Raw genomic sequence first — 144,179 nt, forward strand, 5'->3', positions numbered from 1 at the left:
ACAAGTCTTTCTGATTTAAGCTTTTAATATCTATAAAATATGTCCATTTATTTATTCTCTTTCCTCTTCCCCACTGTGTCTGTTTTAAGCTGACCACCACCTCTCAACTAGCTTAGTTCAAATGTCTACTGAAGGTTCTTTCTGTTTCCAATACCGCTCATGTTCAATCTGTTTTACATACATGGAGTCAGAGCTTGATTTGCTCAATGTAATTTTTAACATGACATTCCCTGATATGTAAAATATATTAATGGAATCCCATTGCTTTCAGGTAAAGTCTAGATTCTACAACAAGACCTTCTTTATAACTCTCTTTATAATTCTTCCCTCTTGAACACAACATTTTAATCAGATACAACTCTTGGCAGTTTCTAAAAATATATAGATGCCTATTCTCTTTGACACAGACTTGACAAAGTTGATCTTTTTGCAGATGACTTACCATGCCACAATTTCCCTATTTGCCTGACTAATTCTCATTCAGATTCTATATTTCACTTATGATGTTACCTCTTTCAGAAAAACTTTGGCAATGCCTCCCAAGTAATGTTAGAAATACTGCTATGTGCTTTATAGCACCTCTCCTTACTTCCACTCAAGCAAGTATCACACCATATTGTGATTCTGTCTGTGCTTGCTCCACAGTATAAACCTCCTAAAGTCAGGGTCTAGGTCTGTACTTTTAAATGCATGACCTATTTTAAAGTCTCAATAACTCCTGAATTAATTAATAAATAATTAAATATTTGAAAGTTCTCAGAGTTTGTATATTTCAGTTCCAGCAACTAGAAAAGTATTGTCTCTGCAGATACATGTTAGAAAAATACTCTAAAATAATAAAACTGATCTTATAAAGAAATGAAAAGATACACAAACACATTATCAATTAAAAGACTTCAGTGCTATGTATGCTTTCAGTTATTTGAGTTTTTGAACTTTTAAAACATGAATAATTTAAAACATAAAATGTTTCTGGTTCAACTAGAATATTGTACATTTACAAATGGTGTGGTTTTTGCAACATTTTTTCTGGGGAGTATGCAGCAACTTCCTCCACTTTAAGCACCACAACAGTCACTGAGACATAAAAGATTCCCAGGAGAAGAGATCTTGCTGTCAGTGATGTTTAGCTCTTGTCCTAATCCTTGCTGAACCAGTTACTCTTATTAACATTTCAAACAGGCATCCCAAAGGATAGGCTCAAAGTACAATCTACTTTTCTTCAAAGGAAAAACCTTTTATAATCCCTCAAGAATAAACCCTTTATTTTACTGGACATCCCTTTCAAATACTGCACTGACTTTTTTTTAAAGATTCAGAGATCTGAATCTGCAGCCTCATGTATTACATATACAGTGAGTTGTACTTTAGAACAGCTATTATCTAAGCTGATTAGCATGCCCAATTTACTTTCACCAAGAGAAAGGTTTCAAAAGAATAACTTTGGCTGAATGTTAAGATGTAATTGGTCTTTCCAACTACACAAAATCTACTTTATACTATATTTTTTAATTATAGACCTTTAATAATTAATTTTTCAACATTTTTACCATAATATTACAAATGCTAAATAAAAAAAAAACTGTGAAAAAGGTAATGTCAAGGTTATAAAATCAGACTATCAAACCATCTCTTTTTTTTTTTACTTAGGTATCAACAACTTGATACCTCAATAAAATACATGGGATGAATGTTCCTCTCCCATGAACAATGCAAACTTTTCTCTCTATAATAAGAATAGGCTCTAAAAGAGGCATTAAAAATACTGTAAAACACTTTTGAACATTTTGGACAAAACACCATGTATCATCATACAAGCAAAGATTAAAATTATGATATATGGAAAACATTTCCATCATTTAATGAATATAATATACTCACATGTAAAATATTAATGCATCTGGTTACTCACAGGAGAGGAAAGGTGGGTTGCATGGTTTACCCTGCAAGGATAAAATTCAACAGAAATATCTGTATAACAGGAGCTAAAAATTATCATCTCATGACAATGGAGTGTTAGCAACTTCTTTTGAAGTGCGTTTTTCTTCTCTGATATTTACTTGCGTTGGTCTTGAAGTCCTAAACTTCATATATATGACTGACTCAGCATCCATATACATACCAGTTTGAATTAAAAGAATAATTTTCCAGGGATGATAAGGACATATTTATGGTCAAGCCACTGGTTGTAATTACTCCAAATATATCAAACAGAATTTTCTATATAAGACTATAATAATTACAGAGTGCCTCTCTATGCTTTGGAATAGTTAAGGTTCTTTTAATTAAAAAACACAAACAGCTTTTCTATTAATATTTTTGTAAAATAGGCAGTTTATTAACTATTGATTATCAGATTTGCAACAGACCCAAATTGTAGGAAATGAGATTGAGAGCAAAGAAATTACCAATGATGTGCACACACACATAAGCCATTAGACCTAAGGAAAATAAACTTGTTGGAGAGTCATCTACAAATCAAGATAGAATAGGTAAAACCAGAGATGTTTAGTCACCTACATGTGTAGAATAGATGTTATAATATCAAATATTCACTGCAAATAGAGTAAAGCTATTACTACATTGAAGACAAAATGTAAAGGTTACCTTAGCTTTAGTATTCCAACAGCACAGTGTCAATCAAAGTCAACCAGGCCAAGGATAAGCAATAATCAACCTCTTTATTATTATTATCTAACATTGATTCTTAAATCAATATTGACCAGATGATTATTTACTATCTAAATTTGTGGTTCTAAATTTTAGCATATATTAGAATCATCTGGAGTGCTTGTTAAAATACAGGTTCCTAAGAACCTAATCAGTTTCTGGTTCATTTCTGATTTAATGTCCAATTCATTCTAATTCATCTGGATGAATGGAGTCTGAGAATTTTATTTTCTAGCAAGTCTACAAGCTCTAATTTGAGACCCACTGTTCTAAACCATGTATCAGTATCCTTATTTTCATTTATCACCAAGCAACCTTCCAGTTCCAACTAGCTCATTCACAGAAAAAAATATATATATTTTAAGATGATATGAAAAGTAGGTTTTCTTGGCTTTTCCAGTTTGATTTAGAAAAAAACAGTTCACATGATTTTATATATCAGCTATTGAGAGTTATATCAGTTTCAGTCATCTGCAAGGTTATTCAAATATAGGATCTAAACAGATCCATTTTTTAGGCTGCAGAATTACATACTTAAAAAGATATGAGGCCTTTTGCTGGCTTTCCTACATGTGAGCCCAAACATTAAATCTCCAACAAAATAACTTCAGTGTCTCCTAAGTACTATTCCCCTCCATGAGATTGGCAAAAGGAAAACAAAGGGATTCTAAGAAACCAACAATATTATTAAAACTAATTTCATTTCATGTTTTAAGGTCATGGCTATTTCACAGACATAACAACTGCCATAGCATGTTGGTCAGCATCTTTTTCTTCACTTGGAAAATAGGCAATAGATCCATTTATAGGTATAGAAATTGTAGAATCTAAGGAATTATATTTTTCTTATATTTTTTTCTAAAATACAGTCACCATGGTGCTGAAATTACCTTACATATTTTTATGTGGACTCTTTTGTTTAATTTTTATATACCATTAAGACTGTACTTAAAATTTTTAAGTCTAGTAAAAGATATGACAGACATGAAGGCAAAAAGAATGTTAATATAGATATGAAATAAACATTTGAACCATTAAACATAAAATAATTTTCTTCAAAAAATTTAGATTTGAATGCTCATATGCTATGATAAGTTTCTGCTACAGAAAAGTAAGTGCCATTTTAAAATATATATACATCTCAACTCAAGGAAATAAATTATATGTGGCAGTGACGTTTGCCATCTGTGTGCACATACACCCACGAAAAGCTTATGTTTTGAATCCAAAGAAATATTACGTTTTATGAAACATTTCTCCTCTTTAGCATTTAAAGATAGCAAAACGGTTCCTATAAGATATGGATAAACACACACACACACACAATGAAGTGATTACAAAGAATTTCTGTGTATATTAATAAAACATTCCTTTTTAAACAAATGATTCTTTAAAACATATTTATGAACAAAATGTACACAAACTGTTTTAGATACATGGATATAATTGTATTTCAATTCTCCTGAAATACAAAATTTTGTATATTAGGAAAATATTTCAGTCAAATTAGGAGACTATTGTTTGACCTTATCCTCAGTCCTTCCCCAAATCAAAGGTAGTACTGGCATTCCTAACATAACCCAAAATTTCCTGGTGTATATAGATTTACATTTATTGACTGATCCATTAAAATACTTATTTGCAGCTATATTTTGTTTGATAAAGTAATTATGTAGATTTGGCTTTAGAAAGATTATCCTGGAAATGTCAAGAATTAAATTTGCTTGCAGAACATTTTTAAAAAACATACTAAGAAATTTCACATTAAAGCTCTTCTCTAATCTACTTAATGTTAACTGACTAAATTCTAGCCTTTATAGGGTCCCACTAATGTTTGCAAATTTTTTGTTTATATACTCATTATCTGACTTAAATTTGCATTTTGGAAAAGAATGTTTTTGTTATTTCAAAATACATCTGCTTTAACTTTCTGGAATTTAAAAACAATGCATGGATTAAAAATACAGATGACAATGCATAGTTTCTTAAAACAAACAAACAATAAAATATCCAGTTTCTGAAAGTTGATATTGGGGAGATAGCAACCACCATATCCATCTACACTAGATGACATGAATTTGGTGCGGCCCTGCTCATAATGCTGTTTTTATGTTTTATTTTAGACAAAAATATTTTTTAAAAACAAGACACAGAGAAACAGGTATATGCAGGAGCTAAAAGTGAGGAAAACAGGAAGGCAACTGTAGTAAGCTAATAGAGTTATCCTTTCTCTTAAAAATTCTATATTTAACCTATGCTAAAAATTCTTAGGAAATATTGAGGAATCCATATAAACAAAGGACTATTCAATTTTATTAAGATAGACATATCATAACGTGCATAATTCAATCTTACATTTAATGTTTTTTACAAAAAATTTAAAGACTACTTTTTTTCTACTTACATATTTTTAGGAAAAAAAAACAAAGAAAAAAGAGAAGAAATTTTCTGATTTAATCTGATATTTTCAAAGGTTTATCATAAATTTTAAATATCAATGCATTAATCTGGATTTTATCACTCAGGATTAAATAGTACTATATCATTTGAAGACATATAGACATACTTATTTTGCTGCTTTTGATTTATTGGGCTAGTGTGTAGAAAACATAAGCATCTGTCATTCCTTGTAGTCAAGCGTGTGTGCTTAGTCCATGAGAATAATCTCTATTTTGCAAAGAAGTCTTTCCTTCATGGTACTGAGGGACAATAAAGGTTCTGTTTTGTTTTTTATCTCAATGCCTTAATAAAGCAAATTAATGAACAGATAAAGGTAATAAAATTTAATGCACATTCTTATTTAATATAGACTCAAACCCACCAAGGGACTTTACAAAATCTAAATGTAAAAATCCCCTATTAGAAGGAATACAGTAATTTGCTCATAATTTTAAACACACACACACACTTTCCTGAAATTTCTTAACTATTTGAGTGAAACATTTTTTAATTAACTTTCCAAATAATTTCTACTTTGCTTTAGGCTAGTCTGCTGTCATCCTTCACCAGTTGTTTCCCCCCAAATTCACATTAATTCAGGCTTAAAAATTGTTCCACTATAGTCACAAAAATTGTACTGCTGGGGTTGCTTTCAATCCCACCATGTAAACCAGCATTACCTTAAAAATAATTTTGGGGGTCCTCGACTACATTTAGACCATAATTATACACTGAAGCTGTCAAGACTTTTGGAACCAATGCCAGTGAATGTGCGTTCAGCTATAAAAAAGAAGAAAGTCTTGCCATCTGCCACAACATGGATGGACCTGGAGGGTACTGTGCTGAGTGAAGTAAGTCAGACAGTGAAAGACAAATGCCAGATCATTTCACTTATATCTGGAACCTAAAAAAAAAAACCAAAACAACATAAATAAACAAAAAGAACAGAAACAGATTCACATATACAGAGAACATTTTGACAGTTGCAAGATGGGAGGAGAGTTGGGGATGGGTGAAAAAGATGAAGGGATGAAGAATTAAAGTTAGTAGTTACAAAATAATCATGGTGATGTAAATAGCAGTTTAGAAAAATATAGTGAATAATATTGTAATAAACATATAGATTGTCAGATGAATACTAGATACATCTGACTAATCCCTTTGTAGATTATATAAATGTATAATCACAGGGCTGTACACCTGAAACTAATATAATATTGTATGTCAACTTTAATTGAAAAAAAAATCTTAAAAAAAATATATTGTCACTACTTTAATCCTGAGTCTCATGTTTGAATTTGATAAAAATGGCTGGAGAAGATGTCTTTGACAGATCTCTTTCTAGAGTTAACATGAGCAGTTATTTTAAACAATTTTTGCCCTTCATATAAATTCTCCTCATTTCAAGGTTTTGTTGTTTAATTTTCATATGATACTTAGCCTATTAGACCCACCCCTCGCTATGCCCAGATTTGTCTATGTGTTTAAAGATTGCTTAACACAGAGATAGAATTATATCGTAAGATATTAATGTACATCTGTACCACCTAGGTACAACCATTTTCAAGCTACCATATTATTCAAATAAGGATTTTTTAAGTTCTGTATTTCTCATATAATTAACTTTTGCCAATAAATTTTTAACAAATTGCAGTCTGTCCATCCACATATGCTAATTGCAATATAAATGTTTAGTAACCAATCTGGTGTCTCTGTTCATAATTGCTTTTATAAAATTGACATTAGAAGCTTCTACACTACAAATATTGACATAGATAAATTTGATACACTTTTAATTATTTATAATTGTACATTTATATCTGTACTATGTAAAAGCATTTAAAAAGAAATAATGGGAGTCTAAACAGAAGCAGGAAGCTAATTTTATATTAAAACATGTTTACTGTCTCTTAATGGCCAAGCCAATCTGTACTCATGAGTGAGAGATAAGGTATCTAGACTAAATTGTCATTTATTTAAGATAATTTGTGTTATGCATATTTTACTATGTTATAGAAAATAATCTGTTGCTCTTTTTTCAATGAATAAAAATCAAAGTCATAAAAATTAAGAGAGAGAAATTTTAACATTATTTAGTGCAGTGCCATTAATTTATAGCTGAACTGGAATAACATGGTGATAGAGTCAGACAAAGCACTCATCTTTATAACTGCCATTTCCAAACTCCATCCATTATTCAATGTTGCCTCTTTTATAGTGTAATAACTATTATTTCTAGCAAAAATTAAAAATATTTATACTTCTATTTTTGCACTAAGATTATTATTGCTCTTAAGTTCATGGAACTCAGCTCCAAATAATACTTTCTTACTGCCTTTTTTGTTAGGTGAGCTTGGAGTAAGTAAAAAAAAAAAATCAATAATTTAATTGTATAGGAAATTTCAAGATAGATTTAAGTGAGAAAAATTTGCATTCTTATTATTGGCTATGTGATTATTATTTGGATTTATTTTAATGTGGTAAAATATTTAAGCTAGTTCATTACTTCATTAAAATACAGAGATAATGAGCTATGTATGTTCACAATTAATACTGTGTACTCTACTAAATAATGTTTGGTGTTGAAAATTTTGAAAATGTGGAATAATATTTTTCAACTCTAAATCAAACTGCTTAGTTTGATAAGAAAATATAAATTGCTGGCATCACTAAATTATGTATTCACTCAAAGTATGTAATGGTATTCTCGCAGCCAGAACTAATTAAGTCATTGACTTGAATAGCATCAGACGAAATTCCAAAAGTTCAACTCCAAAAGGTCTTAGGACAGTTATATTTAAACTTGTATGAATTTCTTAAGCACAGACTCTCCAATTATACAGATGTTAGAATTAAAAATAGAAATAATGCAATTCTCCTTGCCTATTGTCTTCAATTGGTGATTAACTGGAAATTTGAGATTGAATAAATTCCACAGAGTAGGTCATGCATTTTTCCAGGAATATGCACAGAGCTATGGTTGGTTCAACATACCTTCTTTCAGGGTAAGTAATCAAAAAAGAAAATTAAGTAATAGCATCTTGATAACCAAAGTGTTTGTGTTCCTCTACAAGTAAGTAACATTACCCTGAAATATATTCTGCTTTCTTTATTGACCTCAAGAGGGAAACCATTTTCTTTTTGTTATAATCTAAATGACTATTGGTTACACAGAGGTAACCAGGAAAGTTAATCAACATAAATATTATGTGTCCTATTATATCTACAAATTGTAAAATATACCTACAATTAATCTCAAGAAATTAAAGTTTAAATAAATGTTGGTTGTTGCAAAAACATTTATTGTATCAATTTGAAAGTTTAATACTGTATTTATTTCATTACCTTTTCAAACAAATATAGGAATCAATAATCTAAGTTATTTGAAATATAATTTTACCAATAAATCTCTAAAGATGAGTTTTTGAAGTTGAGAGCACTATTCATTCCCATACCAGTATATGGGTAAATGTATCCAGAAATGAAACTCTTATTTAATTTGAATGAAATGTCTACACCTCAAAGATATTCAGAATTTATTAGTACATGCTTATTTGACAATATATTTTCAACATCGGAGTTAATTAAAATTTACTTCCATTATATTTGTTTTATTTTCATTTTATATGTATGCATTTTACCACAAAAGCAAGTCGAATATGATTGTTATACATAAACAATTGGATTCCAAGTAGTGTATTCAAATACTGACCCAGATCAATTTTAATACTTGCACACTTGAAGTCTATTTTATCCTTATATATTGAGTAGTTACTAGTAATTATTCTCTAACTATTCATATTTCCTATGCTTATCATATTTTATCTTTAATTATGCCAAACTTTTTTAACAAGTTATTATTTCATTTGTGAAGTTGTGGCTCAGATTAAGTAACAGCTAGTAATTGAAAGGTTCTTATGTTGAAACCAGGTGTGTTTGAATATTTCATGCTCTCCTATCATCATTATGGAAACATTTTTTAGGCTAACACATTGATGTTTTCTCTCTTTAAAATAAAATAATAAGTATCTGTTATATACACCACAACTACTGCAGTAGTTCTAGATATGACTAAGATGTCATAAAAATATTTCTAATCACAATTTATTGAAATCATAAAGACAATGAGTACTTTAAAGGAGAGGAAGTATCCCTTAAAGTGTCTTACTTGCACTCTCTAAATCTTGTTTTAAAACCAAGTAGGAATTTGTCTCAGAGAACTCCTAAATTATATGGTAAATCATAAACAAGCTGTAAATGAGCTGCTTAGGAAGGCAGAGATCATGCCCTTCACTATGGAAATTATTACCCTATCACAAAACTCACACTGCCATGATCTGTAGTTTTCCTAATTTAGTCATTCCATGAATCTTTCCTTCATGTAACCAATGATTCATAAAATTAAGTATATATTTTAATATGTGATATTACAGTAAAATTAATGGAGATCAAAACCATAATTAATTGTACAGTAAACAATATTAAATATTTCTGGCATTTTATATTTCTAATATATTTTTTAAATTTCTTGCTGCTTACTTATAAAATAATTGCATAATTTATAATTATAGGAGTGACATATTAATTTTCCATTGAAGAAATTTACATATGAATCAAATCAGTAGTGGCAAAATTCCTAATAAATGTATAATATTATATAAATTATATATTTGGCACCATCTCTTTCAAGACCAGTACATTTTAATGAATGACAATATTTAATTAACTTTTCTCATTTTAAAAAGTGTTTAGTAGCATAGAAAATACTTACCTTGCCCTTCATGTATATATAACACATTAAAAAAAAAACTAATTTGAACTAAAAAACAAAAAGAACAAAATCTCCAAAAATCTTTGATAAACTTAAAAATTACTTTCAAATGTTATAATTCCTTACATTGTCTTGTGGAACCTCTTTTATAGAAGTATAAATAAAAAATAATATTTAAGTATTAATCAAATACTATTTATTTGCTCTTACTACTTGAATTAATTTTTTACCATGAAACAATAACACTCTTTGTAGATAGTGTTTAACAGAATTTGACTGAAGACAATGTTGATAAATCAATGAGCTATGGGATATATAAGAGAAAATATTATATTATTTGAAGCTCAAGGATCTGGGAAACAATAAACAATAGAACCCTGAGCCTATTTCAGAGGCCTTAAGATATATATCATTTTAAGAATACATTTTTAAAAATGGGAATACATTTGAAGATCAACTCAACTTTACTGCTCCCAGAATTTAGTGACACTAAATAATGACCTATTTTCAGTGAAACATAGTATTGGATTTTTAAAATATGTTTTATAGGTAATATATTAAAAACTAATTAAAAACATTCTAAATATTTAATTTAAGAAACTCATGCTTTAATATTTAAACACTAGGCTGCTATGTTTTTGAATGTTCATGTAATGATCTAATAAAACTGACCTCCTAACTAACTGTGGCTATAGTCTTCAGTTCTGAATCCTACAAGCTTCATTAACCTGGGTAAGATCAACAGAAGATGCTAGTAGAAGGATAAAACTTTTTCTCACAGCATTTACTGTTTTTTCACCAACAGCTCCATACCATAGTTTTTTTAGCTACAGTCTCTAGTGCAGTCTCTGAAGGCCTTTAGCTCAAGATGAAACCGGGCTGGGGCAGTTAGGTGAGTGGATAAAGTTTAATGACAAATTGTTGAGGTAGTGTGCTTTCTTCTTCATATAGTCTGTAAGCTGTGGAAGTCAATAAATGTTGATTATAACATGAAGAAAATCAGACATACAGATGAATGTGACTTTGCCTGGGGCAGAAACAGAGATTCTACAACTGCTTACAGACTATAGTCTGGGGATGAATATTTAATTAATGTCATGATCATAAGAGAACAGACACTAGAAATATGGCTTTACATTTTTACAAAGAAAAAATAATATAATCTAAGGTTTTTAGTGAAGATGTGTGCAAAAACTTATAAAAACCTCAGAGTAAGAAATTAGTTTTGACTTTAAATTTAGAAATTTCAATAATGAAAGTAACTGGAGAGGTGAGTTGCAGAAATACTCCTTAAAGCAGTAACAAAGCCTGGGACTCTCTAGGAAGTGGATTTAATAGTAAGTGAACAAATTATAATATTTAGAAAATCCATTTAAAGGCATAATTACACATTTTGCCAAAAGACTATAAAAATCAAAGATAGGAAAACTTTTAAAATAATTTTAAAGTTTTATCATCTTTTCTTTTCACATGACATACGGTTATATCTATGTTATGTTATAATGTTTGTCTAAAGTATACTTAATTGAATTAAGTTAGCATTGGTCTAATAATTAGTCACTTTTTCTATCACTGGAAATAAAGCTAAACAATGAGAATTTATTACCTCAAAGCAGATAACCTGACAATATGTACATGGATTGTTCTCATAAATACTTAAATCCTAAAGCCTATTTGCATTAATACCAGGATCCTTTGTTTCAATATCACTAAATGTGTTCATATATATATATATATATATATATATATATATATATATATTCCCCTTTTGGAGTGTAATGGTGTATTTTAAAACTTCATTGCTATACATACCTCTAGGCCATTTTCATAAAAGATTACATTATATAATAATTGGTTACAGAATAATTAGTTTTGAAGGTGTGATTACAATCTAAATATATATCACCATCTATCTAATGGCATTCCATAAAGTTTTGTTACTCAGTATGATAAAATAAAAGTTAAAATAATTTATGCTTTAAAATTTTTACCAAAATACTATAAGATTGACTGATTAAATATAAAATAAATTGCACAAATAAAACTAAATAGGCACTTCATATGGTAACAGGGTAGGTTGAAGGAGACACCGCTGAAAATTTGGGCAAGAGACTCCAGCACATCCTCATCAGAAGGGAAGGAGTTGCAAAGGTCCTGGTTGAGAGGCACCCAGAATAGCAGATTAAAACAGCAACCAACCAGTCCATGCCTTCCTGAAGGGTGGGGCTGTGGAAGGAGGCTGCTTCCTTCCAAGAATTTTGGATAACATGAAGTGTAACAATGTCTGCATCATGGGAATATTAGAAGAGAGTGAGCAAGGAATAGATAACCTATTTGAAGAAATATTGACCAAAAACTTTCCTAATCTAGTGAAGGAAAAAAGCACACAAGTCCAAGAAGCTCAGAGAGTCCCAAACAAGTTGGACCAAAGAGGTCTACACTGAGAGACATCATAATTAATATGACAAAGATTAAAGACAAGGAAAGAGTCCTAAACACTGCAAGATAATAAGCAGGTGCACCAATTAGGGAGCACCAATTAGACTGTTACCTTATTACTCAACAGAAACATTTCAGGCCAGAAGGGAGTGGCATAAAATATTCAAAATGATAAAAGCAAGGATCTATTCATGACTACTTTAACCAGAAAGACTATCATTTAAAATCAAAGGAGAAATAAGGAACTGCTAAGACAAGGAAAAGCTAAAAGAGATTGTTAACACAAACCAGCCCTGCAACAGAATTTAAAGGGCTTTCTTTAAAAAGAAAAAGAGAAAGAAGAAGAAAAAAAAATAAAGAAAAACAGTCTCACAATAAAATGGCACTACATATGTATATATCAATAATCACCTTAAATGTAAACAGCTTAGATACTCCAACCAAAAGACATAGCATAGCTGAATGGGTAAGAAAACAACACCCACATATATGCTGCCTCCAAGAAATCCGTATCAGATCAAAAGAAATACAGATACTAAAAGTAAAGGGATAGAAAAAGATATTTCATGCAAAAGAGAAGAACAAAAAGCTGGGGTAGCAATACTTATATCTGACAAAATAGACTTTAAAACTAAGGCTAAAGTAAGAGACAAAGAAGGACACTACATAAAGATAAATGGAACATTCCAATAAGTGGCTATAACCCTAGTAAACATTTACACACCCTACATTAGACCACCTAAGTATTTGAAGTAAATCTTAATGGACTTAGAGGGTGAGGTCAGCAGAAATACTGTCATAGTTGGAGGTTTTTAACACCCCATTGACTTCAATGGATAGATCTTCCAGGTAGCAAAAAACAGAAAAGCAAGGAAACAGTGGCCTTAAATGGCACTCTACATCAAATGGATTTAACTGACATCTTCAGCATATTTCACCCCAAAGCAGCAGAATATGCGTAATTTTCAAGTGCACATAGAACAGTTTCCTAAGATAGACACATGTTAAGACACAAAACAAGTCTCAGTAAATTTAAGATTAAAATTATATCAAGCACCTTCTCTGACCACAATGCTATGAAAGTAGAAATTAATTACAAGAAGAACACTGAAAGACATGCAAAGACATGGAAGCTAAATAACATGTCATTAAATGATAAATGGGTGAACAATGAGATTAAGGAAGAAATCAAAATATACCTTAGGACAAATGAAAATGAGGACACAAAAATACAAAATCTGTGGGACACAGAGAAAGCAATCCTAAGAGGGAAATTCATAGCATTACAGGCCTATCTCAAAAAAAAAAAAAAAAAAAAGAAAGAAAAAAGAAAAATCTCAAATAAACAATCTAACTTCACACTTAAAGGAACTTGAAAGAGAACAACAAACAAGTCCAAAGTGAGCAAAAGGAAGTAAATAATAAACATCAGAGCAGAAATGAATGAAATAGAGTCTAAAAAATGATACAAAAGATCAATAAATCCAAGGGGTTGTTCTTTGAAAACATAAACAAGATTGACAAGCTTTTAACCAGACTCATCAAGGGGGAAAAAAAAAAAGAGGGGACCCAATTAAATGAAATAAAAAGTGAAAGAGGATAAATATCTTCTGACATCAGAGAAATGCAAAGTATTGTGAGAAAATATCATGAAAAATTATATGCCAAGAAAATAAACAACCTGGATGAAATGGATAAATTCCTAGAAACATACAATCTTCCAAAACTAAATCAGAAAGAATCAGAGAATCTGAATAGACAGGTTACATCTAGTGAAATTGGAGCATTAATAAAAAATCTCTCAACAAATGAAAGCCCTGAACCAGATAGCCTCACAGGAGAATTTTACTAAACATTCTGTGAGGAACTAACATCTCTTCTCAAACTTTTTCATAAAATTCAAGAGGAAAGAAGTTTTCCAAACTGATTTTACAAGGCCAGCATTATTCTAATTCCAAAACAAGATAAAGACACTACAAAGAAATAAAATTATAGGCTGATATCCCTGACGAACATAGCTGCTAAAATTTTCAACAAAACAGTAGCAAATGAATACAGCAATGCATCAAAAAGACCATACATTAGGGTCAAGTGGCATTTATTCTGGTAATAAAAGATAGTTACAACACTCAAAAATCAATAAATGTGATTCAACACATAAACAAAATAAAGGATAAAAACCACATGATCATATCAATATATGCAGAAAAAGCATTTGATAAAATATAGCAGCCAAGTATGATAAATACTCTCAGCAAAGTGGGAATAGAAGGAACATACCTAAATATAATAAAGGCCATATATGACAAATCCACTGCCTGCATCATACCCAACAGGCAAAATCTACAAGTGCTCCCCTTAAGACATGAATAAGACAGGGATTTCTGGTTTTCTCCTCTATTATTCAGCATAGTATAAGAAGTCCTAGTCACAGCAATCAGACAAGAAGAAAATGAAGTAATAAAACAGTCTTCATTTGCAGATGACATGATACTATACATAGAGAACCACACAGATTCCACCAAGATACTACTAGAACTGATAAATGAATTCAGCAAAGTAGCAGGATACAAAATCAATATCCAGAAATCAGTTACATTAGTATATGTTAGTAATGAACTAACAGAAAACGGAATTAAGGAAACAACCCCATTCATAATTGCTTCAAAAAGAATAAAATACCTAGAAATAAACCTCACCAAGGAGGGAAAAGACCTGTACTCAGAAAATTATAAGACACTGAAGAAAGAACTAGAAGATACAAATAAGTGGAAGCACATACTGTGTTCATGAATACAAAGAACTAACATCATTAAAATGTCCATACTACCCAAAGCATTCCATAGATTCAATGCAATTACTAGCAATATTCCAAAGATGCATTTCATAGAACTAGAACAAATATTTCAAAAAGTTATATGGAACCACAAAGGCCTCGCATAGCAACAGTGATTCTGAGAAAGAAGAACAACATTGGTGGAATCACACTACTTAATATGAAACTATACTATATGGCCAAAGTAATCAAAACAGCATGGTACTGACATAAAAACAGCCGTGTAGATCAATGGAAAAGAATAAGAACTCAGAAATAAACCCACAACTTTATAGTAAGTTAATATTTGACAGAGGAAGCAAGAACATACAATGGGCTAATGATAGTTTATTCAATAAATGGTGTTGGGAAATTTGGACAGATACATACAGAAAAGTAAAATTATACCACCTTATTACACCACACACAAGAATAAATACAAAATGGATTAAAGACTTAAATGTTAGACTTGAAACCATAAACATCCTAGACCACCAGCAAAATCCAAGACATTGTTCATAGTAATTTTTTATCAGATATATCTCCCCAATCAAGGGAAACAAAAGAAAAGATAAACAAAGGGGACTACATCAAGCTAAAAGATTTTTCACAGCAAAGGAAGCCATCAACAAAATAAAAAGACAACCCACAAAACAGAAGAATATATTTGCTGATACATTTGATATGGGGTGAAAATCCAAAATTTATGAAGGATACAAAACTCAACACCAAAAAAAAAATGAACAATCCAATTAAAAATGAGCAGAGAACCTGAATAGACACTTCTACAATGAGGACATACAGATCATCATTAGACACATGAAATAATGCTCACTGTCACTAATCATCAGGGAAGTGCAAACTGAAATGAAAATGTCAGAATGGCTATCATCAATAAGTCAGCCAACAACAGGTGCTGGTGAGGACGTGGAGCTGGGGAACTTTTTTGCACTGTTGGTGGGAATGCAAATTGGTGCAGCCATTCTGGAAAGCAGTATGGAGATACCTAAAACAATTTTAAATGGATCTGCCTTTTGACCCAGCGCTCCTACTTCTGGAATTATATCTGAAGGAACCCAAAACACTAATTTGAAAAAACATAAGCACCCCTATGTTCATTGTAGTGTTATTTACAATTGCCAAGATATAGAAGCAGCCTAGTTTCCATCAATAGAAACAACCATGGGACATTTGCACAATGGAATACTACTTGGCCGTAGAAATTAAGAAAATTTTACCCTTTGTGACAGCATGGATGGACCTGGAGAACTATCTGTCAGAGAAAGACAAATACCATATAATTTCACTTGTATGTGGAATCTAATGAACAAATTGAACTTACAATGAAAAAGGGGACAGACTCATAGGGAGCAAGACGACAGCTAGTCAGCAGGGGTTGGGGGGGAGGTTATGGGGTGAAGGGAGTGAGTACAAAAAGGTCTCATGGACATGGACAACATGTGGTAATTGCTGGAGGAGGAGGTATAAGAGGATTAAATGATAATGGAAAAAATACACCAAAGATCAAATAATTTAAAAAATGGTATTTGGATGAAATTTTGAAGAAGGGAAAAATAGGCAAATTCTAATTTGGAATAACCATAGCTTTTAAACTATAGTAGTACTAAATAATGCACAGGTGGAAGTTAGGGTCTGTAAAAGGAATGAATCACAAACTGAGCCTGAGACAGTGAGACCAATTAGAAAACTACTCAGGAAAATAAAAATTTATGATATCTTATGTATGCTTTTGGGAAGAACTAGATCAGACTAATTTGAGAAATACTCATAAAGGAAAGAGGGAGCCAGCAATAATGTGTGCCTCTAGGGCCTATCATGTTTTCATTCATTGTTATCTTTACTTCTCACAAAGTATGTATTCATTTTCACCTTGCACAAAAAATTACCATAAAACTAGTGGCTTAAAATAATACTTATTTAGTCCTGACTTGTGTGGCTCAGTGGGCTGGTCATCATATCACAAACTGAAAGTTCCTGGCTTCCATTCCCAGTCAGGGCACGTGCCTGAATTGCAGGTCAGGTCCCCAGTTGGGGGTGTGCAAGAGGCAACTGATCTGATGTTTCTCTCACACATCAATGTTTCTCTCCTTCTCATCCTCCCTCCCCTCCTGTCTCTGTAAAAATAAATAAATAATATCTTTTAAAAATAATAATCATTTATTGCTTAATTATTGGTTATAATAACCATATATTGGTTTCTGTAAGTCAGATTCAGGCTTCTCTGGGTTCTTTGTACCTAGTTCCACAAGGCAAAAACCAATGTGTGATCTGGATGGTGCCCTCATAGTGAGGTTCAACTAAAAAGTGATGTGCTCCCAAGCTCTCTTAGGCTGTGAGAAGAACTTTTCTTTGTGATTGCAAATGTCATGGCAGTTTTCTTGTTGTAACAGTATCGGGAGAATCTCCTGATTAAGTGTGTAAAAGACATTCTTAGTCCTATATAACACAATGTAACTGTGGAATGACTCTGCCCTTATCTTTGCCATACAATAGAATCTGACCAAAGGGTGATTGTTCCACCACCATTCCCATATTCTATTGTCTAGAAACAAGTTGAGTATCCGCTCCATACTTCAGGAGAGAAGGTGATACAATAGTGTTGGTTGTTGATGTTCATCTTAGAATTCTGCTTATTACCAAAGTTACATTTCTCTTCAGAAGAAAAACCCACATCACCATCCTTAACAAAAAAAAAGAGAAATAATTTCATGTCAGTGTTACGGGCTGAATTGTGTGCTCTCCCAAATTCACATGTTGAACTCTTATCCCCCGTTACCTCAGAGGGTGGCTTTATTTGAAGAAAGGGTTTTTAAGAACATAATTAAGCTAAAACGATGTCATTAGAGTGAGCCCTAATCCAATATACTGTGTTTTTGTAAAAAAGAGAAAATTTGGACACACATATGCAGACAAAAGGTCATGTGAAGGCAGATAAAAGACTACCACGTACAAACCAAATAGAGAGGCCTCAAAAGAAACTCATCTCTAAATCTGTAGGACTGTCTTATCGGAAAGACATACAGTTGCAAGGCATTTGACATTCTTCTTGCCTGTAAATTAAACATCTTTGATAATGCCACAGACATAGTTTAACTTTCAAATGAAAACAAATTTTTTTTTTTTTCATGTGAACGGAAGTCTTAATTTCTTTTTTTTTTTTTAAGTATATTTTATTGATTATATTGTTACAATAGTTCCAATTTTTTTTCCCCTTTGCTCCCCTCCGCCCAGCACCCCCCTTCCCTGACAATCCCCTCTCCAAGTCCATGCCCATGGGTCGTACATACAAGCTCTCCCGCCTCACCCTTTCATATATTCTTCTTTTTTTTAAATTAATTAATTAATTAGTTAAATATTTTAACAATAAAAAATAACAATTCCTCCCTCTCAGACTTAAGACCCTTTACAATCTTATAAAGGACAATGGATGAAGGTCTCGAGCTCCTCTAGCTGCTTCAAGCTGGACATGGTCGTCGTCCTACCTACCCGTGGGTCAAGAAATCCCTAATAAGAGTGGGGATGTGGAGGGGAGGGTGGCCTTCCCACAAGGGGAAGGATCGTGCAGACTCCAGGTTGGTTGGCTGTCTCTGGACAACGGCATGCTTGGTTTGACAGGCTGGCATCCTTGTTGTATTCTGGGGGCAACAGGGTTAAAGGACATCATTTAATCCGTAACCACTAGATGACAAAAGACAGGTATTAATTTTTCAATGTCCCACATTAGGGAAAAGAAGGGCTTCTTTGGAGGAAGGTGTGCCAGGTACATCTCACCTGTCCAAAACCCTTTTGCCCATTATACTTATTTTGGACTGAGGGAAATATTTTAGGTTTCCCCCATCTCAGGCCTCTGGGCTTTTTCTGTCCAAGCCATTAGGATAGAAAAGAGAAACCAGTTTTAAAGTGAAGCCCACAGACCACCCCGTTCTTCACCAACCCAGCCACTTAGTTCAGCCAAACCATTGAGTCTCAGGAGGCAGCAATGCAGACAGGATTAAGTGAGGCCTATGCATACAGATAATCACTCAGGTAATGAGATTGTAGGCTTATGCCCTTTGAAAACAGAAAACACATGTTAATTTATGTAACATAACCCACACACAAGTCTCTAAATCTGTAGGACTGTCTTATCGGAAGGAAAATCCTTGTCCTTCTAATATTCACTGAACTTGCATTTCTATTCTTTATATTTTTATTCCCCCCCCACTAAAAAATTTTCTGTTTGTTTGTTTTTCCACTACAGTTGTCTCACTTTTTTTCCCCCTCTTGCTTCCCTGCACCCTGCCCCCCCCCACAGTCAGTCCCCACCCAGTTGTCCATGTCCATGGGTCATTCATACATGTTCTTTGACTAGACCCTTCCCCTTCTTACCCCTTCTCTCCCTCCCATCTCCCCCTTTGTTACTGTTAGTTTATTCCTTGTTTACATACCTCTGGTTCAATTTTGCTCATTTGTTTGTGTTGTTCATTAGTTTCCTGTAACAGGTGACAGCATAAGGTAATTTTCTTTTGTTGCCTGGCTTATTTCGCTAAGCATAATTCTCTCTAGTTCCAATCATGTTGTTGCAAATGGTAGAAGTTCCTTCTTTCTTTCAGTACTTATTCATTGTCATTTTCCCCCTTTGTACTCGTGTTCCTCTCTGTCTCTCTGTTTCTTCATCTTCTTAAAGCAGACCCTTTAGCATCTCTTGCAATGCTGGTTTGGTGGAGATGTATTCTTTTAGCCTTCTTTTGTCTTGGAAACTCCTTATTTCACCTTCCATTTTGAATGAAAGCCTTGCTGGGTAGAGTATTCTTGGTTGTAGGCCTTTGTTTTTCATTGCTTGGAATATTTTTTGCCATTCCCTTCTGGCTTGTAGTGTTTCTGCTGAGAAATCTGATGATAGCCTTATTGGAGCTCCCTTGTATGTTATTAGTTGTTTCTCTCTTGCTGCTTTTAGGATTCTCTCTTTGTCTTTGAATGTTGGCATTTTAATTATGATGTGTCTTGAAGTGGGCCTGTTGGGGTTCATCTTCATTGGGACCCTCTGTGCTTCCTGGACTTGCGTGACTCTTTCTCTCGTCATGTTAGGAAAGTTTTCTGTCATTAGTTTTTCAAAGAGGTTTTCTATCCCTTGCTCTTCTTCTTCTCCTTCTGGAATTCCTATGATACGGATATTATTACGTTTCATGTTGTCCTGCAGCTGTCTTAGAACCTCTTCAGTCTTGTTCAGTCTTTTTTCATTTTGTTGCATTGTCTGGGAGTTTTTGTGTAGGTTGTCCTACAGCTCGCTGATCCGATCTTCTGCTTCCTCTAGCCTGCTTTTAATTCCTTCTACTGTGTTCTTCAATTCAGAGATCGTATTTTTCATTTCCTCCTGGCTCTTATTGATAGCTTCTATGTCCTTTTTCATGCTCACGTAATTTTCTGTGAGTTCCTTGTAGTTTTTCTGGAGTTCTTTGAAGTTTCCGCTGAGCTCATTCAGCTTCTCCATAATCCATGTTTTGAATTCCATATCTGATAGTTCGCTCCCCTCTATTTCATTTAGCACTCTTTCTGGGGATTCTACCTTTCCTTTTGATGGGAGGTTGTTTCTCTGTCTCCCCATTTTTTTGACTCCTATTGTTTGTTGGTGCTTCTTGGAATGATCTGCACTTCCTGGATCTGCCTCTGGTGGCGTCAGATCATGTACCAGTCTGGCCCTAGGCAGCCTGTTGGAGACTTCCAGGGATCTACTGCTGTTGTCTGTCTTCTTTGATTGTTAATCTATTCAATCTGTGATTAGCTGTCAGGCTTAAGGACTGTGGGTGTGGCAGCTTAATTCCTGTAGGCAGGGCTTTTGCTTCCCCTCAGGCTGACGCCACTTGGAGGGGAATGGTCTACCCGCAGTACTGGGGATGAGTCAGCACTGGGACCCAGTCAGCTGCTCCTCCAGTTCTCCCCTCAAAGCCACCGTGCCAAATTCTCCCCAAGTGTCTCCAGTCCTCTCTGCCTTCCCTCTGCTTGAGCCCAGGGTAAGTGGTGGCCAAAATATTTTCGTATGTGATCCACTTAAGAGCTCTTTTTCTCCTGCTGTTTCTCTCCGGCTAGCAAGAAAGCCTGTGGCTTTTCGCTTTTCACAGCTGATACTATTTTACTTTCCACTCTGTCGCTGTAGGCTGGGAAGCCCAGCTGGGGGTTTAGACCCTGCCCTTCTCAGGGGGAATCCCCGGCTGCTGAGCTGTTTCTCAGCCCCTTCAGCTGCCACCCGTGGGAGCCCAGCCAGCCCTTCCGCGTCTCCGCACTCCCTACCAGTCACGTTGTGATGTAGCGGCCTTTTCTGTCTCTCCGTGGTTATAAGACTTCTCTCCAGCTGGTGTTCGGTTCGTTATTCCAGATGATTTCTCCAAAATTACATTGTAAATCCAGACTAGTTCTAGGAGGAAGTTAGTGTAGCTTCCACTTACTCCTCCGCCATCTTGTTTCTCCCCAAATGAAAACAAATTTTAAATGAAAAGAAACTATAAAGATGGTTAGCTACACTACTTTATAGTCTACCACTGGGCATTGTGATCTTCCTTGAATCTTGATTTTTCTCCCTAAGATTACCCTCCTTGTCATTAAAGGGACTGCATTAAGTTCATTTTTAATTTATCCTGTTCATTTGCATAAACACAACAAGAGCAGCAAATGATAACTTATGATCTTTAGTTCTGCTTTGCTGCAACTTACGCAAGGAACATTTAGAGTGACCTTCAGTCTGCCCTTCATGGCACAGAAGCTGAGCCACATACCTGGCATTCAGCCTTGCCTGTAAACACCTGTCTTTTCCAGGTCCTCCTGGTTTTCCATTGTGCCTTAAGGTCCCTTCTAGCCATCTTTCAGGAAAACAGCCTTCATTCCTTCCCTGGAAAGATTGCTATGAACTGCTCATCCATCCAAGGTACCAGGCCTTTTATCTCGTGGACTTTTATTACCTTTGAAAGTCAGTCCCAGTTGCTCAGGGCTTTTTGGTAACAACCAAAGCCCAATCATGTCTCCTTTAGGCATGACATTCCATTCAAAGTCTTAGTTAAAAAAAAAAACAAAAAAACCTCTATTAACAACTGGTCTTATTAGTTTTATGCAAAAAAAACTTAGGTCATTACTTACTTGTTTGGAATGCCAAATTCTGGAGGGATCAGATAGGGAGAAAATATATACAGTGTGAAGGAAAATCCTTGTCCTTCTAATATTCACGGAACTTGCATTTCTATTCTTTATATTTTTATTTTTCCCCCCGCTAAAAATTTTTCTGTTTGTTTGTTTTTCCATTACAGTTGTCTCACTTTTTTCCCCCTCTTGCTTCCCTGCACCCTGCCCCCCCTTCTTCCACATTCAGTCTCCACCCAGTTGTCCATGTCCATGGGTCATTTATACATGTTCTTTGACTAGACCCTTCCCCTTCTTACCACTTCTCTCCCTCCGATCTCCCCCTTTGTTACTGTTAGTTTATTCCTCGTTTACATACCTCTGGTTCAATTTTGCTCATTTGTTTGTGTTGTTCATTAGTTTCCTTTAACAGGTGATAGCATAAGGTAATTTTCTTTTGTTGCCTGGCTTATTTCACTAAGCATAATTCTCTCTGGTTCCAATCATGTTGTTGCAAATGGTAGAAGTTCCTTCTTTCTTTCAGTACTTATTCATTGTCATTTTCCCCCTTTGTACTCGTGTTCCTCTCTGTCTGTCTCTGTTTCTTCATCTTCTTAAAGCAGACCCTTTAGCATCTCTTGCAATGCTGGTTTTGTGGAGATGTATTCTTGTAGCCTTCTTTTGTCTTGGAAACTCCTTATTTCACCTTCCATTTTGAATGAGAGCCTTGCTGGGTAGAGTATTCTTGGTTGTAGGCCTTTGTCTTTCATTACTTGGAATATATTTTGCCATTCCCTTCTGGCTTGTAGTGTTTCTGCTGAGAAATCTGATGATAGCCTTATTGGAGCTCCCTTGTATGTTATTAGTTTTGTTTCTCTCTTGCTGCTTTTAGGACTCTCTCTTTGTCTTTGAATGTTGGCATTTTAATTATGATGTGTCTTGAAGTGGACCTGTTGGGGTTCATCTTCATTGGGACCCTCTGTGCTTCCTGGACTTGCTTGATTCTTTCTCTCCTCATGTTAGGGAAGTTTTCTGTCATTAGTTTTTCAAAGAGGTTTTCTATCCCTTGCTCTTCTTCTTCTCCTTCTGGAATTCCTATGATATCGATATTATTACGTTTCATGTTGCCCTGCAGCTGTCTTAGAGCCTCTTCAGTCTTGTTCAGTCTTTTTTTTGTTTCGTTGCACTGTCTGTGAGTTTTTGTCTACATTGTCCTCCAGCTCACTGATCCGATCTTCTGCTTCCTCTAGCCTGTTTTTAATTCCTTCTACTGTGTTCTTCAATTCAGAGATCGTATTCTTCATTTCTTCCTGGCTCTTATTGATAGCTTCCATGTCCTTTTTGATGCTGGTATAATTCTCAGTAAGTTCCTTATAGTTCTTATGGAGTTCACTGTAGTTTTTCTGGAGTTCTTTGTAGTTTCCGCTGAGTTCATTGAGCTTCTCCATAATCCATGCTTTCAATTCCATATCTGATAGTTTGCTCCCCTCTATTTCATTTAGCACTCTTTCTGGGGACTCTACCTTTCTTTTCGATGGGGGGTTGTTTCTCTGTCTCCCCATTTTTGTGACTCCTATTGTTTGTTGGTGCTTCTTAGAATGATCTGCACTTCCTGGATCTGCCCCTGGTCGACAATATGTATCTTTTGATGATTACATTATTTTAAACAACAAACTACACTTAAAAATTAATGTCAATTAAATTCTTGTTCATAATATTATTAAGAAATACAATATAGAAATTAAAAATATGATTGCTTTAAATTTGGAAGTGGAAGTGAATTCATGTGGACAGAGTCAGAGTTCAACATAATCTGAAAGGGGTGGGCAGGAGAAAGCTCTGATCCAAATGTAATCATTCGAATTAACAGAAGAAAACGAAGCCGAGCGGTCTGTGCTGCTCACGTGAAGCCGGCATCCGATGATGGAGTCATATCATCGAGCAGGAAGACTTTCCTGTGAAGCGGCCCCATCAATTTTTTCTGCCTCCAAAATCATCCTAAAAACATCAACAGCGGTTTGATTTTCTTTAGCAGAAGATTCCAAAAAAGCTGCATTCCAAGATTCTGCTAGCGCCTTCCCTTCTTCATAACTGATCACCATTTCCATATGTAAGTCTTTCTTATTCCCAACCAACATAATAGGTAGTTGCACTTTCCCCACCGTATCCAACAATTTGCCATGGATAACTTTTATCACTTCAAAACTCTTGACCAACGTGACGGAATACACCAGGATATAGCCGTTGATGTCTATGGAGTACGTCTTGGGGAAGATACGGAGTACTCGTCCTGGCCAACAGTGTCTACAAACTGAAGGTGGTATTCTTGTCCATTCACTGTGATCAACTTCGTGAAGGTTTTCTCTATGGTTGGGTCATAGGAGTCAACAAACTGGCCTTCAACAAACTGAATTGTCAATTAGGATTTTCCCACAGACCGGTAGCCCAGGATCATGATCTTCTAGGACTTGGACTGCAGTATCTTGGTGGCGTCCTCAGCCCAAGGCCAACCGCATCAACCGCGGCCGCGGCTCCTGTACTGCGATCGGTGGCCAAGCTGGGGATAGAGCGGCACCCAGGGGCAGGGAGGGGAGGGCCAATAAGAAAACATTTTTTTTGTGGTAATGTCTTATTTTAATGTAGGCACCACAGTACATCATAACTGACCTCCACTTAAAATGGTCTCTCTCTTTCTCTCAGTTTTAGTTTAAGAGATTAAAAAATATAATAATATACAAATCTAACATATTTTAAAATATTTGTTGTGACTATATAGGGAGAACTGTACTTTTAGAGGCTTTTAGGAGACAAACTGTAAAAAATAAAATGAACACAAGATTTGACTCATTAATTACTCATTGTATATTTATTGACTGCTTAAATTACTAGGCTGTTTTCAGTGATTGGGATACATGGGTAAGCACAACAGAAAAAAGTTCCTGTCACAATGGATATTATAATCTAGTGGGAAGAAACAGACAAAAATATAACAAATAAGTAAATTATAAGAGTGTAGTTCAAAGGTGATTAACACATTGTAAGTTTTAAAAAGTTAAAACTGAGTAAGAGAATGTTGGTCAGAGTGTAGACTGAGGGACAGACATTTTTAATGTGGTTGGTCAGGGTAAGACTGAGAAGTTGGTATTTAAAAAGACTTAATCCCAGAGGTCAAAGCAATGATCTTGCATGATTTACAGGGAAATAGATTCCTTGCAGAAGAAACAGGTAATACAAAGGTCCTAAGGCCTGATATTCTTGAGAAATAGCAAGAAAATTCCTGTGGAGAACGTGGAGGGAATGAAGGAGAGATTCATATTTTGAGCAGAGGCATGATATCTTCTTTATTGGATTGAGGCTAGATTGTAGGGTGCAAGAGTGGAAGCTGAGGGACCGTTTAGGAAGATATAGCAATGATCTAGGTGAGAGATGGTGGTGGCTTGGGGAGCTGGAAGCAGTGGAGGTGTTGAGAAGGAATATAGTCTGGATATATTTTGAAACAATGATTAGTAAGATTTTTTTTCTCTCAGCAATCATTCTACAAAAGACTTGCAAAAGTGAATGAAGATGTATTAAAACTACATGCACTCAACAATGTTTAGGTATAAAAAACAACTGGAAATAACCCACTAAAAGGTATCTATTAAAAAAAATATTGGCTAGATCAATAAAATAAAATTCTACAGTCATTAAAAAATTAGATAGGATTCTAGATGCTAACATGAAAATATGCACAAGCCATCTTTATAAATTAAAAATGCAAATTGTAGAATAGGTATACATTAAGATTTGTTTAAAATTTAAAAAGACTAAAATTATAGATTATTTTATATGGTTATACATTTCTTAAACTAGTTAACATGATAGATTAAATTAAATTTAGGAAATGGAAAAGGGCTTTTGTTTTTTCTTTCTATATTCTTTTCTACAAGTTTGACTTTTACAAAATAGTATGTGTTAACCTTCTAACAATATGTATTATTAAGTGTACTATTTTTTCAAGCAACATGTTATAGTTAAATTTTCTCCCAGTATGAGAATCTTGGACTTGACTTTACAAACAAAACTGATAATGGTAAACAGGGAACCAACAATCATCCTAAAAATGAGTATTGATCTCAGTGAACAAAAACTTTAAAGAATATCACATAAAATAAAGGTGTTATAATGTTAATACTGGAAAAGACATTATGAAAACAATGATCAGGAGCAAAAGTGAAATACAGGTATTCAGCACTTATGTCCATGACATAAGGAACCAGATGTGCTATTGCATGCAGTAAATATAGCACAGATTTTGCTTTCACAGTTGTTCTGTGGTTGCCCAGTAGAGCTATTTAGAATAAACTCATTTAAAAAAATTAATCATTTAACAGAAATTTCCTTCCATGTGGAACTTCTATCACTGTTTTTTATTTTTGTTTTTTCCTAAGCTAATTCTCACTTTTCCATCAGTTCTGGATTTATGGCTTTTTATTTCAGGCTGGCAGTCCACACTTGCCTTCCCTTCAGAGTTCCAAGTTACTTTCTCTTCCTCCAAATAGGTTGTCCAGAAAGTTCTGGAAGAAATAAATTCTCCCTAGGGTTACAACGCTCTCATTTCTAGGTGATTTCATAGAAATACATAATTTCTGTTTCCCAGTTTTTGATCTTTAAACAATTTCTATTATTAATCTGACACTCTTGTGACCTATTAGTGTACTCTAGATCCTATAGTTCGCTTAGTTATGCAGATACAAATTATAAGAAAGTCCATTAATGATACAACCTGTTTTTGGTTACTCTTTCACCAATAAATATTTCTTAAATGCTAAGAAGAAAATAAAAAGACAGCCACTAATTTTAAAATGTGATCAATTTGACCGGGCAATTTAGTTTGCTAGTTACTGTACAAATACCACAAATTGGGTTGCTTAAACAACAAAAATTTATTTTCTCTTGTCTGGAGGCTGAAGTTGGAGATCAGGTGTTGGAAAGATCATTTTCTTTTGAAGGTCATGAGGGTTGTATCTATTTCAAGCTATTCTCCTTAGCTCATGGGTGGCTATATTCTCCTTGTGTCTTCACAGGGTCTTCTTTCTTTATGTTTCTACAACCACATTTCTTTTCCTTAAAGAACACCAGTCATACTGGATTAGGACTTAACCAGTGATTTCATTTTAATATATTTATTTACTTAAATATTTTATGTCCAAATGCAGTCACATTCTGAATTACTGAGGAATAGGACTTCAACATATGAATTTGGGGGTGGACACAATTCAGCCCAAATACCATGGGTTCTACCTTCACCATCAAATTTACTATCATAAAATAAAAATGACATGTTAAAGGGAAGGTTTGAAGTGACTTAAGTAACTTTAAGATAAGCCAGAAATGGAGGAAATATTTGTGTCTGATCATCAGAGTTGTGATATCCAATTACATTCTAGCAATCAAGCCATGATTCTAAAGCATTAGTCAACTAACTCAACTGTTAATATGAGCCATACGCATACTTCCCTAACCTCAAAAATAGTATCATCTCTTAGAATATGCAGTGTTTAAGGGAAGTCTTGTTCTTTAGGGATCAGGTAGATAAATAATACGACTTGTATGGCACTGGTAGAAAATGCTCAATTGTAGAAATTATTTTTCCTTCTACAATCACCAATTTAAAATTCTTTGTTTTTTTTTTTTTTTGATTCCTTCAGTTCAGACTTCATTTGTACCTTGCCTCCCTTTCCAAATAAATAAATAAATAAATAAATAAATAAATAAATAAATAACAGCCATCATTCCTTCTTAGTCTACATATATTTCCTATCAAATATTTGATGATCAGATCATCATTTTAAAGAAAGTTGTTTTCCTACAGTATGTGTTCTTGCTTCCATTTTGCACATTAATAGGTACTGTGGAGTGAGTCATTTTAGTTTCTTCTTGCTACTGTAACAAATTTTCATAAATTTTCTGATTGAAAATAACAAAAAAAAAATTTCTTAGGTCTTAAAGTCAGCAGTCCAAAATGGGTCTCACTGGGTTTAAATAAAAGTGTCAGTGGGACTCAGTTCCTTTTGTAGTGTAAAAAGGAGACTTTATATCCTTGCCATTTGTAGCTTCTAGAAACTACTTGGTTCTTCCTTCTTCAAAGCCAGCCATGGCCTGTTGAGTTTTCCTCATGCTGCATCACTCAGACATAGACTCTCCCACATTTCTTTTGGGAGTACATTGGCAAACCGAGATTATTCAGGATAATCTCCCCATCTCAAAGTCAGTTGATTAACAATCTTACTTTTATTTGTCACCTTAATATTTCCTTGCCATGGAATGTAACATATTCACAGGTACTGCTAATTTGTATGTGTACATGTTTGAGAGTAAGGGTTTGTTATCTTTCTGCCTACTATGGATTGTGAACCAAGGACTGTCTTAGTACAGATCCTAAATAGAGACACAATAAACACTGTTAATAAAGAATAAGTACTTAAGAATTGGATTATATTATTATCATTATTATGGTCATTATTATATTGTGAGTTAGACCCTTACAAGGTAGTGGAGATTTGACAAGGTGGTCAGAATTTCATAAGATGGTCAGAATTGAGACCTCACCATTTCCAGTCTGACAATATGAACTATTGGAAAACAAGGGAGGCAGCACTTGAACACACTGATACTGCCTGTAAGAAATCAAATCTGGTCAGAATTTTTGAACAAATACTTCACTGTGGACAAATATGTGGAACAGTAAATACAAGTAGAATTTTCAAAAGGCAACTGCTAAATATAGGTCAGTTTTTGCATGAGGGAGCCCAAAAGACCCCTTCACAGATGCCACAGAGATGCTGATGCAGGAAAGCAGAGCAGCAGACTCCATACACTATTCAGCATGGTTTTCCCACCAGCCCATAAGCAGAATCAGGTGCTTGACAGTGGGGAGTACTGGGTGTCTGGTGGCTGCCAACCAGGTCCAAGTATCTGGGTGCCCACAGGATGCTATGGAGATCATGAGACACAATTTTCTATTTCTTAAGCCTGTGTTTGTAGTTTGTAAACCGAAACTTATGTTTTCATCCATATGACAGAGTTATGGGCTTTTTCTGTCTCTGCTACCATCCTGAATTATTCATGGAGTTTGACCATGTATGAATTTATTCTCCAGAGAATAACAGTCTATATAATGTCTCTGACTATAAAATTCAATCAATAATATAATTTCAGATATGTTTGCAAAAAAATCTATAAATGGTTTGCTTTATTTATTCTTGTTTAAAGAGGTGGACATCATATAAAAGCCTCAATACATTTATTTAAAAATCACTGAATTCCCTCTTATGCTATTTTTAAAAATTCAATACATTAATTTCATAGTATATAATGAAAAGTTTAAAGCATGTATAAAAATAAAAGTGTAAAACCAATATAAGTTGAAAAGAACTGTTAAAAGTTATTTTAAAAATAAGAAAACTTTTCCCACAGCATTCCTAAAACATCCTTTTTATCTTAGCAGTTGGTGATTTGTTGCTTATTCAAACAATCTACAAAAATAATTCTATTTTTTACTTGAAAAGTGTGAGAAATTTTAGCTCAAAAAGGTACTTGTCATGAAGTTATACACAAATGAAAATATAAGCTAAGAATAGCGGTACCATCTGAACCATAATTACAGTACTGTGCTATAATCTGAATCCCAGCAACTTTCTAGAAATAATTATTTCTTAAGCAGTAAAAAACTAGTTTTAACATTTAAACTAGCCTAACTCTTAAGGAGCATGAAGGGTGAACTCTTCTAAAGTTATTTTTCATAAGGTTAATTTATATTTATAAGCAAGAGTTAAGACAAATTTAGCAACAATTTATAGGACTATCAGAATCACAGATATAAAGTTGAGTTTAAAGGCATCTGATGTGTTTAAGATTCTAAACATAACAGTAGTTTGAGTATCTGACCAAGCCACTATTTTATAGATAGAAAAAATTTCACTATATTAAGGCTTAAATCTTTTTTAGCCAACCAAATATCTATTCAATAATGATTACCAATAATAACAAAATTAAGAATAGCTATCACCTATTGATTACATAATACATATATGTTTCAGATACTATAATAGGTACTTAAAACATATGGCCTAATTGAAATCTTATAATAATTATATGAGGTAATTATTTTGTTTCAAATATTAGAAAATAAGTTTAGAGATATTAAACATTACTTTGCCTTATTCAAATTTGATTTTTCAACAATCTTATTGTGGGACTTTATATTTGGTTATGCAGTTTTAGAAAAGGTTGTCGTTGGCTGAGAAATATTGCATAAAGAAGAAAAGATCAAAATTTTGGTCTTAGGTAAAAACATCTTTAGATAAGAAAAGACTTAGGACTTCTGCTCAAGATGGGGTGTAGACAGACATGGCTTGCCTCATTGAACAACCACATCAAAATGACAACTAAACTACAAAATAAGCATTCTCAGAACTGTCAGAACTCAAGCTGAAAGTCTGACAACTATGGAATTAAAGAAATCACAACCATCCAGACTGGTAGGAGGGGCAGAGACACAAAATGGTCTGGTCCCACCCATGTGTGGTGGTTAAAATTTGGGAGAGATATCTTGGGAGCAAGGAGTCCCAGCCCCACACCAGCATGCCCCCCCACCCCACCCCAACCCAGGGGTTCCAGTGGCAAAGATTCCAGACCATTGATGAAATTCAGGAAAATACAACAGGGCAGCTGATGGCAACTGGGAGAACTGCATGAGGTCCCAAAGTGCCTTCTTTGAAGGGGCCTGAGGTGTCATTGTCCTGTGTACAATGTTTCTTGTACCTTTTATCTTCTTCAATAAATGTCTCTATTTTTCATAGTACATGGCTTGATACTTTCTGGAAAGACCCTGTATACTCCTAGGAGAATGCTTTTTATAATTATCATGTCATAATTCTCACCACATTCAGATAATTTTACTTATTACTATCTCAAATTGTTGTATTTATCTTGGGAATAATTTATTATAATTTTCTTCATATTATTTAACAATTTTTAACCTCACAAATTGTTTAGCATCCTATCATTGGTTCATGTTAATCATATTACTTTCAACAGTATCTTTGGTTTGCCATTTCCATATAAAAAGAGTGTTACCCAAGTAGTGTTTATTAATTTAAAGTCTCAACTAGAGCAGAATCACACAGATTTTTTTCTCCTTTGTAACAATGTTCAAATAAGTAACAGTGCACTTTTATATTCAATTACATCAATATTTTATATATTATTGCAATAAAATATTTATTTGTAATCACATGAAATATATTAACATTTTGAATTTCGTGGACACTTTGTCATGTGCCAGCGATTCTCAACTCTGGCTGCATATTAAAATAAACTGCAAACCATTTAAAAATATGGATTGTCCTGCCCTTATCCCAGAACAATATATTCAGAACCTCTAGTAGTAGGGCCCAAGCATGAGTATCTTTAGAGTTGATTCTAAAGACATTGAGATTTAAGAGCTACTAGAAACTTCATAAATTAAACTTACATGAAATAAAGATTATGTTTTTCTTTAAATTAATTTCACCATATTGTTTTTTATGTTAAAATATGTGAAACAAATCTAAATAGTGTTTTATTTAGTTTTTATGTCTTACATAATTGAATAGTATTCAAAATCTGTGGAGGACAAATAAAATAAATTTTCTATCTTAGAAAAATAATAGTAAATTAACAATATCTTCTTTCTGTATATTTATAAAGTATATCTGGTGTTTTGTATACCATGATAAAAGTGGGAATACTGTTAATTTATATTCCAAATTTCATAGTTAAATAACTTAATTACTATCAATTTTATATGGCTATATTTGAGGTTTATATAATGCCAATATAAACAAAATACATCTAACATTCTTTATTAATATAATAGTGTGAAAAACACTTTTAAGAAATAGTATAATAATGTAGTGTGGCTCATCATCTCAGCAGATATACTGTTTAAACATCATATTCAACTACTTATTACTAGTGAAAATTTAGACAAGTTATTTAGCTAACAAATGGAGGTATGGATACTCAAAAGTAGTTTTGTGTATTAAATATTTTATAGGTAAAGCGATTATAATAGTACTTGGCTTGTTACAATTGTTACAACAACTTTTGTTCTTGCTATTTCAAAATTAAGATTTGTTAATACTAAAAACATCAATAAAGTTTCTATGATCATCTTTATCCCCTAGAGATACAACATATGCATCTGAGAACCAAAAGCTTGAAGTAGGAATGGCCCTACTTACTGTTACTCCCAATGACCAAATAAGGAGATGAATGCTTCCTCTATCCACAACTTTAGGTTATGTGGGTCTAGAAGTCCACTTGACAGAGGGATAACACTTTCACCAGAGGAAATACAAAGGATTTTCTTAAGCTTTAAGCCATAACTACTGTTTTTGCCTTGGACTCTCTGTGTCAAGAGACTAGCAGGTAAAAAAAAAAAAAAAAGAGAGAAAAAGAAAAAGAAAGAGAAAGAGAGATCTATCTAGGCAGGGGTAAAGGACTCTCTCCTCGTCATAAAGAGGTAAAGTGGTTCATAAAATAGAGCAGAAAGTAACACATTTGACTTCTAGATAATCTAGTAGGGTCTCTCTTGGTGTTCTACTAAAATTTTAAATGTGCGGCAGCCCAGACCTGTGAAAAGCAAGATTACCAAGGACTGCCAGAGAAGGAGGGCCTGGCTTCCCCCACCACCTAAGTCATCACTCAGGACAAATGCTATTCAAAAGGGATGGAAGTCTAAAATAGATAGTGGAGGAAGCAGGCCAATTGTAATGGCACAGTTGTATTTTTTAACTTTCTCTTATAAGTTACTTCAGACATTAAATGAAAACTGCCAGACTCTTAAATACCTAGGGTGAATTTACAGGTGAAGTACATTTACTTTATGGTGCAAGTAGTATAAATGATAAATAAAAAGGGTGGGTTGTCTTCTACCACTCCTAGAAAAAGCAAGTGTGATTGATTCCAACAGAAATAACAAATGCAAGTGTTGGGTAGGGAGTAGTCCCCCTAATGACCATATCGACATTTTTTAAGAAGTTGCTAAGCAAACAAAAACAACAAATGCCCACTGTAGTGAATGACAAGAATATTGCTGACAGCACCACAGTGAAATGCCAGATGCAGAAGGATATCATGACTTATTAAAATGTCCTGGAGTAAAGATGGGAAAAAGTAGCAAATAAATCTTAACCTGGACTGTAATATTTAGGATAAATAAAGAGCTATGACTAAATTAATATTTAAACTATATGTAATATGTAAAAAGGGTTCTTAGAAAATTTAGGACTGTGCAACAAATTAATTTGAAGTATGACTGAGGTATTTGTCATTTATTTGAGACAATAGTTTACCTAATAAATAAACCTTTTAAAAAAGTCATTTTAAAGAAAATAATTTAGAGTATCAGTAATATCTTCAATTCTTGTGGAAGAAAACTTTATGACTTGTATAAACTTATGGCTTTATAAGTTTATGTGAAGGTATATGTAGCATTATAAGTATTCCATCTATACTCCATAAACCCTTGGAAATACACTGTTGCAATTCTTTCAATTTATTCACTAAATCTTATTTGGTCCAGCAAAGTGTCCCAAGATTTAATTTTTCATGCCTTTGAAAGTATAGATGGCATAAGGTGGGTTCAAAATCCATGTTCAACTATAGAGTTTTAGAGATTATTTAAACTTCATAAATATTTTTATGGAAATACTATCATAGACATTCATTTAAATGAATATAATTAATATGATGTTTCAGATTCATTACATTTAATTTATTCAGTTACTCCTTGTGTTATATCATTTTAAAAACTAGCACAATCACTTTTAACTTGCAAAATAAATTAGTCAATTGATTCTACTTAACTTTTGAAAACCCTAATGCATATTAATAAATTTTATTTTATTTCATTTATTTGTTCTTCCAAAGATTAAGCTATCATATGTTTTGAAAACTAATTTTACAAATGTTATGAGATGTAATTTACAAATGCTATGAGAAGTAATTTATAAATTTAGTCATTCTTTGGGAAATGAAAATAGATATCAGCATATAATGGTGTTTTCATTGATGATTAAATATAACTTGATAATTTGCTTTCAAATTCATATACACCTCTCTTTGCAAAATTTGACCTACTCCCTCTGGGTATTTCATTAGGACAGTGCTATCACATGTGGATAAAGTGACAATTTTAACTGACTAAGAAGAAATTTGTGTTCAAAGGCCAATTGGGTCCTCAAAGGCTAAATTAAAATCACCAACATTATTTTCAAAGAATTCTGTGAAGTATTCTTGTCAGTAACACAATATCCACAATGTGTTTATTATTGCTCCATTTTTTTAAGATACGAGTAACATCAGATTTAGTAACTGATATTAGTGTCAAAAACAGAACTAATATAGACAGTTCAATAGTTATGTACAGCTCTTTTGTCTTTAGCCTGAAAGTATACAGTCAAAATATTGTTTTCAAGGGTTTCTTGGATTAGTTTCTTTTTTCCTGTAGTGTAGCTATTTTGTCACTTGAAATTTGCTAAACTAATTTACTTCTTTCTTTAAAATCATTTCTTCTTGAATTTATTTGAATATGTGAAAAACTAAATTCTAAATTTGAAAACTAAGTAAAAAGTTATGCTCATAAATGTGTCACTTCTCCTACATGTTGTAATTCAAACCTTTCCATTCATTCCAAACTATCCTTATTAAAAATCAACCTTCATATGGTCTGGTTTATTTGTCCTGTGTTGTTTCACACAAATGAGAAAATACATTTATATTTTCCTATTTTTCTTTTAATAAAAAGATAATGTTTTATAGATTCCCTTTTGCATTTTGCTTCTTTTTCTCTAACAATACATTCTAGATATTATACACTACAATTTCAAACAAATGTTTTTTATGAATACTTTTACAATATGTGAATATACCATAGTTCCTTCAACCAATTTACTATATATGGGTCCTGAGGTTGTTTTTATGGTTTTGTAATGACAAATAATGCTGTGAAGAATAATAATGGAAATACCAATTTTCATAATCTTGGAGGCATGTTTTCAGGATAAATTCCTAGAATTGCAATGATAGTTATGAGTACTATTCTGAGAATTTCTTAATTTTTAGAGTGTAGTTCTACTTTGGTTCAATTGTTTTTTAATACAAACTTTGCAACTTCAAGGGGGGATGGCCTTGATATTGTTAATAACTTCTAGTTATTATCAGTAATATATCTAGTAATCAGAGTTTTATTTGCAATGTTTTCTTATTAAAAATCATAGTGGCATTTTCTTTGTGAAAGTACATAACGTTGATAAACACTTGAGAGGAAGTTGTATTATCTATATTCATGGTATAATTATATATAATTATATATTGATAATGTATATTTTATTGTAATTAAGTTCTTATATATGTTAAATCATTTCTCCCTACATTATTTGTCTTATAATGAGAATGCTATTAAATTTTGTTACTCATAGTGCATTTCTATCTACATCATTTTTGTTTGAATGTTTTGATTTATAAAGGTGATTGCTGTAATATATGGCCTATTGGCTGGTGAAGACATGGAGAAAAAGAAACCCTAGTACATTGTGGATGGGAATATAGACTTATCCAGCCACTGTGGAAAACAGTATGGAGCTTCCTCAAAACATTAAAAATGAAACTATCTTTTGACCCAGCGTTTCCACTTCTGGGAATATATCCTAAGGATCCTGAAACACCAATTCAAAAGAATATATGAACTGCTATGTTCCTAGCAGTGTCATTTATTATAGCTAAGATCTTAAAACAGCCTAAATGCCCATCAGTAAATAAGTGGATAAAAAAGCTGTGGTACAGCCCTGTCTGGTGTGGCTCAGTGGATTGAGTACTGGCCTGTGAACCAAAGGGTCGCTGACTCAATTGCCAGTTAGGGCATATGCCTGGGCTGTGGACCAGGCCCCCAGTTAGGGGCACATGAGAGGCAACCACACATTGATGTTTCTTTCCCTGTCTTTCTCCCTCACTTACCATCTCTCTCTCTCTTTTTAAAGAATATTTGATTGATTATGTTGTTACAGTTGTTCCAATTTCTTTTCCCTTTGCTCTCCTCTGCCTAATACCCCACTTCCCTCTAGCAATCTCACCCCCCTTAGTTCATGTCCATGGGTCATGCATATAAGTTCTTTGGCTTCACCCTTTCTTATACTATTCTTAACTTCCTTCTGTCTATTTTGTACCATCCACTTATGCTTCTTAATCCCTGCAACATTTCCCCATTTCTCCCTCTTCCCCCTCCCAGCTGATAACCCTCCAAATAAACGTGCCAACATCCAAATCATAGGGGTGCCCTCACTTTTTGATGTATTGCTAGATCCAGTTTGTTAATATTTTGTTGAGAATTTTGACATCTATGTTCATCAGATTATTGAACTATAATTCTTCTTTGCAGTGCCTTTATCTGGTTTTGGAATTAAGATAATGCTGGCTTTATGAAGAGAGCTTGGAAGTTTTCTCTTCTCTTGAATTTTCTGGACTAGTTTGAAGAGGATAAGTGTTAGTTCTTTGAATGTTTGGTAAAAATCTCCTGTGAAGCCATCCTATCTTGGTTTTTTAGCTGAGAAATTTTTGTTTGTTACTGCTTCACTTTTATTAGTTGTTATGAGTCTATTCAAATTTTATGACCCTTCCTGATTGAATTTTTGATGATTGTTATGTCTCTAAACTTGTCCATTTTGCTCGGGTTGTACAAAATGTTAATATGTAGTGGTTCATAGTATTTTCGCACAATCTTCTGTATTTCTGCAATGTCAGTGGTTACTTGTCTTCTTCTGATTTCTGATTTTATTTACCAGAGTCCTCTCTTTTTTTCTTGATTAGTCTAAATAAATGTTCATCAGTCTTGTTTATATTCAAAGAAACAGCTCTTGATTTCATTGACTTTAAAAAAAAATTGTCTCTATGTCATTTATGTTTGCTTTAATCTTTTTTTTTTTTTTTTCTTAAATTTACCCTGGGTTTCTTTGTAGTTCGTTTTCTAGTTCTTTTTGGTGTAGAGCGAGATTGCTTATTTGAGATTTTTCTTGCTTTTTGAGGTAGGACTGTAATGCTATGAACTTCCCTTTGAGGGCTGCTTTTGCTGTGTTACATGTATTTGGGACTGTGTGTTCATTTTCATTTGTTTCCAGGTAATGTTTATTTATTTTTTTATCTCAGTGTCAACTCACTCATTGTTTAATAATGTTATTTAGCCCCATGTGTTTGGGCATTTCCAATTTTTTAAAAATTGTAATTGATTTCTAGATTCATCCCATATTGGTCATAGACAATGCTTGATATTATTTTATTCTTCTTGAATTTATTGAGACTTATTTGAGTCCTAGTATGTGGTCTATCTTTGAGAATGTTTAATGTACACTTGAGAAGAATAAATATTCTACTGCTTTAGAATGAAATGTTCTGTAAATATCAATTAAATATATTCAATCCATTTTGTTGTTAATGGTTTCTCTTTCTTTCTTTCTTTCTTTCTTTCTTTCTTTCTTTCTTTCTTTCTTTCTTTCTTTCTTTCTTTCTTTCTTTCTTTCTTTCTTATTTCTAGCTTGAAAGATATAACCATTGATGTCTTCAGGGTGTTAAAATCCCCTACTATGACTGTGTATTGCACTCAATCTCTTCCTTAATGCCCACTAAGATTTTCTCTATTTATTTAGGGGCTTCTATATTGAGTGCATATATGTTCACAAGGGTTATATCCTCTTCTGGGATCTATCCTTTTAGCATTAGATAGTGACCTTTGTCTCTTGTTATGGCCTTTGTTTTGAAGTGTATTGCTACCTCAGCTTGTTTTTCCCTTTCTATTTATATGTATTCCTTCACTTTCAGTCTGTGTGTATATTTTGTTCTTAAGTGGGTCTCTTGTAGATTGCATATATATAGGTCACATTCTTACCCATTCCACTACCCTATGTCTTTTGATTAGAGCACTTCATCTATTTACATCTGAGGTTATCAGTAGGTACTTATTTATTGTCATTTTTTCTTCATTCTTATGTTCCTCTTTCTCTCAAGTTTTCCTTCTTCCTAAAGCAGACCCTTTAACACTTCTTGTAATACTGGTTTGCTGATAATTAGCTCTGTTAGGTTTTTTGTTTGTTTGTTTCAGAAGCTCTTTATTTCACCTTCAATTTTAAATAATAGCTTTGATAGATAGAGTTCAGTCTTGGTTATAGGTACTTGCTTTTCATCACTTTGAATATTTCTTTTTTTTTTTTTTTAATATATTTTATTGATTATGCTGTTACAGTAGTTCCAATTTTTTCCCCTTTACTCCCCTCCACCCAGTATCTCCCTCCCCCAGCATCCCCCCCCCAAGTCCATACCCATGGTTCGTAAAAAATAACTATCCCTCCCTCTCAGATATTAAGACCCTTTGTAATCTTGTAAAGGACAATGGGCGAAGGTCTCAAGCTCCTCTAGCTGCTTCAAGCTGGACATGGTCGTCGTCCTACCTACCCTTGGGTCCAGAAATCCCTAATAAGAGTGGGGGTGTGGAGGGGAGGGTGGCCTTCCCACATGGGGAAGGATCATGCAGACTCCAGGTCAGTTGGCTGTCTCCGGACAACGGCGTGCTTGGTTTAGCAGGCTGGCATCCTTGTTGTGTTCTGGGGGCAACAGATTTGGCAAAAAGGGTTAAAAAGCATCATTCAATCCATAACTACTAGGTGGCAAAAGGCAGGGATTAATTTTTCAATGTTCCACATTAGGAGAAAAAAAAAAAAAAAGAAGGGCTTCTTTGGAGGAAGGTGTGCTAGGCACATCTCTCCTGTCCAAAACCCTTTTGCCCATTTTATTTAGTTTGGGCTGAGGGAAATAGTTTATGTTTCCCCCCTCTCAGACCTCTGGGCCCTTTCTGTCCAAGCCATTAGGATAGAAAAGAGAATTCAGTTTTAAAGTGAAGTCCACAGACCACCCCATTCTTCACCAACTCAGCCATTTAGTTCAGCCAAACTGTTGAGTCTCCGGAGGCAGCGCTGCAGAGAGGATTAAGTGAGGCTTATGCGTACAGACAATCACTCAGGTAATGCGGTCATAGGCTTATGCCCTTTGAAAACAGAAAACACATGTTAATTTATGTAACATAACCAACAAAAAAGTCTCTAAATCTGTAAGACTGTCTTATTGGGAAGACATACAGTTGCAAGGCACTTGACATTCTACTTGCCTGCAACTTGAATCTCTTTGGTGATATCACAGATATGGTTTAATTTTCAAGTGAAACCATTTTTTAAATGAGAAGAAACTTTTAAGACGGTTAGCTGCCCTACTTTACAGTCTGCCACTGATCATTGTGATTTTCCTTGAATACTGATTTTTCTCCCTAAGATTACTCTCCTTGTCTTTAAAGGGACTACATTAAGTCCATTTTTAATTTATCCTGTTCATTTGCATAAGCATAACAAGAGCAGCAAATGATCACTTATGATCTTTAGTTCTGTTTTGCTGGAACTTACCCAAGGAACATTTAGGGTGGCCCTCAGTCTGCTCTTCAGTGCACAGAAGCTGGGCCACATACCTGGCATTCATCCTTGCCTGTACACACCTGTCCTTTCCAAGTCTTTCTGGTTTTCCATTGTGCCTTAAGGTCCCTTCTAGCCATCTTTCAGGAAAACAACCTTCGTTCCTTCCCTGGAGAGATTGCTGTGGACCGCACAACCAACCATGGCAGCAGGCCTTTTATTTCGCGGGCTTTTATTACCTTTGAAAGTCATTCCCAGTTCCTTAGGGCTTTTTGGTAACAACATGAGCCCAAGCATGTCTCCTTTAGGCTTGACATTCCAGTCAAAGGCTTGTTCAGAAAAAGGAACCTCTATTAACAACTGGTCTTATTAGGTCTATGCAAAGAAACTTAAGTCATTACTTACTTGTTTAGAATGCCAAACTCTGGAGAGATCAAATAGGGAGAAAAATATACAACGTGAAGGAAAATCTTTGTCCTAATATTCACTGAACTGGCATTTCCATTCTTCATATTTTCATTTTCCCCCACTAAAAAAAATTTTTTTGTTTGTTTTTCCATTACAGTTGTCTCTCTTTTTTTTTCCCCTCTTGCTTCCCTGTATCCTGCCCCTCCCTTCCCCCACATTCAGTCCCCACTCAGTTGCCCATGTCTGTGGGTCATTTATACATGTTCTTTGATTTTACACTTCCCCTTCTTACCCCCTTTTCTCCCTCCCCCCTCCCCCCTTGTTACTGTTAGTCTACTCCTTGTTTACATACCTCTGGTTCAATTTTGCTCATTTGTTTGTGTTGTTCATTAGTTTCCTGTAATAGGTGACAGCATAATGTATTTTTCTTTCGTTGCCTGGCTTATTTCGCTAAGCATAATTCTCTCTAGTTCCATCCATGTTGTTGCAAATGGTAGAAGTTCCTTCTTTCTTTCTGCTACATAGAACTCCATTGTGTAAATGTACCACAGTTTTTTGATCCACTCATCTACAGATGGGCATTTAGGTTGTTTCCAGCACTTGGCTATTGTAAATAGTGCTGCTATGAACATTGGAGTGCATAGGTTCTTTTGAATTGGTGTTTCAGGATTTTTCGGATATAATCCCAGTAATGGAATTGCTGGTTCAAAAGGCAGTTCCATTTTTAGTTTTTTGAGGAAATTCCAAACTGTTTTCCATAGTGGCTGCACCAGTCTGCATTCCCACCAGCAATGCACCAGGGTTCCCGTTTCTCCGCATCCTCTCCAGCACAAGTTGTTCGTTGATTTGTTGATTATGGCCATTCTGACTGGTGTGAGGTGGTATCTCATTGTGGTTTTTATTTGCATCTCTCTGATGGCTAGTGATGTTGAGCATATTTTCATATGTCTATGGGCCCTCTGTATGTCTTCTTTGGAGAAGTGTTTGTTCAGGTCCTTTGCCCATTTTTTAATTGGGTTGTCTGTCTTCTTGGTGTTGAGTCGTATGAGTTCTTTATATATTTTGGAGATCAATCCCTTGTCTGAGATGTCATTGGCGAATATATTTTCCCATATGGTTGGTTTCCTTTTCATCTTGCTGATGTTTTCTTTAGCTGAGCAGAAACTTTTTAGTTTGATGTAGTCCCATTTGTTTATTCTTTCCTTTATTTCCCTTGCCTTAGGAGATATATCAGTGAAAATGTTGCTATGTGGGATATCTGAAATTTTCCTGCCTATTTTTTCCTCTAGGACTTTTATGGTATCACGGCTTACATTTAAGTCTTTGATCCATTTTGAGTTTATTCTGGTGTATGGTGTAAGTTGGTGGTCTAGTTTCATTTTTTTGCATGTCCCTGTCCAGTTCTCCCAACACCATTTGTTGAAGAGGCTCTTTTCACTCCATTTGATGTTCTTTCCCCCTTTGTCAAATATTAGTTGACCATATGAACCTGGGTTTATTTCTGGGCTCTCTATTCTGTTCCATTGATCTATATGTCTGTTTTTATGCCAGTACCAGACTGTTTTGATTACCGTGGCCTTGTAGTATAGTTTGATATCAAGTATTGTGATTCCTCCTACTGTGTTCTTCTTCCTCAAAATTGCTGTGGCTATTCGGGCTCTTTTTTGGTTCCATATAAATTTTTGAAGTATTTGTTCTAGGTCTGTGAAATATGTTGCTGGTATTTTAATAGGGATTGCATTGAATCTATAAATTGCTTTGGGTAGTATGGACATTTTAATGATGTTGATTCTTCCCATCCATGAGCATGGTATATGCTTCCATTTATTTGTATCTTCTTTAATTTCTTTCTTCAATGTTATGTAGTTTTCTGAGTTCAGGTCTTTTACCTCCTTGGTTAAGTTTATTCCTAGGTATTTTATTTTTCTTGTTGCTATGGTAAATTGAATTTTTCTTTCAGTTTCTATCTCTGAGTTTTTATTGTTGGTGTATAAAAATGCCTTTGATTTCTTAATATTGACTTTGTATCCTGCTATTTTGCCGAATTCACTTATTAGGTCGAGTAGTTTTTTTGTGGAGTCTATAGGGTTTTCTATGTACACTATCATGTCATCTGCAAATAATGACAGTTTTACTTCCTCTTTTCCAATTTGGATGCCTTTTATTTCTCTTTCTTGTCTGATTGCGGTGGCTAGAACTTCCAAGACTATGTTGAATAGGAGTGGGGAGAGCGGACATCCTTGTCTTGTTCCTGATCTCAGGGGGAATGCTCTCAGTTTTTGCCCATTGAGTATGATGTTGGCTTCAGGTTTCTCATATATGGCCTTTATTATGTTGAGGTATGCTCCCTCTATTCCCATTTTGCTGAGAGTTTTTATCATAAATGGGTGTTGTACTTTATCAAATGCTTTTTCTGCATCTATTGATATTATCATGTGGTTTTTGTCTTTCATTTTGTTTATGTGGTGTATTACGTTTATTGATTTACGAATGTTAAACCATCCTTGCATCCCTGGGATGAATCCTACTTGATCGTGGTGTATGATCTTTCTAATGTGTTGCTGGATCCGGTTTGCCAATATTTTGTTGAGGATTTTAGCATCTATGTTCATCAGCGATATTGGCCTGTAGTTTTCTTTCTTTGTTGTGTCTTGACCTGGTTTTGAAATTAGGGTTATACTGGCTTCATAGAATGAGTTTGGCAGTCTTCCCTCTTCTTGTATCTTTTGGAATAGTCTGAGAAGGATAGGAGTTAGTTCTTTCCTAAATGTTTTGTAGAATTCACTTGTGAAGCCATCCGGTCCAGGGCTTTTGTGTGCTGGGAGTTTTTTGATTACTGCTTCAATTTCACTAGCTGTTATTGGTCTATTCAGACTTTCTGCTTCTTCTTGATTCAGTTTGGGAAGACTATAGGTTTCCAGGAATCTGTCCATTTCCTCTAGGTTGTCAAATTTCTTGCCATACAGTTGTTCATAATAATTTCTTATAATCCTTTGTATTTCTGTGGTATCAGTTGTGATTTCTCCTCTTTCATTTCTGATTTTATTTATTTGGGTCCTCTCTCTTTTTTTCTTGATGAGCCTGCTTAAAGGCTTGTCAATTTTGTTTATTTTTTCAAAGAACCAGCTCCTACTTTTGTTGATCTTTTGAATTGTTAGTTTAGACTCTATGTCATTTAATTCTGCTCTGATCTTGATGATTTCCTTCCTTCTACTTGATCTGGGCTTTGCTTGTTGTTCTTCCTCTAGATCTTGTAGCTGTAGGGTTAAATTTTTTATTAGATATTCCTCTAGCTTTTTTAGGTAGGCCTGTATTGCTATGAACTTTCCTCTTAGGACTGCTTTCGCTGTATCCCATAGGTTTTGGGTTGTTGTGTGTTCATTATCATTAGTTTCCAGAAACTTTTTGATTTCTTCCTTGATGTCATTGTTAACCCAGTCATTATTTAATAGCATGTTATTCATTCTCCATGAGTTTGAATGTTTTTGAGTTTTTTCCTTGAGGTTGATTTCCAATTTTAAGCCATTGTGATCTGAGAAGATGCTTGATATAATTTCAATTTTCTTGAATTTGTTAAGGCTTGTTTTGTGTCCTACCATGTGGTCTATCTTTGAAAATGTTCCATGTGCACTTGAGAAGTATGTATATTTTGCTTCTTTGGGGTGAAAACTTCTATATATATCGACTAAGTCCATTTGATCTAGAGTGTTGTTCAGTGCCTCCATATCTTTGGTGTTTCTTTGCTTCGAAGATCTGTCCATTGTTGACAATGGGGTGTTAAAGTCCCCTACTATGAGTGTGTTGTTGTCTATATCTTTCTTGGAGTCTTTCAAAAGTTTCCTTACATATTTGGGTGCTCCTAAGTTTGGTGCATATATATTTATAAGGGTTATATCTTCTTGATGGATTTTTCCCTTAAGTATTATGAAATGCCCTTCTTTGTCTCTTTTTATGGACTTTGCTGTGAAATCTGTTTTGTCTGATATAAGTATTGCTACCCCGGCTTTTTTTTCATGTCCATTTGCTTGGAATACATTTTTCCATCCCTTTACTTTCAGTCTGTGTAGATCTTTTGTTCTAAGGTGGGTCTCTTGTAGACAGCATATATGTGGGTCATTCTTTCTAATCCATTCAGCTACCCTATGTCTTTTAATTGGAGCATTTAATCCATTTACATTTAAGGTTATTACCGATAAGTACTTATTCATTGTCATTTTTCCCCTTTGTACTCGTGTTCTTCTCTGTCTCTCTCTGTTTCTTTATCTTCTTAGAGCAGACCTTTTAGCATCTCTTGCATTGCTGGTTTGGTGGAGATGTATTCTTTTAGCCTTCTTTTGTCTTGGAAGCTCCTTATTTCACCCTCCATTTTGAATGAGAGCTTTGCTGGGTATAGTATTCTAGGTTGTAGGCCTTTGTTTTTCATTGCTTGGAATACTTTTTGCCATTCCCTTCTGGCTTGTAGTGTTTCTGCTGAGAAATCTGATGATAGCCTTATTGGAGTACCCTTGTATGTTATTAGTTGTTTTTCTCTTGCTGCTTTTAGGATCCTCTCTTTGTCTTTGAATGTTGCCATTTTAATTATGATGTGTCTTGAGGTAGGCCTGTTGGGGTTCATCTTCATTGGGACCCTCTGTGCTTCCTGGACTTGCGTGACTCTTTCTCTCGTCATGTTAGGAAAGTTTTCTGTCATTAGTTTTTCAAAGAGGTTTTCTATCCCTTGCTCTTCTTCTTCTCCTTCTGGAATTCCTATGATACGGATATTATTACGTTTCATGTTGTCCTGCAGCTGTCTTAGAACCTCTTCAGTCTTGTTCAGTCTTTTTTCATTTTGTTGCATTGTCTGGGAGTTTTTGTGTAGGTTGTCCTCCAGCTCGCTGATCCGATCTTCTGCTTCCTCTAGCCTGCTTTTAATTCCTTCTACTGTGTTCTTCAATTCAGAGATCGTATTTTTCATTTCCTCCTGGCTCTTATTGATAGCTTCTATGTCCTTTTTCATGCTCACGTAATTTTCTGTGAGTTCCTTGTAGTTTTTCTGGAGTTCTTTGAAGTTTCCGCTGAGATCATTCAGCTTCTCCATAATCCATGTTTTGAATTCCATATCTGATAGTTCGCTCCCCTCTATTTCATTTAGCACTCTTTCTGGGGATTCTACCTTTCCTTTTGATGGGAGGTTGTTTCTCTGTCTCCCCATTTTTTTGACTCCTATTGTTTGTTGGTGCTTCTTGGAATGATCTGCACTTCCTGGATCTGCCTCTGGTGGCGTCAGATCATGTACCAGTCTGGCCCTAGGCAGCCTGTTGGAGACTTCCAGGGATCTACTGCTGTTGTCTGTCTTCTTTGATTGTTAATCTATTCAATCTGTGATTAGCTGTCAGGCTTAAGGACTGTGGGTGTGGCAGCTTAATTCCTGTAGGCAGGGCTTTTGCTTCCCCTCAGGCTGACGCCACTTGGAAGGGAATGGTCTACCCGCAGTACTGGGGATGAGTCAGCACTGGGACCCAGTCAGCTGCTCCTCCAGTTCTCCCCTCAAAGCCACCGTGCCAAATTCTCCCCAAGTGTCTCCAGTCCTCTCTGCCTTCCCTCTGCTTGAGCCCAGGGTAAGTGGTGGCCAAAATATTTTCATATGTGATCCACTTAAGAGCTCTTTTTCTCCTGCTGTTTCTCTCCGGCTAGCAAGAAAGCCTGTGGCTTTTCGCTTTTCACAACTGATACTATTTTACTTTCCACTCTGTCGCTGTAGGCTGGGAAGCCCAGCTGGGGGTTTAGACCCTGCCCTTCTCAGGGGGAATCCCCGGCTGCTGAGCTGTTTCTCAGTCCCTTCAGCAGCCACCCGTGTGAGCCCAGCCAGCCCTTCCGCGTCTCCGCACTCCCTACCGGTCACGTTGTGATGTAGCGGCCTTTTCTGTCTCTCCGTGGTTATAAGACTTCTTTCCAGCTAGTGTTCCGTTGGTTATTCCAGATGATTTCTCCAAAATTAAGTTGTAAATCCAGACTGGTCCTGGGAGGAGGTTAGTGTAGCTTCCACTTACTCCTCCGCCATCTTGGATCTCCCACTTTGAATATTTCATTCCAACCTTTTCTTGCCTCAAGTGTTTCTGTTGAGAAATCAGCTGACAGCCTTATGGGAGCTTCTTTGTATGTAATTGTCTCTCTCTTGCTGCTTTCAAGATTCTCTCTTTGTCTTTAACCTTCACCATTTTAATTATGTGTGTCCTGCTGTGGCTCTTTGGGTTTATCTTGATTAGGACTCTTTGTGATTTCTAAACTTCTCTGACATTTTCCTTCACCTGGTTGGGGAATTTCCAGTCATTCTTTGTTCAAACAGTTTTTCTAGCTTTGTCTCACTCTCTTCTTCTGGTACTCCTATGATGTTAATTTTGTTATGCTTAATGTTGCCCCAGAGGTACCATAGACTTTTCTCATTTTTTAAAATTCCATTTTCTTACTGATTCTCTGCTTAGATGCTTACTGTTGTTTTGTTCTCTAAATAGCTGGTTCGATTGACAGCTGCATCTAACCTGCTGTTGATTCCTTCTACTGTATTTTTTATATCAGGTATTGTATTCTTCATCTATGACTGGTTCTTTTCTATGGCTTCTATGTCCTTTTTAATACTTACCATCTCTTTGTTTCAGTTATTATTAAGATCATCTATTCTTCTCCTCAGGTATTTGAACATCCTTTTAACTCTTGTTTTAAACTCTACATCTGGTATTTTGTTTGCTTCCATATCATTTTATATTTTTCTAGGGAATTATCTTGTTCTTTTGCTTGGGGACTATTTCTTTGTCTCTGCATTTGATCTCTGTGTACTTGGTTGAGAAGCTAAGACTCTCAAATATTTTATGATGACTTTATGATGTAGGTGTCTTGTTTTGGCTAAGTGCACCATCTTCCAGATCACCTGATCATGGTGCTCCAATTATGCTTCTTGTGGGTTATGCACACTTCCTGCTGTAGTTGCTATTTTTTAGATTTTATCTGTTTATTTTTATGGAGAGGAGAAGGGAGGGAGAAAGAGAGGGAAAGAAACAATGTGAGAGAGAACCATCAATCTGTTGCCTCTTAAATGTGACCCAACTGAGGACTGAACCCACAACTTAGGCTTTACCCTGACAAGGAATCAAATGAGCAATCCCTCACTTTGCACGATGATGCCCAATGAACTGAGTCACACTGGTCAAGGCTGTACCTAAATTTTTGAATGCTGTGATCTATTTTGTCATTGCAACTAATCCTTTAGGCAGGCTAACAATAAAAATAAACCTTGATCACTGTGGATAAGTTGCTATTCAGCAAATGCACCCAACATAGAGTTGTTTCTAGCAGTCTCTGATGAAACTACAATTTGGGTATTGGTTGGGTGGCAAATTGAGTTCAACTCTGTTGTGGTATGAAGTCGACTATTGTTTGTGTTGGTTCTGGGTTCACTGAGTGGCATTCAAGTACAGGTCGATGTTGGAAGATGTGTGAAACAAGCCTTGGGCTACTTGTCTGAAGCTACCATGCTATTAAAGCTCTGTGGCTGTGTCTTCTGGGCCTAGGTGTGCATGGGTGTGGTCAATCTGTGTACAAGGTTTGGCTTCCTCCATCTTAGAGCTGGGGGCTGATCTATAAATGGTTTGAGGCTTTCTGAGTTTCACCTCTGCCTGTTAGCTCTCCTGCCTCTCCCTGAGGCTGCCTGGTTTCCTACATAACCTTCCAACAGAGACTGAAGAGTTGGCCCTGACTGGTTGCAAGCCACAGACCCTTTCACAGATCATTAGCTCAGTAAACTGGGGTGACCATGGTCAGGGGGACAGGGCTAGTGGGCCCCCTGCTTGGGTACTGTAAGGTCAGGCACTCAAAGAAGGAAAAGTGGCCTCTACTTCAGAGCCAAACCACTTAGTCTCTGCCAGAGTCTCCAACTTTAGCTTTCCCAGGAGGATGTATTGCAAGTTTAGTTTCATTCAGTCAGCCATCCCTCTGGGGTGCAAGCTCTGCAGGGAGAAGACAAAGGGGCTGAGGGAACAGATCAAATGATTCTCTTGTTGGTAGTGGTGCTGGCATAGCCCACACTTGGGGGCCAAGTATTCCATCCAGGTCCCAGACAAAGACCTCCAAGGGAGGTTCCAACTCCAAGCAGCCCTCTCTTCCCCTCATGAAGCTGAGCTCAGCAAGGCAGGGCCACTGGGATTGGGAGTACAGGTCCAAATAGCCTGTAGGAGGCAGACAGATGCTCTTCCCGCTTCCTGGGATAGTGCAGGTTGAGCTTGCAGAGGAGATAAGACTGGACTCCTTCCTTGTGATGTAGCCACACAACCCAGCACCTGCCCTTTTGTCTTCCAGACAACAGCTTCCCCAATAGACAGCACTCTGAAAGTTCCAGCTCTGTGCAGCACTCTGATTCCCCTGTGTGTCTGACCTCAGCAGGGCAGAGCCATAGAGCGATAGGTCAGGCCTAGTAATTCAACAGGTGTGGGGTGGGGTGTGGGGACACTGGCTTTGCACTTGAGGTGGGGAAGAACAATTTCCTTTTTAAAGCTACACAATACAATCACTGAGTCTCTACAAAGAGCTTCTCCAAAATAATAGTGGAACAAAGATCCCTACTTGGTACAAGGTTTATTTACCCACTCATAACTGTGTTATTCACAATTCCTGGCCAGTATGTACATATATACATTTTAAGAATATGATATAACAGTTTTCTGTTATTAAATATAGATTACTATTTTCTATAAAAATAGGTATGCTGAATTTATTTTACTAACTTGCTTTGGCCTAAAGGCTACTTTTCCATTATTTTCTTAATTCCTCCTCTTATATAAATATTTAGTGCCAAAGCTAATAGGCTAGTCAGATTTTTAATTCTACAAAAAATACAGAAAAGCTGAGAAGGCAAATGTTGTTTCCTCTACATTGGCTCTTTAGCAGATATCTTAAGCAGATTTTCATCACTGTGTGTGTGTGTATAGGTGTGCATGTATTTTAACTTTTATTAGTTTCTTCTTATATATACTAATATCTTCTTTTCAACAGTCAGATTTCTAAATTACCAAAATAATAAAACTCAATATCTATGTACACAAATTACACATGGAGCTCAGACATGAATAACAAAGAGAAAAGGGTAATAGGAAGTGGAATCAAAGTTTATTAAGATATAATTTATGCCTGATTTGGTTAAAATTGGCCTGATTTCATTTACACTTCACATTAGCAGCTGCCAATTTAGTATAATTTAGAACCATAAATTATTGATGACAAAACATAATTAAATTTCTTACCAAGCTTAAAGAATTTTGCAGCTATTTTGCTGTTTATAAAGAGGAAGAAAAATTCTTCTTGCATATACTCAAGGTTGTTATTATATATAAGAGGTATTCTCTACAATGACATTAGTTGAGGTACAAAATAAAAATTTTCAAGACATAAAATGACATTTCTTTTCTTCTACTTAAGAATTATACAATATTTCCCAGGGTTTCATTCTCCTTCTTTTCCTTCTTTATACCTTTTCCCTTTCTCCTTCTCTTCCTCTTTCCCCTCTTCTCTTTCTATGTCTTCTTCTTCTATTTCTTCAGCATCTTGTTTAGTAGGGTCCTACTATTCTGCTATGAACTGATGCCATGTTCTGTCTAACATGGGTCATAAAACAAATAGTAGCAACCTCAGAAAAATTTGATGTAAGAAAACACATTTGAAGCAATTAGTTTTTTTTTTAACTGTAAGTTTATATTTAACTGAATTGTCATAAAAATAGAGACTGAGGTGAATCTTCAGCAAAATGATAAAGACAATGGAATGATGAAAGAATATGTGGAACGTTTTAGATTAAGATAAAAGAAAATAAATTGGAAACAATATACAAAATTAAAGAATAAGAACACAACAAGGATGCCAGCCTGTTAAACCAAGCACGCCGTTGTCCAGAGACCGCCAACCAATCTGGAGTTTGCACGATCCTTCCCCATGTGGGAAGGCCACCCTCCCCTCCACACCCCCACTATTATTAGGGTTTTCTGGACTCAAGGGTAGGTAGGACGATGACCATGTCCAGCTTGAAGCAGCTAGAGGAGCTTGAGACCTTCGCCCATTGTCCTTTACAAGATTACAAAGTGTCTTAATATCTGAGAGGGAGGGATAGTTATTTTTTACAAACCATGGGTATAGACTTGGGGGGGGATTGCTGGGGGAGGGAGATGCTGGGTGGAGGGGAGCAAAGGGGAGAAAATTGGAACTGTTGTAACAATATAATCAATAAAATACATTAAAAAATATAAATGGGATAATACCTGTAAAAAATAAAATAAAATAAAGAATAAGAATAATTTAATTTTGGATTATTAAAATATTATAACCTCCTTAAAAATTATATGGTGTGTTTCCCTGGCTGGTGTGACTCAGTGGATTGATCACCAGCCTGAGAACTGAAAGATTTCAGGTTCCATTCCCAATCAAGGCACATGCCTGGATTGTGGGCCAGGTCCCCAGGAGGGAGGCACGTGAGAGTCGACCACACATTGATGTTTTTCTCCCTCTCTTTCTCTTTCCCTTCCCCTGTCTCTAAAAATAAATAAAAATAAAATATTTTTAAAAACTACATGGTATTTTTCAGTTATGTTTTACATTCAAGGATTCTAACAATGAGATTTTAACTCAATGAACTCCTGCAGGTTTAATTTAGTTAACACAGGGTGAGTAAAATTACTAATGAAAATGATAACATTTAGAAGAATGCAAGTCCTGTGATTAAAAAAATCATCCTTTTTGTTCTATAAGAGATGAATGCCCAAGATGAGCTCTGTTTCTTAAAGATAAAATTAAACCATAACTTCATTAGGGAAAAGGTCTATGAATTTTTTAAAAATTAGATTTATAAAATTATACACTGTCAGAACCAAGGGAAACTTGAAAATTATCTACTCCAATCTCTACTTTTATATTTGAATAAATGCATAAATCAAAGGAAACCTTGAAGAGATAAGGAGCATAAGGTCTGATTTTCCAAGTCGAAGGTTACTTGGTTAGCTGCAAGAAGGGGAATGCAGCTGTTTGTGGTCAAAGCAAATGATAACATATGAGGGTCTTAGATATTCTTTAGTTGGTTAGGAATCTTGACAATTATGGCAAGTTCTGCATTCAATAGAGAGATTAGTAAAAGTGAAGTTGCCAACTTAAAGCAATGTGAGTGCTCGAAGCCAGAGACAGAGCAAGTCCTTCATGAGAATAGACTGAATACCAATAATGCAGGGATTGAGTGGCTGATATTTTTTGGCATTTGAAACAAATGATTTCTTGTTATCAAACTAGCCACAGTAGGTCAATTTCCCTGGAAAGTTTCACTCAAACAATAGACCTAGGCTAGAAGCTAATTTTCTATCTATTGGTGATTTTTGAGATACAAGAAAACAGTATGCTCTCAAAGACCCATTGTCCTGTCAACGTTTGAGGAAGCTTGTTTCTGTTTTTTTTTTTTTTTTCTTTTTTTAGTTTATTATTTTTCTTTAAGTTTATTGGAATAAAATTGGTTCATAAGGTCATATAGGTTTCAAGTGTATATTTTTATAACACTAGATCTGTATATTGCACTATGTGCTTACCACCTAAAGTCAAACTATCTCTCATCACCATATATTGGGTCCCTTCCACCCTGACTCCCCCATTCCCTTCTCTCTGGCAACCACCGCATTGCTGTCTAAGCCCATGTGCTTAAGTTTTATATCCCACATATGAGTGAAATCATATAGTTCTTTGCTTTTCTGACTGACTTATTTTACTCAGCATTTTGTACAAAGAAAACTCTAAAGACTCCAAAAACACTTCCAGAAACAAAACATGCAGTAAACTTACAGGATACAAAATCAATGTACTAAAATCCATTGCCCTCCTGTATACTAACAACAAAGCCTCAGAAAAAGAAATGAAAAAAATTTCTTGTAACTGCACCAAAAAAATAAAATTCCTAGCAATAAACTCAATAAAGGATATAAAAGACGAATTCATTGAAAACTACAATGCATTATTGGAAGAGATAGAAAAAGATAAAACAAAATGGAAAGATATTCTGTGCTCATGGATTGGAAGAATCGACATATTAAAAATGGCCATATTACTCAAAGCAATACACAGATTTAAGGCAATTCTCATCGAAATTTCACTGTTATTAAATATATATATATACCATCAGATTTATATGAAACCACAAAAAAATAAATAAATAACAAGCAACCAAAGCAATTCTGAGAAGAAAAGAATGAAGCTGGAGGTATCACATTATCTGCCTTCAAATTATACTACAGAGCTATGATAATGAAAACAGAATGTTTTAGGCTTATTTCTAATAAGGTGCATAGCATCTAAGTTGGAAAGAATAAAGAAATGGTTAAATGTCTAACAATTAGCAAATAGGAGGCCTACATCTAGAACCTAGATTTTTTTAATACCTGGGTTGGCATGTATTTCACTACAATTCTTTGATGTTGGTGTTTCAGGAAAAGAAGAATAAAACAACTGTTTTGTATATTTACTTCAGAGTTTGATATTAGATAATAAAATTCAGATAACAAATATTCTCAGGTGAACAAATTAATCACTGAAAACAAAGCAACAAAAGTTACCAGAAGTGTGTTACAAAAAATCAAATTTCTCACTCCAAACAATAAAATTGGTCTAGCCTACATCATCTTTTAGAGTTTTCCATTTCAAGTGGATCAACACTGAAGTGTTATAAAAATGAACCCATGTAAAAATGAGAAAGAATGTAGGATGTAGTTTAACATCTTAGAGTAGGAAAAGGTTTTCTAAGTATGATCACAAAACCTATAAACATAGAATTAAAGCTTTTGCAATTTGCTTGCATAAAAATTTCTGTATGAATAAAGCACCATAATGAAAGTCAACACACATAAATGTAAGATATTATGAAGCACATTTGACAGGACATGGTTTATTTATTTATTTTCACTCTACGAATAATTCTTATAAATCATAACCAAAATGACTTAAGTAAGCTCATAAAATAAGAGGGTGATGATTGTTCATAAACACTGGGAAAAAACTATACTCAGAAAACATACAGAGTAAAAAATAAATAAAAGAAACAATTTGGCAAGTACTAATCAGTTTGCTGGTGATTATTCTGTTTCACACTTACTGTATTATGTAGTTAGAAGGATGTTTTAGGAGTGACAACATTAGAGAGGCAAATCTAAAGCTAGTTGCGGAGTATGATTTACTTTCATAATTGTTATTTTGTCAGTTATGCACTGTCTAAGGAATTTAAACATTTGTCATTTTGGCATATTAGAAATCTTACAGTGTTCAACAAACTCTAAATCAATAAGAAGTATTTGTTAATGTCATATAATACTATAATATTTGACTTCCCTGAACTCTCCTGAACATTATCCTCACTTACAAGAACCCACGTCCTTCGGGAAATTTGCAACCTCTGATTTGGGTAGTGCCTTAGTTGTTCTAGTAATGAAACATTTACTTATTATTTTTAGATAATATCCTGTATCATTTTAACTCAAGCAGAGTTTTAAAGATGTTAATTAATATAAATTTTCATACTACTAATTATTTCAGAATGTTCAATTACTAAGAAAAACAACTGCTGGACTTTGGTCAGCAGTAGTAATACAAATTTTTCTAAATTTCTTCTAATGACTAATCATACACAAATTTAAAAAAAATGAATACTAATACTGAAAGTAAAAATTGTGGAGAACATTCTTAGAATCTCAGTGAACACACGTTACTCTAAAACAGTTGGAACTTCATTGAGAAGGTTAAACTTATGGTAGTCCTATGCAGATAAGGGAAAACCTATTGCACCATGCAACAAAAGAAACTATATACCTAAAGTAGACACACATGAATTTTATCACCAGGAAAACTGGGCTAATTCCTTTCTATAACTTGTAAAATATGTGAAATATTATTGAATTTCCACCCGCACCTACTCTCACTTAAAAATCCCCCAAAAAAGAGTAGAAAAATTTTTCTACAAAAGAAAACAAATAAAAAGTGAAACAAAAACAGGGCAAGAGGAAGGACAGCCTGATAAAACTGCAGTATTCAAGAATGATTATTCCAAAAAAAAAGGGGAAATGGCAGTAGAAATTTTGAATAATGTTACATATTGACAATTTGCATTTATCATACCCCATTTACTCATAACATTAGGAATTAGCTTATTTTGTTATAAGAAAATATTATCTTGGAGAGTAAATTTGTACTAGGTCTAAAATTGCTAATAATGGTTTTTTGAAAGTTCTGAGAGCTGCTCATAGCATCCTGAGATCCAGCATTAACTTTAAAAAGGAAATTTATCCATGCACAAATTGAAAGTTTGTGGTTAGGAGATTGGATTGTCAAGTTGCTAGTACCCTCTAGTCTGGAAATAATCTCATTTGAATCAGAGGAAGTAAGGAGAAAATAACAAAACAAGTTGGAATTCAGAAAATATATATTGAAAAGCTATACAGAAAGAAGAACAAGAAAAGGACACTTCTAAAAATAACCTGTGCTGTATTGTTCAATCTATTTACTAAAGAAAAATCCTAATTACTAGATACAAAGCTACTATCATAATATTAAAGGAAAAAATCACAATTTATTCTTTTAAATTTTATTTATTTATTTTTAGAGAGGGGAATGGAGAGTGTAAGAGAGGGAGAGAAGCATCAATGTGTGATTTCCTCTCACGTGCCCCCATGATTGTTGCAATAGATGTTAAAAATGCATATTGTAAAATTCATAAGTTAAAAAATAAAAACCTCAAGTAATATTTATCATTAAACTCTGTCTCTAAAAGAAAAATGTATCTATACCTATAAATATAGTAAAAATCACCCGTCTTAAACCAACAATCAACATCAGTATAATTATCAAACACAAGAGGCATTTCCATTAAAGAAAAAATAAAGATGCCTGCTGACTGCATACTATCATTTTCAAAGCTACTGATGAAGTAATAAATTCAAAGAGGTAGTCCTACTACTACACAATTAAATCACAAAAATTAGTAAAAATATACATATATATTAGCATTAACATTATAAAATGTACAATATCACATATACTGTACAAATATACATTGTAAAATTATCTTCTATACTAGCATTAACCTTGTAAAATATATCATTGGAAAAGGTTCCTTTTCAAGTGGCACCCCAAAAAAGGCAAGAAATTCAGCTACAAATATTGTTTTGAAAAGCAAAATAGTAACACTACCACAGTTATATCTATCTTTTATTACCTAGTATCTTTATACGTTTAAGGTATCAGTTTGAGTCTACCCTCTTCTCTTACTAAAATATCTGTCACTTTTCTTCAAAAAGCTGTCTTTCACCTTTCAGCTTTTGCATAGGCTATTCTCATTGCCTGAAATTCTGTAACAACAGCTACTTTCACTGCCTATTCAAGTGCAAGTCCAAGTGTTCCTTAAAATTTACATCTTTGGAAAGTAATTCCTAGGACACACATCAAACTAAAATTTACCCTACCCACATGCATACACATTTGTGATCCTGGCAACTTCTTCTTTACCTTCATAATTTATCATCAAAATTTCATAGGTATTTTTTGTTTCCTATTGCCATCATGACAGTATCACATTCAGAGTATATTGATATTTTATAAATGTTGAAAAGGAAAACAAAAATAATAATATGTAGATGGATATTTAATAATATTGAAAGTTATTTTGTTTGCCTAATTAACAAATAAATTTGAGACACTTTAAATCAAACTCCTGATTAACAAAGTAATTCTGATGTTCAAAATAATAAATAATCAATAATAGCTAAGTTCAAAATATTCCTAAGGGCACAATAATAGAGAACATGGTAAATCAATGTTTCCCTTTCATATCGATGTTTTTCTCCCTTTCTTTCTCCCTCCCTTCCCTTCTCTCTAAAATCAAACAAATATTTTTAAAAAGTTGAACTATTAAAAAAAGAAGGAACAATTATTTCTAAAGTAATTGCTTGAATATATTGGATTCTATATCTCAAAGCCATACTAACAAAACATCCTCTTAATTGATTTTGATGTTAAGACAGATATAAAAAAAAATTAAACATTGCCTGTACTTCAGTCCTTTATAACAGTGGCAAATTAATTAGAATAAATGAGAAGTTTAATGTTCTATGGACAGTTTCTTGGAAAAAAACTTTGATATAATCTATAATATTCTTTCTTAATTTATAGCATTTTTTTTCTTAATTTTGTTTCCAAACTGTCAGCTTTCATTCAAATTCCTAATATAGAGAAGGCAACTCAATGAAAATGTGGTAAATAAGTGCATTATTTAACTAACTTGTTTTGCAAAGCAAATCAGTTTTACATATATTATGGGCCATATTATTATACTCCAAATATATCTTTACCATTCTTTCATCTGTGTTATGACTGATAATGGTAATATGATATCTAAGGAAATTTCACAAAATTCCTTCCAAATAGGGATTACTTATTTTTTTAACATTTCATTAAATCTCAAAATTCAAAAAATGAATAAAATCTCAATATGTATATCACTGAATCACATATTTTTTTCTAATGATATCTCCATATCTAAAATTATCAAAAAATTCTTGGCTTTCTAAAGCACTAAACAATGCAATATTGAAAATATACCAGTAACTCCATTCCCATTTTTTTTCTTTTTTACAGGATGACTGGCCTTTCAAAAATTTAACTAACTTGAACTAAGAAAAGAATGCAATATTCTGGGTAGAAAAGAGGTGAAAAGTTAAATTTTACTTTTGTTCTTACAATAGAAATGTATAATTGAAACCTATATGACCCTATTAACCAATGTCACATCAATAAATTTAAGAAAATATAAAATAATTTAAAATAAAAGAAATCTATAAAATAATTAAAATGCAACAAAAAAATATAACCTCAAGTTAATAAATTTAGCATGCAGAATCAGGTGTTCCTTAGACTGATAGTCTGCCTTTAAGAATTTGCTGAAAACTTCCGGCCAAGATGGAGGCATAGACAGACATGCTGCCTACTCCCTCCACAACTAAGAAGGAATACAACTACCTCAAAACTAGAAACAACCAGAAGGTCCAGAAAATCAAACTGCATGGAAGTCCAGCAAACAAAGATATAAAGAAGAAATACTCATCCAGACAGGTAGGAGGAGTGGAGCAGGGGCAGAAAGGATATGATGTGGTGGTGGCAGCAGTGTTGGTGGCAACGGCAGCAGGCTGGCAGAAAACTCAGTCACGTGTTTTAAAAAGTGGGGAGGACACCTGGGGAGCATTCCCAGCTCCTGACAAGACCACGCAGCTCACTGTCCTAGGGCCAGAAAAAATCAAACATCATTGCTTCTGACTATGCAAACCAGTGGGAGTTGGGGCGGAGGAAGAAACGGCCGGTCTCTCAAAAAAGTCCGCTTGTTTAAAGGGCCCCCAAGGTCCTAGAATATCCACAGACCCACCCACTCTGAAAATGACGGCCAGAGCAACAGCTAGAGAGGCGCCAGTCCCATAGAAAGTGGGAGAAGTGCCTGGAAAAGAGGCAGTTGCTGAGCAAGCAGCATTGTTCCCTCTCTGACCACTCCCCCCCCACACATACAGTGCCACAACATGGTGAAACAGGCCGCGCCATACTGACAAATACTTAAGGCTCTGCCCCTTACAATGCAACAGGAGTGACAGCTCTACCTGGGACGCAGAGGCAAACAAACCTAGGAGTCTATCAAATTAGGAGACAGAGTAGTATGGCCCAAAAGGGGAAATGGATCAAGGTTCCAGTGGGAGAACTAAGCAACAAGGAGTAGCCAACCTAACACATGAAGAGACAGACAACCTAACAGGTGAAGAATTCAAGACACTGGTGATAAAGATGCTCACAGGCTTGACAAATATGCTTGAGTATGGAAAACGCATAAGAGAAGAAATGAAGGATATGTTAAGTGAAACAAAGGAAAATCTTCACAAAACCAATGGTGAAGGGAAGGAAACTGGGGTTCAGATCAATGATTTGAAACATAAGGAAGAAAAAAACAGTCAACTAGTGCAGATTGAAGAAGCAAGAACTGAAAAAAGTGAGAAAAACTTCCCAAATTTTGTGAAGGAGATGGACATACAGGTCTGGGAAGCACAGAGGGTCCCTGCAAGCTGGACCCAGAAGGGACCACACCAGGACACATCATTATTGAGATGCTAAAGGTGAAAGATAAAGAGAGAGTCCTGGGGTCACCAAGAGAGAGACAGAGAGTTGCCTACTGGGGGGCACCTATAGGACTATCAGCTGATTTCTCAGAGGACACTTTGCAGGCAGGAAGGGACTGGCAAGAAGTATGCAATGTGAAGAAAGGCAACTAGCAACCAGAACTACTCTATCCAGCAAGGCTACCATTTAGAATAGAAGGGCAGATGAAGTGCTTCCCAGACAAGGTGAAGCTAAAGGAGTTCATCATCACCAACCCATTATTAAATGAATTATCAAAGGGACTTACTTACAAAAAAAGATCAAAATTATGAATACTAAAATGACAACAAACTCACAACTATCAACAAGTGAATCTAAAAAATAAAAACAAAATCCAAGTAAGCAAACCAGAATTAGAACAGAATCATAGGTCTGGGGATCATGTGGAGGGTTATCAACTGGGAGGGGGGAAGGGGAGAAATGGGGATATGGTGCAGGGATTAAGAAGCATAATCAATTGGTACAATATAGACAGGAGGAAGTTAAGAATAATATAGGAAAGGGTGAAGCCAAAGAACTTATATGCATGACTCATGGACATGAACTAAGTGGGGTGGGATTTCTGGAAGGAAGGGGGATACTGGGCAGAAGGGAGCAAAGGGGAAAAGATTGGAACTACTGTAACAACATAATCAATAAAATATACTTAAAAAAAAAAAGAATCTTCTGGAGCCCAAAGGCAAGGGCACTGAGTTTTCATCAAATAAAAAAAAATTGTCTTCAAATTTGCATGCATTAACCCAAAGAATCATAGTTTTCTCTATGTAACTATTACTACTGTCTACATATTTGTGCATAACTAGAGACTGAAAGTCTATGTATGTGTAGTAAATAAAGGTGCTTTAAACTTCTTAGACAGAATCATAAAAAGAAGAAAATATGTTCATCCACTGAGGAGACACAAAACTTCTAGTCTGTTATCATTACAACATATTTATTAACCAAGTTCTGATAAGTCAAGGCTTGTGAATACTGAAAGACAGAAAGACAGAGGGAAAGAGGGACAAAATTTTTAGGAAATAAAAGAAGTAATTCTGATATCCAGAAATCTCTTCTTGCTTTTAAAGAAAGGTCCAAATAAATCTATTGTCTTTTTTTTTTTCTGACCTACAAAATAAATATAATATGAGGCTTCTTGTGTGATTCCCTTATTGGCAAATTTCAAAACACTCATTTAGCCTAACGATATCTGTCCTGCCAATATGTTTTGTTTTGTTGTAGTAGAGACCACCCTCCTCAGTTACATCCTACTTATAAAGACAGAAAGTTGATTGACTTACACTGTATATAGATTTTAATAAGCAACTCTCTCTTGCCTTTCACTGTGACTGAAACTAGGTTGTTTTTCATTAAGTTAGAAGTTGGTTAATTAAATTTCTCAATTCTTTGCAGTTTGCTCTGTTTTTAGACAGGTGATCTTTGTATAGCAGAACTTGGCACGATCACACACTAAGATTTAAATATTTATATAGTTATTTTTCACTATGTGTCATTCATTAATTTATTTTTCTTCATTTTTTATTGTTTTTCTATTACAGTTGTCCCATTTTTCCCCCATTGCTCTCTCCTTCCCCTTCTACCTCCCCTCTCTCCCACAGTCAATCTCCACTCTGTTGTCCATGTCCATGGGTCATTTATATTAGTTCCTTGGCTAGACTCTTCCCCTTCTTCCTCCACTTCTCCCCTTCCCTCTTCCACCTCTGGTCACTGTCAGTCTGCTCCTTGTTTATAAGCCTCTGGTTCTATTTTGCTCGTTTGTTTGTTTTGCTCATCAGGTTCTCTGTTAGGTGAGATCATATAGTATTTGTCTTTCACCACCTGGCTTATTTCACTTAGCATAATACTCTCCAGTTCCATCCCTATTGTCACAAAATGTAGGAGTTCTTTCTTCCTGCTGCATAGTATTCTACTGTGTAAATGTTCCCAGGAGATCTTTTAATGAGCAAAGTGCAGAAAGAACACCGGTTCTTCCTGGTAGAAAATATCGTCAAATAATACAAATTTATCTTTGTCACTTCTAAGATTCTAGTCTGCATTTCAATGTGCCTAAAACTGCCTGTATGTGAATACACATGCATTTGTGTAATAATCAGCAAAGAAAAACAGAGTTTTAAACCACACCTTTGCCAAAATAATCTCCATTGTATTTATGTTTGCTGAACTCATTTCTTATTTTTCCCATTTTTACATAATAAAAGTAAGATGTGAGATGGGTAGCTACAAATGGAAACGATCTTCTTTCATTTTTCATATAAATAAGCATTTCCATGAAAAGTTTCTTCTGTTAAAATTATGAGAGATAGATAAGTAGATATAAGAGAGAGGATAAATTCACTTCTTTTCCAAAAAGATAAACTATTCTTCTAGCACATTAATTTTCAGGTTTTGAAATTCAATTTATTTTCAACAACTTTTTTGAGAGGTATAGCAAATCTAAATTGTGAATATTTTGAGATGCATATATGATTAAGATCTGCATAAATTTTGTTCCTTCTAGCCATTACAGTTAATTGATAAATATTACTAAAGAGTGTAGTCATAGGGACATAAACAAATTATTTGAAGCCAGCTTAGTGACTTTATCTTCCTGAAAAACAATACAAGCTATAAGCAAAACTTGAAACTAATAGACCAATTAAGTAACGAGGCTTTAGTTATAATGATTTTTTAATGTTTAAAATATTGAAATTACAAATATTTTACAATTGATATTATTTAGGACATAATAAAATGAATACTAATACTTAACAAAGTTTTATAACAATGTATGCTATATAATAATGTAATTAATTCTCATTATTCATTATTTAATTAGATTTTTAAATTTTATTAATGAAGTAGTGAAATTGTCGCATTTCCTACTTGAAAATGTTTTGTAACAGAGCTGCAGTTATGCTTTAGAGGTTGCTCTGAAATTTAAGCCTAACTTAACCTAATTTAATGCATGTTAATAGTAAATGATTGGTAGTAAAGGAATTCTGTGGGCCATATAACCACATATATTTTATTTTATTTATTTACTGTTAGAGAGATGGGAAAGGAGGGAGAAAGAAAGGGAGAAAAACATTGGTGAGCTAGAGAAATGGGTTGCCTATTACACACCCCCAACTAGGGACCTGGCCCACAACCTAGGCATGTTCCTTGACTGAGAATCAAATAGGTGACACTTCTCTTTACCCTTTTGCTTTGCAGGATGACACCCAACCCACTGAGCCATGCCAGTCAGGTCTAACACCACCTATCTTGATACTTTGGTTACTATGTTATAGACCTGAAATAATAAAATTGAAAGTTTGATTGAATTTCTCATATCATACATTTTTAAGCAAATAGATTTAGTAAACTTTATTCTTTGAAAAATATTATACTTTACTACATTTATTAAGTGTATTTATAAGTTAAAATATATAATTTATAACTATTATCTTTACTAAATATTATAATAACAACTTTTAAATAAATGATATCATTAAATATTAATAAAATGCCTCCTGATTTAACTCTTTTTTAAAAGAAGATGGGCACAAATAAGAGGATAAAATACATGGATAACCTTATATAAAAATGTTAATTGAATGAAGTTGTTAATACAAATACTTTATTTGATTCTGTTTCTCACATGAAATATATATATATACATATATATATGAGTATAAATGAGACAATACAAAATTCTGAATTCATCAGAAGTTCTTAATAATTTTTGATTTGTAAATTTAAATTATTTTGTATTTTAATGTAGGCTCGTGTGGTTGTATAGATGGATGTGTAAAAGAAAGATGATAAGTAGATGTTTTTGAAAGAGAAAAAGACAGGGAAAAAGAAGAGAGAAATAAATCCCCTTTTTAAAAGCTACTTGCAATTCAGCTCCATTATCAGATAGAATGGTATTTATCAGCCTTGCACAAAATATGAACAAATATAAAGGGATTTTGAAATTATTTCTTTTAGTAATAATAGCCTATTATGTTTAGTAAATAAGGCAGTTAAACACATTTAATATTATTTGAAGTATTCAAATTTAAGAGTTTGTAACAAGTGTTAACTCCTATTTTTTTAGTTATAGCTTTTATTGATTACTTGAAGTCTGAATATAAATATTGACTTTGAATATAGTAAAAAAGTGCTTTGCTAGGTACCAAAAAAACCTTGAATTATGACTTAATTTCTTAAATGAGTAAATTGCAGTAAAATATGTACTTCTGAGCACAATTAGAAAATCTGGGGCTTGCTCTAAATTGGAGTTGTGTCTCATTAACACATCAGGAATACCTTTGGTAGCTTGCAACCAAATATGTTTGAGTGAAATAAAATAGAACACAAGGTATCAGGGTGTATCTCTATAAGAAGTCTCTTTGGTTCTTGAAAAAAAAATTTTTTTAATCTTCACCTGAGAACATGTTTATTGATTTTAGAGAGAGAGAAAGGGAGAATAATAGAAAAAGTGATGTGAGTGAAAAACATTGATCAGTTGCCTCCTAAATGCACCCCAGCTGGGGATTGAACTCACAACTTAGGTATGTATACTGACCAGGAATCAAATCCTCAACCTCTTGCTGTATGAGACGATGCTCCAACCAACAAATCCACCTGGCCAGGGCATGTTCTTAAATGTTTTTCTTTATTTTTATATAAACATACTTCTTACTCATTATCAAACTTGAAAAACTTAGTAAGTAATTTGCTAAACAATAGACAGTTTCATAATTGAAGTAACTCACCATGATTTTGACCTTACCTTGAAAGATTCAAGAACTTGACTTTTCCTTATCCAGTTTGATCAAAGATTGGGAGGGAACTAAATTTCAGTGTCTAGCTACTCAGTGATCCACCAATCATCTATTCTGCCATTATATGCAAAGTGACTGTCTTAGATGGGAGCATACAGCAGTTAATAAAACAATGTCTTTGTCTTTATGCTGTTCATGTTACAAATGAAAGTTATTGTTCATTTGTCTATTAGAATTATATATATTCATATGTCTACATAATTTTACCTGCTAAATATATTGCTTATTATTTTCACTTTTATATTATTTTTTGTAAACCTAAAATTTCTGATTTTAATGTTTATTTTATAAAATCAGTACTTGTTTCTTCCAAAATTTCTTCTGCCACAATCCTTGCTGACATTGGCTGATAGCTATGAGCATATAATTTTAGAATTAGCTTTTCTATTAAACTTTATTTTATATGTTATATGCTAGAAGCTTTAAAACTAAAATAATCTTCAAATTGTTATCAAGATATAACATTACTGGATTGCTGATAAATTATTGTTCATTCAATTATTATTTATATAACATGGTCTTTTACTCTGCTTCTTTTAGTTATACTTGAATTCTGGTTTTTAAATACATCTGATACAATTATTATTAATCTGTTTCTGAAGTACAAAATATAACTATCTTTAAGAGTCAATTTACTGATCCTGAGATGGCTTACTATACTACCAGAAATTGCAGAAAGTCTACTAAAACGCTGACACTACCAGAAGTTCTCCAAAGCTCTAAGATAATAACCATGTTATACCAGTTTACTTTCATTTCAGGAAAACAAAAGTTGTATTCTCATCTAAACTTGTTATAGTGTTTGTTTAGGATATTTTGTACTTTACCACAGTTGTGTCTCCATTAATTAATTATCATGGAAAAGAACATTTTTGTTTACTAAATTTCCTATTTTATTGTGAACAATTTACTGATTTTTCTGCTAATATCTTTATAATTCTCAACATATATTCTTTTAGAGTATTTTAAGATCACTTATAAAATAAGGAATTCATTGTTTTCCTATTTTTCTCTTCATGATGTTATGCATTTTTAATGTATTCCACTTAGACTATGTTGCATATATTTGGATTTGCAGTCATTTTATCATTTTTAACTTTCCACACACAAAAAAATGTGGCTGGTCTAAGTTTGTGTATAACCTACATAGCTGTAATATGGAGGAAGAAGAGACAGATAAGATATTTCCTGCTGTTTTGTTACTTCTTTCTTCACTCCAAGAGAATAAAGTGATCCAGATGTAGTTATTAAGTACAATAAGGAATAGTTTAGTAATAATCTGAAATTGGAATGTGCTGCCTCTGAAATTAATGTATCATCTTCTAATCTATGTCTTTTAAAGTACGGTGAATTTCAATTCATGAAGGATATATATATATATATATATATATATATATATAAATTCAGCATTAGTAGGAGTAGTTTGATTCAGTGGATTGAGTGCCAGCCTGCAAATTGAAAGGTTGCTGGTTCGATTCCCAGTCAGCGCACATGCCTAGGTTGCCAGCTCGATCCCCAGTTGGGGGCACGTGAGAGGGAGTCAACGGATGTTGCTCTCCTTCTTCTTCTCTCTCCCTTCCCCTGTCTTTAAAAACTAAATTTTTAAAAAAGAAAAGGAAGAAAGAAATTAAATTAGATGTACATAAGGGAATTTTCCAACATTGATTATAGATGAAATATTTCACCAAATTCAGTGAAATGATATGCATGGACATTATGGAACTTTACAGAAAGTTATCGCCTTTTGAGACTATTTATGTAAATATACACTGCATGATGGTGAAGAGAGAGAGAGAGAGAGAGAGAGAGAGAGAGAGAGAGAGAGAGAGAGAGAGAGAGTATGTGGGGAAGTGAAAAGTTGAAAGCAAAAAAATTTAAAAAAAGGTATATTTATCATCATTAATTTACTAAATAATTACAAAGTAAACATAGGGTAAGAATTGGGGATCTGCTTTTTTCTCAGGTGACTCTGAAAATTTCATGTAGCAATAATAAATTTGATGCTGACAGACATATGGGGAAAATATTGAATAAAACATATACTATTTCATCTAGAGCATCAAAAGGATGATTACAATTTCTTAGGCCACATTGACCTATGAGGTTAACTGAGACTCAATAAGCTGCTTTCAGAATGTAGCATAAACAGGGTCATAAGATATCAAGCCACAGCTTCATGTGCTTCAGAAACCGCTAATGTATGGACTCAAGAGTATTATAAAACTTTATATAAGAATAAAATACCTTTTAAAATAACTGGAAAAACATAAACTTTAAACATTTGTCATCACCCACAAACTACCCAAATCAGAGAGAGGTAGTCATGTGTTGGCTCACAGAATTTATAAAGAAATAATTTCATTGGCAAATATTCTCTCCCATATAGTCAGTTCCCTTTTTATTTTAATGATGGTTTCTTTAGCAGTGCAGACGTTTTTTAATTTGATGTAGTCCCATTTGTTTATTGTCTTTTATTTCCCTTGTCCTAGGAAATATACCAGAAAAAAATTTTGCTATGTGGGATATCTGAAATTTTCCTGTCTATATTTTCCTCTAGGACTTTTATGGTGTTACAACTAATCTTCAAGTCTTTTAACCATTTGACTTTATTCTGGAGTATGGTGTAAGTTGGTGGTCTAGATTCATTTTTTTGCATGTCCCTGTCCAGTTCTCCCAGCACCATTCATTAAAGAGGTTATCTTTATTCCATTGTATCAGAAAAGAGTTTGAGTTTCAAAATACATAAAGAACTCATATGACTCAACACCCAAAAAACAAACAATCCAATTAAAAAATAAGCAAAATACGTAATAGACAATTCTGCAAGGAGGACATACAGAGGGACTATAGGCACATGAAAAGATGCTCAACATCACCAGCCATCATAGAGATGCAAGTTAAAGCCACAATTAAGATGTCACCCCACACCATTCAGAATTGCAATCCTTAGTAACAAAACAAACAAGTGCTGGGAGGATACGAAGAAAAGGGAACCCTCATGCACTGCTGGTGGGAATGCAGAATGGTGTAGCCACTATGGAAAACAGTATGAAATTTCCTCAACAAAACTAAAAATGGACTACCTTATGACCCAATGATTCCACTGTTGGGAATATACACTAAGAATCCTGAAAAACCAATTCAGAAGAACCTATGCACCTTATGCTTATAGTGGCACTATTTACAGTAGCCAAGTGCTAAGTGCCTATCATTAAATTGGTGGGTCAAAAAACTGGTACATTTACACAATGGAATACTATGCAGAGAGAAGGGAGCTCCTTCTTTTTGCACCAGCATGTATGGAACTGGAGAATATTATGCTAAGTGAAATAACCCAGTTAGTGAAAGACAAATACCATATGATCTCACCTATAAGAGGAATACAATGAATAAAATAATGAACAAAATAGAACCATAGACATGGAAACATGGGACAAACTGAAAGTGACTGGAGGGGAGGGGAGGAGGACAACGATGGAAAGAAGGGGAAAGGACTAGACAACATGTATGAATGACCCATGGACATGGACAACAGTGTGGGAATTGGCTGTGGGAGCAGGGGTGGAGGGTTGGGATGGGTGGAGGAAGGCAAAGGGGGGAAATTGAGGCAACTGTAATATGATAACAATAAGAAATGATAAAAATAATAATTTCATAAAAATTTCAAACTTCTGGTCTGTATGTCCATAACAAATCTTCTTTTTTGTAATTTATGTTTCTACCCATAAATTGTACTAATGTAATTTCATATGCTGACTTTATTATCTATTCCCCAATAGATGAATACATTTTAAAAGATAAATAATGCCTTATTCTACCATGGCATCCTTCTGTGCCAGTAAAGTGATAGGTCTATAAAAACACTTCAAAAAGGTAACAAAGCATAAGAGTTTTAAAGGAATCCTTTCCTATATCTTCAAACTTCATGTGTAATCTATTCTTAACAATATATGCCTGAGGAGGGCGTAGATGAAAAAGCAATTTTTCTACTGACCCATACAAATCACGACCCAATCACACATACCTTTACAGCAAAACTGAATTTCACTAACTTGCATTTTGCTATGATGGCCTACTAATGGGAAAATGATTTTTTTCATTACCCTAGCTGACAAAAACTTTCTAAAATTAGAGCATGATGATTATTGTTAACTCTGCACGTGCACAGTAATTTAATTGAATAATTGAAATAGGTGAACCTTGTAACAAGTAAGTTATAACTCAAAACTCAAACAAAACTGCAACTTAAGACAAACAGATGAAGAAACAAAAAGTCCAGGACATGTAATAGTGAAAAATTGGAAATGTTGAGAAAATCAATGACTCTAATGATTAGATAATAAATCAGATGGCACAGGGACGTTGGCCCAAGATCCCGAGGATAGCAGATGGCCAAAGGAAACACCAGATAAGAAAAAAACACAAGAATGTTATGACCATCCTCGTTCTCTGCTAAAAATAAAATAAAATAAAATTTTAAAATGCAAAATTGTATTGCCCTTCTAACCACTAGCTTCTCATACTCGCAATGTGAAAAATTCTACTCTCTGCTTAAAGTTTATGTGAGCCCTTACCTCCCTGGCTAATAAAAAAGCTTCTTCCTCAAGCCATTTGTAGAGCATTCCCAACCCTTATTTCTCTAGAAAGGATCTCCCTTGTACTTGAGCATAAGCTTAATAAAATTTATCTGCAAATTTCTATGGGATTTCTCCTTGATGTCTATCTTGGGGAGTCCAAGAACTCCAAAGCCAGTAACAAATCCATCAGCAGTTCAAGTGGTTTTCTTTACATTTTTATTTCATTTTATTTTATATTGTTGTGAGCAACAAAGTAAAAGAACAAAGCAATTGAGTTATCAAGTACTGTTGTTATAAATAATTTTCATGATAGAAACTGTGTTTCTTGGCATATTGCTCAGGAGGAATTCAAACATTGACTAATATTTTTAGTTTAAAAAAACTAAAAAACAAAAACTTCTTTTTATAGCTATCTCCTTGATTTGATATATTTTAATATAAAATTTTAAGCTATGCCATGTCACTTAGAAGTGCATCTCTAATCAGCATTTACTTTTTGCTCTTCATAATTATTCATTAAAATGTGTAATACATCTACGTTAGTTTAATAAATTGTGTGCAAAATAAGTCTAAAAATAATTTTTTAAAAAAGGAAAAATACAATTCTGAGCTTTAGGTGGTAGTTGTTACAGAGGAAGATGGGAGATCAATAAAAATTAATTTAAGCATAAAACTGATTTGCAAAAAATCCTGTGGGGACAACAGAGTTGAATTATGAGTTCAATAAAAAATATAATAAAGTAAATTATGGCTATCAGAAACAAATTGTTCATGTATATTTAAAATATGTGATTATATATTATTATGGTTAGTATTAAGTCTCTATTTAGATTTTTAAAAATACATTCTAAACAGTAGCATAAACTTTATTTTTTAAAATATCCATAAATACAGTGCATATTACAGGCTTTGCAACTAGTAAATAAAAAGATATTACTATAATAAATGATAATACAATAAAAATAAAATTGTGCAAAGAGATGAATATTATTTTAGGAGACATCTTACAAAAATATGAAAAATCCTGTTCTTTCTCATTGAGGCATTCATCTATGTCTTCAGGAACTTTCTGTCTTTAAATGAATCTCTTTAAATGCTTGCAAGAACCCATCTCATTATATAATATATCCAGAGAAATAAGACATTGTAATTATTATTTGTGCATTATTTGAATGAATATAGTCATTAACCCTGGAAAAGTATTTTTTGATAATATCCAGAAGAGTAATTTATAATGTTTTTAATCCTTTTTGTACATTTTTTCTCTCATTCATTATTTAATTACTGTATATATATCCAACATAGCTTCTCCTTTGAAAAGCCATCAAAACAATGTATGCTTTGTTATAAAATAATAGTTTTCTTGTAATCTAATTTTCTTATTCTAATTTCATGTTTAAAGAGAAAAACTTTCTAATAAAACTACAGTTGACATGCTGTTTTGCAAGTCATCAACTTTTTCTTTTTACATACATCTTTAATAGGTTTCCCCTTTTTCATACATATTTTACTGCAGAAATGTTTGTCATCAATATTAAATTATAAATTATTCTGTATTGGTATATATAGCTTTCTAAATGCTATTAAATCCAATTCATTATATAGTAGTTTAATGGCCTAGACCGTTCATTCATTCATATTTTAATAGAAATTTCTTCCCTGATCACTGGCCTTTGAATTATACTTACCCTTGTTTTTCTACTTCAACTTTGGAATATAGGAACAAATAGATAGGCTATTTTTATGTCACATTTCTCTAGAAATTTTAGGAAATGTATAATAATGAATAGACAACTGTTTGTAAAGCAAATAGGAAAGCAGACATCCTGACTACAAGGACTGAAAATAGAAGACTTTCTTTAGAATTAGCACCACATGTATAGCTAAGGAACAACTTAGTTTATTAGCACCAACAGAAATTTCTTCTTTAGCTGATTAGCATCAATAAAAAGTCTTACTATTCATGTAATTATTTCCTTTCCCTTTCTCAAAAAACCTCTTGCCTTCAAATCATGATCAGAACATGTTTAGGTTTCTTCCTGAATCACTGCTTCCTGAATAGCTATTCTTTGATCTCTCTTTGGCTTTTTATTTTGAGGTTAACAGTATTCAGGGAACAGCATGAAGAATGTAATCAAGCATTGACTGCAGACTGAATCACAGCTACCTATTTTATTTATTGGGATTGAGAAGTGTATGATCATTATTGTGTTATGAAACACTTTCATATAATTGAATTAATTTATACACAATTAGTTTGCTTTAATATCATTGCACTTAAGTTTTTAATTTTGAAAAACCATAAAAAAATAACAATTTTATAAGCAAGTAAATTTCTTGTATGGATTAAGTGCTATTTCAAACTTTCAGCTGACATCCTATTAATTAGCTATATAAAAGTTTTTGAAAGAATAATCACAATTTTATAATAAAGGAAACTTTAATCTGTTGTACTTAAGGGGGGAGAAATGTGCACCATAGTACCAAGCCAAGTTGAAGACTCTTTACCCAGGATGTAGAAACTGGGAGCAATGTCCCTCCCAACTTATACTGTATAAAGATGTTTCACTGTTCATTGAGCAGTCAGGCTGTGCCACAGGATAGACTACCACATGAGTGTATCCACATTTCAGAGGCATGTAAATGTCAGCAGGGAAAAAAAAAAAGACAACTACATGATTTGAGGTAGCTGAAAACTGACAACATGCACCTTAGAGTCAAAAAGGTATAGGGTTTACTTACATCAGGAGGAGAAATTGCACACAAAATTAGCCTTTTGCATTGTGTAGGTGCTTCATTGGCTGGTGGTTTCTTCTGCAGCTAAGAACTTCACTTCCTGCTACAAGGAAGGACCCTGACCCTCCCACTATGGGGTCTGAAATACAAAGAGCTGGAGGAGTGCCTAAGGACCCTTGACATGCACTTAAGTAAACCAAAAGAGAACACGTTCAGTTGAAATGGAAAGGTATTGCATACCAGGGGATAAACTGGTGGTGATGGCTCTTTATCTCCTAATTAGAAATATTCTAAGCTCAAACACATTCTTATGCAGCTGGCAGGGGGTTCTACGGACTGGCTCGACTGCCTTTCCTGATAGACATGAACCAATTTTAAAAGTACAAATTTTTATTTTTCAAATCCATTGGGCACCTAAAATTCTAGAACCACCAAATGGACCAAAGATGAAAGAGACTGTACCAGCAGAAAGAAAGGAAAAGGAAGCATGCACTCCCCTGGGGCAAACATACCTGATGTGCCTAAGAAGAGTTTGTTCACCAGAAGAGCTGACATTTGATAAAGACCAGGTGTGCTATAGGCCAGGCTTTTTCTCTATGTACCTCAATGTGTGCTCACAGAAAAAAAAAATGCAAAAGGCCCTAAGAAGAGTTTATGATGTTAATTTGGGTCAAAGGAACAACTGTGCCTCTGGTAGCAGCAAAACACTAGACCAAAATCTATTTCCTACTTTGGAACAAAAGCCTTTGAGGGGTGAGAAATGGAAAACAATAAGTATTCCTGCCTTTAAGATATCAATAAAATCTCATCAGAGTTGTGGAGGTGTGGAAAACATGAGGGCACTACAGACTATTGTAGGTAGAGTCCGAATTATATGTTAAGCCCTACAATGTGAATAGAGAAGGCCATAAGCCTTGTAACAAAACAGGGTGCATGCCTACGCCTTAGGTGTAATCAACACAACTGAGATTGTGCACCCATCATGACCACTTCCATACCAAGCTAATGATCTTTAAATAACAAGTAACAGCAGAGTATTACTGGGAGAGTAAACAAAAAAAGCAGGTCAGTAATAAATCCAACAACTTCAATGACTAGAAGTAAGCTCAGAGGGGGTTTTTATCATAAATTCCTAACTGAGCAGGTCATGGTGGGTAGTCATACCCCAGGCCTATAAAAGGCTTACCTTTATCTTAAGGAAGCCCCATCCATTGTTTTTGTGCATCTAGGTTAACATATCTTTGAAACGCCAGAAGTAATTTCCTCATGTACAGCCCTCAGAGATATAACTACTTTCAAGGGAGCACATAATTCTGTCAATTATCCTGTAATCCAATCATGGAGATATCTTTGCCTTGCTTTCTCCCACCTTTATGTAATTTTTTTTTTCCCTCCTTAATCCTTAATGTATAAATTGAACAGCAAAGCTGTCATTCTTTGGAGCATTTGAGATCTTCCCTTCCAGCACATCATCAGTTGGCTCAAAGAAACAGAAATAAACTCTTACAAAAATTTTCTTCAGGTCTGGATTTTCTTACATCAAGAGGAACAGGAGGAAAAAGAGCATACATAAGAAGCTTCTTCCAGGTATGAAGTGAAAGAAAGACCTAAAATTCAGAAGGAGCAGACATTGCTCTGCTAAACCAACTCCTGCTCTAAAAACAAGTTATTTCTATAGGACTTTAAAATATGCACACAAGGCCCTGCCAGTGTGGCTCTATTGATTGGGCATTGTCCCACAAACTGAAAGCTGGTTGGGCATTGTCCCAGTCAGACACATGCCTGGGTTGTGGCTGTGGTCCTTACTTGGAGCACATTTGGAAAGCAGTCAATCGATGTTTCTCACATCAATAGTTCTCTCCCTCTTTTTCTCCCTTTATTTCCCTCTTTCTAAAGTTAAAAATAAAAATTAAGATTAATAAAGTGTGGGGGAAACAAACAAAAAAATTTTAGTGGGGGAAAAAAATGAAAGCAAAATATATTAATAAATGAGCCAGCAAATCCTCCCTCCCCCTTCAAAAAATAAAAAACCTCACATGTAGGAAAGTGAACAAAAGAAAATGTAAAGTATTGAAAAACAAAACAAAACAAAACAATAAAGATTAATAAAGTGACCACATAAGTAATGTCAGATATTGAGAACTTTTATAATAGTTTATGTGAGCCAAACTGATCACGCTTTCAGGAAAACAAGATCTCAAATACTCCAGAGAATGACAGTTGTGCACTTAATTTTATACATTTGGAATTAAGGATGGGACTGAGGAAGACTGCATGAAGATGGGTAGAAACTGAATTACAGGACAGTTAACAAGATCATGTGTTCCCTCTGGATGGTTATGCCTCCTGAGGGTCTGAAAAAGAGGATTGACTGGCTTTGCAAAGGTCTATTAACCTAGATGCACAAGAACAATGGACAGGGCTTCCTTAAGGCAAAGATATGCCCTTTTCTAAAAAAGTTATATGCCTGGGGCTTGCCTATCCAACCATGACCTGCCCAGTTGGAAATTTATGATCTGATCAACTTATGAGGTTACATTGGGCTAGATTTGTTACAATGCCTTTTTATCGTACCCAGAAGCCTGAGGAGCAATGAAGTTTGCTGTATCAGTAACACAATCGAATCCACTGAAACTTCTAGGTAGACTAACTCAAATGCCCACTCTAAAGGTCTGCAGAACAAAAACCCTGTTCCTTTCCAGGGAATGGATCTTTTGACCTCAGTGTTACAGTTCTAGGCAACATATCTGGCTTCCAACTTCCAAAAACAACAACAAACATTACTACAAGTTATATAAAAAGATAAGAAAAAATACACTCAGAAGATACAAAGTTAACATCAAAATCAGTCTCATATATGACACATATTTTAAAGATTCTAATAAAAAAGTGGAGATAAGATACAAAATGCTCTAAACTATTTTTAAACCTATATATTGGTCTTTATGGAAATTTTTAAAAATTGTGAAAAATAGTATTAAGAGAATAAAAAGGCAAGTCACAGATTAGGATAAAATATGTTCCCATCTTGTTTGTGACAAAGGGCTTGTATCCAGAAAAAAAAATTTATAAAATTCAACAATATATAAAAAACAAAAATAAAAAGAGCTAGATCTACAGCAGGCCCTTTTACTACATATATTACATACAGATGACAAATAAGCTTACATAAGCATTTTTCAATATGATTAATTATACAAAAATGAAAATTTATGTTACAAGGGATATCACTATATACCTGTTAGAATGTCTAAAATCATACAAAGCTTGCAATATCACATACTGGGGAGAAGGTAGAGCAAATTAAACTCTAATTTAATGTTCTTGACAATGTAAAATGATAGTCACTTTGGAAAACAATTTGGCAGTTTCTTATAGAGTTAAATATGTATAAACATGTGACCCAGTGACCCTGTTAGGTATATACCCTAGAGAAAAGATCACATATAGTCACATAAAATTTTATGACAATATTAATAGCAATGTATTAATAATTACTGAAGTTGAAATCAATCTAGATATTCCACAATAAATGAACAGATAAACAAATTACGGAATAAACTCTTGATTCATTCAACAATGTAACTAAATTTTGAATGCATTTTGCTAAATGAGAGGAGCCAAATCCACAGGCTCCACATTGCATGATTCCATTTATATGACCTGTTGGAAAAGGCAGAACCATATGCAGGAAGACAGAACACTACTTTCTTGGAGTTAGGGAGGGAGTTTAATTCTAAAGGGGTACCATGGGTAAAGAAATTACTCTACATTGAACTATGTTGTTAGGCACATAACTATGCATTTGTCAAAAACTATAGAATTGTACAGAACAAAAAGTAAATGTATTATCTTCCTTTAGTAAAATAGACATGTTGGAGAAAGATGAATAGTAGCTTGTAAGTAATGGGCCTAGATTTAATTGTGTTACATATTAATAACATAATGACAATGAAGGAATAAAGAAGAAAAGTGCTGGCTTAATATTTTTGGAAAATATACATATTTAATATATTTTATTGATTGTGCTATTACAGTTCTCCCAATTTTCCCACTTTGCCCCCCTCCACCAATCCCTCAGGCAATGCCCTTCCCTCTTAGTTCATGTCCATGGGTCATGCATATAAGTTCTTTGGTTACTCCATTTCCTATACTATTTTTAACATCCCCCTATTTTATATCTACTAATTTGTACTCCTTAATCCCTGCATATTTTCCCCCATTCATCCCTTACCCCTCCCAACTGTAACCCTCCAAATGATTTCCATATCTGTGATCCTGTTTCTGTTCTCTTCATTTACTTAGTTTGTTTATTAAATTCAGTTGTTGACAGTTGTGAATTTATTGCTGTTTTAATGTTCATAGTTTTGATCTTTTTCTTAAATAAGTTCCTTTAACAATCCATATAATAATGGCGTGGTGAAAATGAACTCCTTTAGTTTTACCTTGTCTAGGAAGTACTTTATATGCCTTTCAATAGTAAATGATAGCTTTTTGTCATAGAGTAATCTAGGTTGCAGGTCCTTGCTTTTCATCACCTTGAATACTTCTTGCCATTGCCATCTAGACTGCAATGTTTCTTTTGAAAAATGAGGTGACAGTCTTAGGGGAACTTCTTTATAAATAACTGTCTGAATTTCTCTTTCTGTATTTAAGATTATCTCTTTATCTTTAACCTTTGGCATTTTATTATGATGTGTCCTGGTGTGGTCCTCTTTGTGTCCATCTTGTTTGGGTCTTTCTGTGCTTCCTGAACTTGTATGTCTATTTCCGTCACCAAATTAGAGAAGTTTTCTTTCATTATTTTTTTCAAATAAACTTTAAATTTCTTGCTCTTTCCCTTCTCCCTCTGCTACCCCTATTATTTGAATGTTGGTGCACTTGAAGATTTCCTAGAGGCTCCTTAGCCTATCCTCATTTTTGTTTTTGATTCTTTTTTCTTCTTAATGTTCTGATTTAATGTTTTTTTTTTTTTCCTTTCTTATGTTCCAAACAATTGATTTTATTCTTGGCTCCATCCACTCTACTGTTGATTCCTTATGAATTTTTCTTTATTTCACTGAGTGTAATTTTCATTTTTGCCTGGGCATTTTTCATGCTGTTAAAATACACAACAGTGGCTTAAACATTCCAATAACCAGTTATTTGAACCCTGTATCTGATAGATTGCTTATCTCTATTTTGTTTAGTTATTTTTCTGGATTTTTGTTCTGTTATTTTATTTGGGCCATATTTCTTTGTCTCCTCATTTTGGCAGCCTCCTTGTGTTTGTTTCTGTGTATTAGGTAGAGCTGGTTTGACTCCCTGTCTTAGTAGCATGGCCTATTGTAGAAAAGTGCACTGGTAAGTTGAATGAGGCCTAGCCCTAGGTAAACCCAGGGTGGGGCAACCTCTGTACCACTCTGTGGCTTTGTGTAGGGAAGGGCTCAGAGAGGAAATAATGCTGCTTCCTGGCCCCTCAAGTTCTGTCTAGGAGGGAGGTGTCCCCTGTCACTCGCCCTGAGGCCCAGACACTTCAATTTCCCCATATATGCCATTGGGTCCTTCTAGTTGTTACCCTGGTGGGCATGAGTCTGCATAAGTCCTAAGTTTGTTATGGGACCTTTAAGAGGAGACTGCTAAAAGCCCTGGCTGCTATGGCTCAGTGGATTGAGTGTCGGCCTGCGAACCAAATGTCACTGATTTGATTCCTAGTCAGGGCACATGCCTGGGTTGCATGCCAGGTCCCCAGTTGGGGGTGCATGAGAGACTACCACACATTGATGTTTTCTTCCTCTCTTTCTCCTCTCTCCTCTCTCTAAAAACAAATAAATAAAATCTTAAAGAGAGAGAGAGAGAGAGAGAGAGAGAGAGAGATGACTGCTAAGAATCCCGCAGTTTTTCCCCTTGCCACAGTCCCCACTAGTTTTTATAGTCAGAAGTTATGGGGACTTATCTTCCTGGCACTGGAACCCTGGAATGACTGGTATGGTGTGGGGTGGAATCCCTCATTCTCAAGGTATCTTTCCTAATTTTTATCCCCTACACATGGGTGTAGCCCTGGCTGGTTTAGCTCAGTGGATTGAGCGTCGGCCTGCGAGCTAAGTGTCGCTGGTTCGATCTTCCAGTCAGGGTACATCAGAGAAGGAAAACTCTGACTCCAAAAAACCTCTGCTGCCTTGCGGCATACCTCTTCAGGGGAAAGGCTAAGGGAGTAAACCCTGACAGAAAATCCGGAGCCGGAGTCCCTAAGGCGGTTTGACATTGTAGTCAACACCGGCAACTCCTGCGGCGCACCTGAACCCAAGCTGTATCGACTCCGTCTTTCCCTTGGACCCTTCAGCTGCGAAGAGAGGGGGGGTCTGCTGCATGGGCAACAGCAGACCCTCCATATTACCCTGCCCAGGCTCTGTAGCTTCAGCGTCATCGCAAGATGTCGATTCAACACGGGAGGAGACAGATACCGTGTCACTCCCGAGTCGGACTGCACAGCCATTCTCGGTGGTGCAGATAGACTCTTAAGAAGCTACACCATCGTCTCTCGAGACGGACGGCTGCCGACGACGACGACACATGGGTGTGGACTGCCCATTGTGCATCTCCATGCCTCTTTGCACTTCATGTTGTATCTGCCCCTCCTACCTATCTGGATGAGTGTGGCTTCTTGAATGCCTTGCTTGTCAAACTTCCATTCAGCTTGAATATCTGACAATTCTGGCTGATAATTGTTTTGTAGTCTAACTGTAATTTTTTGCTGTAGTTGTGTAAGAAGGTGAGCCATATATACCTATGCATCCATCTTGACCAGAAGTCCCAAACTCTGAAAAATAGTTTTTTAATGGATACTGTTGTTACCAGACAGGAACTGGCCTGGAGCTAGTCTTCCTTGGGCTGGCCTGTAGCGTGTGGGTTCTTGTCTTCATGTAGGAAAGATATTACAGGTGATTCGAGAGCATATTTACTAAAGTTGGGGAGAGTGGAAACAAAGAAAGGATTTAGGGTAGAAGAAGCAACAGGAGAGAGCCTAGGCAGTGCTCTGCTTTGGTTCCCTAGAAATGTTATAGAAAAGAAGTGAGCCAAGGCTGGGCCGCTTCTAGCTCTCTGGGAAGTCAGAGGGAAAGGAATCTTGGAAACAGGATTGGAGGCCCTTAGAGTCTAGGAGGAAGTATAAAAGTTAATGCCTGAGAAGGGGCCTGGGCATGCTTCAGAGTAAGCTCACCCTGAGTCTTTGTCCTGAGGGATTTTTATCTCTCTTCTGTGTGTAAGAAGGGAGGGTTTCAACAAAATATTTATCAGCTTTTCAGGTCCGAGTTGAATATGCTGATACATCAAAATGAGTGTATGAGTTGGTATTATTTTTTTGGTGTACCTTATTATTTTACTGTTATCTTGGGTCTGTTTGGCTCTAAAGAGGTTTTTATTATTTGTTCCTCTTACTCCATCTGTCCTTGGGTTTAGCTGGCACAAGTAGTGTTAATTGGGTTTCTGTTCTTTATTATCCCTGACCAGGGTGATTTAAGTTATTTATTCTCTGTTTAGGAATGAAAGGTATAAACCATTTGCTTTCAAGTGTCCTTGGTTAGGGGAGATAAGGTCTTGCAATTCACCAGCTGTCTATAAGTTGTTCAAATTGTTTGGCCTTGTTTAATTTTCTTGTCCCAGTTTCCCTATTCCACTTGCTTGGAAGTTTTCCTAGCTTCTTACTATTCTATCACACTGTGAGACTAAAGACAAAAACAATTGTACACAATCATTTCACTATAGTTGGTAAATTTGCTTTTCATAGAAGTTTGGCTTAGAAATTCTGAAACTACTTAGTTGATATACTTTTGCTAAACAACTGTGTAAATATATAACATATAATAAGAACTATATAAAGAAGTTAGAAATAAGAGCTGAAAGTTAGAATTAACCCTGTAGGATTAGATTGTAGTTGATGATATTAACATTGACTCACTTAAAAACATTTATATATGTGTGTGTATATATACTTTTATATGAAAATTCAGAAAAGTTATACATGAATGTACATGCATCAATTAATACACATATATTTTTTCTAACTTTATCCTTTGAGATGGGCTAGAAACAGTGATATCCAGTGTTAATGAGCACGTTTAGCATCCAGATCCTGGTTTCCAAACACCATTCTTAAATAAAAAGAATCAGGGCACCTTTGAGAATTAGATGATTCCAAGACTGGGGCAGGGAAAAATACAACATGAGTCTGGAGCATCTTGAAGTACCAAAAATTCAGGAGGTACTTCAAAACAAAACAAAATAATAAGGGCTTATTAGCCTATTAAAAAGGCAGAGGAGCCAATCTGAAAAGAGTCTCCAATGACCAAAATTGGGGCAACTTGAGCAACTAAATTACAATAATATTATATGATAACTCAATGAATAAACAAATATCTGGGTTCATAATGATATGTGAATAGAAGAATCAATAAACATGGAAGAAGTGACAACTTGTTCCTAAAAAAGAATTTCAATTAATGATGTTAAAATTAAGCAAAAATAGAATATATGCATAGACTCAAAATATCTCCCCCCAAATAATTAGTAATGACAAAGGGGGAAACAGTAAAGTTATAATGGAGAATTGTAGTAGATGTCACCTTAGTCAAATGATCATGATTAATATCATGAGTAACTTATGTCCACATCATGCACCCACTTATGACGCACAAGAGGGACCATCTGCTCTGTTATATTCTTCCCAATAATAAATAACCATAAGCCAAACCCAAAATTAAGGCCATTCTATAAAATAATTGGCCAATAATCTTCAAAGTGTTAAAATAATGTAAGACAAGGAAAAACTGAAGAACTGTCATAGATTAGAGGAAACCAAGAAGACTAATTAAATACAACATGTAATCCTCTATTGGACCCAGGAGAAGAAAAAGGGTATTAGTAGAACAACTCATCCAAATAACTGAATTCTAAATAACTCCTAAACTTTAGTTAACGATGTTGTACTAAAAACAAAATTCTTAGCTTTGATGCACATTCTATGATCATAATATATTAATATAAGGATGTCTAAGTAAAGGGTATTTGTGAAATTATTGAATAGATCTCATTTATATATACATTATGAAGATAGATGAAAAAAGTTTATGTGATTACTGCTCTTAAAATTGTGTAAGAATGGAGTTAATTCACATGAAGAATACAATTTAATAGTATATTTATTCAAATAATTTTAAATGCTTAAAGAATAAATTTTTATGTGCATTTTTATTTGTGATAATATAATTATGACCCTCGTATTGAATGAGAGTATGGACTAGCTGAAGTTATCCCTAAATCCTAGAAGATAATAACAGGTTAGGACATTTTACATAATATACATATAGCATTAGTACATGTGTATGAATAGTACATGTAATACTAAAGCACAATAGTACATATGGAGTTATTATTAGCTATACATCTGAGAATGACGGGTGTACAATGGAATAATGTTGACTCAGGGAAAGCACTGATATCAGAATGTCCAAAGAAGCTTATAGAAAATTAAACCATGAAGCAAAGACCAAAAACATAGCAGTATTGTGGACCCTCTATTTGTTAAATTTGACTACTTGATCTGTTATTATGTTAATATCTACATTAACAAATCTCACATAAAAACCAAACAAGTAATAAATTCCAATAAAAACAATGAACAAAATCCAATTGTCTGTACTTTCAACAAGAATTCTTACTTTCACTTTAATTAATACTGTTCAAGTCACACAATCCTCAGTTACAGATTTTGCTGGCATCAATTCACCTTATTATTTTTAAGCATTTCTATATAAGTTAATCTGATTTTATAAGTTGAATTTCATAATGTACTTAGACATGTCAATCCAGTCACACTAGGCCTAATTCACACTTCACTCATTTGAAAGCTTTGGGTGTTCAGTCTCGTGACTGTAAATAAATGCCACCTGATTCACACTGTTTTGTCTTATTGCTTAATTTTCTAAATACGGTAAAAAGGAACAATGTTCTGAAATCTATAATATATTAATTTACAGCAAAACATTTGGATGATCTTATTTTCTATGCACTGGTATTCACTGATATTTTGAACGGCCACAAATTAAATATTATAATATTGTTTCAAAGAAGCAAAATTGAATATGAGGTTTTATATAAGAAAACTGGATATAATTAAAATCTTGGATTTAGGCAAAATATGGCTTCATAAATTGTTTTAATCTTATTTCTTAGAATAGAATTCAAAAGTTTATCATTTTGAATAAATTCAGTGAATCATAGTGTAGTTAGATAACAATTAATTTTTATTTTTATTTTTGGCAGGACACTTAAGGTGTGCCAGACATAGCATATCTTGTTTTCTCCTCTCAGGGATACATTAAGAGGTAAATACTTTTATTACCCTTATATTAGAGAAGATAAACTGATACAGATACTTAGGGTCACAAGTTGGTGAATGGCAGAAACAGGATCTGTAGAGAGAGTCTAATTAAATAGCTATCTGACTCAATAATTTGGCTGTATTTTATCCCTCATTGAAATCAGCAATGAAATAATGGACTAAAACCATAGTTTATATTGCTTTTTAAAATCATGCTAAGAAGGTTTTTCCTCACATCAAGGATTCATGTATTTTATTTTCTTCTATAAATTTTATTTTGTTTTTTATTGAAAATTTCATCAACTTGAATACATTTTGGTTTAAAATGTGACAAAATATGCATATTTTTCACTAAATCTGAAATTGTTTATAAATAATACACTTTATCAAGTAAGGTCTTGAAAAAAACCAAGACCAATACTGAAACTTACATGAATTTAGATGGTAATAAGTTCTTCAGTTTAAATTTTATAAAATATTCAAAATGGCTTTATTTTATAAACTAATAAAAACATCCTGCTCATGGGTAAATCTGTTTAACTCATTAGTTTTAAATGCAATCAGTAAGTATGAATTTTATGACCCTTTTACTACTGTTCTAAAACAATTGTTCTGGTCATAGCTGTGTAAAGTTACTCTGTTCATTTACAAATTTAGAACTTGAATAAAAATTATGCTTTTGATGTCAAATTTGTTAATAAATACATGAACATTCTTATTAAAAAATTACATTACATGTGTTATGGAAGTGTTCATTATAGAAACAATACAATTTAAATAAAATATACATTTTTCTTTTAATATGTATGATATTGTGGGGAAAATGTTTTACTGTAAGAGACACTCTCAAAATCAATGATATTTTTAAGGACTGGATAAAGTTAATATAATGTAGTTTGATTTACCTGAAGATATAATTTTAATAATCTGAGGTAGAGCCTGGTTATAACAATTTTAAAGAGTATATTTGGTATTTCAAAGGTGCTTTAAAATAGAAGAAACTTTTTAAAAGAATGCCCACTTGTAAGATGTACCAACATGAAGTGATAGCAATTAATAATAAGAAATACCATATGCATGGTAAAATATAGAATTCTAAGTGATATCACTACATTTTTTAATGATTAGTAGTTGTGTATTATACCACAATTTAATAGCATTGCTTTCTATAAGGCCACTAGTTTAAGATGAGGGTAATTTCAGAAGTCCTCAAATAAAATATTTTTAAAAAGGTTATCCTTAAATATTTTTATGAAATAAAATGCATGGGACTTAAAAATGGAGTTTATGTTTATTTGAGAAAGTGTTAGAGGGTTGTAATGCTGATCTTTGTATCACTAACACTAACATAATGCCTGGTACTTCTAGGGAGGGAAAACTTCCAGTGGAACGACTTGAAATGTATTGATCGAGCCTAGGCTAAGGCCACAAGTGCTTCCTGCTTCCATGCTCCCACCACCCCTCCAGAGGTGTGCTGGCTGCACACTGCCCCGTGAGCTGCCCAGCAACTAATGCTTGTTTCTACTCTTTAGTTCAGTCTCACTAGAACTAAAGTAGGAATCCCCAGAGCAAATTTGGTGGATAATGTTAGTGACTGGAAGCTTACAATACACAGGACATTCCCTCCACTTTCACCCAAATTTGACCCACTCTCCTTAGACTAAGTCATTTCTCAGGACATTCTTGATTTTTCATGGAAATAGGTCTCTTCTCACTAGCCTTCGAAAAAGGAAAAAAAAGAAAATGTTGATTACATCTAACACTTTAAGATTAAGATGTGTTTATTTGACCATAAAGCTTAAAATTTTATTTAATATTCAAATAATAATATAAAAATTAAAATGTAATTAATAATTTCTAAATATTAATATTTTAAAATGTTACTAATGGTATTTAAGAATATTTTGCCAGTAAAGTTCAGATGAGATTATTAATAAAATACCACAATGTAAAAACACAATAAACACCCTCTTGACATATTTACTTTTACTTCTATAAACTTTTTTAGAGATTTTATATATATGCAAGAAATTGGACAATGGGATATGTCTGTATAGTATAGGGAAAGTTTTTTAAATATGTAAAATGTTTAATCCAATTTCAAGCTGCATTACAAACCATAATACAGACATCAAATTATACATGTTCCTAAATTTAATTTACCATCAAAGACTGAAATTTACTGCATGGCTTCACAGTTAAAGTTTGATATCTGGAGTCCTGAGTTTTTCACTTAGAGGAAACAATGTTTCTAGCCATTAGCTTTATCACCTATTAAATGTTCTTAATAGGAAAACCTACCTTATAAAGCATTGGTATGTTTTATACATATATATATATATATACATATACATATATATATATCTCAGCCTATGTAAAAGTTAAATAAATCTTAGATTGCCTTATCTCTCAAATATATATAAATTGAACATCTCTATGTTATTCAGCATTGTATATTATTGTCTGTTAAAATATTAAGTCACTAATACACTCAAAATAATAAATGAAAAAGAAATATTAGATTCTGGCAATTTTGCTTCAAATGCTTCTCTCCCCTTAAAGAGTTTCCCTCAAGTCAGAGGAATAATTTGTTTATTTATTATGTAAATGTATTAGGGTGCCCTTGGTTAATAAGATTATATAAGTTTCAAGTATACATTTCTGTGATTCATGTTCTGTATACTGCATTGTGTGTCCACCACCCAAAGTCAACTTATATTCCTTCGTTATATTTTTGTCTCCTTTTATCCTTTACTGTCCCTCAAGCCTTCCTTCTCATAACCACCATACTGTTGTCTGTGTCAATCAGTTTCTGTTTTATATCTAATATTTGAGTGAAATCATATGGTTCTTAGCTTTTTCTAATTTACTTTGCTTAGCATAATATTCTCAAGGTCCATACATTTTGTTGCAAATGGCAGCATTTTGTATTTTTTTATGAATGAGTAGTATTCCATTGTATATATGCACCACATTTTATTTACCCAGTCATCTACATAAGGACACTTTGATTGTTTCCATGTCTTGAACACTGTGAATAATGCTGCAGTAAACATAAGAGTGCTTATATCTTTGTGAATAAGCTTTTTCAAAATTTTCATGTAGGTACCCAGAAAAGAGTCATATGGTAACTGTATTCTTAACTTTTTGAGAAACCTGCATACTGTACTATACTTTCCCACCAGCAGTGAATGGGGGTTCCCTTTTCTTCACAACCTCTCCAACACTTATTGCTTGTCTTGTTGATAATATTCAGTCTAACAGATGTGAGCATCTTTCATATATCTGTTGTATGTCTTCTTGGGAGAAGTGTCTGTTCAGGTCCTTTGCCCATTTTTTAATTAGGTTGTTTGTTTATTTGGTGTTGAGTTGTATGAGTTCTATATATGTTTTGGATGTTAACCCTTTATCAGAACTCTTGTCTGCAAATATAGTCTCCCCATTCAGTTGGTTGCATTTTTATTTTGTTGATTTTTTATTTATTTATCTTGTTTTACTGTGCAGAAGCTTTTTAATTTTATATAGTCTCATTCATTTATTTTTACCTTCACTTCCCTTGCCTTTGGAATAAAAAATCTTCTCTAAGACCAAGGCCCATAAAATGGTAGCCATGTTTTCTTTTATATAATTTCTTGTTTTAAATATTATATTTAGCTCTTGGGTCCACTTCGAATTACTTTTTTACATGACAAACTGTAGTCTAATTTTATCGTATACCTAGATACAGAACATAGGTATAGTAGATAAATATAAATATATCCATGTACTCACATACATAAAACACATAGAAATATGTGTTATTTATATGCATATAAATACATAATTAACTACAGACATAGTTTTTCTGGATATATACATGTGTGTGTGCACCTTTATATGTGCTCAAGCATAGATAACTATCTATATGTCTATAAATATGTTTAGCTATAATATTTATTTATACGTATTTATTATTTTAATACTTTAAGTATTATTTTACCCAAAGGTATTTATCAGTGTATAACTCAAACATTATAGGCATCCTTGATTGGTATTTTATTTAAATAAATGCAAGATACAATCTGGAAAATAATTATATATACAGATTCCATTTGGCTGATATTTACATATTTGCCATTCAATATATTTATTTATTTAATATTTTGGAGCTAGATTATACAGATTGCAAAGGCAGATTACTTTTCTTTGGCAAACAGACTTACCATGTTGAAAGAAAATAAAAAATAAAAAATTTAACTCATTTAGAATTTATAAATATAAAATAAATTGTAATATAAAAAAAGTAAAATCAAGATACTTAGGTTATAATGTCACCAATAACTAATTTTATTAAAATAAATAATATTTTTATTAAGATTAGGCATATTTTAGCAAATAAAGAACACTTGAGTTTTCACCCTTGATTAAATTTTCAGATGATTATTAGTGTAAAGGTATCAAGATACAAGATGGATAGATAAATAAATAACAGATTAATATTCTATGAAGGTCTTTGCAGATAAACCTTATTGATACTGTTGTAAAGGATGACCTGTAAATGGAAACAATTGCATACGCCTTAGTATGAACCATTTATCTCTCCCTTAATTTGTTATATCTGCATTCTATTTTTGCAAAGATGTCTTTCTCTTTAGAAAACTTCACATATTTGAAATTTACAGAATACAGTGCTTTTCAACAAATCAAATTTTTTTGGGAGTAAATGTAAAATATAAATCTCCTTTTGTAGATTTTGTTCTCTTTCTTAATATATGGATCCCCATATTTTAATTAATATATCTGATCTTTTCAAATTAATTTCTCCTTCAGTGAGATTAATAAAAAGCAATGTAAACATATTGAATCATTGGGACTTTATTAGTTTTCTAAACTGAATTACATACATTAAAATGCATATTTGTTCTTTCCTAAATTATTTTAGTTTCCACCTGTTGGTATTAGTGATATAAGACATTGATGTCTGAGATATAAAATTGTTGATTTATAGAAAATTCACTATAAATGTTTGCTAGCTGTTATTTTTCCCAGTGAGGAATTCATAACTCCAGCCTTATCTCTAAAGACTGTCAAATTGTGGTTTTATGGTCACAACTTGATTAGTGATATTTAAACAGTAGTAGGCTCTGGACCAATGACCACAAAAGTGTTTTGTCATCACAGACACCACTCTCTTCTCATTGTCACAATTCTGTTCTCTACTTTTCCCTCTTTCCTTATTCTGAAGTTTGTACTCTTGGATATCCCAGCCTCCTACAGGTGTTAGGGCATGACTCAATACTGTATAGATAAAGAGTAGGACTCTAAATATCTCTTTTCTTTTGACCTTAGTCCTTAAAAAATGTATTCTTAGAACACATCATATATTGTACCCTGACCTGGGTACACATTTTGAATTTAATTCTCAGAACTACATAACTGTTTTTGACACCTGTTCTACAGTCTTCTTCTTTCTTACCTCCTTAGATGAATACCTCTCAATCCAACCAAGTCATTCCAACTGACAGTTTCAGAAAGTTACTATGTTGAGGTTTTTGGTCCACACCCACTAATCTCGCAAATAAAACATCAACCCTAACTATCTCTGTTGTTCACATCCTAATTCTGCTAATGCCTTCTTCAGTTCATCTGATAGCCATACTGTACTCTCACTTCTCAACCCAGCACATTTAACTACAACCAGCATTTCACTCAATCTCATCCTCCTGCACCTGCCAAAATTATTTCTGTTTTAAAGGCAAAGTTCAAGTTATGGTCCCCCAAACCACCAGTTGATAATCAATCTCTGTACTTCTCTTCTTGAATAGCACCTTGCTTGCTTATCTGTCAAAATTCACTACCTAATATATTTCTATGTATGTCTATTTCCTCTACTGAATTTAAACTCTCATAAGCCAAGAAAATATTTATTTGTCATTTGTACCCATAACTTACATGCATTAATGCTTTGTCTATAGAAGGATTAGTAAATTTTATATACTTATTCACAATATTTTGGAAAATGCCTGAGCTGCAGAAGGTTGAGTTATCCATAATCTCAGTTATCTATTGCTTATTTTCATTGGTGAATTTAGAACCTTTTTTCAGTTATACATATTAATCCATTCATTTTCTGTTTCTTCACAATCCATTCTCATTTGTCTGACATATAGGAAACCATTTTAGTTTGTTATATTTTATGTGAATATATTGTTGCACATTATGTTGCTTAACTAAGTACATAAGTGTATATATATATATGTTTGTGTGTATATAAAATGTGTATTTACATTATACAGTATATGTATGTATGTACATCTATTAGAGAGAGACAATTGTATCTTTATTATTTTAATTTACTATATCATACCCCATTGCTTCTTTTCACTCTCTCAGTAAAAATCATTGAACTTGCCTTCAACTCTGAACCTTCCACATCACTATGAACAATGCTTTGAAAGTCATCTTTATACATATCTACTTTTGGACATATGTAAAAATATCCTGGGATATTCAGCCAAAAGTGGAATGTCTGCTTCACCAACTGCATAGTACAATGACCTCTAAATGGCTGCACCAATTTACATTTCCACCAGTTATACAGGTGAATTTTTATACCCTCACCTTACTGTCAACACTTAGAATTATCAAGATTCTCATTTTTTTCAGTGTACTATGTGTAAACTAACTACTCACTTAAAATTTTCTTTTATTTTATATTGTTGGCTGCCAACTGCATCTGCTTCCTGGGGCTTCTGCAACAAATAATCACAAATTGGGTGGCTTAAAAAAAAACAAAAACAGAAATTTATTCTTGCACAGTTCAGGAGGCTAAAAGTACAAAATCAAGGTGTTGGCAGGGCTACAGTACCTCTGAATTCTCTATGTGGAGTATTTTCCTTGCCTCTTTCAGTTTCTGGTAGCCCAGGAGTTCCATAATTTGTCTCTGCATAACTATTCTCTACCTCCTTTGCATGCCCTTCTATATGGATGTGTCTTTTCCTCTCCTGAGGTTGCTTGTCACTGGATAATTCAAGATGATCTCATCTGGAGATCCTTAATTTAATTACATTTGCAATGACTCCTTTTCCTAATAAGGTGACATTCACAGATTTCAGGGGTTAGAGCATAAAAATGTCTTTTGGAATGTCACTATTCCAATCCATACAGCCATAATTTGGGTTATCTTGCTTAGTTTTTGCTTTTAAAAATTCCCTATTTTAGCATGTATAAGATATTTCTTTAAGTTTCTTTTTTTCCTGTTGATTTTTAACACATTCTTGTATAAGTTAAAAATTAATCCTTTGTTGGTTTTAGACATTGAAAATGTCTTCTCACATTCATTCAACTATTTATCATTTTGGCCCATGACATACTTAAATTGAAAAGCAATCTTAATTTTGATGCCTTTGTTTTAAGGTTAAAGATTAAAACTTGAGTAATACTCACTCTTCAAGTATTCAGGGTGCTGCTAAGTAACAGATGAACTCCTTTAGAACAAAATGTTGTATTGAATGACAGCACATAAATCTATAGAAAATATTTTGACACTCTAACAAAGTAATCAGCAAAACATTTTCTAGAATCTTACAAAATGTTCCTTAATATTACATCAATATGACCACAAGAATGTGAGATCGCTCAACTCCTAATGTATGTGTTCAGATTGTAAATGTAATGAAAAGAAACATTGTTGGTTTATTGATATTATCTTTGCCTTTCTAAATTATACAGATTATGATAATATGATAAATTTTAGATAATGATATTTTCCATTTTTGCTTAGAGGTATAAATGGAAAAAATTTGTTTTTTTTCTTAATAATATTACACTACTTTATAAACAATAATTTTATAAAACTAAAATATGATGTTTGACAATTAGAGAAAGTTTTAACGTTAATTAGTTTACAAAAAATGTAAACCAGTTTTTAGATAATATGGATTACTTTTCTCAATTGTAAGAAAATGGAATAGGTTGAAATCTGAAAAAATGAAAAGTAAGTTCTTATGATGTACTTTTTAAATTAAAGTTTTACTATATTAATATCATCTAAACTTCTGCATAGAAATTATACTTCTTTAAAACCACTTGATTATGTGTTAGTAAAATATTCACAGTAACTCACCAAATAGTTTCTATCATAATTTTAAAAGGCTATTTTCTAGATATGAAAACTGGAATTAGCAGAGCATATGTCTTAGAGATAATGAACTTACAATGTAATTTGTGAAGTGGACACTGAAAAGTAATTTAAAGTCTTAGAGTGACTTAAAAGTAATTTTCCTTTATTAGTTTGTAAGATAGAAATAATTTACTTTATATTTGGGGTATTTCTTTTTTCATTTTATACCATAAGTGTTCACCCTCTTAGTGGGAAGTGCTGGTAATTGTAATTTTGATCAATGGCATTACAGGGACTTTTGCTGAAAACAAGGCATTGCTAGTAATAGTTTCGTTGCCATTAATGTAGCTCTTATCATGTTTTAATACAGTTGACAGAATTACATTAGCATGATATAAATATATATATTTTAATTTATTTTTTTACTCCTAGAGAAGAAAAATGAGAGAGAAATAGAAGGAAAGAAACATCAATATATGGTTGCCTCTCATGTACCCCCAACTGGGGATCTGGCCCACAACACATTTTGAAGCTAAAATACAGAAAAAATTTAGTTCTCTTTTAGAATCTGCTAACTCAAAGTTAAATGTCAGATATTGTTCACAGGACTATATGTTTGAATATCAAATTAAAAAATCTTTATTTTTTTGTCTTGTTTTTTTAATTATTAATTTTTATTTTATGTTTTTCCATTAACATTTAGTCCTTTTACACACACCCCCCACCAATTACCACACTGTTCTCCATGTCCGTGAGTTTTCTTTCCTCCACTCCTTAACCTCCCCATCATAGCTGTCATCCTGCTCTCTATCTATGAGTCTGTCTCTATTTTGCTTGCTAGTTCAGCTTGTTCATTAGATTCCACATATGCGTGAAATCATGTTATTTGTCTTTCTCTAACTGGCTTAGTTCACTTAACATAGCTCTCCAGTTCTATCCATATTGTTGCAAAGGGTAAAATTTTCTTTCTTTCTTTCTTTTTCTTTTTCTTTTTTTACAGCTGAGTAGTATTCCATTGTATAAATGTCACATAGTTGTTTTGCCCACTTATCTTCTGCTGGACACTTGGGTTGCTTCCATATCTTAGTGATTGGAAATAATGCTGCAATGAACATAGGGGTGTTTATGTTTTTTTGAATTAGTGTTTTGTGTTCACAGAAAATGGGATTGCTGGATCAAAAGGCATATCCATTTTTAATTTTTGAGGTATCTTCATACTGCTTTCCACAGTGACTGCACCAATCTGCATTCCCACCAACAGTACAAAAGGGTTCCCCTTTTCCACATCTTTGCCATTACTTATTTGTTGATTTATAGATGGTAGTCATTCTGACAGCTGTAAGATATCTCATTGTGTTTTTAAGTTGCATATCTCTGATGATTAGTTATATTGAACATTTTTTTCATATGTCTATGGGCCATCTGTATGTCCTTTTTGGAGAAGTGTCTATTTGTGTCCTTTGCCCATTTTTTAATGGCCTTTTTGTTTTTTTGGTGTTGAGTTCTGTAACTACTTTATATATTTTGAATATTAACACCTTATCAGATGTATCAGTGAATATGTTCTCCCACTGTGTGGGTTTTCTTTTTATTTTATTGATGATTTCCTTTGCTGTGAAAAACTTTTTAGTTTGATGTAGTCCCATTTATTTATTTATTTTTCTTTTGTTTCCCTTGCCTGGGGAGATATATCTGATAAAATATTGCTATGAGCAATGTTCTTCTGCACAATCAGAAGCAATGAGGCTTTATTTTCCCCGGTGCTGGGATCGTGAGCTGCGAGGTCTGGTGAGGAACTGGGAACGCTCCCCAGGTGTCCGTCCTGACCTTTTAAAATCTGTGACTGTGCTTTCTGCCAGCCTGCTGCTGCTGCTACTGCTGCCACCACATCAGGTCCTCTCTGTCCGGCTCCACCTCTCCTACCTGTCTGGGTGAGTATTTCTTCTTTATATCTTTGTTTGCTGGACTTCCATGCAGTTTGATTTTCTGGAACTTCTGGTTGTCTCTAGTTTTGAGGTACAGTATTCCCTCACTTATTTCAGGTATTATGTTCTAGACTCCCCCCCCCCCTGCAATAGGTGAAAATCCATAAAGTAGAAATCTTACATTTATTTTCATATTTATATATATTTTAAGGCTTTATAAACTCTTTCCACACACTTATAAACTGTTTCCAGTTCCTTATTAACTTTTCCCATTCCCTTATAAACCTTTTCCACACTTTTATAAACACTACTTATGTTCTTCAACATATTCTACACTCTTAAACCTATGTAACTTTAACAACATATGTATACAGTGCTGCAAAATCCCATGATGTAGCAAAAAATCCATGATAAATAATTAAATATAATATTTTTTTAAACCCCACAATACAGTGAGACCATGATAAATGAACCACTATATAGAGAGGGACTACTGTAGTTGTATTTCTTCTTAGTTGTGGAGGGAGATGCAGTGTGTCTGTCTACACTTCCATCTTGGCCTAAAGTATCAGTTTTATATAAATTTTTGAAGCATTTGTTCTAGTTTTGTGAAATATGTCAATAAACAATCTTTAAAACATTCTTCTCTGCTGAGGCCTTCATCTTCTATTTCCAGATCTATATAACTATTTGTTATTTAAATTCACCTTGGAGAATTAAATTTAGAAGTAAACACATCACATACTGAACATAAGCTCTTTTAAAATGCGTAATTGTGTTTCAAGAAGAAATTCTAGTAAATTTTTGAGGCATCTTTTCTGAAGATTGATTGAATTTAGCATTGGTCTTCAAACTGTTCCTTTGGCAGAATATACATTTATAATTTATTATGGATACATTAGGTGAAGTTATAACTTTGTCTATTTCAAATCAAGTTAAAGTTCTTAACATCTTTTTCCCTACTCATAAAGAAGGTTTAAGCTACACTATAAATAAATTTCTCTCTGCCACGAGTTGTTCTCACACCTGTTTCTATGCAACACATTTACTCACTCAAGCAACTCAACATTTTTTTCCAAACAGCACCATCTATGTAATGTAAACTCAGATAAGCATACTTCATTTTTCATTCAGTTGTTTTGTAGAACTTTAGTACTTCTTTGTCCAACAATTTTTATTTGGCCTCTTTAATATGATTAGGTTATTGCTTAATCCAAGGAAAGCTAGATTTCATTATCCATAATCTAAAGGACACCATTATCTTTTTAATAAACTAAGCCATTTTACCTGGAACATACAGACTTTGAACTCAGCATTTTTTCAGATTAGTTCACTCATTGCTATCATGAGAGGTAAACAGAAGTTACTAATTCTGTTTGTAAATGATTCAATATTATGGCAAGTCAATAGATAATATTACTGAAGTTATGCACAGAATAATATCTTCTTTCTATTAAGGATCTTCATGTTGGAAAGAAAACAATATCTCAATTATTGATACTACTTATAATTTTGAAGTACTAAATAAAATATTTATATCTATAAGAAAATGTAGAAGTTATCATTTAAAATTTAAATAATATTTTTGTTTAAACATATTTAAAAATCCATACTCATGACTGATTTGAGATTAGGTGAGACAATTTGGCAGACAGTTCTGATAGATCTTTATATCCTAGGGCTACTCAAAGCATGGATAAGAGCTATTCCAAAAATTAATTACATATCTGAAGAAGATAGATACATAAATTAAAGGTTCAGAGTATTTTGACAGATAATTTTATGTCAGTTGAATCTAAGAATAGAAAATAATTAGGCTTATACAATTTTTAAATGGAGTGTTAACTGAGAAATTTTGTAATACCTTGAGAAAGAAAGTGAATACTTATATAACTGCAGCATTGGTTTATTAAGTAAAAATAATTCAAAACCACTTGTTTATAAGACCCTTTTATTAACTCATGTAAGAATAACAACCATTGAACAATGTATAAAAATGAAATAATAGCAAACAACTACTGGATTATACCATTGAAAATATAGGAAGACATGTAATTATTTGTTTAAACAATTTTGCACTTTTTTGGCTTATATTCATATTTGTTAAATTCAAATCAGTTACACAAATGTACCATCACAATAGAAAACACATTTCCTGGCATTGCTAGTACTGTTTGATAGAACGTATTTTGAAAAAACAATCTTTACCTTCAACTATGCTTGAACTATATGGTGAAAATTTAAATTATAACATCTAAAGAGGAAAACAATTGAGTATATATTTTATCAAGAAAATAACATAAGCTAAATGCAAATTCAAGGGTGGTTGTTTCAACAATAAGTAACACTGCAAAGTAGCAAATAAAAAAATTCATAGCCATTATTTTTGAAAAGCAATGACATACATAACATAAAGCTTCACAACATGATTTCATTCATTAACTTAGAAAAATAATAAGTGGAAATATTAAATATCATTTTTAAACATGAATATTACTTAGAAATATTCTTTTGACTTCAACTTGATGTCAGAAAAAAAACACTTCATTTCAGAAAGATAAAAATATCCAGGTTAATACAATTTAAAAATTAAGAAATAATTTAATTTTTAGTAAAATACACAGTGAAATGTCTATCTCCATTTAATAAATGTATACATATACTTATATATGTGTATATGCATATACATAGTTTTTGTAATATTTAGGCACACAAAATTCATCATTAAGGAAATGGAATATAAGAAAATTATAAAAATTATCAGGATGTCTACAGTTAAATCATCAGATTATCAGCTGCTGTCATTGGATGTATGTCAAAATATTTATGATTATGATTTTTTCAAAGACATGGATTCCTTCTACTTTCAGAAAGTTTTAGAATCAAAAGTCATGCTGAGTCGAGAGATTTTAAGGGAAGGGAAGATGGCGGCGGAGTAGGGACAGTGTTCTCAGTTTGCTCCTGTTGAAAGACTCCAGGAACAAATGCGGAGAGGAGTGACTGAGTGAGTGTGGATCTCCGATAATGTGAACAGGGAGAAGAGTGTGGGAGCAGCGCGGAGGGGGGCGGAGGGGTTTACCATGGACTGCAGGCTGAGTCATTCCGTCATTCCGGGACTGGTGAGTCTGCAGCACCAAGCCGGAGAGCTCACTAGCCAAGAGCTGCTTGGAGGCTCCCCGTGCCAGGGGCACATCAATAAGTGAATTCTTGTAGGGAGTTAGGGAGAGGATTTGGCTGAAAAAAGCCAAAGGAGTGAGAGAACAGTGAACAACCAGGACTGGGAGAAACTGTGTGATCTGAGTCTAGAGGGAAACCTCCTCAGATGCAACCTCCGACTGAAAGCTCAGCATTCCAGGCGCACGCAGCACTTGCGCTAGGGCCCTACAGAACAAAGGGACAGTTTTGGGGCAAGGAGACCGGCCACACAGAAAAGCTGCTGCGGAACTCCGGACTGGGGGAGAGCTCCTGAGCAAGAGAGCAGTGCATGCCCCCGGCGCTTTGAGCAATCAAGCTAGAATCCCACAGAACAAAAGGCAGGTTTGGGGCTAGGAGAGAAATAGGGCACGTAGGATGTGTAAGTAGGGAAGAGAGCGGAGGCGGTGGTTCTGGAATGGAAACGGTTTTAGGGTGGGGAGAAGGGCCCACAGGGAAAGGCTGCTGCAGAATTCCAGACTGGGGGAGAGCTCCTGGGTAGGAGAGTGCTGCACTGACCGACCACACTAGAATCCTGCAGAACAAAGGGACGGTGCTGGGGTGGGAAGACAGATAGAGCGCACAGGCCTATAGACAGGGAAGCCAGCGGAACCTGTAGCTCGGAATAGAGACAGTTTTGGGACAAGGAGAAGAGCCCACGCGGGAAACCTGCTGCAGAGCTCCAGACTAGGGGAGAGGTCCTGGGCAGGAAAGTGCCACTGGGCCCGGCGCTTTGACCGACTGTGCCAGAGTCCTGCAGAACAAAGGGACGGTCTTCAGACAGGGAGAGAGGTAGGGTGCGCCGGCATATAGACAGGGAAGAGAGCAGAAGCTGTAGCCTGGGAATAGAGACATGACTGGAGGCAGGGCGGGGACTGCTGGCAAGCACAGGCTGGACCAAGAGTGGAAAGGAGTAGCTGGACAAGCCTGAGGAGGGCTGAGGGTGCCATAGGAGGGGACAACTAAAAGCAGCTCACAGCAGAGCGGCAGTAGGCCCGCGAATAAAAGACTAGCAATCCCAGAATCAAGCAGAACCCTCCCACAGCCAGCCAACCAACCAGAAAAGATATGAAACCCATGGAGTTTTGAATAGGGGTGGACTCAGGAAGGAAGGAAGGAAAAACAAAAAACAAACAAACCAAAAATACCCAGAGACTGTGCCTAAAAGTTGAATTAAGTTAAAATTTTCTCATTCTTTTATTTCTCACTCTCTCTCTAACTGCCCCTCCCATCCTTTCTTATTCTCTTTCCTTTTCTCCCCTCCTCTTCCCTCCCTTCTCTCCCCTTAGCATGTCTCCCCTGCATCCTATTCTTTGTTAATTTTAAGTTCTCTCCCTTTCCTTCCTATTCGCTTCTTCTAATCCCCTTCCCCCCTTATCCTCATCATCCCTCCGTTTCCTTTCTCTCTCTCTCCTTTCTCTGTGCTAAGCACTTTCAATTTTATTAAATTTATTTCTTTATTCTGTCCCCCTTCAGTCTACATTCATTTTCTTTCCTCCCTTGCCCTTATTTTCCTTCTCTCCCTATAAATATTCTCTCTTTCTTTCTCTCTCCCTATTCCACTTTATATTCTAATCTTTTAATATCTAAATTATAATTCTAATCTATTGCCCTCCCCTTCACCCTTCCCTTCTTAACCCTTCTCTATTTTCACCCCATCCTCTCACTTCTTTCTCTCCCTCTTATATTTCTCTCCTTCATCCAATCTTTTGTCAACTCTTCAATTTCAATCTTTCCCTCCCTAACATCTCCTCTTCTTCTTGATTTCCTTCCCTCCTCCATGTTCTTTCCCTCCCCATTCTCTTGCTCTCCAATCTCTTATTCCTCTCTCTCTATATTCTCTCTTTCTCTCTATCTAGTAATTTTATATCATGTTTTAATCTCCTAATCTTTTTCTATAATATATATATTTAAAAAAAATTTTTAATCCAGTCCCCCCTCTTCTCCCTCCCCTTCTTCTTTCGTTCTCTCTCCTACCCTTCTCTTCTCTACTTTCTCTCACTCTTTCCTCTCTCCCTTCCTGTCTTGCTATTTTCTACTCTGCATTTTTATTCTTGAAAAATTCTTTCTCAATCTGTTTCCTACCTTCTAACCTACACAGCCCTCTGCTTCAATTTCTGGCTGTCTGTCTGCCTGGATGTCTGTTGTGTCTATCCTCCCTTCCACGCTAAACATATAGCATATACCAATTATATAATCCTAATACTATACACTTCCACTTTCTCACTCCACACTGTAACCCTCTCCTCCTTTTCAAACATACAGTGTAAATGTTAATTGCTGTCTTACATAACCTTGATCCCAATTGCTAATATTATTACTCTACCAACTTCCAGCTCAATAATTACCCTTCCTTCATTTAAAACAACTCCTATCTGTTTCTCCTACAAAATAAGAGTTCCAATATCTCCACAAGTATATTAATACAGACTCATTTGCAACCTATAGTGGATTGTAGTTGGGGGAGATATTGGAGGGTGTGGATTTCTTGCCTGGGTTGTGTGATTATGTTTTAGCAGCACCTCCACAAAAGATCTCAAGACAAGGTGGGCAGAGTGACTCTCAATCAACTAACCAGAGAAGAAGATCCACCAAAGAGTAGCTGAAATACAACCAGACAGATTAAAGAAATAACATCAAGAACAACACAGATGGAGACCAAGAGGGCAGAGGAGTAAGTGAAAGCTACACTAACCTCCTTCCATGACCAGCCAGTGCCGACTCAGCCCCAGTACAGCAGACAGACCATTCCCCTCCAAGTGGCATCATACTAAGGGGAAATAAAAGCCCTGCCTACAGGAATTAAGCTGCCACACCCACGGTCCTTAAGCCTGACGGCTAATCACAGATTGAGTAGATTAACAACTAAAGAAGACAGACAAAGGCAGTATATCCCTGGAAGTCTCCAATAGGCTGCCTAGGGCCAGTCTGGTACATGATCTGAAGCTACCAGAGGCAGATCCAGGAAGAGCAGATCATTCTAAGAAGCACCAACAAACAACAGGAATCACAAATATGGGGAGACAGAGAAACAACCCCCCATCAAAAGGAAAGGTAGAATCCCCCGAGAGAGGGCTAAATGAAATAGAGGGAAGCAAAATATCAGATGCGGAATTCAAAACATGGATTATGGAGAAGCTGAATGACCTCAGCGGAAACTACAAAGAACTCCAGGGGAACTACAAGAAACTCCAGAAAAACTACAATGAACTTACAGAGAATTACACGAGCATGAAAAAGGACATAGAAGCTATCAATAAGAGCCAGAAAGAAATGAAGAATACGATCTCTGAATTGAAGAACACAGTAGAAGGAATTAAAAACAGGCTAGAGGAAGCAGAAGATCGGATCAGGGAGCTGGAGGACAACTTAGACAAAACCTCCCAGACAATGCAACAAAATGAAAAAAGACTGAACAAGACTGAAGAGGTTCTAAGACAGCTGCAGGACAACATGAAACATAATAATATCCATATCATAGGAATTCCAGAAGGAGAAGAAGAAGAGCAAGGGATAGAAAACCTCTTTGAAAAACTAATGACAGAAAACTTCCCTCACATGAGGAGAGAAAGTGTCATGCAAGTCCAGGAAACACAGAGGGTCCCAAAGAAGATGAATCCCAATAGGCCCACCTGAAGACACATCGTAATTAAAATGGCAACATTTAAAGACAAAGAGAGAATCCTAAAAGCAGCAAGAGAGAAACAACTAATAACATACAAGGGAGCCCCAATAAGGCTATCATCAGATTTCTCAGCAGAAACACTACAAGCCAGAAGGGAATGGCAAAAAATATTCCAAGCAATGAAAAACAAAGGCCTACAACATAGAATACTATACCCAGCAAAGGTCTCATTCAAAATGGAGGGTGAAATAAGGAGCTTCCAAGACAAAAGAAGGCTAAAAGAGATGCTAGAGATGCTAAAGGGTCTGCTTTAACCAGATAAAGAAACAGAGAGAGACAGAGAAGAACACGAGTACAAAGGGGAAAAATGACAATGAATAAGTACTTATCAGTAATAACCTTAAATGTAAATGGATTAAATGCTCCAATTAAAAGACATAGGGTAGCTGAATGGATTAGAAAGAATGACCCACATATATGCTGTCTACCAAATACCCACCTTAGAACAAAAGATCTACACAGACTGAAAGTAAAGGGATGGAGAAAAGTATTTCAAGCAAATGGACATGAAAAACAAAGCCGGGATAGCAATACTTATATCAGACAAAACAGATTTCAAAGCAAAGTCCATATAAAGAGACAAAGAAGGTCACTTCATAATACTTAAGGGAAAAATCCAACAAGAAGATATAACACTTGTAAACATATATGCACCCAACTTAGGAGCAACCAAATATATAAGGAAAATTTTGAAGACTCCAAGAAAGATATAGACAGCAACACACTCATAGTAGGGGACTTTAACACCCCATTGTCAACAATGGACAGATCTTCGAGGCAAAGAAACACCAAAGATATTGAGGCACTGAACAACACTCTAGATCAAATGGACTTGGTAGATATATATAGAAGTTTTCACCACAAGGAAGCTAAATATACATTCCTCTCAACTGCACATGGGACATTTTCAAAGATAGACCACATGGTAGGACACAAAACAAGCCTTAACAAATTCAAGAAAATTGAAATTATATCAAGCATCTTTTCAGAACACAATGGCTTAAAATTGGAAATCAACCTCCAGAAAAAAACTCAAGACATTCAAACTCATGGAGAATGAATAACATGCTATTAAATAATGAATGGGTTAACAATGACATCAAGGAAGAAATCAAAAAGTTTCTGGAAACTAATGATAATGAACACACAACAACCCCAAACCTATGGGATACAACAAAAGCAGTCCTGAGAGGAAAGTTCATAGCAATACAGGTCTACTTAAAAAAGCTAGAAGAATCTCTAATAAAAAATTTAACCCTACAGCTACAAGAACTAGAGAAAGAACAACAAGCAAAGCCCAGATCAAGTAGAAGGAAGGAAATCATCAAGATCAGAGCAAAATTAAATGGCATAGAGACTAAACTAACAATTCAAAAAATCAACAAAAGTAGGAGCTGGTTCTTTGAAAAGGTAAACAAAATTGACAAGCCTTTAATCAAGCTCATCAAAGAGAGAAAGAGAGAACCCAAATAAATAAAATCAGAAATTAAAGAAGAGAAATCACAACTGATACCACAGAAATACAAAAAATTGTAGTAAATTATTAAAACAACTGTATCACAAGAAATTTATAGCCTAGATAAAAAGGAAAAATTCCTGAAAACATATAATATTCCAAAACTGAATTAAAAAAAAGAAGAAAGCCTGAACAGAACAATAACAACTAGTGAAATTGAAGTAGTAATAAAAAAACTACTGGCACACAAAAGCCCTGGAATGATGGCTTTACAAATAACTTTTACAAAATATGGAGGAAAGAACTAACTCCTATCCCTCTCAGACTATTCCAAAAAATCCAAGAAGAGGAAAGACTCCCAAACCCTTTCTATGAAGCCAGTATTACCCTAATTCAAAAACCAGGCCAAGACACAACAAAGAAAGAAAACTACAGGCCAATATCACTGATGAACATAAATGCTAAAATCCTAAACAAAATATTGGCAAACCAGATCCAGCAACACATTAGAAAGATTATACACCACAATCAAGTGGGATTTATCCCAGGAATGCAAGGATGGTTTAGTATTCGCAAATCAATAAATGTAATACACCACATGAACAAAATGAGACAAAAACCACATCATAATATCAATAGATGCAGAAAAATCATTTGATAAAGTACAACACCCATTTATGATGAAAACTCTCAGCAAAATGGGAATAGAGGGAGCATACCTCAACATAATAAAGAACATATAAAAGAAACCTGAAGCCAACACCATACTCAATGGACAAAAACTGAAAGCATTCCCTCTGAGGTCAGGAACAAGATAAGGATGTCCACTCTCTCCAATTCTATTCAACATAGTCTTGGAAGTTCTAGCCACAGCAATTAGACATGAAAGAGAAATAAAAAAATAATAAAATAAAAGGCATCCAAACTGGAAAAGAGAAAGTAAAACTGTCATTATTTGCAAACGACATGATAGTGTACATAGAAAACCCTATAGACTCCACTAAAAAAACTACTCGACTTAATAAGTGAACTTGGCAAAATAGCAGGGTACAAAGTCAATATTCAGAAATCCAAGACATTTCTGTACACCAACAACAAAATATCAGAGGTAGAAACTAGAAAAAAATTTTCTTTTACCATAGCAACAAGAAAAATAAAATACCTAGGAATAAACTTAACCAATGAGGTAAAAGACCTGTATTCAGAACACTCTACAACACTGAAGAAAGAAATTAAGGAAGATACAAATAAATGGAAGCATATACCATGTTCATGGATAGGAAGAATCAACATCATTAACATGTCCATACTACCTAAAGCAATTTATAGATTCAATGCAATTCCTACTTAAATACCACTGACATATTTCACAGACCTAGAACAAATACTTCAAAAATTTATATGGAACCAAAAAAAGAGGCTGAAGAGCTATACAATCTTGAGGAAGAAGAACACAGTAGGGGGAATCACAATATCTGATATCAAAGTATACTACAAGCCATGGTAATCAGAAAAAGTCTGGTGCTGGCATAGGAACAGACATATAGATCAATGGAACAGAATAGAGATCCCAGAAATAAATCCAGGTCTAGACAGTTAACTAAAAGTTGACAAAGGGGGAAGGAACATCAAATGGAGTGAAAAGAACCTCTTCAACAAATGGTGTTGGGAGAACTGGACAGGGATATGCAAAAAAATGAAACTAGACCAAAAAATTACATCATACACCAGAACAAACTCAAGATGGATCAAAGGCTTAAATGTAAGCCATGACACCATAAAAGTCCTAGAGGAAAATATAGGCAGGAATATTTCAGATATCCCATGTAGCAACATTTTCACTGATATATCTCCTAAGGCAAGGGAAATAAAGGAAAGAAAAAAACAAATGGGACTATATCAAATTAAAGAGTTTCTGCTCAGCAAAAGAAAACCTCAGCAAGATGAAAAGGGAACCAATCATGTGGCAAAATATATTTGCCAATGATATCTCAGACAAGGGATTGATCTTCAAAATATTTAAAGAACTTATACAAGTCAACACCAAGAAGACAGACAACCCAATTAAGAAATGGGCAAAGGATCTGAACAAACAGTTCTCCAAGGAGGACATACAGAGTGTCCATAGACATATGAAAGGATGCTCAACATCACTAGCCATCAGAGAGATGCAAATAAAAAACAGATTGAGATATCACCTCTTACCAGTCAGAACGGCCATCATCAACAAATCAACAAACAACTTGTGCTGGAGAGGATGCGGAGAAATGGGAACCCTGGTGCTTTGCTGGTGGGAATGCAGACTGGTGCAGCCACTGTGGAAAACAGTGTGGAATTTTATAAAAAAAATATAAATGGAACTTCCTTTTGAACCAGCATTTCTACCGCTAAGACTATACCCAAAGAATACTGAAACTCCAATTCTGAAGAACTTATGCACCCTTATGTCCATAGCAGCGCTGTTTATAATAACCAAGTGCTGGAAATAGCCTAGGGGCCTGTCTGTAGAGGAGTGTATCAAAAATATGTGGTACGTTTACAAAATGGAGTACTATGTAGTAGAAAGAAAGAAGGAACTTCTACCATTTGCAACAACATGGGTGGAACTAGAGAGAATTATGCTTAGCGAAATAAACCAGGCAACGAAAAAAAAAAAAAAAAAAAACCCTTATGCTATCACCTATTACAGGAGACTAATGAAAACACAAACAAATGAGCAAAATTGAATCAGAGGTATGTAAACAAGGAATAGACTAACAATGACAAGAGGGGAGGGGAGAGGGAGAGAAGAGAGTAAGAAGGGGAGGATCTAGTAAAAAAAATATGTATAAATGACCCATGGACAATGGAGAGCTGGATGGGGACTGACTGTGGGAGAAGGGGTGAGCAGGGTGTGGGGAAGTAATAGAGAAAAAAGTGGGACAACTGTAATTGAAAAACAAACAAACTAAAAAAAGAACCTCACATGTAGGAAAGTGAACAAAAGAAAGTGTAAAGTATGGAAATGCAATTTTAGTGAATATTAGAAGGACAAGGATTTTCCTTCACATTGTATATTTTTCTCCTAACCTGATCCCTTTATAGTTTGGCATTCTGAAGTACTAAATAATGACATAGTGTTCTTTGCATAGAACTAATAAGACCAATTGTTAATAGAGGTTTTGTTGAGCATGACTTTGAGTAGAATGTCATACCTAAAGGAGACATGCTTGGGCTCTGGTTGTTACCAAAAAGCCCTGAGGAACTGGGATTGACTTTCAAAGGTAATAAAAGCCCATGAGAAAAAAGGCCTGGTACCTTGGTTGGTTGTGCAGTCCATGGCAATCTTTCCAGGGAAGGAACGAAGGTTGTATTCCTAAAAGATGACTAAAAGGGACCTTAAGGCACAATGAAAAGCCACAAGAACTTGGAAAACACAGGTGTTTACAGGCAAGGCTGAATGCCAGGTGTGTGGTTCAGCTCCTATGCCCTGAATGGCACACTGAAAGTCACCCTGAAAGTTCCTTGTGTAAGTACCCAGCAAAGCAGACTTAAAGTTCATATGTGATCATTTACTGCTCTTGTTGTGTTTATGCAAATGAACATGATAAATTAAAACTGGACCTAATGGGGTCTCTTTAATGGCAAGCAGGGTAATCTTAAGGAGAAAATTTGCAATTCAGGGAAAACCACAATGCTCAGTGGTAGACTATAAAGTAGTGCAGCTAACTTTTTAAAGTTTCTTTTCATTTAAAGTTTGTTTTTACTTGTAAGTTAAACTAGGTCTGTGGCATCATCAAAGATGCTTAATTTACAGGCAAGAAGAATGTCAAATGCCTTGCAACTGGATGTCTTTCCAATAAGACAGTCTTTCAGATATAGATACCGGTTTGTGGGTTATGTTGCATAAATTAACATGTGTTTTCTGTTTTCAAAGGGCATAAGCCTATGATTTCATTAGCTAAGTGATTGTCTGTACAAATATGCCTCATTTTATCCTGCCTGCATTGCTGCCTCCTGAGACTCAACGGTTTGGCTGAACTAAGTAGCTGTGTTGGTGAAGCATGGGGTGGTCTGTAGGCTTCGCTTTAAAACTGGTTTTTCTTTTCTATCCTAAAGGCTTGGACAGAAAGGGCCCAGAAGTCTGAGAGTGGGGAAACCTAAAATATTCCTCTCAGCCCAAACTAAGTATAGTGGGGAAAAGAGCTTTGGACAAGTGTGAGATGCCTTGCACACCTTTCTCCAAAGAAGCCTTTTTTTTTTCTCCCCTAATGTGGGACATTGAAAAATTAATCCCTGCCTTTTGTCATCTAGTGGTTAGGGATTGAATGATGCCTTTTGACCCTGTTGCCAAATCTGTTGCCCCCAGAATACAACAAGGATGCCAGCCTTTTAAACCAAGCACACCATGGTCTGGGGACAGCCAACCGACCTGGAGTCTGCACAATCCTTCCCCATGTGGGAAGGCCACCCTTCCCCTCACACCCCCACTCTTATTAGGGATTTCTGGACCCAAGGGTAGGTAGGACGACGACCATGTTCAGCTTGAAGCAGCTAGAGGAGCACGAAACTGTCACCCATTGTCCTCTTTAAGATTATAAAAGGTCTTAAGTCTGAGAGGGGGAGTTGTTATTTTTATTGTTATAAAAAATAATTAATTACTTTTTTAAAAAGAAGTATATAGGAAAGGGTGAAGCCAAAGAACTTGTATGCACGACCTGTGGACATGAACTAAGGGGGGTGGGATTACTGGGGGAAGGGGCTACTGGGTGAGGGGGGAAAAGGGGAAAAATGGAGCTATTGTAATAACATAATCAATAAAATATACAAAAAATAAAAAAAAGAAAAGAAAAACAAATATTTTTAAACCCCCCCAAAGGAGAAAATCCAAATAAACATTTTTTTCTGAAGAAAACATACAGATGATCAACAAGCACATAAAAAGATGCTCAACAACATAAATCATTAAGGAAATGCAAATCATGATCACAATGAGATAACACCACATCTATCAGAAGGGCTAATATCAAAAACACAAGAAAAATAAGTGTTGGTGAAACTTGAAGAAAAAAGATGTTGTGCATTGTTTGTGGGATGGTAAATTAGTGCACTCACTATAGAAAACAGGTTGGAGGCTCCTCGATAGTTATAAATAAAACAACCATATGATTCAGTAATTCTGCTTCTGGGTACTTATTGGAGTAAAATAAAAACATGAATTTAAAAAGATATAGGCACCCCTATGTTTATTTTAGCATTATTTACTATAGCCAAGATATGGAAACAACCTAAGTGACCACTGATGGATGATTATATAAAGAAGATGTGCTACATATATACACAATGGAATACTATTTAGCCACACACACAAAAAAAAACTTGCCATTTGCAACAATAGGGATGGGCCTTTAGGGTATTATGCTAAGTAAAATTAATCAGGCAGAGACAAATCTATAGTTCACTTATGTGTGAAATCTAAAAAACAAAAACAAAACAAAACTCATGGATGCAGATGAGAACTTATAAAAACTTTAATATCATAATTTGTGGTTCAACATTTGGATTTTTGCAGGTTGAACTCTGAGGCTGCTTACAAAGAATGGCTTTGCTCCTTGAACTTGGAAACTGCCTGCAGAATAAAGTCTTCCTGTGATGTTTGACTTCTGTTGATATATAACCTAAAAGTATTTATTCTACAAGTGTGAACCAGAACTAGGATATTGACTAATGTCTGATTATATGTTACCCATTATTCTTATATCACAGTCCTACTTGCTGACCACTGAGTCAGCCAACCATTGAAAAGTCCAGTTGTTACTGCCCATTAGAAATCAAATGATACAGATTTGGAGTCATTTCTCCTAGTAACCCATCTCTTTGATCATTAGTACTTTTGAACTTTTGCCTTTAAAATCTTAGCTTTATCATTTCCATTTTGAAGGTTGTCTTTAGTTTATATCCAGGGCTACTTCCTCTTATTTGAAAAACATACATGAGTAATACTCTCTTCCAATTTCTTCTAGAAATTAAAAGAAATTGGTTGTTGCCAGAGGAGAGGAGTTTGAAGAGTTAGCAAAGTGTGTGAGGAAATCAAGAGGTGAAAATTTCCAGTTATAAAGGAAATAAGTCACGGAGATAATGTACAGCATGGTGACTATAGTCAATATTTTATTGTGTATTTGAGAGTTGTTAGGGGGGTGGATCTTGAAGATTCTCATCATAAGAAAATAATTGTAGCTATGTATGTTGATGGATGTAGCTAAACTTATGTTGATCATTTTGTAATATACCCAAATATTGAATAATTCCATTGTACACCTGTAAGTCATATAAAGTTATATGTCAGTTATAGTTAAATAAAAGAAATAGATTGGTAAAACAAAACAATTTTTGTCATAAAATTTTACACAGTAATAAAATTGAATCTTTATTCATGCAAATATTTAAAGCTACATTTTGTGCATTTGGTAGAAAAATGTAATTACATGTGAACAGTCTGCCAGCTCTACTTTCATTTTTGGGAAACTGTTAATGAGCATTGCTATGGTAGATAATACATGAGCTGAAAATCAGTCCTACAATTATCAAAATTTGAAAGCAAGCTTTACAATATGTTGTGCTGTAACAAACTTCTTTTGATACATAATTTTGGTTTAGGGGAATTACAAGGACAAAACAAGTTGTCTAAACAAATGTCTATGTATTATGGAAATGGATTCAAACTAAACCATTGCCAGATACTCTGCCATTTTCCTGTCTTCCAAGGGGTGTGATCAATCTGAAAGCTTAATGTCTCTGTGGATGTAGTATCTTTCTCTTTAGCTTAACCATACTTATCTTGATCTCAGTCATTCAACAGTGTTCTGGAACTACTGACAAAATAAATGCTGAATTATTTTTTAAAAAACCTAAACAAAATAAAGCACATCAGCAAATATTATAGAAGCAGAGATTCCATGTTACAGCTGATATGAGTTACCATTATTCTATACAAACTTTGGTCAATATTAGAAATATTCAAGTTCCCTACCTGATAAAGTTTTTATTTTTACCTGTGGCTTATTGTAGTTTCTATAAATATTAGTCCAGTTTATTTTGATTGCGCAGTTATTATACGCCATTGTGCTAGACACAGGACATTAGAAGCTGATTATCTCTTTGAACTTAGGAAACTTACAGTCTAGCCCTGGCTAGTGTGGCTTGGATGGAGCATTGTCATGTAATGGATAGTTGTGGTTTTAATGCCTAATCAGGGCACATACCTAGGTTGAGGGTTCAATTCCTAGTCTAGGCATGTATGATCCCCAGTCCAAACATGGATGGGAGGCAACCAATCAGTGCTTCTCTCTTTGCATCAATATAATTCTCTCTCCCTTTCTCTCTCTCTAAAAGCAATGAAAAAATGTCCTCAGGTAAAGATAAAAAAAGAAACTTGCAATCTATTCAGTCCATTGAGAGTAAATGAGCATGTAAACACAATTCTAATAAAACCCACGTGATTTTCAAATCATGAGGTAATAAAGTGGCAGAAAGAGGAAGTAAACTTAATTTGTGTATTATTTCATAGATAACTGCTATTATTTTCCAGAAAACCCAGCTTACCATGAGGTAAGACTAGAGTTCTTTTTAGTTAGTTATAGTTGATTAAAATATGAAACCATAAAGTTTGAGTTTTATAGTTCTTAATTCATTCTCTAGTCAAATGTAATTTTACAAAAGAGAAAAATGGGGTCAAGATTGCAGTCACTGAGCCAGAACAAGAACCCCGATGCTCAGTAGATATCTGCTTCTCCATCTCCATGTTGTTATTTTTTCCATCAACATTGTAAGTTTTTGCTTCTTTTCAGTTTTTCTTGCTTTTGATGGTGATACAGGAACTAAAGTATAGACTTTTTCTGTTATTCTCTTTCCCTGTATTTGCTCAAGTGTGTTAAAATAAGATAATATAATTAAGAACATTAACAATTCAGTGTGAAAAGAAACCATAACCAGATAAAAAGTTGTTGTTGTTGTTTTTTGGTCTAAAAAGAAGCAAAAACTCTTTTCACATTCTACCTTCTAAAGAATGTATTGTTTGCTTGACAATTGAGTTACTAATAGTTTTTCCTTAAAGTGCATTTGGCACATCACTTATATTTTAATGATTCTAAATGGTTATTTAATTGCTGCAGCTATGTTCTGGCCAACTCCAAAACTAACTTATGCTATTGAATTATTTTAATGTTATTTAAACATGTGAGAGTAAATGAGGAACAGTGAATTAAATAATTAACAGTTTGTTCAATACCTGGAAGCTAATCTCAATAAAAAGAGCTGGATTATCTTCTCTTACAGAGCACAAATGCAAAGAGGAGAAATAAAAAGAAAAATTTCAACAGTAACAGAAAATTACAGCATTACATTTTATTGCAAGAAAAGTAAGTGGGTGATTAAAAAGAGAAACAGCTCTCCAGAATATCATGCTACATATTTTAATGTCTTATATTATAAACCTCAAAGCATTTCATTTGTATACGTATACACCAGAAGTTATTCTTAATAATATTTTATTAGTTTATGCATGTAGTTTAAAGAAATTACAGAGCACCTACAATCAGCCCTGTGCTTGATCTCTGTTTAGAAGGCATGTTCACTGTTTCTCATCATTGACCTAGTACAGAATAATAAGAATACCCTCTATTTACCAAGAGCAGTTTTAAATGTATACTTCCCATGAGTTGTTTCACTATTCTTTAGATGGAGTAGGTAAATTTCTCCCTCTTTTAATATTTACAAATTATCATATCTAAAATAACATCTATAGTTTTCTACATTATACTAGAATTACTATGATAGGTAGGGAAATACTAAAAAATATTTACTGCTGTGTGTTCCTTTATTACAACTCCTATAAGCAGTCTCTTCTCTTTCAATACTTCCCCAAGGGTGCTATTTTGGTTGGGACAATTATTCTTGTTTCTGTGGTTCACACTTCAGGATTTCTAGAATTCCTTACTCTCACTCACTAAGTGAAGATAAAAGACATAGTAATTTTGGCACTTAAAGCCACTTAACACACATTCCAAATGCCCTCCAAGGTAAATTACTGGAGCTCTCATTGTTCGAATGCACCCACATTGTTTCCCCAGAGAGACAGAATTATTTTATAGGGAAGTGAAAAATAAAGAAATAATAAATATTTAGCACTGTATCATCTTTATTAACATTAGAAATACATTTTGAAAATGCAATGGAATTTGTAAAAGCTATTTCATTTTCCCCAGGAAAAAGAGCAATCTCAAAGGAAACAGAATAGCTAGGAGATACCATAACAACAGATTGAATAGAAAGCAGAGGAAATGCATTGCATGTACCTTGTCTCCAAGGGATTAGGGTTATTTGGAAGTGCAAGGGAAAGAAGAGTGGGTTAAGCCCTAGAGGAAGAACAGGTCCAGAGTGGCCCATAGAGGGGATAGAGCCAGCTCCGACAAGGATACCAATCCCGAGGTCCCGGAGCAGCATAGTTTCTGAGCTGGTGGGAGCAGATCCTATCTTTCTGTTACAGTGAACATGTCTGTAGCCTATGTTGAAATAACACATGTTGTTTTTACTTTTGACTGGTGTAAGACATCTGCAAACACCTGCTTTTACATCACAGAGCCCTTTCATCCAATGCTCTGTCCATGTATGTTGCTGAAGCAGTGAAGCCCTGTGAATTATGTGGTAACCACTGTTTCATCTTCCCCAATCTAATGTGCGTATGTCTAACATAGAGATAGGGTTCTTAACATCTGAAAGGGATGTGGTCCTGTGACAAGCAATGCCTGTCACACAAAAGTGATGGAAAATGGTATACACCTTTCAATGACATATATGATAAGTTTCCCACCAGGTCTCTGAGTTTAGAGAACAATTGAGAGCAACTTAAATAGTAAAAGAATCTTAATAAGTGACTAGTAAATGAATACATAAAATAATGCATGAAATAATCAATATAAATAACACTCTAAAAGAAAATACATGCCCTTGAAACTGTATATATATATATATATATATATATATATATATATATATATATATATAGATGTACTTTTTTCATACCTTTTTCTACTTTTCAACTTTATTTTTTCTTCACGAAACCTCCAAGGTTTGTTAATCTTCCCATATTAATTGCTTTTCTTCTAAGAGTGAAACAGGAAGGGGGAGAAAAAGCTTTGATTTTTATTATAGATCTCAAAAAGAAGAAAGATTATTAAAATCAATATCTTCTTTCCTTTTGATAGTTCTCTTTGGTTTATTACTTCTGATATTCAAGGACATAAACTCTTGGTTGTACCACCCAATATATTTCTATTTTAGTAACCATAGTTGAGCCAAGGCTACAATTAAGTTCAACAGAATTATACATTAATTTCCTAAGTACATCAGTAGAATAATGAAAAATAAAGCAAGGAACATTCATTATATGAACGTTTCTTACATATTACATTTTCCAAATTCTTATATTCATCAGTATTTAACATTAATAGTATTATAAATGTATGTAGACTGCCTCTAACTTAGCTGCAAGGCTGAGCAAAACATATGTTATTTAGTTTTTATTAGAAATTATACATTTTTTCTAGTTTATGCTAGTCAAAACAAACTTGTATTTAGATAACTTTGCATTTTGCTATTTATATGTACAATTTAGTTTTAAAATATGTGTATATACATATATATACATATATATGAGATTTAATTTGATCCTGAAAAATTATCATCTGGCATACACCTTTTTGATCCCTGTACAATCTTCTGGCACTCCTGGAGTTCCTGCATGGTTTCTGTCCCAGAGCTCCACAATAATACAATTAGCTTCAAGACTAATAACACTGGAAGATTCATTCTGAACTCCAGTTCTAATCAAGGACAGTCTCTGGTAGTAAGATATAAGGTTTGGGTTGTATTTCTAGGTGATAAATTATCTTATATGTAAATGCGAGTTATGATACTTTTCCATAAGGATACTAAGAAGGCCCTTAGAACCTCTAACATTCTGGGGTAAATTTTTATATAAAATATATATTGATTATGACTTTGGATTATTTCCACTAGAATAGTATTTAATGTAAAATATAAATTATTAATGTTGATTGAACAGCAAATACATAGCATACTCATATGTGTGGAATGATAACAGTTTATATTCACTTTGCCTATAAAATACTGTTGACCTATGTCCCTGAAATTTTGTCCTTGGATTTTCAGACACCACTGACAAAAAAACTATTGTTCAGTCTATTTTGTTTACTATTCCTGTTCCTCCTGCTCTTTAAATTCTCAGAATGCTGGCATTTTCTTTTCTTATCACCTAAGGGTTTCATTGAGCAAATTTAGATTTATGGATTTAAAAAAATACTCATGTAGATATTAAAATCTGTAACTCCCCGTTTCTTCCTAGGGTGGGAAAGAATAATTCAAAGTAATCATTAGATATCTCTCTATGTACTCTTAAATCCCATCAGCAACCAAGGTTCACTTTATGCAAATCAACCTCTCTCCTCATTGAAAATCTAGAATTCTTGTGATATGAGATGGCTTTTATGCAAACCAGAAGCCTTTGCTTCAGCAACAAAACTGTATTTGTTATATTAAACCTGAGGGCCATGCCATATTTAGGTTCTGTGAACATTTTATGTACTTTCACATTCATGCTCTTCTACAATGATCTTTAATTCTGCAAGATTCAGCATGCCTTGCTCAATATATAATCACCAGTGTGCCATAAAATAAATGTCTCCTGTATTTATGGGATAGTGGGATGAAAGTCATCCTTTGATTTAGTCTGTGGTGTTCCATGAACTTTAGGTTATTGAAAAGTATTTTAAAAATCAACTCATTTTAAAATGAAAAAAAATTCCATAGGAATCATCAAAGAGGCATGGAATAAGGAATCACTCCTTAGTGAAGATAAACTTTCTTTGCAAAGCTACATAATTTCTCACTGTCATCTATTAAGATAGCTCAAATATTTTTGTTCTTTTCTCTTTTATTAGCATGTATTATGCAGATTAAAAGTTTTTGCTACATAATGATGGTTATTTAATCATAAACATTACTATATATTATAATGTTATTCTATAAAAAACATACTTTCTATTGTGTATTCTGATTTTCATATTGAAACATTATTATATATTTTTTCTGATTTTAAAGAAAATTATTTCCAATGCAGAAAATTGGAAGTTAGAGAAAGATACAACTTTAACAATTTAGTTATCACATATTGTTCCACTTTCCCAAGAAGAACATTTCTTAACACTTGGTCTCTACTTCTCCAATAATATGATTGTTATTGCAAATTAGAATAATGCACACACAATCAAGTAATGTTCATATGTTTAAAATAAGACAAAGGTAATATGAATAAATAATAACATATTTATATATTTTACTTACAATTAAATCGCAGGTCATAAAACAATGCTAAGAAAATAAAAGGAGTCAGTGTGAATAAAATCACTAAAGCCACTTCATTTTTTAAGCATGGTATTTGTATACTATGCATTTATTTATTTATTTTTAACTTGGAGATATCTTTCTCACTGTCTGCTGGGCAAACAAATAATCCCAGAAAGAGAAAAAAAAATTAACAAATGATAATAAAAATATAGGATTATGTTGATAACTAAAGAAATAATGTCTAAAACAAAATATTTTCTAAGTCAACTATTTTCTGGGTTTGTAGATCATCGTACTGAATCTGGTTATGTTTGGGGAGACTGCCTACACCTTGAAAATTAGAAGGAAAGAATAACAATGCCCCTAGAGAGGCAAAGACTTGTTTGCAAACATTTTATTTGAGAACTGGAGAAATCTTCACAGAAAAGCCTTAGAAATGGCTGCTGATTCCAGGATCCGAAGACCATAGCTAGCTAGGTAGAGCTCAGATTTAGAAAGTAAATTCAGGATGTACGGTCATGGACAGGGAGCCCATAGGAAGAGTGATAATTTGGAGTTAGAAGAACTACAGATAGGAGAATAGAGCCAAGTCGCCACATGCTTTTGCACTGTTGAGAATAGAGCAAAATGATCAGGTGTCAGGGAGGAAAGATTTAGATGCAGGCTTTTGGTTTTCCAGAAAGTGAAGAGACCTCTAGTGGTCAACAAATGAAACTAAGGAGAGAAAATGTAACTATCAGGTCAATGATGGGGACGAAGAGTTAGTATAAAAGATCTGATTTTGGAAGTTAACAAGGTTTGAAGAAAGAGTATAGATTTCAGTTAGGTACATCTGAGTTTTTAACATGACACGTGGTAAATTTTGCAATATTCAAACTTTTTTTTTTTTTAACCTACAACTTACATTTAAAAGTTATAGAAAAATTACACACGATAATATATTTAGAGTGGTTATCATAGTTTTGGGGGTCTATAATAACATAATGAATATTCCACCTTTAAATATTTTCTTTCTTCATCAAATAATCTAATAACCAACGCAAGTCTATTGGGTCAGACTTTTGCTTGGGAAGAAAAATTAGAGAAAAAAATGGTTCAATGGAAAGCACAGGATCAGCAGATGAGACACTGAATTCACATTCATGAAGTATCATTTTGTTTTAAGTAATTGAGTGAGCAACCAGGGCTACTGATCTGAAGATTCTTTTAATGATTAAGGCTGACTTGACTCATAAGAAATTATCTTTAGAATATGTAATTTTGAGGAACAGAACAAGGCAGAAAACAGTAAAAACATAGGAACTGAGGTAAATACATGAGTCTATTTTAGAAAATTAAAGAATAAAGAGATAATGCACCTTTATATCCATATATCCAGCTCCACTGTTAAGGAGGCTGAAAAATCAAATGACTTTTCTAAGATACAAGTCCAAATGGTGAAAATTGTACTTATTGATTTGCAGTTCAAGTGTTCTGTGCGATATCCAAAGACAACTCTTTTATTTTCCAAGAAGATGAAGAAGTTTTAAATTTGTTTAAACACAGAAATTATGGATGAATCTGGAAAAACTCAGTTCTGTTTTGTTTTTGTTTGTTTTTTTCTCTGTAGGGAAAAACCCAGTTCTTTCCTAGTCTGTGTTTCTTCCTCGTGAATCTCTTTTACTACTCACATAAAACACTTTATTTCAAGTCCTCAAATATGTGAAGCTTTTCCACACACACAGTTCCCTATGATATCAGCTGGGTGTCCTGTAATTTAATCCAATTATAACACTACCTCTCTGGAGATAATGTTAGATACCACAGATGAAGGGTTCAGCCCTACAATACTGCCTTCCACCTCCACTTCAAATGCCAGTTGCAAGCCCAGGTTCTCACCTGGACTTTCAACAGCTCTGTCCTCAGGTTTGATTAATTTGCTAGAGCAGCTCACAGAGCTTAGAGAAACATTTTACTTACTTTCACTGGTTTATTATAAGAAAAGATATGATAAAGGATAGAGTTGAACATCCAGATGAAATAGATGAGTAGCACAAGGTGTGTGGGAAAGGTACAGGAGCTTCCATGCTCTCCAAACATTTATCCACTAGGAAGCTCACTAAATCCCACACAATCAGGGCTGTTATGGAGGCTTTATCATACAGACGTGATAGATCATTACTTCCATTCTCAGCCCTCTCCCTTCTCAAGAGAATGGGAGGTAGGGCTGAAAATTCCAAGCTTCTAATGATAGCGCGGTCTTTCTGGTGACCAGCCCCCGTCCAGGAGCCATCCAGGAATGCAGCCAGAGTCATCTCAGGAGAACAAAACCACTCCTATCATCCAGAAAATTATAAGGGTTTCAAGTCTATGCACCGAAAACTGAACAGAGAGATCTGTATGTATTTTTCCACTAGCTCACAGCTGACAAAGTTATTTTGTATCCAGCGTCAAAGTTTTTTAGTATTTTTTGAGAAATGTTTCAAGAAAAAATATCCTGCAAATATTATCAAGAATAGTGTAGTTACCAACACCTGGTAATCAATTAATAAGTGTGTATTGGCTAAATAAATAAAAAGACTGATAAATAAAATAATTCATGTGAATAAACAATTTATTATGTTATCTATATTATAAAATGAATTATCTCAATCTGTTACAAATGTTATAAGTTTGAAAATACTTAAGTTACAGTTAACATTGATGTACATAAAGATAAAAAGTTAAAGATTAAGAGAGCTGATAAGGAGAGTCATTTCAGAAGTTTAAAAAAAGAACTGCTTCAGTCTTGTCAGATTCACTTAACTGCACATTTTCATGGTAAAACTAAACATACCAACTTAGGTAGTCAATTTACTTGATTGTTTTCTTCCATTTTCTGGATTTCTCCTTTCTGATTTCTGCTTGGTTTTCAATTAATTTCTTCAATATGTGAGAACAATCTATTGTGCCATAACTTAAGATAGGACTTCAACCTGGTTACATCCTAGGTCTGATACTATCAAAGAACATTTTTTGCTTTATCTATATACTATCAATTACTCATGATTATAGAGCTTCTCCCTTCTCTTAATGCATGTGGTTGAAGTTAGGTTAGGTACATACATCCTCTCTGATATAGTGATTAGATCTTTATGTCACCTTCTGAGCCAATAAAATTATACATGCATTTATATTGAGAACATAGGAAAACACTTTTTAACAGAATTGCCTACCCAATAGACTATGTTTGGTGCTGTGTTGTTGGGGGCCCCTAATACGCAGAGATCCCCTGGTGTTGCAGATGAAATGAAGACTTCCCAGGCAGCTTGTGCTAGGGGAGGGAAGGCCGGCAAATGTCTGAGAAACAAGTGCCTCAATTGCTGTCCTCCAAAAGTCTTTTATTGAGTGCAGCAAGCTTAAGGGCATGTAGCATGCACACAAAGCTCGTCAATCAATGTTAAACAGTGCTGAGCACAGAAAACAGATATTGTTCAGGGATAACAATTGAAGGAACATTGAGATCTCCCTCAGGTCAGGGTGTGCTGGACACAAAAACTTCAGATGGCTGTGAAATAGGGAGGGTGAGTTCATTTTGAGTTAAAATTAAAACATATGCTGCTGATACAATAAAGTGATCAAGTGAGGTAAAAGAACAGGGCAAGCTTCGAAGGACAGTATTTTCTCATGGCCTGATTTCCACTGGGACCCACTGGCTATAGCATTGAGGCATGTATGCACCCAGCTTTCCTGGTTTTCCGGTCAGATCTTACAAGCTTTGTTTCCTTCGCCTGGCCTGCTCAGGGCTCCAAGTCGCAATACTTTCCCAGGGGTCCCCAACATTGCTTATCACCACTTTTGCTACTGAATAAAAACAGTTCTCTTGAGACTTAGGTCAAAGTGGTGGGAATGGGGGTCAGGGAAGCAGAGATAAGGGGTATAACAAAATACTGTCTTGATGATATACCTTGAGTTCCAAATAAAGCTGTGTTTAAAGTCCACTTTTATGCCTGAATTTTCTTATTATATTGGGTAAATAATTTTGTATGCTTACTCTCCTTATAAAATTCTAGTAAAAATTAAAATCCAGCCCTGGCTAGTGTGGCTTCATTGGTTGGGTTGTCCTCCTCTAAACAGAAGGGTTGCAGGTTTGATTTCTGGTTGCGTGGTTAAGTCCCTGTCGGGTGTGTATGAGAAGGCAATCAATCTATATCTCTTTTCACATTGATGTCCTTCTTCCCCCACCACCACCCCCCATCTCTCTGTCTCAAAGCAATAAAAAAATGCCTTTTGGTGAATATTAAAAAAAAAGAAAAGGATCTCATCTCTTGTCACTTCTGGCTAATGAGAAATTTGTTTGAATCATATCACACCAAGTTTCTTAATAAAAAATACAGAACTATGTATATACAAATAATTGTTATAGACAATACCCAATGTAAATATGAATAATGTTTTGAATATGTTTGCTAAAAGTTTTATAAAAACTTCAAAATTGGAAATTGAGAAGATAAAAATTTTCAATGTTTCTATCTTCATACATAGGCAAGTTCACTTTCATTTCTTTTCTTATTGAAGTATGTGTAGTAAAGCTTCATGTAAATGTTATGGTGCACTTAATTGTGTGAACAAAGATCTAGTCATTTCTGTATATATATGTCACATATAATTTTTAAAAATAATTTATTTTTACATATTAGTATAGGTAATTAAAACTTATTGATGCCATATAATTATTGCCAAGTTTTCATTACTCTCAATTTCCAAGTATATTATTTTTATAATGTTTAGGCTTTGTATTTTATAATAATAAAAACTAACAACCTCCTCTCTAACTCTGAGCCAGTGAAATGCACAAACACATTTAGCTCTAAAACATTCAGGCCAGTATTAGCAGAAAATATTAATTCGATTTGAGATTTTACATGTGTTCATTTTGTCCTTTGTATTCCTAATGATACAATCTTAAAATTTTTGATTTTTATAAGAAGTCCAAAATTCAATCACTTAATTTACAATTGTTTTAAATCAGGTTCCCTGGGAACAGACTGAAGACAGAGATGTGTGTAGATAACTTGCTAAGAAAGTATGCATTTTCCTTTCTTTTTTTCTCTTATTCTCCTCTCCTCCTACTTCTTGTTTTCTTCACTCTTCTTCTACTTTCATCTTTCTTTTCTCTACATTAAATTATTAAACTACTACTATTACTACCACCATCACTATGATCATCAAATAAAATTAATTTGACATTTAATGAAGAATCATTAGGAGTTGTTTAAAAATATTGTCACTATACATTTTGTTGGTTTTTTTTGTTCTTAGATTATAGTTCATCAAAAATGATTACTATTTATTTTTTAAAATAGTAAGATCTATGATGTAATTATTACTCATGTGGATATGTACTTATATACTTATGAAACTAAATCTTGTGGTTGATAGATGGGGAATGAAGCATAGGGATAATGTAGGTGAAGTCAACTTTAAAAACATGTTTATTAATATGGATCAATCAGATTCAAGAGACCCAGAACATTAAGAGATACAGGGGGAGTTTGTTTTACGCATGTCTCAACCTATTTAGTACAGATATATAAGTATATACACGTCTAATTGAGACAATGTTTCAAATGCTTTGAAAATTAAAATTCTAAATAAATAACCATAAAAAAAGCAACAAGAGATCAGTCAGTATAAGGTGACATTATTTTTAAAAATATGAGTAAGTGCACTGGCAGTTTGAAATTTTATATATGAGCTTTGGTTAGTTGTAAGTTGAGGGAGCACAAATTCAGATACTAAGTTTAATTGCCATGAGTTTAAGTGGTTTCTTAAGATCAGGTCATGTCTTGCATTTATAAATTTTTCTTTTGCCTTTTATAATTAGTTTAGTCTGGAGAACTTCACACCAACTTTTATTAATTCCAACAGAAAGAGATGCCAGGAAAGTCCTAAAAGCTTGGTTTTCTAAATGTGGCTGAACATTTTAATATCAGAAAAGTGGTTGCCATAATGATTATGAGATTCATTTTACTTCTACTTTTAAAATATTTTGGCACTGTTATGTTGTTATGTACCTATAAACTATCTGGTTGCAGCATTGTACTGCGTTAAAGGATTTTCTGAATCAAAATTATAAAGATACAGAAAAACAAACATAATTGAGGTATGCAAAAGAATGCATTTACTTTATATCTAGAAAATAAATTGCTTATCTCCATTGCAATAAAGGTCCTTATAGTTAAATAACTGAATATGAAATAAGTAAATGGTTCAGAATAACTTGGAAAGTAAAGAAATTTGGCTCGATATGCTTTTTATTTAAGCTATGGTTAGCTGGAATCCAAACCAAAAATATACTTTTTAACAACCTGGTCTTGAAGTTACGGTACAAAGATTTTCTATCACATTTTCAGGAGGACAGTTTATTTTTCGTGTGTGAATGAGAATCACAACATCAACACATTACATAATTAACCCATGACCATTTTTTTAATCATATAATCAGGCTGCACTTATTTTGTGCTACATACTGACCAAAGATGCATCACATTGATGATTTATAGTGAAACAGAAGACACAAAGCTTTTTGACAATAGTATCTGGTAGCTATGGTAGGCTTTTAAATATCATGCTAATAAAGGTGGATTGGCTTTTTACATTTTTCTATTTTATTTAAAACTTCTAAATAATTTGAGCAAAGTGAGAAAGCCATATCAATTTGCAGTCTAAAAGCCCTAACCCAGCTGCTTTCTGAGTCTTATTGTGACATCTCCAAAAATGTAGAGTGCTTGTTATATAATTTGTGGCCATCCACAAACATAAATTAGAGTGTTGTTTAATAATGTACATCTGCACTGTAAGTGTGGAACAGTTAGGGATTTAATGAAAATCTTCTGACTTATTTTTGAAGAGTGAATTAAACATATATATATATATATATATATAGAGAGAGAGAGAGAGAGAGAGAAACTAATATTAGTTACTAGTTATGCATTTTTGACTACAGGAGACCATATATGCCTGGAAGAAAGAGTCAAATTTCAGAGAGCCTAATAATAAGTAAAGAAGAATTACCCAATCCTACAATTTCAAGACAGAGAAGGTGGATTTATAAATTGAATTCCCCTCTACCTCCACCAGTCTGGTGACCAGAACAGTACATTAAACACAGCAGCTACTCAATAAACATTTACTGACTAAATACATGATTTCAGGGAAGACAAAGATATGAACACAGAGAAGATGGATGGTCAAATGGTGGTCTGGAAATTTTTTAGCTCCATCTACTTGAACAAATAAAATAATTAGAGCCTCATTCTTTTTTCATTTGTATATGGGATGATGATGTTTGTGAAAGGAAATATTACTGGGAAAATTAATTGACACAGACACAAAACACTTAGCAGAGTAGTTATTTAGTAATAGTTCCTTTCCTTATTATGTTCTCAATTTTCAAGAAAATGGATTTCCATCTGAGTTAGTGTGCATGTACAAGCATTTTGAAATCTCTTTATAATGAGGTAAATATATAGAATACTGTATTCTAAAATACTCTGACACTTTAAAATAGAATATAGAATGTTCCAAACACTTCATATTTACCTTATTCTGAGAATTGTTTTATTTTATTTTGTTAGTTTGCTTTCTATGATTTCCTGAGAAAGAATTTTGACCATCTTGAGAAATAAATTCTTAATTTCCTAATATTTAAAGAAGGTGTATATTGTCATAAATTTAAACATATTTCTAATTATTTACATTTTAGAAGAGAAAAGTAATTTTCTTGAGAAATTTCTCTAATTAATTTTATTCTAACATTCATCTGTATCCAAATTCCTAAATAGGAAATAAAATAAATGTTCATTTTCTTTATGGAGCCATTGGAACCTGGATTTTATTTCTTTTGTTTATCTAAAACATTACTTAATTGATTTTATGGGGAAAACAAACATCTAACACAATTATAAGTGGGACAATAAAATATATACCTTATTGAAAATACTTCTGGCATAATAAGTAATGGGCTGATCAACTGTGTAAGTGATTTTATGTAACTATTACAGCTTTTAAGTAAAAACATCCATATATGGTAGACATCTTTTAATTTAGTATTAAAATATCATTTCTGGAAAAAGTGAATTTTCTAGTGTGCTAGAACTCTTGTAAAGTCCAGACAGAAAAAAATTCTATGAGAAAACTACTCACCTGGAGAAAAAATTTACCAATGTAAAGAACTGGAAAACAAAAACAATAACAAAAAATGGGTCAGTCTTAGAAACATATGTTCATTGGGGTATATTTTTAATTTTAAATACAACTAGCAGAACTAGTCCTTTTTAGGTCCAAAATCTCTGCTGTCATAGAGGAAAGAAGAGGAGTAAATAGTACTTCATGTAGGTGTCAGTGTTATTAAATGATGGCCCTTAATAACATAAATTCAGATCTCCAGATTCAGAATTTTGATTTGCCAGTCAGAGGGAGGTCTTCCTTAGGTAAAAGTAGATAGAAGACAGAAGTAATATGAAAATCATTTCCACATAATCATATTTAGAAGCTGATAGAAATACTTCCTCCTTGGGATGGGAAGTAGAAACTGCTTTGACTCATTCCAGCCAATAGTAATTCATTCCTTAAATCATTAATTCATTCAAAATATAGTTTTTAAGCACCATGACTGATAAGCAGTTAAAGTGTAGTACTAAGCAAAATAAATGGAGTACCTCCCCATGGAAATTACTAAAGAATGGAAATGTAAAACAAATAGTCACATTTAAAAGTTATTTCAAGTGTGTTTTGTGTTTTGTGTTTTTAAGAAATGTTTTAGATGCACATTTGTACAGTGGAATGCAGCTACAAGTGGAACGTATGGGAAAACCTCTATGAGAAAGTGACATTTAAGTTGATTTTAGGCACAAGGAGGAGTTTTTAAGAGGACAGAATGGGTATAAATAAAACTTTTTGGGAAGAAAAGACATGGTGAAACTAGGTTTTTGACTCTCCTTTTTCCTCATATGTTGGAGGCTAAGTCTATCATAATTGTTCAGTTCATAGTACATTGTTATTGCTGGTCCTCTTGTTTTATTGACTTATTCCTTCATCTGGATTTCCATCTTCAAAACTCCTGATTATATGCAGACATTCTAAAAAGGTTTAATGTCCCCTCTTTGTTTACATATTTTATTTTAAAGTGTGCTTTGATATTTTGTAAAGGTATCTTCTCAATTTATATAAATTATATTTTACTTTGTATTATGTAAACTCATATGTCATTTTTTTACTTTTTTTCCATAGTTTATGACTCATGTAGCTTGTGAAATTGTAGTCTGATAGTTTTAATTTTTACATAGAACTCAGTGTTATCCTTTATATTTTGCTTTTCCTTTCCTCAGTGATACACACACATTGTCTTTAACATTATGATGAAGTTCTTCATTCTTTTCTTCTTGATTTTCTATGCTACATAACAAATTACCCCAAGCATTACAGCAACACGAATTTATTCTCTGCAATTTCTACAGGTCAGTAGTTGAGGCCCTGCAAGCCTGGATTCCCTGCTCAGGGTCTCACTGGAGAGAAGTCAGATGTTGACCAGGGCTGCAGTTCTTTTTTTTTTTCCTCTCTGGTTGTTAGCAGAATTCATTTACTTTTGGTTTTAAGGCTAAAATTCACAATTTCTTGCTGGTGTCTACCAGCCTCCCTGAGGCAGGTCCTAAAGGCTTTCTCTGTCCAACAATTCATATCAGGCCAGCTAAAGTCAATCTCTCCAACTTTTTTACTAACTGAGGAAAACCCTCTTGTTTTGGAGGGCTCCTGTGATCCAGTTAGGTCCACCTGGATTATCTTCCTTTTTTTGTACGATTTTACTTATTTATTTTATTTACTTATTTTTAGAGAGAGAGGAAGGAAAGGAGAGAGGGAGAGACAAATCAATGTGTGGTTGCCTCTCACATGCCCCCAACTGGGGGCCTGGCCCACAACCCAGGCATGTGCCCTGACTGGGAATCAAACCAGCAACCCTTTGGTTTGCAGGCAGCACTCAATTAACTGAACCACACCAGCCAGGGCTATCTTCCTATTTCGAAGTCAACTGCATCAAATAATAACATAATCAAGATAGTAATTTCATCTTATTCACAGTTCTGGGATTTAGGCAGGCATGTACATGAGGGTGTGTGAGAAATCTTGGGGACCATTTTAGAAGTCTGTTATCACTGACTTAAGGTGAGAATTAATTTGTATACATGGTCAAGAGAGGAACTGCAGGATCAAGTTGTATGTGAATTCCAGATTTGCATAAGAGCTGGGTAGCAGGTTTGAAGATGGCCATTGTGACTAGAGCATAGCAACCAGGCAGCAGATTACAAAAAACCAGCCTGGAGAGGATGGTGGAAAACAAATTCCCTAGGATACTTTTTGCCTAGATTAAAATTTTCAGTAATTAACTTAAAAAATACTGAAATTAAATTAATCTTAGTCCATGCGACAACTCATGCATTATTCATTTATTCTACTGTTAGACCTTTAGTGAACATCAGAAAATAAAGATAGAGTTGATTTTTTTTCCTTAGTGTCTATTTATTTCCTTACAATTTAATATTGATGGTGCAATGAATGTCATGTTTCACTAGCTTTCCTTTTTTGTCTAATTTTTTTCTTTTCTCAGCAAACTCCTGGAAAATAGAAATGTAACATAAATATCTGGAGTTTAAGTTGACTTTATATACAAATTCTTTTACAATATGAGGAACAATACCAGCAAGAATGGATATGCTTAATTATGTGTTAATATCTAATCTAGTAGTTCATCATGATTTCATGTCTGTGTGTGATTTGTATTGTCTTTTGTTTGAGACATGGGAAATAATACAGATAGGTAGTTTAACTTAAAAACCATTTAGAGCAACACATCAAATTTACTTATGTTTCTAAACTCATAAAAAAAAGTAACATAAAAGCATATTTAATCAGAGTATTTAGAGAAATATATATTTCTAGGTATTAAATGTATTTGAGTCCTGGCTGGTTTGGCTCAGTGGATTGAGCGTCGGCCTGCGAGCTAAGTGTTGCTGGTTCGATCTTCCAGTCAGGGCACATCAGAGAAGGAAAACTCTGACTCCAAAAAACCTCCGCTGCCTTGCGGCATACCTCTTCAGGGGAAAGGCTAAGGGAGTAAACCCCGACAGAAAATCCGGAGCCGGAGTCCCTAAGGCGGTTTGACGTTGTAGTCAACACTGGCAACTCCTGCGGCGCACCTGAAGCCAAGCTGTATTGACTCCGTCTTTCCCTTGGACCCTTCAGCTGCGAAGAGAGGGGGGGTCTGCTGCATGGGCAACAGCAGACCCTCCATATCACCCTGCCCAGGCTCTGTAGCTTCAGCTTCACTGGAGAGGACACTCCAGCGTCATCGCAAGATGTCGATTCAACACTGGAGGAGACAGATACCGTGTCACTCCCGAGTCAGACTGCACAGCCATTCTCGGCGGTGCAGATAGACTCTTAAGAAGCTACACCATCGTCTCTCGAGACGGACGGCTGCCAATACGAGAAATGTATTTGAATCATATTTTGTATTTAAAAACACATGACTATATTTAAATATATTAATACTTCCAGTTAATTTGTTCTACTTCTCATGGTTTTGTACAACTAAAGAGTATTTGAAAAGAAATCTCCTTATTCCTATCCTAACTCCAGGTCCTGTATTAGATCTTTAAGGTCCTCATATTCCACTATGTCTTTAGTGCTGTGTTGAGATAGAGTTACCAATCAAAAGGGCGTTCTTTCACATGGCGCCTTGGTCTAAAACCCAACAACTAGTGTTAAGGAAAATGGGGCTTTATTTACAATAGTCCAACCTGGGGAGGGCTCTGGGCACTTTAGCTCAGCCCTGTTCTCCCACAGGAACCAGCACTTCCCTTGCTCCCCAAAAGGCTGTACATCAAAAACATGCCCAAAAGTTCCCCATTCCCTATCTATCAGCTCTCTCCTTCAGGATCTGGGGTGCAATGTCATCAACATCCTTATAATAGTCCAGGAAAACATGCACTTCCATGTGCACTGGATCATGGTAAAGTCCAGTAAAGGCACAAGTCCCAACAGAGTCCTCTCTGCATGTCCTGAGTTTTAAAAGTTTAAAAGTCCAGGCTTTGGAGTTTGCTAAGCTGGCACAATTAAAGCAGCAGCAGGCTGGCTTTTTTACTAGCCTGGGCCACATGGCTGGACCATTTCTACCAGCTGTCTAGCTGCTCCTTCCTTCTCTCAAACCACATGGCTCTGTCTCTCACTCCTCGCAAACCACATGGTTTCTCCCTCTACAAACTGCAGTGTTCCCCCTACCTCCTTACAAACATCATGGTTTTCTCTCTCTTTACAAACCACATGGTATTTCTTTGATTAGTGGCTGCCACCTTATTTTTAAATCCCTGACCATGGCCTGTGATGCAGTGGGTGGGGTAACCAATTCTGACCATTAGCAGAACCTTGCATAGGCTCCATAAGCTCTTTTGTCACTATTCTATGCTCAAAACCCCTCCCATCTCTTTGGCGCTTTGGAGGAACCAAAACTATTTGCATAACTAAGACACTAGTTACCCACCATAGATACACAAAGGCATCTCTTAACAAAAATGACTGTGCTCCATTGAGTCCCATCCCGCACGCCCCGAACCATGGGCTGTGGGGAATTTTGAGAACTCCTTTTTTCACCCTGTAACAATAGGTGGCATATTCGTAGTATCTTATTTGTTAATGAACATACTGTTGCTCTAGTATCAAGCTCCTGATTTCTTAAGCACAACAACATCATAATCAGAGCTTTATATTTTTTATTTTTCCCAGGCATCTTTTTTCAAAATTCCCAAACTTAGGATATATCTGTTGATAAAAACTTACTAGCTAGATGCCTGTCCAGGATTCAGCTCTATTAGAGAGACCTGAGCTGCCAAGTAGTAGAGTAACTGATTATGACAACAAGCCAAAATAAAAATAAATGTCAAGGTTTTAATCACTCACGACAATAATATAGGCAACAGGCTAAACTGGAGATAGTGCCAAGTTCATTCTCCCATCCCACTCCATTCAATTCTCCCCATGTTATGGCTCTAGTCAAGGTTCAATTGGATCAACATGATCAGGATATAAAAATTCTCTCACTGCAAAGGGAAACCCAAAGAACACTCTTGTAGAGCCAGTAAAAGGGAGAGAGAGAACGGCTCAGAGTAGAAAACTACTAAGTATTGAGCATGCTGAGATGTCTTTAAAGTTCTCCCCTCTCCCTTCACGAAGAAGCATAGGCAGAGAGGTGCTTAGTAAGGCCTCTGCTAAAGAACTCTCTCCTCCATAAAGAGGCCTTCAAATGGACACTGCTAGACTAGAAATGCATTGGAGTATGGCCAGCCATAGGAATCTGAGTCCTTGGGTGCAATTCCCTTCAGAGATTTCAGTTCTCTGGCTGTGCACCAAGTCTGGTTTGGTGTTGCCAAACTTCAGTATCTGATACCTGTCCTCTGCTGAACAATTATTATTTTTCTATCCTTACACCAACAACTTCAATTTAAACACATAAGTCAATAAACTGTTATATTTTAGTATTGCACAAATAACTTTTAACTCTAAAACATGAACTCGTCTTATTTTGTGCTATGTGATACAAGTAACTGGGTTAAATTTGTTAGAATCTGTGCCAGTATTATATTAGCAATACTATGTATAATGCATCAGAGAAGGAAAACTCTGACTCCAAAAAACCTCCGCTGCCTTGCGGCATACCTCTTCAGGGGAAAGGCTAAGGGAGTAAACCCCGACAGAAAATCCGGAGCCGGAGTCCCTAAGGCGGTTTGTCATTGTAGTCAACACCGGCAACTCCTGCTGCGCACCTGAAGCCAAGCTGTATTGACTCCGTCTTTCCCTTGGACCCTTCAGCTGCGAAGAGAGGGGGGGTCTGCTGCATGGGCAACAGCAGACCCTCCATATCACCCTGCCCAGGCTCTGTAGCTTCAGCTTCACTGGAGAGGACACTCCAGCGTCATCGCAAGATGTCGATTCAACACGGGAGGAGACAGATACCATGTCACTCCAGAGTCGGACTGCACAGCCATTCTCGGCAGTGCAGATAGACTCTTAAGAAGCTACACCATCGTCTCTCGAGACGGACGGCTGCCGACGATGTATAATGCATAATAATTATATCACATATAGAGTAACATGTATAATAACGCTCAATGTATACATCTTTGCTACATAGTTTTATATAGTTTCCTGAAACTGTGAAGCACTTAAAATACAAACATTTTTATTAAAAGATTTGCCATAACTGTCTTTATTAAGAGGTTTTATTTTTAAAAATCCTCATTTTAAGGTACCATTTTGTTATCATTCAATAAGTAACCTATTGGTAAGTATTATTAATGAAAAGTAATTTGGAGAAATCATAACATCTTTTTCCTTGTCTTTACCTTATTTCACCCAATTTATGGTGTTAATAACCAGTTACAAGATGTTCTTAAATGACAATTTCTTGTAGTAGTCATTCAGAATTTGCTTTTTAGGTTTATAAATATTTTATAAATGGTGGCACCAGTGAGTCTGATTATAATGGGCACCAACAGATAAAAAGAAGCAAATCGTATCCTCCTGAATAAAATATATCCCCTTTTAAATATCATAAGTGACATTATTTCAATCAAGAAAATTGTGATTTTTAGAGGAATAATGCTCAACATAGTCTATACAAAAGGTTGAAAACTTTTGAAAGTATTTAAAGTAAAATTATATGAAAGTCTCAGTAAAGTTTATGGAGTGCTTTTGATTAATTTCTATTTTGGGGGGAAAATTATTTTAAGATTAAAAAATTTTCATATCAATAAAATATTTTTCTTTAGAAATGGGAAACAAAACACATATTTTAAGATGGTTGCAATGTATGACTTAAGAAGTGATACTTTGCATTATGAAAATAAATTGTGTTCATTAGCCTCCTTTTAAATGCCTATATTCAGATAATGGATATTGTGAAAATTTATTCTAATTCAATATGTAGCTGTCATTTAACCCTTTATGTTGGAATATCAAGACTTTCATGGTTTTCCTATGTAAATCTCGATTTTATGCTTTCCCTATTAATCATGTTATCTGAGAATATAATTATAATTTCAAAATCATGTTCCTAAACAAACTCTCTTGTCCTTAAAAATAGAGAAAATTAGATTCCTACATAAAGGAGAATCCAGGATGAAGAACCCAAGAGGTTGTTAAAAGCCACCAATGAAGCATTAGGTACTCTTATTGTTTTTAAGCTACAGAAATAAAGAACCTTAGATTTGAATAATAGTTATGCATAATAGTGTGCATAATTTATGCTAATAGATATAAAAGTACAATAAAATGATGCATCTAGATGTTACCAAATGAAACTTTATTTTTCTAAATTGTCAATGAGTTCTTCAGACATGAGAGTGACATAAGTTAACCTGAATATGAGTCATAGCCAGAAACATGGTCACGTTTATTTGTCTATTTAGATGACACAGTATAGACCCAACCAGGGTGACACAGGAAGTGCAGCTACCTATGTTCAGCTTTTGTGTAGGAGCTCACACAGAATTACAAGATACCTCCATTTAAGCAGTAAGAGTTTTCTCTGTCAGAAAATTGCTTCTACATTTTAAGTTGGATCTGTAGCACTGGGCATTCTGGAGCTGGAAAGTTTCATAAAGATCCTCTGATCTCCTGTCATTTTTTTCACAGATGAAAAATTTATATTTAAAGAGTTTTAGGACTTGTCAAAATTTATGCATGATGATTCATCAAGCAGGTGTGATGGGATCAGTGTAGCTAAGGAAGCTACAGACAATTCCCAGAATCTGGGTTTTACTATTAGAGAATCTTGCTATGACACAATATGAATCAAAATTTTAATACTGCATAGATTTTACACCACCTCTGAGACTCTGAATAATAAAGATAAAAATGGATATATTTTTATTTTCTTGTTATTTTTCAACATTACCAGATACTAGAAATGAAGCTGGAGGAAATAGTGATATGAAGGGAGTTGGCTTGTTCTCCTGTCTTCTGCTATTTAATATCCTCCATACAAGTTATAGAATATGTTTTGCAGTTAATAGTTTTCCTTTGGGCTGTAAAGGACAGAATTTTCAAAGGAAAGTGATTATAAGGATTCACTCAAATATTAAGTTAGATTAGGTGATTTATAAATTTCTTTCCAAAATATGGTATCAATTCACAAGTATATTTATTTAACACTGATTTTAAAAATAAAATTATTTCTTTTAATACACGCTAGTATAACCAACTCACCACTGACTGCATTACTGCACAAAAACTACTGTTCTTTACCTGACAGTTCACAATGAGTCACATAATATCAAATAATTAAATATAGGCTCTCTTACCCTTGTTTTTAAGCCTATCTATTAATATATTTAAAAATATAGATATATTACCATATAACTGTCTTTATATATGTATATATACTTATATATAACTATGTATACATGTGTTTATAAATATATAACACAAAAATAGAAATCCATTTAATTGTACTTTTGGTTTACTATATGTTAATTATTAGTAAAAACAACTTATATATCTAGCACAAATGAGATTCATAAGACAAAATTTGCTTTTCTGATTAGAAAGCTACTTCTTTTCTCCAGCAAGAATCTTTAACTGTGGAAGTATTACATCTAACTTACTGGACATTCCATCACACTTAGTGTTTCAAATAAAAATTTAACTGAGATTTAATTGGACACATATAGGATGTTATTATAGTATTAATAAGAAGTGGTACTTGAAACATTTAATTTGAAGGACTGCTAATTTTTTTTATTAAAAATCTGAGTGTAGACATAAGATCATATTATAAAATGTCTTATGTTTTCAACATCATTATCACTTAGTTAAACAAGAGCACCTATAGAAGTAATAGTTTGCTATTAAGAATCATATTTCCATCTTCACGTTGAGAAAATTGTTTTTAAACATTCAATCTTCAACTCCTAAGAACCTCAAGTCACATTGTAGTATTGTCTACTTAAATACTTTATATTTATAAAATAAGTAACAGGCAATCCAATAGTACTGTTATCTGTAGTTTACAACACCAACAAATAATTCAGAACAAAGAACTTTTAATGGGGGAAGGGGGTTAGAGTATTTTCTTTCAGGGTCTATTATAACAAGTAACCAGGGGCAAGGAAAGTAGTTCCTTTTAGTCTAGCACAAGGTTACAAAGTATAGCCTGCAGTCAGAGTTCTGTCTGCTTCTGCTGTCTGTTTTTGTGTGACCTGAGAACTTAAAAAGATTTTGACATTTTTTAAATACAGCAAAAAAAAAAAAAAAATTAAAAGACTTTGTGGCAGAGACTATAATGTGATCTGCAAAATCTAAAATATTTACTCTATGGTCTTTCATAGAAAAAAATTTTGCTAACTCCTGAGCTAGTTTCAAGGCCCAACTTCTTACAAAGTGTTTGTCCTTGGGCGAGAACACTTTGTGTGCCAGTTTCAACATCTGTAAAATGTGGCCAGTAACAGTTCCTACCTCATAGGGTCATTATAAAGATATATGGATTTGCATTTGTACACATCTCTGTGTAGAAGAAATTGATAAATACTGGCTCTTGATACATGGTTGGTGTCAATATAATCTATAAGATATTTGAGCCTTAATGATAGCAACACCAATCTTCTGATTTTATAGAAATATTAATTTTCATATATTGATGACATGATTAAACAACATAGGGTAAAGGTATAAATAAAATGTATGTAAGTAAATAAGTTTCCATGTGTGTATATACACATATACATAAACATATACATACACACAAACATATAGTTAAAAAGATTATCTACCATCTCATTTGTGATTCCTCTATGCCAGATATGTGCAATGCTACTTCTAGCACTTTTTTGACTAGTCCTAAAAGAAAACTGAAAATAAGACTGTATCAGACTTAGTTCCCTGGAAAATAGTCTTTTGAAATGGAGATATATGTGGAGGAAAATTCTTTCTAAGTACTCCCAGGAATAACACATATAAGGGAACATGGAGAGCAGGACTAGACTGAAAAACAAGTTGATGTGAGACGCAGTTGCAACCAAGACTTCTGCCAGGTCATTGTGAAGCAGGAACCACCATTCAAGTATGTTCATATTTGAAGCAAGCAGGATAGGCCTTTTTATCTCCATGTGAATCAGTTTGGAAATGGCGGCTGCTTTGGGATAGGCAGTACACTTTTGCTGAGAGCAATTTCTGGAGAGAAATGCAATTGTGAAACTTTAACTGACATTACTAGAAAGTGGGGTCCCTCTTGATCCTTAATGGGGATCTGCATGGTACATAGTAAGATGACCTTAGAAGCAGATTCTGGTTTGGATACTTGAAGACATTTACAAGGGGAAGAATAGTGAAACAAACTATAGCCTCAGTCTTAGCAGCTGGAAATAAAATGTAAGGAATATTTCTCACCCTTCTCCTTGGATACCCATTCAAGATTCCTCTCAACATTGGAATCTTGGCTGGCTTAGGTGGGGTATGTAGTGAGATGACCCAGATTTTTATGCCTTGAAAGTATGACCTCTTGGTCACTCTGCCTTTTTCAGTTTTTGGCTGTTTCACTTGTTTATTAACCATCAAAATCAGGCAGTGAAATATGAAGAAATATTCCATGGACCACATGGGTGCTAAGCATACCCTTCTTGGTCCTCTTTATGTAACATTAATTAGCTCTGCCTTAGCTAAGTTTTCCCATTTCTTCTACACTTAGTCATTTACTTCTGCCAGGCTGGTTACTGCTCTCCTTGACTAGTTTCTTGCAACAAAGAACCTGAAGATTAAACACAATCGTAATCAAAATCTCAGAAGGATTTTTTTTAACAAGCTTCTTCTAGAATTATATGGAAAGGCAAATGGACTACAATGTACAAACAAATAATGGGAAAAAAAACCACAAAAGCTAAATTGGAGAACTCACTGTAGCTGATTTTCAGACTTATAAAGTTACAGTAAAAAGAAAGTACAGCATTGGTGTAATGGTAGACAAATAGATCAAAGAAATATATTATAAAGTCTAGACATAGATATTTTCTTAGTCTATTCCAGCTGCTGTAACAAGGTACTATAGATTGGATGGCTTATAAACAACATAAATTTACTTTTCACAGTTTGGTAGCTGGGAAATCCAAGATCAAGACACCAGCAGATTCAGTGTTTATTAAGAGCATGTTTAGTAAAAGTACAGTTTATAGATGCACTGTGTTTTCACATGGAGGAAGGGGCAAGGGAGCTCTCTGTGTTCTCTTTGCTAAGGCACTAATCCTATTCATGAGAGTTCTACTCTCATGACCTAATCACTTGCCAAGCGTTCCATTTTCTAATCCCACCATATTAGATTTTAGCCACTACTGTTTATTATTATTTGAAGCCATCTACATGAGAACACTTAGCTCTTGCATAACTATTAAGAGAATCCCATACAGCAAGAAAAGATGTCTTATGATTAAAAGCAGTTTTATTTTTTACAAACTGTATAAAGCAAGCAAATGAGCAAAATAGAGTCAGTGACATGGAAATAAGAAACAAACTGAGAGGGACCAGAGAGAAGGGGGGAGGGGATAACGGCGGAAAGAAGGGAAGGGGATAATTAAGGAACAAGTATAAAGGACCCATGGACATGAACAACAGGGTGGGGACTGACTGTTGAAGCAGGGGGTGGGTGGGGCAGTGGACAGCAATGGGGGAAAAATTGGGACAACTGTAATTGAACAACAATAAGAAAAAAAGTTAAAAAAACAGTATAGAGAATCTAAGTCAATTAATTAAAAATATATTAAAATGTATATGTTTAAAAATTCTAGAATATGTATCAAAGTATAACCAGTCATTTTTTAATTCTGAAATTATGAATGATTTTAGCTTTCTTATTTATATTTTCTGTATTTTTGAAGGTTTTTTTTTTTTAGTGAACAAGTCTCACACTTTAAACAAACAAAGTTTTGTTAGTGGATATTTTCATATTAAATGTCCTAAATATATAGTTATTTATAAAAAATAATTTTAGACATATAATTAAATTGCCTCAATTAAAGGAATTTTTAATCATGAAAGGTGAAATATAACGCTATAAGTATTTGCTACAGACCACGTATTTCAAAATTTTTTTCTTAATGATCAGATCATATTTCCTTGCCCTGCTGAAGTTAGATAGACCTATGGCTTGCTTCAGTTAATAAAATGTGAGTAGCTATGACATGTGATTCTTTCTGGTAGAAGCTTTAGGAATCAAACATAAATTGCCATGTTTTTTCTTTCTTTTTGCAATAATCCAGCTTGTGGCTACTCATTCCTAGAGCCTAGAAAATGAAGGTGAGTGACAACAAAGAAAAATCTAACCAAATTGCAGGATATATAGAGTATGGAAGAAATAACCCTTTGTAATTTTATCATATAATATCTTCTTCCCATCAAATAAAAATAAATACTCCCTAAAATAATGTATATATCAAGGCAATATTAGATCTCTACTCAATATCTGAGACACAAAATTATTTTGTTGAATTATAGGGATTTATTATAAAATAACTTCCATACTAAATTTTAAAAAACTGTCCATTTATCCCTAGCTGGTTGACTCAGTTGGTTAGAGCTCCATCATGTACACCAAAGGTTGCAGGGTTGATTCCCAGTCAAGGCACATACCTAGGAAATGGGTCCCTTCCCCAGTCAGGACATGTATGGGAGGCAATCAGTCAATATTTCTCTCTCACCTTGATGGTCCTCTCTATCTCTCTAAAATAAATAACCATAAAAATAATTTTAAAAACTGTCCATTGTTTAACTTGAAACTTGCAATATTAAATTTGAAATAGTTATTTTAGAGTAAACATTAATAAATAAAAATTTTGCCTTCATAGTTTAGTTAAATAGCTAGCTATTTTTGTTGTGCTATTATATTTAACATAGAAAAAAATAAGGTAAATAGATATTTAAAGTAGATGAAACAGGAAATAGTTTTTATAGTGATAATTGGAATTATGTACTATGTAACAAAATAAAGAGAATGAGTTTCCAAAACTTAATGGAGAAGAATAAAAATGTATATATGAAACTATAATGTGTTAATGTATTTGAAGTAAAGTTGTTCCTGAATAGCCAAGGAAAACTTACATATTTAGAAAACGTAACTTGAGATATTCTCTTTAAAAGAAAACAAAAAAATAAGCAAATAAAATTTTATTTAAACAAAGCAAAATAAAATAGAGTTTATAGGTATAGGGAAATCATAAGTGATAACATTATTTTTAATTTTTGTCTTGTGGAGATTTTTTAAGTATATGTTATTGATTATGTTGTTACAGTAATCCCAATTTCTTTTCCCTTTTCTCCCCTCATATCAGTACCTCCCTTCCCTCCGGCAATCTCACCCTCCTTAGTTCATGTCCATGGGTTGTGCATATAAATTCTTTGGTTTCACCTTTTCCTATATTATTCTTAACTTCCCCCTATTTGTACCAACAGATTATGCTTAATCCCTGCACCACGTCCCCATTTCTCCCTCTTCTCCCTTGCAGCTGATAACCCTCAAATGATCCCCATACCTACGATTCTGTTCCTGTTCTAGTTGTTTGCTTAGTTTGTTTTTGTTTTTATTTTTTAGATTCAGTTGTTGATAGGTATGAGTCTGTTGTCATTTTAATGTTCATAGTGTTGATCTTCTTTTTCTTAAATAAATCTCTTTAACACTTCATATAATAATGGCTTGGTGATTATGAATTTCTTTAGCTTTCCCTTGTCTGGAGAGCACTTTATCTGCCCTTCCATTCTAAATGATAGCTTTGCTGAATAGAGTAGTCTTGGATGTAGGTCCTTGCTTTTCATCACATTGAATACTTCTTGCCAGTCCCTTCTTGTCTGCAAAGTTTCTTTTGAGAAATCAGCCTATAGTCTTATAGGCACCCATTTTAGGCAACTCTGCTTTTCTCTTGCTGCTTTTATGATTCTCTCTTTATTTTTCACCTTTGGCATTTAATTATGATGTGTCTTGGTGTGGTCCTCCTTGAGTCTAGGTTCTTTGGGATTCTCTATGCTTCCTGGACTTGTATGTATATTTCCTTTGCCAAATTAGGGAAGTTTTTCTTCATTATTTTTTCACATAAGCTTTCAATTTCTTGCTCTTCCTCTTCTCCTTTTGACACCCCTGTTATTCGGATGTTGGCATGTTTAACGTTGTCCCAGAGGTTCCTAAGCCTCTCATTTTTTTCAATTCTTATTTCTTTGTTTTGGTTTACTGCTTTTTTTTCCCCTATATTTCAAGGAACTGCTTTGAATCCCAGTTTCCTTCTCTTCACCATTGCTTTTGTATGCATTTTTCTTCATTTTATTTAGCATAGCCTTCACTTCTTTCTTTATGTGTTTGCCATGATTAAGCATATCTGTCAAGACTGTGAGCATCTTTATCACCAATGTTTTGAACTCTGCATCTGTTAGATTGACTATCTTCTCATTTGTTAGGTTGGCTATCTCCTCATCACTTAGTTCTCCCACTGACACCTTGATCTGTTCCCCTTTTTGGGCCTTACTTCTCTTTCTCCTCATGTTGACGGGCTCCTGTGTTCGTTTGCCTCTGTGTCTTAGGTATATCTGTCACACCTGTTATGTTGTAAGGAGTGGAGCCTTAGGTATTCATTAGTACTGGGTGACTCATTTCACCACTTTGTGGAACTATGTGTGGAGGAAGGATCTGAGAGGAAAAAATGTGGCTTGCTCAGAACTTGACCTTTTTCCAGGCATTTCTGCCACTTCTGTATGGGACTGGTGCCTCTCTAGCTGTTTCCCTGGCCATTGTTCTTAGAGCGGGTGGGTCTGTGGATGTTCTAGGACTATGGGGGCCCTTCAAACAAGTGGACTCTGTTGAGAGACTTGCAGTCTCTACCCCCACCCCAATCCCTACTGGTTTGCACAGTAGGAAGCAATGAGACATTATTGTCCCCAGCACTCGAACTGTGAGCTGTGGGGTCTGGCCTGGTACTGGGAGCGCTCCCCAGGTGTCTCTCTTGACTTTTTTAAATGTGTGACTGCACTTTCTGTTGTCCTGTTGCTGCTGCCACTGCTGCCGCCACCACACCATGTCCTTTCTGCCCCAGCTCCACCCCTCCTACCTGACTGTATGAATATTTCTTTTTAATCTTTGTTTGTTGGACTTTCATGCAGCTCAATTTTCTGGAACTTCTGCTTGTCTCTAGTTTTGAGATAGTTGTATTCCTTCTTAGTTATGAAGGGAGATGCAGTGTGTCTGTCTAGGCCTCTATCTTGGCCAGAAGTCCTTGCTAAGATTTTGATGTGCAATTTCGCTTCCATTTTTTATACCGATAAGAACAGATATATATTTTTTGTGTTTCCACAATGCAAAACTTTGAAATGTTATGATAAATTTGCTATTTCTATTGATGTTTTCAGTTCTTTAACTAAAAACATTCTTTATTGTAAATCAAAGATTTTATTTCATTTCTTTTTTGATATCAGTTTTGCATCCTTGAGAAAGTGATCCAATACATAAATGTTTTTCCTACTATAAGTTCTACTAATTAGTTATTTAGAAAATTTTTATAAAGAAAAATGCTTATTATTCTTTACTCTTATTTTTCCTTTACATTTCTTCATTCTTTTGCTTTTCCTATTCCTCCACTTCTTGTTCTTTTTTTCCCTCCCCTTTGGAAGTAGAAGAGGTAAAAAGTGAAAAAGAAAAAATTGGATATGATCCAAGGTAAAAAGAACTTCAGAAATATAGGAATATATTACTAACTTGATATGTAGTATGGAAAAATATCATTAAATTTTTGACTACTCAGGTAATTAAAATTTTTATTAAGTTCTTAGCCTAAATAATTCCCTATGAAAATATGAGAATATAGAAATGCATATTATTATAAATATTGTGACAATGTTTTGTCTTGTGTTTATTTTATTTCACTGAGTAATAGTTATTATTTTTTCTGCTTAGGGTTGTGAGACGTTGGTGAGTTTGGGTCAACTAAAAAAAACTATAAGAAATATAACTTAAACTCTGCAGAAACAATTGCAGCAATATGCTGGGCTGTTGAAACACACACACTCATACACAGTCAGTTAAGCCATTGGATAATAGATATGCTCTGTTCAGGTGAGAAAATAAGCTATTTATTTAAAATATTTATTAGACCTCCTTTGTTTTTATTCACATTCAAGGATTTCAAAGAAAACGACAGTGTTAATGCTTTTCCTAAATGATCTTCTTCTATTATGATTTATTGTCACACTGTATTTTACTCATCTGTTTATGATGATGATGCTGTTTTCTCTGAGGGTAATAAAAGGAAATTATATGAGACTTACTCTCATTCCCTTGTGATAATTCTTTTTTCTAGTCTGAAACATTCAGACTTGAGAAAATGAAATCGTGTGCTTTTTTTTTAACGTGGTGACAACTAGCATAGTCATTTTAATGTAATCACATTATTCACCATCTGTTCTTTCTTCAGCCATAATTGATTTTCTATATAGTTCATTTGGACACTTGAGGCAAATAAGCTATTTATTTGTGTCAGTTTAATATCTTAGCTACTAGAATTTTAACAGAATATATTTTTCACAGCACAATGTATTCTAAATGGCCTCTAGTGCAATATATTTTTGAATAATTCCATTTTGTTTTATAGTTTCTTAAAAGGGGGATTATGTATATGCTTCATTATTTTTACAGTCTTGTATAATAATGAAAGTGACCATTCATTGTTTTAAAATAAACACTGATTTTCTTTTTGGAGGGGTGGTAAGCAAAAAAAAAAAAAGATTATGTAGTTATTTTACGATAGCTGGAAGCTGTTTCATATCACATGACCTTTCCCACGTAGTTAACTCTGCCATTATATAACACTAATTTGACAAAACTGTAAAAATATGGGCTTAATGTTTTCTATATTGGACTAAATTTAATATAATATTGTATATGTATAATGAATTGTTTATTTACCAGTGTTGTATCCCTTGGCTAAAGCCCACTAGTACTGCACATTTAGTCAAATACAGTTGGGTTTATAGTACTTTCTGCAACAAGAGGGATATCACACCATGGGCAACAGAGAGGACTTGCAGTAAGAGCATTTTTCATCTTTATTGTAAAGAAATTAAGCCTGTGGTAGGTGATTTTGGAAGTGCATCAAGAAAGCAGTGTTTTTTTTGTTGTTTGTCTGTTTTTCCTGTATCAAGTGTTTTCAGAAAATAAGAATAATTCTATAATCAGGTATGTTAACTTCATTCAGTGAATGGAAGAAATGGAGTTAGGTTAAAGCTTTAATTGGTAAAGAAGTAAGAATCAAATTATTTGGAAAATAATATGTTTGGTCATACCTGTGGCTTAAAAATTGTCTTGTTTTGTGTGTAAACAGACATGCATCTTTGTCCTCATTTGATGATCTGTGAAAATTTACATGCTCAGCAGTAGAGCACCATGATCTAGCTGTTAGTGCCAGATCACCTGGCAGCTAACTTTCTTATATGTTTTTTGCTTTTTCATATTTATGTTACTATGAAAATTGTTATGGGCTGAATGTGTATGTCCCTCCAAGTTTATACATTGAAGCGCTAGCTCCCAATAGGATGACATAAGAAGCTGGGGTCTCTGGAGGTAATTAGACTTAGAGGAGGTCATTAGAGTGGTGTACCCTTGATGGGATTAGTCCTCTTTTAAGAAGAAAAAGACAAGCCAGAGTCCTTCCTCTGTTTTCACCATTGAATATGAAGGGAGAAAGTAGCCTTCTACAAGCCAAAAAGAGTGTTCTCACCAGACAGTGAATCTCCTGGCACCTGAATCTTAGGCTACCCAGACTCTAGAACTGTGAGAAATAAACATCTGTTGTTAAGTCCACTCAGTCTATGGTATGTTGTTATAGGAGCCTGACCTGACTAAGACACTAATCAAATGTTTAATTCTTACATGTTGAATTATTTTACAAATTTATATTAAGATATGACATAATGATTTATGTTGACCCTTTGCATATTAGATTGATATCATTAATAATAATACCATTGATTAGTTACCTCTTTGGGATATTTCATGATGTCACATGAACATCAACATGGTATAGCCAGTGAAGGATCAATTTTCATCTATAATCAACATGTGATATGACACTCTATCCAAAGAATATTTTAAAAATTTCTCCCATACCCACAGTTGCAGGATAATATGGGTATAAAAGAGGAGAGAGAATAAAGGACATATAGGAATAAAGCCTACAGGTTAATGAGATGGAGCTATAAAATCACAGTCATTTCAATTAAGCGGAGAACCAAATTTAAAAATAACATATCATAGGAAAAAATAAATTCTGTACAAATAAGTTGCTAAATATTCTGTACTTTAATATTGTTCTGACTATTTAAGCAAAGGCACAACACAGTTGAGAGTAAAAGCCTCAAATAATAAGTGAAAGACATAGTTATGATGATTAGGGCAAGAATAAATCAGGCAACTCTGATTAAGGATTATCAGTAGGTTTTTCTTAGGCCAAAAAGAGATATCCAACAGAACTCAATATATATTTATAATTCCTTATGTATAAAATTTAACTTCTTATTACATGAATGTTTTCAGTCTTTTTCAACTATACTTTTTGGGGGTATGCACAAATCCCAAGCTCAAAAGCCTTCTGAATTATGGTTACCTATGTCTGATAACACAAGAGGGTCAAACATTCCTAAAGATCTCAATACCCAGGATGAAAAAAAATGGAAGCAACAGCTTTTACATATTTTGTCAGTGCAACTTATTTCAGCCTATGTATGCTACAGATTATGAAAGTGCCACTCAAGTAATTAAATACAAATATGTAATCATAGATAATAAAAACACATTGTATGTTTGTGTGTGGTCACACTGTGAATAACATCAGGACCCCATAAAGTCAAATACAGTCTCAATTAGCATAGTTTATCTGTAAACCATAATAGTAAATGTCAACTGAACAGTATTTATGGGACATTATTCATCCAATTATAACTATTTATTTTTTTAATAATTATTGTATTTTTTATATTTTTTCTGTCTAGTAGAATAAATAACATCCAAACACAACCACTTGCAACATCATATAGAAACTCAAATATGTTAAAATAGAAAATAATGCAGAAATGAGAGACTTTATCCCATATAGGCAAAAAAGAAAACATTTAAGAGAAAAAAAAGTCATTTGAATCATCTGGAAAGATGATGAGGCAATGCCACTTCTACATTTGGAGATGAAAGGAAGGATATTCAGTACTATAATAAGAGCAAAAAAAAAAACCCAAAAAAAACAACAACAAAAAAAAAATACATGGACTTAGGCAAACTCAGGGAAGCCAGAGAAGAGAGTAACTTTTTGATTAATTTTGTTTCAGAAATGGAAGAGGCAAAATAACAGCTGATATCACAGAAATAAAAGGAATTGTAAGAAATTACTATGAACAACTATATGCCAAGACATTGGACAACTTGGGTGAAATGGGTAAATTTCCAGAGACATACAATCTCCCAAAACTAAAACAGAAAGCAGAAGAAAGCCTGAATAGACCAATAACAATGAATGAAATTAAAGGAGTAATCACAAAACTCCTGGCAGATGACTTCACAGGAGAATTTTACCACTTATTCAAAGAAGAACTATCATTGATCCTTCTGAAACTATTTCAAAAATTCAAGAGAATGGAAGACTTCAAAGCTCTTTTTATGATGCCAGTCTTATCCTAATTACAAAACAAGGTAAAGACACAACAAAGAAAGAAAATTATAGGCCAATATCCCTGATGAACATAGATGCTAACATCCTCAAGAAAATATTAGCAAACCAGATCCAGCAATACATCTAAAAGATCATACACCATGATCAAGTGGTATAATATTTGTAAATCAATAAATATGATTTACATACACAAAATGAAATACAAAAATAACACAATCATATCAATAGATGCAGAAAAGCATTTAATAAAATCCAGGACCCATTTATGAAAGAAATCCTTAGCAGAGTGGGAATAGAGGGATTATACTTCAACCTAATAAAGGCCATTATGAAAAACCTTCAGCTAACATCATTCTCTATGGGCAAAAGCCAAGTGTTTTCTGTTTGAGAGTGACAGTACTATATGGTAATTAAGACTAGGATATTTGGAGCCAGATATTCTAGACTTAAATTATTGCTTCTATTAATTAATACTGATATCACCTCTGTTAACCTTGCTATATTTCCCCTAGTTCTTCTGCAACTGGTGCATAATTCTAAAGCAGGCCACAAGTTTCCCACCCTGTGGTGCACATGTTGTATAATCTTCCCTTGAGTGGGGACTGAACCTGACATTAAGATTGAATGTCACTCTTGTGACTGTGTTATGTTTTGTTAGAAATTATTTGATCTAGACATCTAAGTCAGAAAGAAATAAGATATTTTGAAGCAGCAACACACACTCTTTTATTAACCTTGAAGGAGGAAATGTTCACCTTAGAGGGACATATGTAAAAAGCCAAAGCAACCTCTAGTAGCTGACAGTGGTCCCTGATCAACAGCTACCAAAAAAATTCAGGGCTATAAAACCACAAGTAAATGAAATTTGCTAATTTCAACCACCCCCCAGATAAGGATGCAACTGATTGACAGGTTCAGCCTGGTGAGACCCTGGGCTTCTGAACCCAAGAAATTATGAGATAATAAATGTGTATTGTCTTAAGCTACAAAGCTGTGGTAATTTAATATGAAGTAATAGAGAATGCAGACACAATTTAGTACTGGAAGGAAGGAAATTATTGCCTTAACAAATATGTACCTAAATTTTAGGAACGGTTTTGGAATTAGAGAGTGGGTGGAAACTGGACAAATGTTGAGGAGCTTGATAGTGAGAACTTTATCCCCTAGAGAAAAGATCAGGGAGACTGTTAGAAATGTGGACTTGAGAGATTTGAGGGAAATGAGGAACAAACTGTTTTAAACTGAAAGAGAGGAGATTGCAGTAGTGTCAAAAAACTTAGCAAAGTGTGCCCTGAAGTTGAGAAAAAAAATAGTTGTTGAAAATTATCAACTTAGATATATAGCTAAGGGGATTTATAATTAGTGTTAAAGATTCTATCTGGATGCTCCTTGATGTTTACAGTAAAATGTAAGGAAAATGATAAAGGGGAGAAAAAATCCATTAAAAAGAATCATATCTGGAGAGAGCTGGGAAATTCTTAGCCTCTCCAGTAGCAAAAGGTGCTAAAAATCAGAAATAGGTGCTGAATGGAAGGCAAGAAGGAAAAGCTGTGTGTGTGATTCTAACATTTTTGTTATAACTTCAAAAATATGTTTTTAAATCAGAGTATTCAGTCACAACAAGGGCTTTTTCAAGGAATTATGGATGTGCCTCATAGTTCTGAATTAAAGAATTTTTAAGAATTAAGCCATCTCAGCAGGAGACCAACATAATATGGTACCTCAAAGCATTGTCGAGAATATTGAGTGTAAAAATAGTATGTTTGATATAATCCTCAAATTTAGACTTATTTAGTTATTCACTTATTATTTTAAAAATATTTTACTTATTTATTTTTAGAGAGAGGGAAAGGGGAAGACAGAAAGAGACAGACAGAAACAGGGAGACAGACAGGCAAATCTATGTGAGGAAAACATTGATCAGTTTCCTCCAGTTCATGCCCTGACCCCTGACCAGGACTGTACTTGCAACTCAGGCATGTGACCTGACTGGGAATTAAACTGGTGACCTTTTGCTTTGTGGGATGACACCCAACCAACTGAGCCACACCAGTCTGGGCTACTTACTATTTATTTAGTTAATTAGTAAGGTATAAGTCAGTTATTGAAAGAGAATTTAAAAAATTAAAATTTAAAATATATTTTATTGTTGATTGGAACATTTAATCTATTTACATTTAAGGTTATTATTGATAAGCATTCATTGTGATTTTTCTCCCTTTGTACCCATGTTCCTCTCTCTCTTCATCTTCTTAAAGTAAGTCCCTTTAGCATCACTTGCAATGTTGGTTTGCTGGAAATGTATACTTTTAGCCTTCTTTTGTCTGGGAAACTCCTTATTTCACCTTCCATTTTGAAAGAGAGCCTTGCTGGGTAGAGTAGCTTTGGTTGTAGGTCTTTGTTTTTCGTTGCTTGAAATATTTGTTTTGCCATTCCCTTCTGGCTTGTAGTGTTTCTGCTGAGAAATCAGCTGATAGCCTTATTGGCTACTATGTTAGAAAAATAAAATCATTAATGCAATGTTGTTTTTGTAAATAATTGTTATTTTTATATTAACTTTTGTCCTATTGCCTTATTGGATTGCATTTAAGTCATATTTTTAATGAGTCAATATATAAACATATATAAATAGATCTTTTCTATATCACACCTTATACTAGGGAGGTATTATCTGAATAAAAAAATACAATAAGAAGAAATAAAAACAAGTGGTGAATATTAAAATAAAATAAATATACTTATTTCAAACATAATTAAAATACTTCAATTAAAAGTTTTTCTTTTTAATTCTCCATACCATTGTTTTAAAAAAAATCATCAAAAATTTCATCAATTACATGCAGTGTTATTTGGGCATTGTACCTAATTTAATACTTATGTAAGTAAAAAGTACTATTTTAAGAATTGCTGGATGTTTGGCTCTTCACTTAGGAAACAATATCACACATTATAAAATTTCTAAGTAAAGTTTTTGGTTTTTTTTAGTTAATAAAAATGTTATTTGCTAAAAGGTAAGCAATCACAACATCTTCTTTTCTTTTCTTTTTCATTAGCATAATAAATTTAGGAAATATTCACCACTTTACATCATTATAATTTTTTCTCATGATGAAAATTGTTAAAATCTACTCTAACAGCTTTCAAATATATGCCACAGTATTGTTAATTTTAGTCACCAAGTTAACTTTGTATCCTCAGAATTTATGTATCTAATAACAGGAAGTTTGTCCCTCATTTGACCACATTCATCTGATTTTCCTACTCTCTACCTCCTGCTTTGGCAATCATATTTTTAAATTTCACATATAAGTAAGATCATACAGCATTTGTCTTTCGCTGTCTGACTTATTTCACTTTGTATAATACCCTATCATTCCATTCAGGTTCTTATAGACAACATAATTATTTTCTTTTTAATGATTGAATAATATTTATATATGTATCAATACATATATACCACATTTTTGTTGTCTGTTCATCTATTGATGGACACTTAGGTTGTTTCATGTCTTAGCTATTGTAAATATTGCTGAAATGAATATGTGACTGCAAATATCTCTTCAGGATTGTGTTTCATTTCCTTTGTATATATATGCAGAAGCAGGATTACTGGATCATATGGTAGTATTATTTTTAATTTTTTGAGGGAACTCCATACTGTTTTCCAGAGTGGCTAAACCAATTTCCATTCCCACAAGCAGTGCACAAGTGTTTTCTTTTCTCCACATCCTCATCAACACTAGTTGTCTTTTGTCTTTTTAATGATAGCCATTCTAACAAGTGTGATGTGATATCTGATTGAAGTCTAATTTTCATTTCTTTGATGATTAGTGTTGTTGAACACTTTTTCATGTACCTGTTGGCCGTCTGTATGTATTCTTTTGGAAAATGTCAATTTAACTCTTCTGCCCATTTTAAATTAGGTTATTTGTTTTGTTACTATTGTCCTTGAGTTGTAGGATTTCTTTATATATTTTGAGCATTAATCCCTTATCAAAAATAAGATTTGGAGACTTCCGGCCAAGATGGAGGCTTAGATGGACACGCTCGGTCTCCCTCTACAACTAGAGAGGAATACAACTATTTCAAAACAAAAGATAACTAGAAATTCCAGAAAATAAAGCTACACGGAAGCCCAACGTATGAAGTTATAAACCAGCGGCGCCCTTTGGGCAGGTAGGACGAGCGAAAGGGGGCGGTGCTGTTTGCGGTGGCACCAGGGACAGCGGCAGGGAGACCAATCCCAGCAGCAGGGAGAACAATCCCAGCAGCAGGGAGAATAATCCCGGCTGCAGTCGAACCCTGGCAGCTCGTGACCCCAAGGCTGGGGAAAGCAGCCACCACATCACCTTGAACAGTGAGGCCCAGGGGGCGGGAGGACAGATCCCGGTCTCCTAGCAGAATAACTGTGTGAATCCATCTTGGACCCCCGCCCCCAAAGAAAGCGCCACAGTGCTGCGAAATAGGTTGCGGACAGGCGCTGGTCGCTGGGTTGTGATGACAAAGCATCACGGCGCAGCGAGAAAGGTTGCGGAACAGTGCTGGTCGCTAGGTCATGACGAGTACACAGGCACTGCCCCCTATAGCCGGCCCAAGAAAGCAAAACGCATCTGTCAAAATGAGGCAGACAGCTATAGAAATCCCGGTGGCACAGCTCACCAGGCAACAGATGAGGAATCTGACAGATGAACAAATAAGAAACCTGTCAGAGGCTCAGTTCAGGGCCATTGTTATCAGGTGGCTTACAGAATTAACAAAAGATCTGGAAAAAGATGAGAAAGAAGCGAAAAACACTCATAACGAAAGG

The 144,179-nt window shown here is 34.3% G+C and overlaps 1 pseudogene; it reads right to left on the reverse strand.

The window, feature by feature from the left end:
* Nucleotides 1-24,170: 24,170 nt before the first annotated feature.
* LOC150021347 (GTP-binding protein Rheb pseudogene) lies at nucleotides 24,171-113,920 on the reverse strand (annotated as a pseudogene).
* Nucleotides 113,921-144,179: the final 30,259 nt, after the last annotated feature.

This window comes from Furipterus horrens, unplaced genomic scaffold (assembly GCF_987537825.1).
Source record: "Furipterus horrens unplaced genomic scaffold, mFurHor1.1.pri manual_scaffold_1, whole genome shotgun sequence".
Taxonomy (NCBI): domain Eukaryota; kingdom Metazoa; phylum Chordata; class Mammalia; order Chiroptera; family Furipteridae; genus Furipterus; species Furipterus horrens.